The 124,412-nt window shown below is 36.9% G+C and overlaps 2 protein-coding genes across 3 annotated transcripts; one reads left to right on the top strand and one right to left on the bottom strand.

Moving 5' to 3' along the window:
- Window positions 1-2,834: 2,834 nt before the first annotated feature.
- On the top strand, window positions 2,835-93,844 carry CDC73 (cell division cycle 73). The gene is made up of 17 exons (XM_082394757.1): window positions 2,835-3,200; window positions 5,685-5,790; window positions 8,738-8,807; window positions 10,609-10,671; window positions 10,755-10,807; window positions 14,291-14,379; window positions 17,931-18,147; window positions 21,963-22,061; window positions 23,828-23,906; window positions 25,552-25,616; window positions 67,958-68,015; window positions 74,066-74,101; window positions 74,409-74,496; window positions 79,616-79,777; window positions 82,438-82,538; window positions 88,370-88,511; window positions 89,429-93,844. Exons 1-17 carry the CDS (start codon window positions 3,070-3,072, stop codon window positions 89,463-89,465), a joined length of 1,596 nt encoding a protein of 531 aa, XP_082250883.1. The 5' UTR covers window positions 2,835-3,069; the 3' UTR covers window positions 89,466-93,844.
- On the bottom strand, window positions 39,656-57,152 carry B3GALT2 (beta-1,3-galactosyltransferase 2). 2 transcript variants are annotated; one of them, XM_082395082.1, is made up of 3 exons: window positions 52,216-57,152; window positions 48,122-48,292; window positions 39,656-47,704 (listed from the first exon to the last, which is right to left on the bottom strand). In XM_082395082.1, the coding sequence occupies exon 3, from the start codon at window positions 47,579-47,581 to the stop codon at window positions 46,313-46,315; it is 1,269 nt and encodes a 422-aa protein (XP_082251208.1). In that variant the 5' UTR covers window positions 47,582-47,704; window positions 48,122-48,292; window positions 52,216-57,152; the 3' UTR covers window positions 39,656-46,312. The 2 variants fall into 2 exon arrangements, with proteins under 2 accessions (XP_082251208.1, XP_082251207.1); XM_082395081.1 differs by lacking the exon at window positions 48,122-48,292.
- Window positions 93,845-124,412: the final 30,568 nt, after the last annotated feature.

Genomic DNA, 124,412 nt, shown 5'->3' with positions numbered 1-124,412 from the left:
TATCTCACTACATCGAGTTTAAGAATCATTGCTCTCGGGCTTCCCTGGTGGCGCAGTGGTTGAGAGTCTGCCTGCCAATGCAGGGCACACGGGTTCGAGCCCTGGTCTGGGAAGATCCCACATGCCACGGAGCAACTAGGTCCGTGAGCCACAACTACTGAGCCTGCGCGTCTGGAGCCTGTGCTCCGCGACAAGAGAGGCCGTGATAGTGAGAGGCCCGCGCACCGCGATGAAGAGGGGCCCCCCGCTTGCCGCAACTAGAGAAAGCCCTCGCACAGTAAACGAAGACCCAACACAGCCATAAATAAATAAATAAATAAAAATTAAACTTAAAAAAAAAAAAGAATCATTGCTCTCAAGGTGTGGAGGAAAGGGAACCCTCCTACACTGCTGGTGGGAATATAAATTGGAGCAGCCACTATGGAGAACCGTTTGGAGGTTCCTTTAAAAACTAAAAATAGAGCTACCATATGATCCTGTAATCCCACTCCTGGGCATATATCGGGAGAAAACACTAATTTGAAAAGATACATGCAACTCAATATTCATAGCAGCACAATTTACAATAGCCAAGACATGGAAGCAACCTAAATGAATGGCTAAAGAAGGTGTGGTATATATATGGATATATACAATGGAATACTACTCAGCCATAAAAAAATAATGAAATAATGCCATTTGTAGCAAATGAAGGAAGTCAGAGAAAGACAGATAGTATATGACACCACTTACATGTGGAATCTAAAATATGATACAAATGAACTTATTTACAATACAGAAACAGACTCACAGACATAGAAAACAAACTTATGGTTCCCAAAGGGGGAGGGGGGGAGGGATAAATTAGGAGTTTGGGATTAGCAGATACAAACTACTATATATAAAATAAACAACAAGGTCCTACTGCATAGCACAGGAAACTATATTCAACATCTTGTAATAAACTATAATGGAAAAGAAAAAAATAGAATCATTACCCTCAAAAAAACATGATTTATCCCCAAAGAGAGACTGTTTGGTCACTGCTATAAAACTGAATGTTTGTGTCCCCGCGCCCGTCCACCAATTCATATGTTGGAATTCTAACTCCAGGGTGATGGTACCAAGAGTGAGGCCTTTGGAGGGGTGACTAGGAACTTATATATATATAAAAAAGACTCCAGAGAGCTCCCTTCCTCTTTCTACCAGGTGAGGATGCAATGTGAAGACCAAGGTCTATGAACCAGGAAGCAGGCTCTCACCAGACACTGAGTCTGCAGGTGCCTTGCTCTTGGACTTCCTAGCCTTCAGAAATAAATTTGCTTATAAGCCATCTAGTCTATAGTATTCTCTTATAGCAGCCTGAATGGACTAAGATAATCGTTGTTTGTTTACGAAATAAAATTAAGTATCTTCTGAGGGGACTGAAGTTGACTCTCCTAATCTATCATAAAACTTTGACTTCCTTGAACTCATCTATACATTTATTGATTTAACATTTTTTTAAGGGGCCAACAACGTGGCAAATAATGTGCAAGACACTCTGATAGGATGACACAGGTCTATTGTCATTTAGTTTTGTAGGGGAGGCAGTCAAGTAGTACTGGGTGCTCTGATACAAGTATAAATAGAGTAGATAGTGCTGGGGATAAATAAAAAACGTTCTTTTTAACCTGAGTGTTTGGGGTGAAGTTTAGGAAAATACCATAGTAACGGGAACATTTGCAGAATAGCCAAAATTTCTCAAATTCAGTTGCAAAATGGCTAGAGTGTATAGAAAAATGAACCACATTCTTCTATGTATGTCTCTGCAGGGCAGATAACGAGAATTGAGTCTTTTCAAAGCAGGTAACAGAATTTGGTTATGTCAATCACAAAGTTGCCTTCTTTTCCTTTCTGCTTATAGTAAGAGAAATTTTTAAAAATGGCCTATGGGATATGTTTCAATTAAGGTAAACAGGCCACAGTACATTGAATTTCTATCAATAAATTGAGTTCGTGTTCTCTAACTTTCCTATCAGCATCTTGGAACAGAGCCATTTAAATGTAGCCCTTTGGGGTTGGCGGGGAGAAGAGGACAGGATGGAAAAAGTCACCACCTAAGGAATTGAGGGGGAAGATCCAACATTTATGATATTTAGATGATTTGCTAGGTGCTTTCACCTTCTTATACTAATTGCATTTTCTCCATTAACCAATTGATGCTGTGAGAAGGTGCGTAACTTGACCAAGGTCAAAAGGCAGCTAACAAACACCAGTGCCCGGGATTGATCTCCACTGGACGCGGTCTTCTCCACTATGCGAGTCCACCAAAAACACGTAATAAAAAACAACCCCCAAAGCAACCCCTTCCCCCAAACCCGTCCCTTCAAAGAGGGCTTAATCACTAAGACCTACAGGCCATTTGCTAGGCGGGTCCGATCTAGTTGGGAAGGTAATCCCGGTTCTGCAAATCTCTCGCCAAACTCCATCCTGGCTAAAGAAGAGACCCGAGAACCACTGGCCACACTCCAGGTGGGTCGTGGAGCACCCAGTGCGCACTCTAGGCATGGAGGTTCCGGACCCTCCGCGCAGGTGCGCGCGCACCTGTCGCCTGCCGCGTACGCGCCGCGCGGGGCGGGGGGGCGAGGAAGAGTTACGTGCCCCGCGCGCGTGCGCCGGGCAATGCTCCCTGTACGTGCGCCGGGCAATGCTCCCTGTACGTGCGCCGTACGTGGGCACGGCGTCCCCGCGCTCCGAGTTTCGGTACGGGATTTGGCTCCGCGCCGAGTGGGAGTCTGGGAGGGGCGTTTCCCGGGCGGGCGCGGCGCCCCCTGGCGGCGGGCGGCGGCGCTGGGGGCCCTGGCGGCGCGAGATCAGGCGTTCTCCGCGGGCAGCCCGCGGCGGGGCCTTGCCTGCTAGCGCGGGGTCCTCGGCGGCCTGGGTGGCTCTCTCCTCAGCTGCTGTCGTAGGCGCGGACCGCTGCCAGTGCGGCTGCAGTTGGCTCGCGGCGGCGGCGGCGGCCGAGGCGGGGGTTGAGGCGACAGGCGAAGAGGGCGGCGGGCGCGGCGGCGGCGGAGCCCGGGGCGGGCGGCAGCGAGGGGGGCGAAGATGGCGGACGTGCTCAGCGTCCTGCGACAGTACAACATTCAGAAGAAGGAGATTGTGGTGAAAGGGGACGAAGTGATCTTCGGCGAGTTCTCCTGGCCCAAGAATGTGAAGACCAACTACGTGGTTTGGGGGTGAGTCCGGCGCGGCCGGGGCCGGGGGGCGGCGGGGCAGAGTTGGGCGACCCCGGGCCCCCTCTTCCCGAACCCCTCCCCCCCGTTCCCTATGGGGATGGAGGAAAACCGGTGCTCCGGGGAAAAAGTTTTCCCAGGAGCAGAAGTTGCACTTGTAGGTGAGGAGGGAGCGGGAGGAGTGGTGTCTGCAGCGGTCCATTCTCTGAGCGTCGGGGGAGGGTGCCGTGGGGGTTTGTTTCTGCCCGTGTGTGCCGAGTGCTGGCTGCGTGCATAGGTGCAGAAAGGAGCGCACCGCCGGGTGCCCAGAAGTCTCTTTTTTGTTCTTTAGTTTTTCCTTTCTCTACGCGGCTGCTTTGTAACTATCTCTGCTGGCCCCTTGCAGCTCCTGATCTGTTCCTTCTCCTTTCCCGATTCCCTCAAGCAGAGGGAAAGGAACCAATTCTGAAGTTAGGACGGGAAAGAGATTCGGTGACTTTGGAAGAGTAGTCAGAATCTGTTGGAGGTGAAGGCAGGAGTTTCCTCAGGGAGAAAGTTCCTGCTGAAATGGAGTAATGGGAAAAGTAAATGGGAAAAGAGTCTGAAAAAGAATGGATATATACATATGTATTACGAAAAAAAAAAAAGAGAGAGAGAGAGAGAGAGATGTCTGATCATCGTTGGGGGCCTTTTGAGTGATGTCTCTCTCAGTGGTGTTTCATCTGGACAACTAGAACCCTGGGCCAGAACTTCCATACTCACTTTGTTTGATCGAGTGGGAGCAGTGGGCTTTAGGAGGAGTTGATGAAAAGCTAGGTGAAGTTTAGTTGGTTGGTTTTTATTTTTTATCTTTTGGCCTCGAGGGCTTACGATTTAATTAGCTTTATGAAATGTTGATGGAGAAATCATTCTGAGTTTTCTGTGTGTTTTCTCTTCCAGAAGGAGTTTGCCCAGACAGAATTGCATTTGATTGGGTTTTAAAAACAACTTTTAAGAGTTTCTTTGGGGAAAAGAACTTGATGTGGGCAGTGCCAAACTATGGAAGAGGTTAGGAGCCCTCTGCCCCGCCCATAGGAGCTAGGGGCTGATTGGGTTTTTAACTGATTGGTTTTTCTTTAAAAAATGGTTGAGTACTCGAGACTGTTCAATCTGAGAACTAGGAAAAATTGTGAGGAGCCGGGTCGGTGCCTCAAAGGCGGTTACCTCGATTAGAGTAGAGGAGATAAGACATAACTTGATAAGAATCTCATTCCAGCTCTTAAAAGAGCAGTCACTTCTACCTGGGGGTGTTAGGAAAGGTTTCATGGACGTGTGTTTGGCATGTAGACATGCTACATACAGGTTTTTCTTGAATAAGTGAATGAACAAATGAATAAGCCTTAAGGAATGGATAGGAATTCTGAGGGTGAAATGGTGGGTTTGGTGTTCCAGGATGAAGGAACTGTGTGGTTAAAGGCATGAGAGCTGGAAAGGAAATGTTTTGACAGCCATTCAGTGAAGCAAGTAGTGAGAAAGGAGTGCTTAGAATAGTAGATTTTAAACTTTCACAGCAGTGTGTCACACCAATACAAACATTTTCATTTACTGTTGTTGTCTGTGCACATGTAAATACACACATATACATAACATTAAACAATTTACCCTTATTGAATGCAGTGCATTCTCTCTCTCTATATATATATATGTATATATCACAAAGAAATGCCAGGTTGTGACTCATATATTATACTTCACAGTACAATGATTGATAAGTGGTGTGTGGTTTGAAATATATTGATTTAGAGGAAAAGTGGAAGCAGAGGCTAGAAAAGTAGGTTTGGGGCTGTTTGTATTGGGCGGTATTCAGATGAATTTAAATAACACGTTGATATTTCTAGATGGAGAGAATGTAAGAGGGAAGGTGGGATTGGACGCTAACATTTGTTGAGCAAGTAATAGTATGTGCTTACAAGGATAGATCTTGCACCCCTAGACGACATTGTTTTATTACAGGTAGAATTAGTTTGGGTTTTACGTCATTGGTTTAATTTGAGGGATGTCATAAGACTCAAATGTCTGAGATTAATTGTTGTGTTTAAGAACGTTGTTCAGCAGTATCTTACTTAGGAGACAGGATACATTTCTTGGAAGTTTAGCACCTGTCATAGTTGTGCTTCTTTTAATCAGTTTGATTGTTTTTTCTTACGGATCCTCTCTAACCGATTAGGTTTCTCTCCCTATTGACAAAGCCCAGAACCTAATTGGGCCAAATTCTAAAAAGTCTGTAGTAATAAAGTATGAATATGGTGTGCTTTCCTTACTTCTTGCTTTTTGTCACTATCTACTTTTGTGTTCCTTTTGCCCAAATGACAGTTCCACTTACTAAATTTCATACCCTACATGTATCTTTGTTAGCTATGTTAAATCCGTCGTGGATAGCAAAGTGAGTGTAGATAAATTAATACACGTGATTAAGCCGAAGGAGTTGTATTAGAATTGTGAGTAAAAATATTGTCTTAATCATTTCAGGACTGGGAAGGAAGGCCAACCCAGAGAATACTACACATTGGATTCTATCTTATTTCTACTTAATAATGTGCACCTATCTCATCCTGTTTATGTCCGACGTGCAGCTGTAAGTAGAATTCATTTAAAAACTCTTTTGATTTGATAGTTGGTATCATTTGGTGTGGATAACTTCCGTCATGGGTTTTAGATCAGAAGAATGAAAAGTTTGTTTGTATCTATATGAAAGGCTCCTGGAGGGTCAAAATTAGATCGATCACTGTGATTTATGCATTTTTAAATCTGTGATTTTTCTACATGTAAGATGTGGGTAATGTTTATAACAACAGAAGTTTCAAGGCTGTTTGTAGGGATGTTTTAAAAAATCTATGAGCCTGTGGAAGGACCTTGATATTCAGAAATCTAGTTTAATTGCAAGGAAAAAATTTTTTTTGGCATCAAAAAGAACCAAGTTTAGTAGACAGCTTTTTAAAATGAATTTTTAATCAATTTTATAAACTTTTTTCATACTTAAGTGATAAATTCATTTGTTTTCAGATGCTTGAAAGATGCCTGCTTTCTGCATCTGAGTGTATGAACACTGCTTTTCTGAACAAGAAATATATATTTAGTGTCAAGTATGTATTGAAAAAAGTAATATGTAGGGTGAAACTATTTAAGACTTTGGAAATAGTGGGATAAAATATCAGCATCTCGCTTTATAAAGCTATGTTAGCTCATATTAGATCTTTAAAAACTGAATCAGGCACTAATTAGAATGTTTTGTTGGATAAGTCCATTCATTTTGGAGTAATAAAGATAATCCAGACACTTGGTTTAGGTTTAGATTACGTCTCTGGGGAATGGCTGTAGTACCTAACTGATTCTGTAATTGTTAACTGTGGGCCTTAGGACCTTTGGTCACGTAAGATTTAACTATTATATTTCTTAAATATTTGACAGATTGAAAGGGCAGAATTCTAAAAGTCTAGGGTTCTACAAATTTTGTTTTCTCCAAACTCCTTTGTATTATTTGCTCTTTCTTGTGAGCAGACCATTTCTGAAATGAGTTTTTCCTACTCGTAGCCCCTATTTTATTGTGAATACTCATACTTTTTTTTGTTGGTGATAACGTATATATAATTCATTAGTGACCAAATGATGAAGTATGTTATACTTAGACACAATAATTTAAAGAAAATCAATTCAAATATTTTAACTATTTATGATAGTCCATGTAGACTAGTTTTTAAAAGCAAGCACAAAAAAAATTGGTGGGCTCTTGTTTATACTCATAAGCAGAAATTAAATTTTAACCTAACTTTTAAAAAACAGATTAATGTTAAGTGATTAAATATAGTTTATCTCTGTCGTTGAGGAGCATGTGCAGAATGTTTGCTGCAGTGAAGTAGAGTCAGTTCTCAACATAAGACAATGAGCCAGAGATATTAAGGGTTCTTGTTCATTGTTGCTTATGTAAAGTAACAAAGGGTTTATAACTGTGTAATCCTGTAACCACATGTTTTTCCCGTACTCTGTTGTCCTTAGTTTACATTATAAAAATAGTACTGAAAATTGTGGTAATGGTAGAATTCATTGAATTCATGGCCCAAGGATAACTTGGTGCCTAAAGTATGCAGTTTTATTTGTTTTGCTTACCTCTTTACAAATTGCTAATATAGGAGATTAAAGGAAAACTACTCATGTAGCACAGTAGATACATTTTCCAGATTTAATTTTTCAATTTTTTCCCCCCGCTTACAAAATTTATACACACTCAAGGATAAGAAAAGAGATACGTAACGTAGAAAGTAAACAACTGTCGTTAACATTTTTCTGTATAGTCTCCTGCTTTTTTCCCTGTGCCTAAGCAACATGTACCTATTTTTTAAATCATTTTCTTTTTTCTTTTTTTTAGTTAAAATGTAGTCGATATACAATAATAAAATATTTTCAGGTGTACAACATAGTGATTCAACATTTACATACATTGTGAATTAATCAACACAGTAAGTCTAGTAACCATCTGTCATCATACAGAGTTTTTGCAATATTATCGAGTATATTCCTTGTGCTGTACATTACATTCCCATGACTTAGTTATTTCATAATTGGATTGTTTGCTTTTTTGACGTTGAGTCGTGTGAGTTCTTTATATATTTTGGATATTAATCCCGTATTGGGTATATTGTTTGCAACTGTCTTCTCCCATTCAGAAGGTTGCCTTTTCATTTTGTTGATGGTTTCCTTCATGGTGCAAAAGCTTTTTAGTTTGATGTAGTCCATTTTTTTATTTTGTTGCCCTTGCTTGAGGAGAGAAATCCAAAATAATATTGATAAGACTCATGTCAAAGAACACACTGCCTGTGTTTTCTCCTAAGAGTTTTATTGTTTCTTAATTCTGACATTTAAGTCTTTAATCCATTTGAGTTTATTTTTGTATATGGTATAAGAAAGTGGTCCAGTTTGATTCTTTTGCATGTAGCTGTCCGGTTTTCCCAGGACCATTTATTGAAAAGCCTGTCTTTTCCTCAGTGTATGTTCTTGGAACATGTACTTGTTGTTAATTATGAAAATATAGTTTTAGTGGCTAATTTAGTTTATTTGAAACAGTTCAGTTACCATATTTGGAGGAGGTCTGGTTTGGGTGTGAGAAAAGAAAGCACTTTGGAAACCTTGAATAAAATGAGCAAGCAATGGGACTAAAACGATATTTGTCCCGAAAAGCAAAACATCATGAGTAAAATTCAAAAATAAATACTTAGAATAAGCCAAGGGACAAAAAAGACTGTAATCGGTATTTCAAAGAGGATAGGGTTATTGTTTCATTTCTAATGCTTACCTTTTGTACATCTTACTGGAATTTTGAGGATAAAGTTACCAAAAATTAATATGCTTAAAAATTGTCAAGATTTTGTTAGGTTCTTACAGCCTAATTATTTTCTAAAAAACATGATTCTAAATATATGTTATCAAGATATGTTGGAATAAAATTCAGATGTTACAGAATGTTTATCTTTACCAAGTTTCTTATAATTGTTATTGATTTGATATCTATTTTAAAATTTTGACTTTAGACTGAAAATATTCCGGTGGTTAGAAGACCTGACCGAAAAGATCTACTTGGATATCTCAATGGTGAAGCATGTGAGTAATTTTTAAATTGCTCTCACTCTTAAATAGACATTGTTGCTTTTTTTTTTTCCCTGTGAAATAAGAAGTAGTGGGAAGAGATTGTGGATTCCCACTAAAAACTTCCCCTACCTGCAGCCGTGTCCACGTGCTGTCTTCTCCTTCCTGTTATAGTGGATGCGCTTGACTCTTGGGGCCAGTCACCCCTTCCCTGCATGTGGGTTTCATCTCCTTTCACACTCTCAGAGACTCTGCCTTTGCACATTGCTGCTTCTGTCTTGCATCGTCAGTTCTCTTTCTTCAGCACCATTCCCTTGAGAACATACACAGTGGTCTCTCTCATTAAAACAGTTCTCTGAGCCCCCCTGTACCCCACCTTCCTACTCTCTACTGGTCCATCTGTCTTCTCCTTTTCATTACAAAATTCTTTGCAAGGGTTGTGTGGTGTCACTGCTTCCTCTTTACCTCTGATTCTCTCTTGAATCTACTCTGGTCTGACTTTCTTCCTCACCACCTCACTCAGATCACCGTTACGAGCTCAGCACTGACGTAAGGGCTGGCAGATCCTTTGGTCTCTCCGCTTCACGGCCAACTTGACCTCTCAGCATCTGATACTGTTGACTGCTTGCTCCCTTTTGGAAAGCCTTGCTGACTTGGCATTTGGGGCACTGGACTCTTGAGGTTCTCTTTCTACTCATTGTCCACCTCACTTGTTTTCCTTGCTTCCTCATCTCCAACACTGACGTGTTCCTGAGCTTCACGTTTAGAAATTCACTGTCGGCATCTTCCCTTGGATATTTAACAGGCATCTGAAACGTAACATATCCAAAGTAGAGTGCCACTTCCTGCCTTCCCTTCTCCCCACCGACAGAACGAAAGCAGCAAGTCTGTTCTCCCAGTGTTCCCGTCTCAGTAAATGGTACCTCATTCATACAGTTGCTTAGGCCACCAACCCTGGAGAAATCTTTGATTTCTCTTCTCTCACAGCTCACATCCGTTCCATCAGCAAGTCCTTTCTTCACCTTTGAAAGTATGACAGCTTCTTACCATCGAACGCCCACCCCGCCCCACCTTCCTCTGTAGACCATTGTGTAGCCCTCCCGAAGGTCCTCGCTCCGCTGTTTCCTGCAGTGTAGCCTCTGCTCACCACTCAGAGGGACCTATTTTTGAAAAAGCATCTGAACTTGATTGTGCCACCCACCTGCTCAAGGCCATCCTGTGGCTTCCCGTCACACTCAGAATGCAGCTCATCCCCCTTTCCTGAGCGTCGCGGTTGTGCTTCTGCCTGTCTCTGTGCCCTCGTCCTCTCCCAGTCTTCCTCTGCTCACAGAAGTCCGGTCTTCCTGGTTCTTTTAGCTTGTCTAACCTTAGAGTCTTTGCACTTGCTGTTCCCTCTGTGTCACATTTTGTTTCTCTGTGTTGTCACGTGACGCACTTCTCACCACCCCATTCAGAGCTGTGCTCTAATATTGTTCCCTTATATATATACGTTTACGCTTTTATTTATGTTTACATACACTTTTACGTACATGTGTTGTGATATTGGAGTATATTCTTTGAAGTTGATTTCAGTCAGGTTGTCTTAGTTTGTAAGTTAAATGGTCAAAAAGAGTTTGTCCTCTTACACACTTTCTAATACAGATTAATCTTTTATAGTAAAATGCTTTTACAAGCCTGCTTTAAAACTTATTTTTTTAAGGGAAATAACCATATATAAAGTAAGAAATATAACAAATCTTGAGCGTTCGCTTGTAATAATATCCAATACATGTGTTCAAATATTTATCTTCTCACAGAAATCTTTTTAAATCTTCAGCAACATCGGCCAGTATAGACAGAAGTGCCCCTCTAGAAATAGGTCTGCAGAGATCTACTCAAGGTATGTCTTGTTGCATGTTTATATTGAACTTTCAAACACCAGTCCCCAAACTATACATTTATTTACTTCTTTTTTCCTTACAGTCAAACGAGCTGCAGATGAAGTTTTGGCAGAAGCAAAAAAACCGCGAATTGAGGTAATGGAACTTTATTTTAAAAGTGATTCGTTTTTTTTTATGGAGATTGGAATCATGTAGTAGTAAGAATTCTTTGCTCATAGTAGTCCTAAGAACTTGTTTTTTCCTGGAAAAGTGGTAATATTAGAATGAACAGTTGATTAATAAGTAGCTTGAGCTATCGTGTAAGATCTCTCACATACAAGCTGTGTGATGGACAAGTCACTTTATTTTCTGTGCCTTTATATCCTTATGATGAAAGTGTTGGCCTAGATGAGTGGTCAGAAGACTTTTTCTGTGAAGGGCCAGATAGTAGCTACTTCAGGCTTTTTGGGCCTTGTCGTCTTTGTCCAGCTCCTTGACTCTGCCACTGCAGTGTGAAAGCAGGCATAGGCAATGCATAAATGAACAGGCGAGGCTGTATTCCAGTAAAACTTTATGAAACAGATGGCCAGCCAGATTTGGCCTTTGTGTTGTGGTGTGCCTACCTCTGGAATAAGGTGGTGTAGGAGTTTACTCCACTCTGAAGAGCTGTGAACATGAAATGCCTATTCCAGTTACTTCTTCCAATATTGACATATCAGGTTATATGTCTTTTTGGTAGCATTTTATAGCCAGCAAGTGGAATATTAGTATTGGTAAACAAGGGTAGTTCATGTTAAATAGAGCCCTGTAAGTAATGCAGTTAACATTGAAAAGAAAATTTGTTGACCAGCTCGTATACTGCATAAGACAATTAAACTTTGGGAGTTTAAGTTGTATCAGTACAATACTGTTTATTTAAATTTGTAACAAGCCCCAGGTCAGTTGCATATAAACCCTCTGAAGATGGAGGATCATGTATTAGAGGCACACTAAAAATCTGAGAAATGACTGAACTGGCTATATATCAATGACCAGTATGGGAAGAACACTTGTAGTCACCAGTAGTGTTAACATTACTAGAAACTTAAGTTTTGTCATTTCACACTTAAATAAAAATCAAATAGTTGTACCTTCTGCCTGCTTCATGAACAGCAAAGCATCCACAATTAAGGGTAAGAAAGGTAACTTAAAGGGACAGGGTTGGTTGGTAAGTACATACAGTAGAATCACTGACAAAATTTGATGCTAAGATTACATAATTTTACTTAAAGATACTCTGAGACATGGACGCGATGTTTTTCAGATGATAGTGATAATTAGCTCGTTGTTATCCTGTGCTAGGTGATACTGTATGTACTTTATGTATATCATTAACTCATGTAATCCTCACCACCACCTCCTGCAGTTGGCAGTACTGTGCATGTCATCTGTGAGCAAACAGGCTCAGAGACAAGTGACTTGCTGAGGTGCACATAACTGGGATTAGAGCCCAGGCAGTGTGGTTCCTACCTAGTCCACTATGCTGGGTACAAACTTTGTGGCAGTAAAACTGAAATTTTCCCCAACTCTCTTTGTGTGTAAGGAGGTTATAACCCACTTTGTACAAAGTGAGTGAATTTAGGACTTCCTTGGTGGCGCAGTGGTTAAGAATCCTCCTGCCAATACAGGGGACATGGGTTCAAGCCCTGGTCCGGGAAGATCCCACGTGCCACGGAGCAACTAAGCCCATGCGCCACAACTACTGAGCCTGCACTCTAGAACCCGCGAGCCACAACTACTGAGCCCGTGCACAACTACTGAAGCCCGTGCACCTAGAGCCCGTGCTCCACAACAAGAGCCACCGCAATGAGAAGCCCGCGCACCGCAACAAAGAGTAGCCCCCGCTCGCCACAACTAGAGAAAGCCCACGCAGCAATGAAGACCCAACGCAACCAAAAATAAAATAAATAAATAAATTTTAAAAAAAGTGAATTTAGAGATACCATTTAGTTGGAAAAACGTGAACTTCATGGTTTAATTATTTGAAAAATAATTGAATGTATCAGAAATGCAGAATTGCTAGGATCTGGTAACTTTAGAAACCAGCAAGAAATAGCATTATAAAATGCTTTCCAGAGCATTTGTAGGGTTAAAATGAATTACATAAATAGCTTTTTTTTTTTTTTTTTTTTTTAAGTTATACAATTTTTATTTATTTATGGCTGTGTTGGATCTTCGTTTCTGTGCGAGGGCTCTCTCTAGTTGCGGCAAGTGGGGGCCACTCTTCATTGCGGTGCGCGGGCCTCTCATTATTGCGGCCTCTCCTGTTGCGGAGCACAGGCTCCAGACGCGCAGGCTCAGTAATTGTGGCTCATGGGCCCAGTTGCTCCGCGTCATGTGGGATCCTCCCAGACCAGGGCTCGAACCCCTGTCCCCTGCATTGGCAGGCGGATTCTCAACTACTGCGCCACCAGGGAAGCCCAATAGCTATTGATATATTACATAAACAGTTTTCAGTTCAGCAGATCTGTATTGAGGACCTGCTGGGCACTATGCTAGCAGAGAGAAACCTTGGGATCTGGTTAAAACCTAGGCTGCAGTTGTCTCTAAAATCAGTCTCCTGGGACTTCCTTGGCAGTCCAGTGGTTAAGACTCCCTGCTTTCACTGTTGAGGGCCCGTGTTCGATCCCTGGTTGGGGAACTAAGATCCCCACAAGGCGCACGGCGCGACCAAAAAAAAAAAAAAATCAGTTTCCAAAGGAACTTGAGTAATATGTGTTAAATCATTCTTACAAATGGAAAGAGTTTAATGTGCTTGTTAAAATATTAATCTTTGCATTCATCTCAGCAATATGCCTGTTTCAAGTTTTACATGGTTAGAACACAACTGGAGCACATCTCTCTGGACCTCTTGAACGTACTGATGGTTTTTATACAATTTCATATTTGTTAGCCATAGACACTGACTCTGGTTCTCAGTTTTCTTGTTTGTTGAATGTGGGCATTGAACTAGATCAGAATTAGTAAGTTTTGTTTTTAAGTAACCGAACACTTTTCAGACTGACTTTTACCTGAGATTCTAATATCTAAATGAGGTAAAAGTCGAGCTACCAAAGTTGAATTCAGATAAGAAGTGGCTCATGGGCACTTTGTAGGAAGCTCCTGATGTTCTGAGGAGCATACTTTGAAAACCATTAAAGTTTCACTTCTGGTGTTTTGTTCTGTGCTGGTAGATTCAGGACCTGGGGCAACAGATGAAAAAAATCTAGACCCAAAATGAAATTTTTGACTGTGGCGAAGGCTTCTCATAAAATTTAGTTATAAACTTTCCTGAAGAGAAGGAATTTATTTGTTGTATGTTATCTTTCTGGATAAAAGTAGCTATGATATGTTATGGGAAGAACACTTAATCATAGAAAAAACTTACTAAAGTTTATTTGTAAGCTTTTAGTCAGTTTTAATCTTACATGATCCAACATATATTTATTATTGTTGTCTTTATGTAACTAAAAATATTTTAAAATTGACCAAAGGCCAGTGATGCCTGGGACTTTATAGGTGGGAACTTGGGTAAGGAAAAGTTATGTGCAGCGTTTCTTTTTGTTGTTGTTCTACAAGTTAAATAAAAATTTAAAATATTCACTGAGTGATTATTTTCAGGATGAAGAGTGTGTACGCCTTGATAAAGAGAGATTGGCTGCTCGTTTGGAGGGTCACAAAGAAGGGATTGTACAGACTGAACAGATCAGGTAAGAATTTCTTTAGTAGAAACTGAGCAGTCTAGGTATATGTAAGTATATATGGAAAAAAGGGATATTAATATGCTGTCTACATGTGTTCTTCATTGCCCTAAGTTCAGAAGATGCTTGAGCATGTTTCATGATGGGAGGATTGGAAGCCATTGTGCTACTTATGCTTTCTGGAAGCTTCTTGATTCTGTTACTGTACTGATCTTTCCTTTTTAAAAATTACTCTATAATCCAAGCCACTCATTTATCATGAAATCTTTTGTTGGTTTTATAGCAGTGATTAGCAAACTTTTTCTGTTAAGTACCATGTGTTAAATATTTACGTTTAACATGATTTTTGATATGCTTAATTCTAGTTTTAATTTGCTATTGTTTTCTATTTGTCTCTTTGTTCTTTTTCCTTTTTGGGGGGCTAAAATTTTGTCCCCCCATAAAGAAATCCATTTAATTTTGGATTAAATGAATACATGCTGTAAGTCCTTTCTGTCTCTTTTGTTGGCCGGTTGGTTCATGCTGTTGTCCTATTCGAGTGGTTGCTAGGGTGTAGCGTCACAGTGCACCTCAGCGCCCCGTCCCCTGTGAGGAAGCGCGGGAGCCTCAGCTAGAAGGCACTCCCAGTTCTCTCCTCTTGGCCTTTGTGATACCGTTGTCATACGTTGTACTCACACACATGTTATAAACACCAGTATGCATCGTTCTTATTCTTGTTTAAAAGAGATTTAAATAAGAAAAACATTTTATGTACCCTTTCCATGCCTCTTCTTTCCTGTTGTAGACCTGTGTACCCATTTTTTTTCCTTCTGCCTGAAAGACTTCTCACCCCACCCCCCAAAAGACTTCTTTTTAACATTTCTTTTTTGTGCAGGTCTGCTAGTGATTCTTTCAACTTAATTTTTATTTCTGGAAAAGTTTATTTCCCATATTTTTTTTTTTTAATTTTCACTGGATATGGAATTCCAAGCTACATCTTTTTAAAGTACTTTAAAGATGTTGTATACTGCTGCCTTCTTGACTGCATTGTTTCTGATTAGAAATCTGTCATCCTTATTTTTGTTTCTTTAAATGTGCCCTTTTTTCTCTGACTACTTTAAAAATTTTCTGTATTGCAGGTTTTGAGCTATGTAATTATCACATGACTTGGAGGAGTGTTCTTCATCTTTCTTGTGCTTGAGGTCCATTGAGCTTTTTGAGGGGATTTTTGGGTTCATAATTTTCATTGAATTTAGAAAATTTTTGGTATTGCTTCTTAAAATTTTTTTTCTTTTTCCCTCTTTCTGGCCTAATTACTCGTATTCTGCTGGAAGCTGTCCAACAGCTCACTTGGGTTCTTTTGTGTTTTTGGATTCTTTTGTCTGTTCATTTTGGATAATTTCTATAGTTCACTAATATTTTCTTCTGTAATTATATTCACATTACATTTGTAGTCTCCAACATTATTTTTTATCTCTACAAGGTGGTTAAATATGCAGTCCATGTCTTTACTTGTTGAGCATATGGAATAGTTGCATTAATTATTTTAATGTCTTTGTTTGCTAGTCCTACGTCTGTGTCAGTTTATAGTGTTTTTGGCTTAGATTTTTCCTCATTTTGGCTTGTATTTTCCTGTTCCTTTATATGCCTTATAATCTTTGGATACCAGACATTTTGCATTTTATGTTGTTGAGTGCTAGATGTTTTTGTATTCTTCTAAATTTTCTTTAGTTTTGTTTGGGAACACAGTTAAATCACTTGGAAACAGTTTGTTCCTTTTGAGTCTTGATTTTAAGGTTTGTTATTTGAACAATGTTAATTTAGGGTAGTTATTCCCCACCATTGGGGAATAACTCTACCTACTGCCCCAGGAATATGAGGTTTTCAGTCTGGCTGGTGGGAGCAGGTATTATTATTCTTCCTGAGTGAGTGCTGGACACTGTTCCCTCTAATACTCTTGGTGGTTCTGTTCCTAGCTTTAGTTTCCACTTGCTTATGTGCTAATCAGTATTCTGCTGGAATACTCAAGGGGGACCTTCTGTGCAGCTCTCTCTTCCCAGGTACTCTGGCCTGTGAGTTTCCATACGCCTTGTTCTTGCTGGAATCCCAGCACCATTTGCTCAGATCAGGAAGTACACTGTTTTGCCTGGGTTCTCCTCCCTCTGCCATGTTAGAAACTTTCAAGGCCATAACCTGCAGCTTTCATAGGACTTACTTATTTAGTTTTCATTTGTTAGAGATCACTGTCTTTCATTGCTTGATATCATGTATTGTGTAAACTGTTGTTTTATGTATTTTGACTGGTTGTCTCAAGACAGAAGGGTTAATCCAGTCCCTGTTACTTCATCTTGGCTGGAAGTAAAAGTTCAATGATTGAATGTCCAGTGCACGTCTGATTATAGTTTAGAAAAGTATTTGAATTTGGCTTAAGGTATGCTAGTATGCTTTAGATTTTAAGGGTAAGTTGTGTAGTAGTATGTAAAATGAGTCGAATACTAATGCATATTGAGCATATACTTTGAGCAAGTACTTTCATACCTAATGTAAATAAAATACATACTATATAATACTACCATGTTTAAACCTGCAGGAATTCCTGTCCTTTTCCCACATGTTTAAACGTTTTTCAAGATTGTCATCTTGTGATTAGACTAATAATTTATCAACTGTTGTTAAGGTATCCAAACTCTTTTTCTTGTTTTACATTGTAAAAAATGACACTAAGCTTAAGATTGTCATCTTAATGAAATCTGTACTTTCATTGTTAAGTCTTTTTTTTTTTCTAAATAGTTCTGAAAGCATAGGCTCTGTTTGCTATTTCACATGTTATTTGAAAATAAAGGAAAGAAAAAGAAAATTTCAAAATACTGTTTTATCTTCTAGACTTTAAAAGGAGTATATGTTTGTGTGGCATATAAAAGCCTCTGTTATCTATAAAATTGATATGTTGTACATTGTAACATATAGATTTGAAACCTTGAAATAAGTTTCAAGGAAAACCTAAACTGAATTCTTCACAGAATGAAAAATTTTTACCCCCATTCCAGGGTGGTGCATGCACATGCTCACATATGTGTATGTGTTTGTATAATTGGCATGGATGGGAGGGAGGGTTAGCAAGTAAAAGTCTCATAGAAAAGGGCTTTTTTTTGGGGTGGGGGGAAGTGCAGAGAAAGGTTTATTGCAGGGCCAAGCAAGGAGAACGGGTGGCTCATGCTCAAAAAACCCAAACAGTCCGAAGGGTTTCAGCAAAGTAGTTTTAAAGGCAGGGTGAGGGAGGGGTGTCCCAGGGCATGTGATCAGCTTGTGCAAAATTCTCTGATTGGGAGGGCAAGAGGTTAAAAAAAAATGTGAAAAATTTTTTGCATTGTTTCTTCTAAGAAATTACTAATATGCTTATAGTGCAATATTTCTATAGGGTCTCTTTCTTACATGGTTATAAGTTATCAAGCATATAAGAAGGAAAGCTTAATTATTGCCACTTACAGTGTTATTACCAGGAACTTAAAAATGTCACAAAATATTTTATGATGTACTCAAGAGATCCTTGCTGTGAATATTAAGAAAGAAATTGCTTTCAGGTCTTTGTCTGAAGCTATGTCAGTGGAAAAAATTGCTGCAATCAAAGCCAAAATTATGGCTAAGAAAAGATCTACCATCAAGACTGACTTGGATGATGATATAACTGCCCTAAAACAGAGGAGTTTTGTGGATGCTGAGGTAGATGTGACCCGAGATATTGTGAGCAGAGAAAGGGTGTGGAGGACACGAACAACTATCTTACAGAGCACAGGAAAGGTAATTGAAACATTTTATTTGTTCCTTAGAGTCAGTGTGTGTGTTTCATTTTCGATTGGTTATGAAACTCGTTAGTTTCCCATGAGGAGGAAGTTTCAAGTTTATATGTGACAGATCAGTAATAATGTAGACTTCTAAGGGGCCATATTTACCATTCCATTCTAGCATGTGGTTGGTTGTTGGTCACCAGAGAAGCTGATGAAAAAGTCTGATTCAAAGTGCGAGTCCCTTTATTTTCACCTCATTTGTAAATCCAAAGAGATTTACAGTTTTCTTGTTGATGAGATTTTTGCTTAAACCTAATGAACAAGGAATATTGATGGCAAGCTCTCTGGTCATTAATACCGTTATTAATTTTTTTCCTCACAAAGTAGAGAACTTAACGAAAATCAGTCAGCAGACATGTATTTAGTGTATTTGATACATTATAGTCTGTTGGGTGGATGTTTATTCCTTATTAATGGAGTTGTTTTGTTTTTTGCTACGGGTTTGCTATTGTGGGTTTTCTTCCTTCCCTTTCTCCTTCTTTCCTCCTTCCTCCTCTCCTTCTCCCTGTCTCCTTCCCTTCTTATTCATGATTACAAACAACTGCGTTAAACATCCTTGTACATAGACCTTTGTACATTTATGTCTATATAGCAAAAGGATTAATTCCTAGAAGTGAATTGCTGATTAAAGGAGATATGTACTTTAAATTTTGAAAGATAAGAAGTTGAAATATACTGGATGTTCAGTATCTTAATAGATCTCCAAAAAGGTTGCGTTGATTCTGTTTCACTTACCTCTTTTCACCTGTCTTTTCCTCCCACACATCCGAATTTTCCCTTAAATGTTAATTCTTCACTGATGCACAGTGTGTCACAGTGGTGATTTGGCGAGAAGGTTTATAGAAGTTGTGAGATTACTGATGAAAGTGAACTTTAATATTGGTTCAGGCAGACTGGTTTTCTTTGCCGTTTTTTTTTGGATTCTGGCCTTAAGTTTACTGTGCCATTTTAGTAGGAATAAAGCTACTAGAAAAGAATATATGAAGGAAAGAATTCTTTTTCTTTTGTACTTTGACTTGTTTTACAAAGTACTTGAGGTCAAGGTTAAGAATCATTCTCCAGAGCTTAGAATTATAGAGAAATTTGAGAACATGAGTAAACTTTCATTTTTGTATTTAAAATAAAGTGATCTGTTGATACTCATTTTTACTGCCTAGTATGGCTAATAGTTAAATATTGTTACTTATATTGTTCTACCAACGTTCATTGTAATGTTTGAAATGAACAATTTTCTTTGAGCTCTAGGTGGCAGGATTGTACCATCATTTCAAAACTTAGTGTTCTAATATAATTTAGTGTTGTTGGCACCAATGTGTAATTTTAAAAATAAGTTAATACTAGAAGAACTGTTTGGTAGCTAGGTTTGCTTCTTTGAGTATGAACATTTTTAAAAGTCAGAAACAACGATTTTAACTGATAGCCTCTCTATACTGTTCTCATCTGCAAAACTCTAAAAAAACCTTTTTAGGTACTTATAGCCCTGAAAGGCCCTGTGATTTTTGACAGATCTTCGTTATTACCAGGTATCAGGGCTTTCTTATTTTCTGAGTTTCTGGAATAAAAGACAGGTTTAAAATTCCATGAGAAATGTAACTACATAATTTTGTAGTTACATTACCACTGCAAGCACCCTACAAAAAGGCAGACTGATTTTATAATACTATTTAAAACATACTTTTAAACTTACATACACTGGTATATGTTCATTTTTGAAAGATTGATAAAAAGAGATCACTAAAAGGAAGATAATAACCTCCTGTAATTCTACCGCACAAAAATAGCTAGTAACATTTTGATTGATTCTTCTAGAGTTTGTGTCTCTCATGAAATGCTTTATTATTTTTAAAGTAATGAAATTTGACTTTCATATTTTCAGCTATTTTCATAATAGGATTAAGATTTTATTTGAATATGTCACTGTGTTGACCTTCTCACTGCTGGTGCAAAAGCAGTGGTTGGTTAACTGCTGGCATCTTGGCATGAATCAAAGCATTGGCACCAAACTTTGCTAGTAGCCATTTTGTTCTTCACCTACTAATGATGTCCTTGGTGAAATTTGAAAATTTACTAATTTTATTAAATCTTAACCTTTGAGTATGTGTCTTTCTAGTATTTTCTGTGATGAAATCGGAGCATACAAAGCACTCCTGCATCCCAAAATGTGATGATTGTCTCCACAAAGAGCACTTGTGCATTTGACATTTTTTCGAAAATGAGGGAAGAAAGCCTGTTCCTTCAAGATATGGAACTGACAGTATTTGTTGCCAGTAATAAAATGCGAACTTTCATGAGAAAATTAGAACTTGGGAGGTTTCTTTTTGCTGCTGAGACCTTAACAGTTTCCTAAATTTAACATAGTGCCACTCTTCCTTGTCATTACTTTTTGTACATTTTGGAAAATACTTTTTCATAAAGACAAGTTATTTTTACGTGGAATAGTTTTTTCCCTCATTTTTGCAGGAATTAATATTTTTAAAATATTTCAGTTTCAAATTTCTAATGTGATAAATATTGTAACCTATATAATAAAACTCTTTGGGGTGTGCCATAATTCTCGAGACTGGGAAGGGGTTGTGAGACATTCGTCTGCTGTCCTAAAGAATTATAGGAACTTGTAAGTACTATCAGTGGGGCAATGGTTAAAGTTATGTTTCAGGCTGTCTCTCCTTTTGTATACACGTCTATTTGTGTAATATTTATTCAACATCTACCAGCCAGGCACATGGTGGGCACTCACTAGAGACGCATTGGTCCTGGCTTTCACAGAGGTTATATTCTTTAATAGGAGAGAGAAAATTAAATAAGCAGTAATTGTGACATATGACATTATAGGGATGCTACCCAAGAAGGGCAGTTAACTTGGTCTAGAACAAAGAGGGGAGAATGATACTTAAAGAGTAAAAAGTAATTAGGAGGGACAAGCTGTCCAAGCCAAAGAAACAGTATTCTTAATTGTCTAGAGAAGAGAAATCATTTGAGGTTCATGAGGACAGGGACGATGTCTCTCTTAGTCATCATTGTATCTGAGTGCCAAGCAAGGTGTTTGGCTTATAGTAATAACATGTTGCTTAAAAATGATAAGTGATTGACAGGCAGAATTAGAAGAGCCCCAGGAGAACTGAGGGAGAGACTCAGGTAAAAGAAGAATATTTCATGAAGGAAGGAGGAGTCAGATTCGTCAGCTTTGTTCAGTGTTGCTAAGGTTGTTCATGCAAAAGTTAAGTAAAATTTTTAAATTGCTTTCCAACTTAAAAACTTTGAAAAGTGCATGTTGAGTCCTAACAAACAGTATCTTAAAACTTTCAACATCTCATACAAATTATAGCAGTCTGAAATTAGCACTGGAGTTTATTATACCTGGAAGAGAATATAGTAGTTGATTTCTTTCAGAAGGATTAATTTCTTTTAGAATTAAGAAGCCCCCTTGGCAACAAATCTGCCATATTTTTATTTTTTTTTAATGTTAACTTGTTTCCTGGTTACATATTTGAATAAATGGAAAATATGAATGAATTTATAGCCAGTTATGCACTTTAAGTAAAATGAAAATAAGTGAGTAACACGGGGTTTATAATAATTGGTCTTTGGATGAATTTCCTAGTAGCAGTTGATTCTTACTTACGTGTGTAGTAATCATACCTCATTATGATGTAGTAGGGAAGAATTGATAGGAAGAAAACTGAGTCTGAAATTGTTTATTAAGTAAACTTATTGCTTTTGGATATTTAATTTTAAGCGGACTTAATAATTAAAATCCATTTGTTTCAGAATTTTTCCAAGAATATCTTTGCAATTCTTCAATCAGTAAAAGCCAGAGAAGAAGGGCGGGCACCCGAACAGCGACCGGCCCCAAATGCGGCACCTGTGGTAAGAATGTTTTACTGCTTATGTAGTAATTTTAATGAAAGCGATTATTCCGTGTTGTAATTTTGAAAACATCTTAAAGTATTTATTTGCTTCTTTATTGCATAGTTGACATACAATGTTATATTAGTTTCAGGTACACAACATAGTGATTCGACATTTATGTATATTACAAATTGATCAGAACCGTAGGTCTAGTAACTGTCTGTTACCATACACAGTTATTGCAGTATTAATGACTGTATTCACCATGCTGTATATTGCATCCCTGTGACTTAATCATTTTGTAATTGGAATTTTGTACCTCTTAATCCCTTTTACGTATTTTGCCCCAACTCCCCACAACCCCTTCTGTGACCACCAGTTTGTTCTCTACATCTGTGAGGTCTGTTTTTGTTTTGTTTGGTTTGTTGATTTGTTTTCTTTTTTAGACTCCACATATAAGTGAAATCTATGAAGCCAGTTTCATAAGGTTCAGCAAAGGAAAAATAATATGCAAATAAAACCTTTTTATATAGAATTTTTGAAAGTATGTCAAAATTTGGTAGAGTACTAATGCAGTCTTTGCAAGAAGTAGTAGTTTTATTTGTTCATGAAATCCTTGGTGTTTACCCTTTGAGAGGTAGTGAATTTTTGCTGGTATTTAGACGAACACTTGAGGTGACTTTCTGGCAAGTTTTTAAGTGCCTCTTACTGGTCAGGCACTTTGCTGACAAGGATACAAGAGGGACAAGAACAAAAGCCCCTTTGAGCTTGTAGTCTAGCGGGACATACAAATGAGTCAGACAGGTAGTGGGGCAGGTGCAGTTATGGTGAAACACAGGGCACCTATGGTTATGAATTGGTTGACATCTTGAATAGCAGCTGGCATGAAACTTATGTCAAATCTTAAAACAGTTCAGCCATTATCTTCGTGACTGAATATTCTCTGTGTTTCCGTAATCATTAAAATACTTGAAAATTTTAATGTTTGGCATTTCACGATAGAAGTGTATACCTAGTGACAGTCTTGAATGAGTATCTTTTATTTGGAATAATAATAGCAGTAGCATCCTATTGTAACAAAATGAAGCATATTTGTCTTTATGAATACCATGAATTTCCCAAGCAATTTTGGGAATATTCTTTAAATCTCCTTCTTTAGATTATTACAGACTGAGTTTTATATAAAGTATTTGTGAATTAAATTATACATCATTAGATTAGCAAGTTTTTCTAAGTATTTAAAAAAAACACCTTTGTTAACTTCAGTTTTACACTGTACATTGATACATGGGTTTATTGTCATTGTTATTTATTTAATATAAGAATTAATAATTGGAATAATTCAGTTAAAAGTCTCCAAAGTGTCAGCTCAGTAAGCTTTGCATTAAAAGTTTTTTTCGTTAAAGAAAAATAATTCATAACTGGAGGCAGTTTATTAATTTGTGAAGAAATTTAAGTAATTAGAATGAAATTACTAAGTACACCAATTTTATTTCTGCAGTGTCTAAGAATTTTGCTTTGTGCCTTCGTGCACATTTACTTGGGGTCCTTTGCCTTGTCCCTGGCAGGGATGGTAATTTTCTAGCAGTAAACAGTATCTTGAATATCAGCTTCAGATGATTCCCCACTTTTATCTACTCCTCATTTTTGTCTTATTGGCTCAAATATTGAGAAGAAGAAGGCTTAGAAAACAATACCCTTATTGTGGCTTTTTTATTATGAGTATTAAGTAACAATTTAAACAATATTGACACATAACTCATAATTATTATATTTTTCTACAGGATCCCACGTTGCGTACCAAGCAGCCTATTCCAGCTGCCTACAACAGGTACGACCAGGAAAGATTCAAAGGAAAAGAAGGCAAGTTACTTAATTTTGGCCTTACCCTTACCGTGGCCGTGCTGAACTTGAGAGGCAGCGTGGCCTGGTGTTCGGGGCAGGGGTTGGCAAACTAACGTCTGCAGGCCAAGTCTGTGCCACCACGTACGTGTTTTCGTGAATAAAGTATTGTTGGAACACAGCCATGCTCATTCATTTTTGTGTTACCTGTGGCTCCTTTAGTGCTGTGACAGCAGTTTGAATTGTGACAGAGATCCTGTGGCCTGCAAAGCCTAAAAATACTGTCCAGCATTTTACAGAATAATTTTGATAAGTTACTTTAAGTGCAGTCTATCTCAGTTTCCTCCTGTGTGTCATTACGATACTAATAGTAGCGTTAATAGTAGTCCCTATCTTTTAGTGTTATTGTGGGGATTAAACTAGTTAATAAAGTCCACAGAATAGTAACTGGTATATATAATAAGCTATCTATAAATATTTACTGCCATTAGCCTTAATTCTGTTTCTGAAAGTTTATTTTAGAGTGGAAATTCTATATATCAAATCATATTTCCCCATTTATAAAGGTTTACATTGAGAACTTGGGAAGCATAGATTATAGAGTAGCCATGTGAGGACTTGTTTTGTGATAGCTACACGGCTAATTCAGTAGTGAACCATTTCCACAGCAGTGAGGTGGCTCGTGAGCGTGCGACTGATGTCAGTGTAACTTCTCTTGGGATCTTCATTTATCTTGACTTTATTCATGAAAAAATGAGATAGAGGCAACTAGAAGTTTATCATTTATGATTTTTTTTCCTGCATAATCTGAAATCTTCATTTAAGTTTATTAAAGGGTTTGTTGTCTTTATACAGTGAATTTTGTGTGCTGCTTTCATTTGCTGGATAAAGGCATGTACTGAATCCATGGCGTAGAAAGACAGTAGTGTGTTCTTTTATCCACTGCAATGTTTTTCTTTTGGGATGAATTATATAAAGTAGGGGTTGACAAATTAGAGCCCACAGACCAAATCTGAACCTCCTTGGGCCAAATCAGGCTGTGCTCATTTGTTTACATATGTTGTTCATCCTGCTTCCGCACCACAACTGCAAAATTCAGGAGTCGTGACAGAGACTGTATGGCTTGCAGTGTGTAAAATATTTAATATCTGACCCATCACAGAAAGGTATACTGGGACTCTGTCCTGGAGTCCCTGTCGCTACTTACAACGTAGCTTTTCTATGAATTACATAACATATGCTGATGATTGTGATTTTGGAACACAGCTTTTTATAAGTTAAGGAGGTCTCATGGTATTGGATGCTTTTAGTGGTGCTGTAGTTGAATATTAGGACTAAATAATTTGGGGGTTATAAAGTATTTTATTCAATCTAATTTTTGATATTTCCAACCAACTATATGACCGTTGAACACAGTTGTAGAGATAGATAGTCCTAACCAGCTTCTGCACTTCGGGCTCATTGGTGTGTATTGAATGTATTTTGGAGACCAGTATTCCTTTTAAAGTTTCTAACTTCACAAGTATGTAATTTAACTTTATATCTGTAGTAGATTCTAGGCTTTGTTAGTCTGTTGAACTGTCAGATATAATGTAGATTATTACTTTAGATTTGTTACTTATCGTGAAATATGTAAAGTCTAATGGTAACTTCCCTTTCTTTATAGAAACGGAAGGCTTCAAAATTGACACTATGGGCACCTATCATGGTATGACGCTGAAGTCTGTAACGGTAAGTCACTCTGACTGCAGAGGTTCTTTTGTTCCAGTCATTTTATGTGAGTAGCAGATGTTGAAGGAAATCTTTGTTCTCTAACATTTTCAATTTCATACATTTATCTTTAATGAGCAGTTGAGCTGACAGAGCTGTGGGGTGATTATTTGATTCATGGGTGTCTTTTTTTTTTAAACTGAGTGTAAAGAAAAGCTGTTTTGATTAACTTGCAAGTAGATTGGATGCTACCTGGTTAGAGAATTTAAAGTCAGTGAGGAGTTACGAGGTTCAGTTTGGGAGAGTTCTTTGCCATAATATCTCATGTTATTAAAATGTAACGCTTTACGCTCTAAAAAGACAGATTGCAGTGGTTGATGTCATGCTGCAAGATGCATACTTGACACAGCCAAATACTTGACGTCCATGATTACAAGCCTTCAGCTCACTTTTAGCAAACTTTCTTTTTTATTTTTTAATGTCCTAAAGATGGTTATTTCTAGGTGATCTGACCAAGGCCCGTTTTTTTTTTTAAATAAGTTTCAGTTGTACAACATTGTAATTTAACATCTGTGTACACTACAGAGTGATCACCACCACAAGTCTAGTTACCATACACCATACAGCTGACCCCTTCACCCATTTCACTCACCTCCCAACTACCTATCCCTTTGGTAACCACTAATCTATGCAATAATCTTTGTTATCTGTGAGTCTTTGTTCGTTTTTTTGTTGTTTTTTTAAATTTCCCCACTGATATTTGTCTTTATATGTATTTTGCTAAAACACACTTATTTTTAAATTGTCATCAGATTTGTTTTTGTATTACTGAAATTGTATGGGGATGCGTTATTCGTTCAACAAGCGCTTATGAGTATTTGTGTCAGACCGTGTTCTGGTTGCTAGGGTTGTTGCTGTGAATAAGCCAGACAGGACTCTTTAGAGAAAGGAGTCAGAGAGGCCTCTCTGAGGAGGTGACAGCTGAGCCAGAGCCTGGTGACGAGCATTCCATGAAAGGCGCACAGGGTCAGGATTGAGGCCCATTCAGCAGCACGCAGGCCAGTGTCTCCAGAGTCGAGTGGGTGAGGGGAAGGTGGTAAAAGGTTAGGTACACCCATTTTATGAGATCTGCCTAGGTCTTCCTGACTTCAAAAGGTAACTCATAGCTGTAAGATTTAACTTAAATTCTTAAAGATTTATTTATTGACCTTTTCTTGGGGACAGAACTTGCCTCCTCGCCATTCCCCAAGTGAATTATGGAACTGATGTTGTTACCCTTGTGTAGCCATCAAAATAAGTTTTTTTGTGGTTAACTGTTGCTGCTGTTGGTTTTACTTTTGTCTCATCTAAAATGCCATGAAATTGATTTCATTACTGAGCTTCTGTGCAAGTGGTAAAATCAGTGATAGTTTTTAATAGATGCTTTTTACAAAACAGTTTTTCTGAAATCCAAGGACAGCTTCTTAATTAAACAATATGCGAATGATAAGGCTCTACTTCCTTATCAAAGTCTTTGTTCCTAAGTATACTTAAAAGAGGCGAACAGTTCTATGGTGTGTGATTTTACAGAACTAATCACAAAAAGACATTGTGTAGGAACGCAGCAGAAAGACTAGAAATGGTCAAATTGTTAGTACTTCCAATATTTTAATGCCCAGTTTGAATCTCTGTGCTGCTTGTGACCTGATTCATTTAGCAGTTGTTAGAGAATAATACATTGAGAACTTTGAACCTGAAAGCTTTGAAGTTACTCTGATAATTGTTTATTTTTAGTTGAATCTCAGACTTATCCTTTCAATGTAATGTTTTTTCCTCCTCTTTTTTTCTTTTGAAATTATTACCTGTTTGTGAGCTTGCAAGTTTCACCAACTTTCTACCTTATTCTCCAGTTAAGAATGTTTCTGTTATGAGATCCACCCAGACATAGAAAGCAGTTAAGGGTATGTTAAAGACTTTGTTGCACAGATGTGACTTCCTTTCTAATTTATGTGCAGCTTTGCTACCATTGTTCTTCAGGGTTTTGATATGCCTGGTTGATGTACATACTTACCAAGATTAGTTTCAATCTGCATTAGGATTGATCTGCATGTCTTTTAAGTTCAAGACACCAGAGTTCTCTTAGATGTTAGACTAAATTAATAAGTCACATTATACAGACTAGAAAATTTTCATACAAATGAGTTTTTTTCTGTATCTGTTACAGAGAAGGAAGGGGTATGTGTTTTGATAATATTTCATAAGAATCATAAGTTATTGAAATCTATAGAAATTAGGGCCCAGGCAGTATATTTTTTAACACTTTGTAAAGATAATAATTTGTCGAAGTTTATTATAAGAACAGAAGCTCAGGTATCTTTAAAGTTACAAGTTTGTATAGTATAGCTTTTGAATTGTGCCAAGAAATACAGAGGCACACGACCTCTTGAAGAGTAGCTAGAGGGCTTTCCTGGGTTGGGACACTTCCCCCAAAATGCGTCACTTGGGTTTTATAATGTTTAAGAAATACTGGATTAAGCAGATTTTGTGGTATAGGAATCTCATCGTTTTTAATGTATAAATCTCTTAATTGGAACACAGGAGTATGGACTCTTTTCCAAGCTTGTTTACCCCCCAAGTTTGCCCCTCTCTTCCCTTCTCTTGAGAATACTGCAAAGAACCAGAGTTGCATAGAATCAGTTTAATTGAAGCTATCTTAGGAGTCGTAGTTTGGGAGTAGAAACTACTCTCATTCAGTATGGGGGACATCAGAATATATTTTCATGTATTCCTTCAGTGAAAGGGGCCGTTTTAGACTAAGAAAATGCCACTTGATAATGCTTTTCATTGTATAGTAAATAAAGGAGATGATGAAGACATTTTTTTGTTAGGTAGTAGCAAGGAACTTATCTGTGGTTCCACCGGAGAGGGAATAAGAAAGATATGATCACAGTTCATTATTATTATTTATAAGGATTTGGAAATCCTTTATCAAGAACTACTTTATTTTAATCTCCCAATCTAGCTTGTTCATGTTCACGTGGAAAGGCCACGTATTCTAGCCCCTGTTTATTCTTTCCTCTCTTCTTACTGAATGTCACTGACTCTCAATAACCTTGCTGTCTTCATTTTTGAGGAAACCTTTTGCACTCTGAAATCATACAGATCAAAACTTCCCTTTAAGGTCGTTATTTGAAGAGACTCCAACAGACGTCGTAGTTCTTATGATCTCTTTTTTGGGAAACCATTTTTTTGATAGTAAGTAAACTTGGGTGGATTTTCAGTATCTGTGTTAGAGGTCTAATATTATCACTGTCAACTTTCACTTTTGAGAAGGATCCAGAATCTCAATCTCCTCAAAGTTACATTCTTAAGCAGGAATGCATACATCAGTAACTGCCCCATTCCCTGTTCTACAAAGCTTGCTTCGTTCTCATTTGGTGGTCAGGTAACGTGTTCATCTCTGCTTGAAGTGTTACGGGAGTGTGCTAGTTACCAGTGCTCTCTGGAGGTGGGTCTAGAGCCGGGGCCAGGAGAAGATGGAGGTAGCTGATTAAGACTTTCTTACTCAAGACTTTTCTTACTCAAGACTCTTCTTCCCTTCCCTCCCTCTACTCTTCCTTCAGCAAATATTTGTTGAGTGCTTTTGTATGCCATGTACTATACTAGGTGCAGAGACATCGAAGATGAAGAAAACCAGACATATGCATATGGGCTTTTTTTAATGGTCTGTTGGAGGAGAGAGACATAAGTCAGTCACTCAGATGTGAAATTATGACTGTGCCACGTGTGTGCGGACACATTGTGCCGTGAGAACCTAAAGTTGGAGGACTTTTTGTGGGAGTCGGAACGGTTCATTGAGGAGGTAGTACTTGAAGTAAGATCCAGAGTTTGAGTAGGAGCTGACTTGAAGATTGCAGGAAAGCGCATTTTAGGGAGAGTGAACAGAAGGCAGGAGTAAGTGCCCTGGTGGGAAGAGCATGGCACTTAGAAAGATTGGGAAGGAGACTGGTGATTGTGTGGATTCGAAGGATGCCTCTGGGAAAGTTTCTTCCCAGAGTTAAGTACAGCCTGCCTGTCTGCACGTGCCAGGGCCTCTCCGCACACTTCTGGGGCCATTCGTTGTGCCAGTCTAAACGTGGCCGCACGCTTACCGTAGTAGTAATTCCAGGGTTTATTTTACTCACCAACACTTAAAGAATCAGAGTATGTCTCGTAAGCAGGCTGGATTTCCAGCTTCCTTTGCGAGGCCTCTGGCGCGACTGGGCGCTGGGCCCACAGTCCAGCGTGGCAGACCCCACGTGCCCTGAGCAGGGCGCCTTCCTCACCTGGGACGTGCTCCCCGGGTAGCCTCAGGCCTCGCCACTCCGGTCTTTCATGTCGCCTTCTTCACTTATTTACACCACCTTCTTAGGCCCTATTGTCCTTTCAGTATGAAATCCCTGCTGTAAATAAAGGCAGTGCTAGCTTGTTAAAGAGAAGTCAGTCAGTTGGAAACACAAATTTAAGGCTTTGAAGTCAGTCCTGGCTTTGACTCTCAGCTCTTCCACTCATTCCACCACTAATGAAGTTGAGAAGGTTATGTAACCTTTCTATCAGTGGTCTTGTTTTTATTTTATAATAAAGATATTAGAATTTACATTACAGTATTATTGATGAGTGAAACAGGCACTGTGTAAAGTGCTTAACACAAAAAGGACTCAACAGATAAATGATGGCTACTTTTATTATGAATTTATAATTTTATGTATAATCTCAGCTTGTCATATGTGTAAATGTAGGCGACTGTAGCTTCAGTGATGAACTTGATATTACATGTTTAGTGATACAATTTTCATTCAAAGCTATGAAGACTAGTTTACTTAAACATTATGAGAACCCTTTTCTTCTCCAGTAACTGGGATATTTTTACTCTAGCTGTGTGTGTTTATCTTACGGTAAAGTTCTTTATCCTTTGAGAGAAAATTGCTACAAAGACATTATCGTTTTAAGTGTGTGACAGCTTAGCTAGTTAGGCTTTTCCATTTACCTGCTAGGGCTCATATATAGGAAGAAACGTCATTTACTTAGATTTAGATTATTTACTTTGATCCAAAAAGTATGTAAGTGTTGAGATTTTAATATATGGTCACAGAATTATAAGTAGGAATATTACTTCTGTAATTTATAATTTGCTGCATTCTACATTTAGATTGGCATATTATTTTGCTCGAGAATATTATATTACACTTGAAATAATTTTCAGAACTTGTTGCCTCTCTTGCTGTTTCAGGGAACTGGGGTGGTTCTATCCTGTGTCAGCCTGACCAACATAAAGGTGTACCCCCTACAAAAACCAAAACATTGTGTGTTTTCTGTCAGTAACTAGTTATATGTCTTAAGCTTTTGAAAGTCAACTTTATACTTCTACTGTCTGTTACATGAAGTAATACTTAACTGTTAACATATTAGTATTTGTGCATAGTTTATTTTTTTATTATATCTGCATTTTCAGAGACTTCTCTAAGATTTCATCACTAAACTGAACAATGTTGTTTTCTCTGTACTCAAAACTTCCCTTCTATCCCTTTTATAGTAGTTTTCCCCAAGTGATTTTTCCAGATTTTTGGGTTAAAAAAATTTTTTTTATAATGTTGTGCTCGTTGTAGATTTGGCGCATACCTCCATATAAGGGAGACAGAAGAAGAGAGTCTTCTACAATATTATGATTTCTTTGCCTGTTTGTTGCAGCAAATTAGGCATCAGTTTTCTCATCTGAAAAGTGGTATTATAATAACCTCCTCTGAGGTCTTCAGGGTTTGAAATGTGCACAGGTGTACCTAGTTTAGCATTGTTCTTTCAGTGCTGTTTGTAGTACTGAATTAATTGTAGTTATGAACTTTTTATACGGAATAATACAGAGCCCCTGTTCACCCACACATTTTAAAATTAGTTGGGTGGATAAGTGGGGGGAGGGATAAATTGGGAGATTGGAATTGACATGTACATACTACTATATATAAAATAGACAACTAATAAGAACCTGCTGTATAGCACAGGGAACTCTACTCAATACTCTGTAATGGGCTTTATGGGGAAAGAATCTTAAAGAAAGAAAAGAGTAGATATATGTATAGGTATAACTGATTCACTTTGCTGTACACCTGAAACTAACAACATTGTAAATCAATTATACTCCAATAAAAATTTTAAAAAATTAATTAGAAAATAAAAAACAGTTGGGTGGTATGTAGAGTGAACACTTATTTGGGTGGGTATTAATCTCCTTACGTTGATACCTTCTTAAAGGTATTAAAATCTCATTTTACATTAATATTTTGTCAGCATATGATCAGCATTTTGATGCTGATATACTTAGAAAAAATAAATAATAGCACAGATCATGTTAATAATTGTCAGGGAATTTTAATGCCTATAAAGTAAAAGTTATTTTTATAATACTGCTTTTTTATACTGTTGCTTTCAGTTTATGTATCTTGTTGAGATTTATTGAAAATGCATTGCACAATGGATGGTGCTTTTGGTGTAAGCCTATACAGTTAAACTCCATTAATTTAGCTTTGCATTTCATTAAAGAGTAATTATCGATTTATCCAAAATGCCTTAAAATTTTAATAATGCCTGTAACATACCTTTTAAAATTATTCTACCAGTGACCATATATTTAATGCCATGATCACACAATTTCTGAGACTTATTTTGAAAGAAGCATAGACAAAGTTATTCTTGACACGTATGTTAGAAGTAATTTAGAAAACCATTGTATAATTTTTAATAATAATGTTAACATCACTTTGTTTCAAAGTGTTTTAATATTGGTTATTGTGAGAACAGGAGAAAACAGAAGCCAGTTTGGAAATATAATGGTATTTTGTTAATATAATAAAAATTTATACTATGAGATTTCAGCTTGATTATATAAATTCTTTTCACTGTAGTTCCATATGTAATGCTGCAGTTATATACATGACTCAGATGTACACAAAAGCAAACTTTAATTTTCATTAAATTTAATATTCTCTCTTGGACATACTACAATATAGTCTTTTATTCTAATTTCTATTTACCTTCATCACTACAGCTTTATTCAGTTTTAACAAAATTAGTATCAGTATTGAACATATTTCATCACTTTTAAATTCTAACTTCTCAATGTATTTTTAGACTAACCACTGCTTTTGTTTAACTTAGACATGATTTTATTTTGTATATTTTTCTTCATTATTTTTCTTCATTAATTTGAGGAAGAAAGATTAATATTTAATATCATGACATGATTTGAATCAGTTCGTTCATAATAAAAATACAGTATATTAATTACATACTGTAATTGGGTATTTAGATATTTTCTTGTTGGGTACTTTTCTGTTGGCTGTTACTGGCTGAGTTTTAGTTTGTTCTATCAATTTCTAGGTCTTCATAAATTGATTTAAATCTTCAATGAATTTCTAATCTTTTGTATAAATCCCACATTCAAATTTTATTTTCTTAGTGTCTTAGAGCTTTTCTCTTAATACTCATTGGATTGTCTAGTTAGTTCATCCCTTCCCCTCCCCTCTGTCCCACACCCTGCCAACCTCATTTGATCTTTAATGCTAAGTTTTGGTTTCTTTTCCAGGTCTTTTTCTTGATGGATGTTTCTTTTAGTTTTGTTCTTCTTGTGTTTCCTGCTTCTCATGTTCCTCTGTGAGTGACTGTTCCCACGTTTATTTTAAATACCTGTTTTTTAAAGACTCTTAGTTGCTTCTGGTTCGGACAAATCTTACTGTTTAGAACTAAGGTTTTTTTTTGAAATTTCAGAATGGTGCTTTACTGTGCATAAGTTGAAGACATACTCATTTGAAATGCTGAGGAACTAAAGCTTTTAAGATTTTTATTTTTGTTTTAATTGGAGACAAAAGTCATACCATAGAACTCAGGTAATTGTCTCGTTGTTGACGTCATATTTTATGTTGTCATTGAAAAAGCATTTGTTCCTTAACATTTAGGTTTGTGCAGAAGTATATAAGATCAAACACAAAATTATTTTGAAATCAAGTCAATTAACATTTTTACAAATTACCATTTAAGTCAGAAAGAGAGTTGATTCAGTATTTTATTGTCATCTACAAACAGTGAATTCTGGACACTATCAAACTAATCATTTATCTCCCCTAACTTTGATATTTTAGATAGGTGCTTCAGTCTTCTTGCAGTGTCTTTTTGTCATTTCTATCTTATATGTGTGTTGCCGTAAACATCCTGAAATTCAGTTCCTTATATATTTTAATATACCAAGTTTGATAATTAAAATTAAGCAGCTCTTTGACCTTTCAGAAGAATTTTAACTTCTGTTATGTAGAAGGCTTTTAGTTTTCTTTATAAGCGCCACCCCCCCAAAAAAAATGCTCAGCTTCTGATATGATTGGAATATTACAATTTATTTTAAAGGGCTGTACAAAATACTTCATAGTGTCCTTAGGAATTGTTGGCTTTTAACATGGAGAGCTATGTTATAATAACCAACCATTCTGATAGTAAATTTGTGGATACATTATAATTCATCAATAACTTTAGTACATATTATGACATCCTCCCCTCCCCCCATCCCAAAGTTACTTTAACAGGAAAAATAAATGTTAAAAGCTTAACTATTCAAATTGTTTGGGGGAACATTCTTTCTTTATCTGGATTAAATGTAATAGATATAATTGATTTAATACCGTCTAATAAGGTAATAGATGCCAATTTTGGGGAGACCTGTGATACACATTTGATTTATTTCTCAACTTCCTGAGTCATTATTAGTATTTTTGAAAAGTTTGTATAGTTTTTTTTATTAAAGCTTTAAACGTCAGCATAAAGGTCATAGGTTAGTAGATTTTACAAAAACATGCTTCAGTATGGCACACTGGTAGTATCACACTTATATTTTACACTGGAACCCTCTTGTAGATCACTGAAGACCAATCCCTAGACATACAGTCTGGTTCTAAGTACCTGAAGAATTTTCACCACCGTCTTTGTGATGTAGCAGATCAAAGCTGGTGTTGAGCACCTGTGCAGAACATTATTCTCCCCTACAAAGATCAGTTCTGTGGATCCCAAGTTGCCTAATAGGGTGGCATTTCCTTAGTAGTTTGCCATGGCCCAGAGAAAGGCTGAGAAACTGGGTAATATTAACATACCGGGAGAGATTGATTCATTGTTCAAGCTTATGAAACAGTAACATTTGAAATGCTAAATGCTGATTAATTAATTTCGAGTGAGAAATGTAATTGCCAAGGGCAGTGGGCACTCAGTTCCTCTATCCAGCACATACACATTCTCCCAGTAGAGAAGCTACTTGGAGATCAGAGATAATGATATTTGCATCTCTTCAGTAAAGGAAGATGTACTGCAAAGGCCAGGGAACCTTTAGTCTTGGTCACTGCTTAGATAGGCTTTGCCATTGTGACTTGTCTTCCTGTTGGTGTGTCTGACTAATCCGTCTCCTAGTGGATGTGATGTAGTTCTTTAGATGGACAGATGTCTGATTCAGCTTTAGGACTAACATCTCATTCTGTTGCGTTTGACTTATTTAAAAAATGTTGGAGACATTTGCCTAGTGGCCTTTGCCTGTGTACTGTAGTTAAACTATTATTTCTATTTATCTTAGGAAATGCAGGAATATTAAATGAAAATTATTACTGATGGATTTGCATTTTAGACTGACAGCAGTGAGAAACTGTAAGATATATCTCCTAGTACTGAAGGAATTAAATTTTTATTAATAAAACTTTAGTAATCAGGAACTTTCTTTTTTTAATTTATTTATTTTATTTATTAATTGTTGGCTGTGTTGGGTCTTCGTTGCTGCACACAGGCTTTCTCTAGTTGCGGCAAACGGGGGCTACTCTTCGTTGTGATGCGCGGGCTTCTCATCGTGGTGGCTTCTCTTGTTGCGGAGCATGGGCTCTAGGCACACGGGCTTCAGTAGTTGTGGCTCTCAGGCTCTAGAGCATAGGCTCAGTAGTTGTGGTGCACGGGCTTAGTTGCTCCGTGGCATGTGGGATCTTCCCGGACCAGGGCTCGAACCCATGTCCCCTGCCTTGGCAGGCGGATTCTCAACCACTGTGCCACCAGAGAAGCCCCTGTAATCAGGAACTTTTGATTGCTTAAAGCCAAATAGAATGGACATTTGGTATTTTTTTTAAAGAAAATTTCTCTTAATGAATGAACGTATCAGTTTTTGCTAAGACATCCTCCTGGTTTGTGACAGCGTATGATATTTGGGAAACAGAGTTATAAGGCTTTTTGTCTGTCAGTCAGGCTGAGAAAACACTTCTACTAAGACAGAGGAGCAGTTGATGAGGGAGTACTGAGTTAGATGACAGGTGAGGATAGCAGGACAGTGAAACGGGCTTGCCGAGAAGAGATTAGCAAGCCCACCTTCCTGCCGACGCAGAGCCTACCTTAAATACGCTAAGCTGGAGAGGTGTACAGTCCACTTCTTAATATTACACAAATGGAGAGGGCTCCTTTTCGGCTACAGTCATTTTTTTGACAACCTGGGAACCATCTTGCATGGTTCAATTGCTTAAATATGTACAGCATTCCCTCACCCCCATCCAGATTTTTTAACTTTCTACCAGTCGTGAAAACGACAGCGGCCTGGCACGCATCGTTTACGTGCATTTGCAACTACCTAGCTTCCCTCCTCTTTCCCCCACCCTGTTCTTCTGAATCGTCAGGTTCTCCTGAGTATGAAAACTAAACGCAATCAGTGTTCGTTAGCTTAAGACTATAACTTATTATTTTTCCTAAACCATCACTGTTTCTAATGTCAGGATGTGCTAGTTTGATCAAAGGCTAATTTTCTAGGCCTGGACAGTTGATATAATGGGAAATAGGTTATTTTTTCTTTGAAATAAATGCCATTAGACAGGTGGTGCATACTCACAAGGTGAATAATGAATAATGTCAAAGCAAGTTTTAATGATGCCTATTGTCTTCCCTGAACTTAATGGTGGAAGAAAGAGGAAAACTCCTTAGATAGCTTACACCCTCCTCAAGTTAGGTGGCCTGGCCTAGGACATCATCAGCCCAGAGAAAGGAGCATCTTTCTCTAATTTTCTTCCAACAGACAGTGCCCCTTTGCAATTTTTTCCCCTCTAAGGGGCTCTGTTTTGCAAAGCAGCTACTGAATTCCACCCCCCATTTTTCTTAATTATGAAAAATTTCAAACATAAATATAATTAGAGAAAATAGTGTATGATTTTTTAAATCTGCCCATCACACAGATTCTATAATTATTTTTTAACCACTTTTACTTCAGCTGTTCGACAGCTCCCTTTTTTCCTGAAGTACTGTGAAGCAAAACCCAGACACTGACACTTTGTTCCTACTTACTCTGCACTTCTAAAAAACATGGACTTTTTTTTTTAATGTAGGCATTATTGCATATAACAAAATAAACATTAATTGTTGGTATCATCTAATACCCAGTTCATTTTCCAGTTTCTTTGATTTTTCTGAAAAATCTTTTTTTGCAGTTCATTTGTTGGAAATAGGATCCAAACAAGCACCAATAGTTGCATTTACTTGATAGGAGTCTTATATGTCTTTTATTCTAGATTAGAAGTTCGTAATATTTTTTGTTTTGGTGCCATGGACCCATTTAGTAGACTGGAGAATCCTATGATTCCTCTCTCTGAATAATGTTTTTAATGCATAAAATAAAATACATAAGAGAACAAAGAAAACCAATTGTATTGAAATAAAATTATCAAAATTTTGAGAAATACAACTTTATGACATGGTATTGTACTTCGTGTTGCTTTTACTAATGCATTATATAACAAGATCTAGGGACAAATCTAATAAATTCCAGAATTTTAAAGTATGACCATACACAGTATTTCAAGATATCTGTAAGAGTAATGTGATATGAAAATACTTGATTTCTGTTGGTGACAAAGTCAGAACCGTTGTTAATAGTACTGTGGTTTGTTGCCTTCATTCATGAAAGAAGGAAATGTCAATTTCTGTTAGAGGTTGGTGAAAATAAAATTGTGAATTTTTTTCCCATCCATATTAGGGGCCCCTCTGATTTCTATCCACAGCTCTCTACTCTAGAGTTCCGCTTCACTGGCTTTTTTCTGTTTTTCTACAGACATGTCAAGTTCTTCTCAACCTCCTGGCCGTTGTCTTTGTAGTTCTGTTTGCCTGGATCATTCTTCCTCTTGCTCTTAATAAGACTGGCTCCTCAAAATTCAGATCTCAGTTTAAAGGTTACTTTTCCAGGAAGACCTCCCACTTTTTTTTCTGCTAGTAATCTTATTTATTTGTTTACATTAACGATTTTCTTCGAATATGAAGATCCAAAGGTAGGAAACACATCTTGTTGCCCTCCACCATCTCCCCAGTGCTGAGAACAGGGTAGTGGCACATAGGTGTTGCTTGAAAAGTATTTATTGAATGAATGATTTTTTTTTAAATTAATTAGTTAATTTATTTTTGGCTGCGTTGGGTCTTCGTTGCTGCACGTGGGCTTTCTCTAGTTGCGGCGAATGGGGGCTACTCTTGGTTGTGGTGTGCGGGCTTCTCATTGTGGTGGCTTCTCTTGTTGCAGAGCACGGGCTCTAGGCACGCGGGCTCAGTAGTTGTGGGGCGTGGGCTCAGTAGTTGTGGCACACGGGCTTAGTTGGTCTCCGGCATGTGGGATCTTCCCGGACTAGGGCTCGAACCCATATCCCCTGCATTGGCAGGCGGATTCTTAACCACTGTGCCACCAGGGAAGCCCCTGAATGAGTGATTCTTAAGCTCATGTTATCTGTATATTTTTAGTTACTTTCCATCCTTTCATATGGATGTTAAGTAGTAAAGATTTATTATTGTTATTGATGCTTTGTAATATATAGGCCCTCAGTGCCACTTGACAATCCTTCTGTACATTTTTCAGTGGCTCTTTATTATGTTATCCTTGGCGAATCAGGTTCTCGTACAGCGTCTTCTCTTTCCTCATGCCCTCAGTGCCCAGGCCAGGATCTTAGGCCTTGCCACTCATGCCTTCTCCCTCACCGCGAGTATCCACACGTCGTGAAGGCCTGTGGACCTCACTTGCTAACATCTCTGGAATTCTTATCTCCGGATCACTACCGTCCTTCCTGGTCCAACTATTTCTGTATCTTCCCTGGATTATGCAGTGGTCTCCTAGTTTGTGTTTTTGTGTCACCCATGCGCCTCTTCATTCTGTTCTCGTGGTGCAGCCAGGATGCCTCAGACACTGAAGAAGAGGGGAGCTGTTCGGCATGCATTAGCCTCAGTTTGTTTTTCTATTTTCCAAGTATTGTTGTATCTTCCATGGCTTCCTATTACTCTAGGATTAAAAGCCATATTTTAATAGGTACCACGAGTCTTCATGAGGGTTTAGCTGTCTCTCTCTCTTTTTACCTTTCTGGCATTAGCTCATACCAATCTTCCTCTTTATTTTTGTGCCATGGTTTACTCCAGCCTCAGGGCCATTGTACCTGCTGCTCCTTCTTGGAATTATTCCCCTTTTGCCTGATTAACATCTAGTTATTTCTTAGATGTTAACAAACGTTTCTTCTGAGAAGGCTTTTCTGCCATAGGTCAGGTCAGTTCCCGTTGTATGCTTGCAAAGCACTGTGTATCTTTCCTTCATGACAGATATCATAGTTGTCCTTTCCACTTATCTGTATGAAGCTCTGATACATGGCTTTCTCTGTCAAAGGAGTATTATGGCAGCAACTTAATGATTGTTTTTGTTTATCATTGTATCTACAGCTCATGTCTTAATGCCTAGGCTCTCAGTTAATATTTATCAAATGAGTGGACTTTTGGATGTTTCTTCAACGCTAAGGAGGACTGGACTCAAGAATTTCTATTAACCTAGTGTTAGAGTTCTGGAATAGAGCATGGTAAACTGGTCTGTTTGGGAAATGATGCCTAAGGGTTTCATCTGCATTGAATTTCTATTGAGGAAGGTTAACACTTCTTGATCTTCTTCAGCATCATGGTCCCTGCTTAGAAATGCACTGTCATGTGAGGGACCTTCACATTTGTGGAACTGATTATAGTAATTATTTCCAGAATATTTGTACTTTCTTTTTTTTTTTATAAATTTATTTATTTATTATTTTTAGCTGTGTTGGGTCTTCGTTTCTGTGCGAGGGCTTTCTCTAGTTGTGGCGAGCGGGGGCCACTCTTCATCGTGGTGCGCGGGCCTCTCACTATCGCGGCCTCTCTTGTTGCGGAGCACAGGCTCCAGACGCGCAGGCTCAGTAGTTGTGGCTCACGGGCCTAGTTGCTCCGTGGCATGTGGGATCTTCCCAGACCAGGGCTCGAACCCGTGTTCTCTGCATTGGCAGGCAGACTCTCAACCACTGCGCCACCAGGGAAGCCCCTGTACTTTCTTTTTGTCAACATATATTTACTTATATGTTGCTTTATTTGCAGTGTGGGTGAGCCCATATATAAGCCAGTGGTTGAGTCTTACTTATTTTTAAGGCGTCAAAATCAATTTTTCACTATAGAGAAAAATTGATTTTGACGCCTTAAAAATAAGTTTCCTTTCAAATAAGATGAAAATGCTGCAAACCAAAAATGTGAGGCTGTTTTATTGAGTCAAATTTCAGTTCACTGTTTCTAATCTAGGATTTTTTGTTTGTTGATTGCTTTTAAAATCAGTCTTGAGGAAGAGAGAGGCTACATTATGGTGTGAAGTAAAAGGCATCAGTAAGATCAAAAGATTGGGTAGAGACATTAGCTTTAGCAAGGAAGAGAGTCATTCATGGGCCCTGCCGCTATCCAGGGATTTCAGGGATTTTGGTATTTATCCTAAGAACACGGGGAATCCATTGAAGCATTGGGATGATGTGAATAGTTTTGTGGTTTTGAAAGTATCATTCTGGCAGTAGTATGTGGGAAGCAGATTGGGTGACTGTGAAGAAACCAGTTGTAAAAGTTTTGCTCACTTGAACTACTAGAGCGGTAAGATGAAGAAAAGTGAGTGGATTCCACTATGAATCCAGGTTTTGGGGATAGAGTGATATGGGTGATAGTAAGAGAAGGAAGTGGCGAGGATGACTCTTGATATTTTCGTGTGGCCACTGACTGGATATAGCCATTCACTCAGACAGGAAATGTTATTTTAAAAGTTTTAAAATTTGGAGATGAGAGAAGATAACTGGATTTAAATGTACTGTTAAATGTGTGTACTTAAAGACACTCAGACATACAAATACTTTAAATTGGGGGTTATGCTTATGAACTTTGATTAAGAAATTCATTTTATTTTTGTAAAAATTAACTTTACTTGTCTTTTTGGCCCAGTTATTCGCTTTCTCTTTTCATTGTAGAGGAGTCATTCATTCTCTTCCCTCCTTTACATAAATCTACCAGGAAGAAGGTTGTAGCTTTTTTTTTTTTTAACCTCATCAGGAGACGAAAAGATCTCTGATAAAGGAATAGTATTAAACAGCAGATGTGAAGGTGTGGTCAGGCTTCTCTGTTCATTCATTTCTAAGCTCAGACAGCATTTTACAGTGCAGGGGGCTCAGGCAGCTGTGCTCATGGTTACTTCCGTGTTGGTGGCTACTTGGGAGACATGTTGCCTTTGCCCCATGGTGGTGTGACTGTAGAAACACAGCTCCCAAGCCTGTTTCCCTGATCCCTTCAGTAATAAGGTATCTATAGCAACATGCTCTCCGCTATATTATGTTATATGCACAAAAACTACTTTGTTGTTCTTGTGAGGCCTGGTCATGAATATGGATTATGAACAGCTCTAAAATTTTCAGCCTGTTTTCTTTAACAGAAAAGTTGTTCTTGGATCCCTTTACACTCCTGACTTGTTCAGGTGGCAAAGCACACAGAGGGCATGGTCTTATAGAGCATTCTGAAGTCATCATAGAACCTAGGAACGACTTTATCACTGCAGCATTTGCTAATGGTAGGTTTTCTGTCACTTAGGATTCTTTGGTTAAAAATTGACTCTGACTAACTGAAACCAAAAAAAAAAAGTATCAGAATATTATAGGTGAGTTCAAAAAATTAAAGAACCAAGTGGTAGAAGGGACAGGAACCGTAGCAGCTCTGGGATCTAGAGAACAAGAATCAGTGGGTAATTTCTGCAGGGTGCTGAGTTTCAAGTGAATCAGCTCCAATCACTTTCTTTGTTTGTGTGCGTGTGTTTGTTTCCTTCCTTCAGGATTCAGATTGCAATAAGAGAGGGTCTTTGGTTATCTTAGCTTGGCTAGTGCAAGGCAGGGTGTCTTGATTGAAAGATTTCCTAGAACTTTCTTATTTGAGGGTGGAGTAGCTCCCCAAAGGAAATCTGCCAGTATGATAGAAAATTCTCATTGCCATCAGAGTCTCATGCTACTTCTGTTTGTTATCTATATTCAAATATATGTTTTTACTAGCATTTTAGGTATGACAGTGAAGTAAACAACCCTTGTTAGTTATATCGTATAAATTAGTATCTTTTAAACATTTAATTGAAAACTTATACAAGCATGAATTTAAGATTTTGCATATAATGTTATAGCTTTCTGTTACTTAACATTTATTTTTTGTGATGCCGTTGATTTATTTTCATCTTTCAACGTTTAGGATACTGTCTCAAGTGAAATTCAGACTGAGAATCTATAGGCTTCAGTGGGAAGTTGAAATAATTAGATTAATAAACAGATGGAGGCAGTTGCTTTCACTCTAGTTGTCCTTTAGCTCAGACATTTGCTGGTGGAGGGAGGGGAAACACTTCCTGCAAATACAGAAACGTTTTTCTTCCTTCTCTGGCAAATCGGATCTTGAAAGTAGTAAGGTGTAGAGTTACATCGTGCTTGGGGGAGGGCGTGTGTGTGTGTGTGTGTGTGTGTGTGTGCGCGCGCGCTGATGGAGTGTGCAGCAGCAGGTTCCTGGCCGAAACTTAGAATGTCCCGTTAGTATTTGATGCACATTACCCGTCTTCCGAGAGTCACGTTAAGTGATACACTGATACTCTGTGAGGTGTGTTAGAATGTAGGTATGGTAGAGATGTGTTTTTTTTGGCTTCTTAAATCTGTGTTAATTTAATAGTCTAATTTTGTAGTTAAGCAGTAAAAACTGAAAACAAACCTGAACCAGCTGGATAAATCGGTTTTACCACCTCATCACAAAACAGTAGGTGACTAACCTACTGAGTAAATACTGAGTAACCTACTGAGTAAATGCAATCAACAAACAAAAAATCCTAGATTAGAAACAGTGAACTGAAACCTACTGAGTGAGTAAATGCGGTGCTACTTTTCTCTACTAACAATGATCAAATTGTACTTCAAAAGAAGCACCTTTTACATAATTTCTAAATGCCGCCTGCCTGTTGTTTACAGATGTGTCTCAGTGCCCAAAGGAGCAAGAGATACGCAGTAATTCTTAGCTTTTCTGAGTTTCTGGCCCCCAGACATCAACAACTGAAAAGGAGAAGAAAAAATAACTGAGGGATCAGATTTCCTCTCCTTCTCTTTCTCCTTCTCTTTATTTGCACCTGACATCAGGCTTCCCTCCAGTGTGAGAAAACAGTTGTGATGCCTGGAGATCCTAGCAAAAGGTGAAGAATAAGCATGGAATAGAAGAGAGGACAGGCTGTTTTTGCTTAGCTTTTTAGACCCTCTAGCAGGAGTCATATGTGAAGTATGTAGCAGAATAGCATAATGGTTAAGAGTCTTTGCAGTGGAACCCTGTTGTTTTACTAGCTGTGTGATCTTAGGTATTTAACCTCTTGTACGAGTCTTTCTTATCTCTTAGTGTTACTTACAAGGATTATACGAGATCATGTGTGTAAAGTGCTTTTAACACGGTACCAGGCACACAGCGTACTCTCGGTCAGTAAATAGTTCCTGCTGCTGTGTTGGTATTATTTTTATAAGGGTTTTGGTAATAGATATTAATAAGACTCCAGTTGATTTTATGTGATTATACTGTATACTCAGAGGTGAGAAAAAATTTTTTTACTTGAATTAGAATTTCATCACCTATATAATCTTTTTTTTTTAATAAGTAATTTAAATTTATTTATTTTTATTTATTTATGGCTGTGTTGGGTCTTCGTTTCTGTGCGAGGGCTTTCTCTAGTTGTGGCAAGCGGGGGCCACTCTTCATCATGGTGCGCGGGCCTCTCGCTATCGCGGCCTCTCTTGTTGCGGAGCACAGACTCCAGACGCGCAGGCTCAGTAATTGTGGCTCATGGGCCCAGTTGCTCCGCGGCATGTGGGATCCTCCCAGACCAGGGCTCGAACCCGTGTCCCTTGCATTGGCAGGCAGATTCTTAACCACTGCGCCACCAGGGAAGCCCAATAATCTTGATCAAAATAAACTAGTGTAAGTATTGAAAGTTTTGGTATTATTATCTTCCAAAATATCTCGTAACGCTTGAAGCTTAAAGATTACATGGTTGTTCCTGGAATTTTTTTCTTTGACCAAATGCAAGTGCTGTCATTTAAAATTATATTTTCATGCATAGTAAAAATTACATAGTACTGGGCATGAATAAGGCACAATTAATATTTGGTGAGATGTTTAAATACTGTAGTTTTAAATATCATATGAATTTGAAAATCATATTTTGCTGAAATCAGCTTGCATATTCAGAATGGAAGGTCAAAAATAAATTAATAGCAGAATACTTATTTTAAAATAAAGATTTTCAGCAGTACTAAAACACTTGTTATTTGATTCAGTGCTCTTTGAGAACTTGGAGTGTCATCAGATTCCAAGTCATCTTTTTTAAACTTGAATTTTTCTGGAAGGAAAATACTATCTTTTAAAGATACTGCACTGTAATAATAATTTGTACACATAGTGTTTGCATTGTTTCTGAGTACATACCTGTGGATGCACACATGCATATACATATACTTTTAAAAAATAAAACTTCTGAAGTATTAATGAGAGGATTACTCTATACTGAGGGAAGGATTCCTTTTGTCTTTCATCACACTTATCTAATTTGGTATTATCCTTTTATGTGTGACCTTTGTTTAGTAATTTTGGTATTTAGTAATTTTAGTCTTTTTATAACCATACAGAATAAATTAAGTGAAAAACAGACCTTACCAAGAGCTGGGGGGTTTTTTAGCTCAGCATTCAGAATTATTCTATGTAGAATAGAACACTTAAACAACTGAACTGAAAGTGGGAGATAAGTTGAGTATAAATAGAATTCAACGCATTAAATGATAAGTACTGAAACAGTCTCTGTGATTCTGAACTGTAGCATGTTAGAATTCTATTTTGGTGGATAACTCTTCAGAATAGAATCAAGGATAAAAATGATTGTTATTGGAATTAGGATAAGTGACATCCTCACTGAGCAAGATTGATAAATTTATACACTTGTTTAAAGTAAAAACACTATTTTAAAATTAATGGCTTAGTATTTCCTGATTTTAAAATTTGTAATGGAGCCATACCAAATTATTGTGAAGTATTTGGACCATAACACTCAGTAAAGGTTTTTTGTTTACCTTTTTTATTAAAAACTTGATAAAAGTGCATTGTATACATTGTTTATCCTAGAATCAAGTGTTCATCAAGCATTTGTAGTTTTCCCCCATCCCTCCCAGAAAAGTTTTTAATCAGTGGTACAGAATATTTGTCATCCACCAAATTAAAAACTGCAGGTTTGTAAACTTGGCACTCAGAGAAAGAAGTAGGTGCCGTAAAATGATTAAGTATTGGCATGTGTACACCTGCTGTCAGGAAATAAACTTCCCATATGTTGCAGTTTGACAGACATGCATCTTAAAATGTATTGAATGAAACTGCCGCTGCACTCTTTATCCTTTATCTTTTTTCAACAGTGCATCCTCTTTGTGCCTGTAAGTAATCACTTTTGCTTCAGTTAGAGGAAAATGATAGATTTTTTCAGATATGCTTGAAGTTAAGTGGTGATGCTCCTTGAGAGTGCAGTAACTGGTTGACTGAGTAAATCACTGAAGTACTAGCTTGGCCCTGAACACCAACGAGGGAACAGATGTTCTATTTTGAAACATTTAATTTTTTTTTTTTTATAAAAACGTGAGCCTGAGACACATTGATTTTTTTTTCACATTTTATCACGTCATGTCAAAATAAATTCCCCCAGTATATGTGCGTATTGATAAAAGAAAATGAATATCTCAATTGTTTTTAAAAAGTAAATACTTAGATGAGAACTGCATTGATGAAACATCTGAACTTTATAAATATGTTTATGGAATAATTCAACTAAATCTTATTGCATGGAATATGGTTTTTAGAACCCTAGAATAGGTCAAAATTTGTCCTTTGCAGAATTATAAAGTTTCCTTAAAATTGACAATAATGTTTTATTTACATTTAATTATATATTGAAATGAAAAACTGAATCCCAAATGAAGGGTCTTTTGACTGTATCCATTTCTTAAATTAAAATTTATGTGGAAAACATATGCAAACACACCTTCTTGGCCCCTAACGTAAGAGTTGAACCATTGATGTATGCACGCCTGTTATTGCATGTTAATACACAGAATCCCCATATGTGGATTTTTAGTAGATTGTTTGGGATACCTTTTTGTTATATCATGTATTTTTAAGAATTACCTTCTTCAGAAATTAAAAAAATATTTTTGGATTCCTTTATGCGATGAGTTTTAACTAAAACTTGTCCTATGGATGTGATCAGTTTTAACTATACATGCTTTTAGCAATATTCTACAGATTGCACGTTTGGGAAAAAAAAAAAAAAGTTGTCTTTTCTAGTGGAGTTTGCGGTGGCGATACCTGCCTGCTTTTTCTTTTGCTGCATTGGCACAAGCGTTGTGCTTATTTTGTTGTAAATGGTTCCAGTATTTTATCAGTTCACTAGGCTGGAACTGATGAGAGGTAATTAGGTGGCTGTATTTACAGCTTGAATAAGAAACTCGCCAGTGATTGAACACAAACTCATTGGGAGGGGGGACAGGATCAATTCTCAACTTGGCAAGACAGATCCCTACATATACATCTTCCAAGTGCAAACGACGTATGCTTAAAGAAACTTTAAATATCTTCTCTGCCAGATCTCCAGAAAAAACATAACCAGTCCCGGAACAGAAGACAGGATAGCGCTCACTTGGGTAGAGGTCTGGTGGCATGTACCACTTGCTGTCTTTGTTTCTGTTGGGTGCGTATCCCCTCATTAGGTAACCAGTAAAATAGTTATGTCTAGGAGGCAGGTCTGGCTTCAGTAACTTAAGTATTAAATATTCGGTGTTGACAAACATGTCACTGTCAGTTTTCATAACATATGGAATATGTGGACAGTATGTGGCAACCCAGTTCATGCCCATTAGTGTTTTAATGGTCAGATTATAGTATGTATCTAAATATTCCTGTTGAATTATATCGTGGTATTGTCTGCTTTCTTCCAGTATTGCACGTTGAAGGTAGCCATTTAACTTAATACTTACACCCAACAAAAAAATTCGTATGATTTGGATACCAGGTGCTAGACTTTCATTGCCCCAAGTTTGCCGAATAGCTCTTCTAGCTTCTATCTGTCCAGGTTCTGCAGCTATTAGTAGTATTAAAAAAGGGCTTTTCTCCTGGCATTTTTCAGGTTCATTGATAAGGTATTTGAAATGGTAAGAATTTGGATGTCCAGTGCCTTTTTCATTGTAAATACTTCCATTGGCACTGAGTGTATTCTCCAGCCCTGTAACTCCTTGTGGTGACAAATCTGTGTTATTGGAGTTAGTTGCTGTTTGCGGCCTCAGAGTCTGCGGGACTGCTTCTTTCCAGATGTTCCGAAGAGAGCTGTGGTTTGTCTCACTCTGTGTGGAACGAAATCCACGGAAAGCGTATGTCACAGGGTTTTCTTTGAATCCAGTTCTGCCTGGCAGCCAGTCGTGATGATTGAAAAACAAAAACACGGCAAACAGAAACACAAGAGAAAGTACACCAATAAGATGGGTGCGGAACAGAGACCTCTTGGCATTCCAGCTCAGCTTTGCAAGGCAGCAGTGTCTTCTTCTCCACTGAAGCATGTTGTAAATATCCAGTAGTGGATGAGAGAGATCGGTGGCTGAGAATGTGTTCTTCTCCTGAATCAGTACTGTTTTTTGGTAATCATTTTCTAATGCGGTCACGTCGTCTCCCTCGCAGTCATTCTATAAAGATGAAGCATAAATGTTTACGGCATGGAAATATCACAGAACTGCTTGAAAGAGACTAATAAAATTAGGGCACATGGAAATTTTTAAGTTGTGAAAATAGGATAACCCAGGAACAACGTTTATGATTTGTCTTCCCTTGGCAACGTAACATCCTGAGAACAGGATTAATTTCTTTAAAAATACACCTTTGGAGCACAGTGACCACTTTAAAGAGAGGTGAATGGATTGATTTTCTTCCACTTATCGTCTCAGTAGCTCTGGTCATTTGTACTTGTTGACTTAAGTTAAAGATTAAAAGTTGTATGCATGGAGAAGAGGGAAATGCTGCTAAATCCCTGAGAGAGGCCATGAAAGGAGGCCTGAGAGCAGATGGAAAATTTATTGGCATTAATTAAAATTGATTTGACATACTGTTGGTGGTATGGTGCACAGTCAGCGGCCTTTTTTGTAAAATGGTCATGTATCAGTTGTGGGACAGACGGTGCAAGGTTGATTATGGCAGAGTTTTGTTAGTCACAGTACACTGCTTGGCATGTTTCCGTTGGCCCCTACTGTGTCGAGAAAGTCAGTGAGAAGACGCACCTGTCAGAATTAATGTTCAGGGTTCAGTAACTTCAGTGCAGGATTTTAAGACAGTAATAAATGATGGACCTTTGCAAATACCCTTTTCTCATGTTAACTTTCCACTTCAAACATGAGGTATTCAGGAGATCATTGTCCTTACTTAGACTTAAGATTGATTTTTATAATATAGCAACTAATTATCTTTAGTTATCTGTGGACTTCACAGAGTACTATCACGTACCTCAGTTGAATCTCCATGTTAGAATTAAACAAAGAACTGCTTTGAACAGTCTTTTCAGATTTCTTACAAAATATAGACACTAGGTATTATTGTATCCCCAACTATTTAAAATTTTAAATTTCACAAAATGCATCTTAAAAGATCTTTGAGTTATGCTGTGTTCTAAATTTGCATGTAGAGAATTTTTTACATTTTTAGGACTTCTGCTAGCATGACACTTAGAGCCCTACATTTAGAAAAAAAAATTTATGAGATGTCAATATGGGAAGTTCACGATGCTGCATATTAAGAACTGGTCTTTGAACAGGTTTTTTCAGTGCATAGCACAAATTTGTTCATGTTTTTTCAGTTTGCTCTTAGTTTTTCTGGATCAAGGCGTGGGGGTAAAGGATGGATAAGGAGCTGTAGCTTGAATTCTATTAAAAGAGAAAAAAAGCCTTTTTGTGTAATTTTAATTTTTTCAACTTTTTATTGTGAAAATTATTTATGTAAAAGAAAACTGGTCAATTAAAAACATTGTAGGAGCGTTTGTTTATTTGAAATTATATATACACATATGAATGTGTTTATGTAGCCTGTGATATTGAAAGGTTTATGGTTAATACCAAATTTGCTTAACCTCGATGAGAAATTTAATTATTTGGGGAAAATAATGGCATTTACATGGAAGTCCTCATATAATTGAATAACTAGAGTAACACTCATATAATGTGAAGTATTTTGAAAATATTGATGGAAAGTGTTAGACTACTATTCTAGCAAAAGCCACTAGGAGGAGCAAGTAGGTGGGAATTCAAACATTTCTAAAGTGTAATAGTGCAGGCACTAGCTTTTGATAATTTCTAGTATCTGAAATTATGTAGTGCTTTTAGAAGTTACGGTATTTCTCCAATGTAAAAATTATTTAATCATTTTATGAGATAGGAGCAGTGTTTTTTTTTCCTTAAGTTTTCAGATTTAAAAAAAATAGAATCTAGTTATTTATTAGAATTTATTTACCTGAATTTTAATTTCACATTACTCTAATGAAGACCAAGACACTTCACCGTACCAGTAAAACATAGCTCTGTGGTGAGCTCGGTTGAAAATAGCAGAGCTGAGTGTTCTGGTTTAGAGACTCGCTTTTCTCCTCCTTACACTGTAAATAGTTGGCCATTGTGTTCAGATGAGGAGACTCTTTCTAAGCTTTTATTTTCAAGTGAAAGATTAGATAAATAGTAATAATTCTCCCTCCACCCCATAAAGAAGCCAGTAGATACAAGGGTTATGTGTGTAAATTTAAAAGAAACAAAAGTTGCTTTTAAAATTTATTTGATAATCTATTTTAAACATTCCAAAGCTAAATTAAATGTGTCAGCTTTCTCTTGATACAGAATGCTTGGAATCTGGTTGAAGTCTAGTCATTTAGATCTTTTAAAAGTGTAAATTTGATGGTTTAAGAAGCAATAAATAGAAGGTCAGATGTTTGAATGCATGTTTGAATAAAGGACTGAAAAAATGAATGAAGGTAAATATATTAGTAAATTGTATTTTTATGAAAACATTATACCTGAAGTGATGTTTCTAAAGTATTTCAGTGTTACAGAAAACAGCAAATTATTATATATTGTAATCTGGCATACATGTAGTTTATGGTCCTATGTGATTTTGTAGCCATAGGTGATGGAGATGCATCTTAATTTAAATTCATGATATTTGTATGTTTGTAAATATCCAGCTGCTCAGGCTTGAAATCCATATATACTCATTTCTTAATCTCCCATTGGTAAGTGTAGTGCATGTGTCTAGCCTTAAAAAAATTCTTCATTAAACATTTTTCAGATATTTATCATAATTCTACTGTTAAAAAGAAAGTACAATTAAAGTAACTATTCCTCCTTTTATTAAAAGATAAAATTATTCTCCAGTTACTGCCTGTTGTACATTAATTCTTAAGAAGTGGGAACAAGACCAGAAAGTTACAATATTTTGACATTCTAAATAGTTTTGCACTTTTACATTTTCAGCATAGAAATAGCTTTGATTTATCTCTTATGGGTTTTTATGGTAATATTATCAAGTTATTAATATGTATTTACATCTTATGGATTGACGCTCATGGAGAGGATGTTACTATAAAATGTTCCATTACTTCTCCCTCTCTCTTTCCCTCTCTCTCTCTCTCTCTCTCTCACACACACACACACACACACACACACACACACACACACATGCTGTTTTTATTATTTGGCTTTTAAAAGTGATGATATCTTTAGTCTGTGGGAACAGTTCTAGATTTAAGGGGTGCTTGAATAAAAAACTCTACACTCTTGTTTTGAGATAGCTAGCTTATAAAAATGTTTAATTGGTGACTTTAACATTGAGAGATAAAGGTACTAAGAGAGACTTGAGGTTTTTTACAACCATATTTTTTTTGTTTGTTTAATACCATCTGGTTTCATTCCTTAATGGAATAAAAATTCATACTATGAGTGAGAGTTGATGTTGAGCTCTAATAATAATAGGGCCTGATAGACTTGTTTAATCTTAACTTTAGAATGGAATCCCTACATATGTCTTACAAATGTTTGCCTTTTGTGATTATTAAATAATAGGTTGAGTTGTGCTGTAAAATTGAGCAAAAATCAGGATCTTTGACGATCTGTAAAAAAATTTTAGAAATACCCGAGTTCCTGAGCCATGAGTTGCTCTTCTATGATTGTTACTAAAATAGTTTATTAGATTTATTTCTGCCCTGCACACACATACTATGCCACTTAGTTCATCATTACATATTTATATAGCCTGGAAGCACAGTGGCTACATTTAAGTTTAATTTTTTGACCTTGTATTGCTGTTACATGGATATTTTTATGACAGAGTATTTTCGTGTTATATTTTTGAGTTTCACTTTAAAAATGATCACCAAAACCAGTCTTATATTTTGATCATTTAGAATCAGTCTGTTGCTTAAAATAAAAGCTCACTATTTTAAAAGGGGGTAATTTTAGCAAGTATTGATATTTCTTTGTTTAAAGTTGTATTCGTGGACATGCAAATCTCCTGGGGTGGTGTGCTGTGCATAAATGCACACTGCCTTCTGTGATCCTGTGCAAATGCTTTCCTTTTAGTATCTTACAGCTCGGTGGTACTTAAAATTTGTCGATAGTCTCAGAGTTAGTAAGTTATCTTTATTTAGGGAGATGGGAATGGGAGGCAACATTTTGTTACTAAAAACTGTTCTATATTAAGATTTTGTTTTAAAAGGACTGAAAAAGCTCTTAATATTAAGATCATCTTTGATACTATTTAATGAATTTCACTGCATTGACCTCTTTGATGGCCATTTTTAAGAGAGCACTTTAATTTATTGGATAAGGATTCAGCTTGACTTAATTTGATAAAGGATTGCTATGTTTTCTTTAGAGGGCTTCAGATTTTTTTTAAAGTTTAATTTCTCAGAGAAGCCTTTAAGCACATCTTGTTACTGTTTGCCTTTTCGGTAATCCATAATTACTGCAAGCTACATGTTTACTTGAATAAAGCAGTGACGGCTTGTCTTCTAAACAATGACAGATTTTAAAATCATATATTTAGAAACCCTTTCATAGTTTCAAAGACAGTGAGCTGTATGAACTTGTTTATTAGATACTAGTGCCTACAGGGCTATAAAAAAGTAACAGACATTTAAATGAGTATCCCACACAAGATATCGACATACCTTCCTTGGTCAGGCATTTATGTGGCGAGGGTTATGCCCACTGAAGATACTTTTGGCACGCCGTCACTTCAGCCAAGATGCTATCGAACATGCGCACCTCCCCCAGCAGTCTGCCTCCTGCGATTGCCTTTCACAGTGTCCAGAGTGTCCATCTGTCTGCTTGTCTTCGAGTTCCCCTTCTTGTTCATATGGGTCCTGGTCTTCTGAGGTTTTTCCTTTCTTTCATTTTCTTTCTCTTTCTTTAAACAAAAGAGCTGTGGTTGTTCGTTCTGTTTGGAGCACTGTCGACTCCTGCTGACAGTTGATGCATTGAAGCTTTTTACATCTGCTGTTTTCCTGGCCGGACAATGCAGTGCTGTATTCTCTTCTCAGTATCCATATTTCTAGTAAGAACACTGAGCTGCAATCAAAAGCAGCCAGAGCTAGAATGGAGTGCTTCGATTGTATTGGAGAAGAACAGGATTTAACTCTCTGTCGTTGTTGCCTGGCAGCTGCAGGAAGGATTTTGAGCAGTTTTACCAGGGTTTTAGTCTGTAATATGAAATCCAGGGTTCCTCAGCTGCTGCACAGGCAGGCAGCCGTTTAAATGTGGGCTTGACAGATGCTCTCTCTGACAGAGCAGAATTGAACGTCACTGCTTGGCTGAATCCCACGTGATGGTTTGCATTCATTTTGACTAAAAACCTAAGGTAGGGAGAAGCTTAGAGATTTGCTTCCATGTGCTAAATTATATATATTCAGTGTAAGTGTAGTGATGAGTGAGTAATGCAAAAATGGGATGATTATGAAATGAATGGTTATAATTTTATTTTTTTCCAGCTTATTTCCTTTTTTTTTTTTTTACTTTATGCTCAAGCACAGGCTTTCTAAATGTTTTCAGTGTTAGATGTTGGTTTTCATGTTACATGATTTTATAGGGCATAAGCAATATAAGCTTTGATATGTAACTTAGGGTAATTTAACCCCTTCAGTGCACTCCTTCCCTTGAAGTTTTTTTTCTCAAATTGTTCTGATTTTCATTTTACTAATACCTAGTTGCGGCTCGTAGATCATTTTTAATCAGTAACGTAGGCGTCTTCCCCCCCCCCGTCCCCCCCCATTTTCTGGGATTTATGTAAATCAGCTGCTGTAGATTGCTTTACTGACACATGCTGTGATACAGCCCACTTCTTTTTTACTCTTGTGTGGTTTCTAGTGTTGTTGAAGGCAGCAAAACTTTATTTTTAATCACTTTTTAATGTCAGCATTTATTTTTTATTTTTATTTTTCTTTAAAATTACATGTATGGTGGAATTCAACAAAATGATGTAATGGATATAAAGCACACTTGTATGGGATCTTGGTGGGTAATGAGGTTTTACTAATCATATTTATTTGTCCTAATATTTCAGGATGGTTTAGTAACTTGCCATCAAGCAAATTTTTCAGTAAACACTAGATATTCACTCTGAAATATTTTGTATGATTAGTCTGTTGGGCACCTTGCTGCTTTTTTTTCTGCAAGTACTGGGGCATTGTCCTTTTTTTTTTTTTTTTAAGTAACCTGAATTATCAGTTTTTCCTCTGAGACTTTAGGGACCTTAACTCATAGAAATTTACCATTTTGAAACTTACACCGTATATTTGTAGTCATATATTTTTCATCCCACCTATCTTCCCCAGTAATGTGTGTTATTTCAAATATAGATTTACATTTTCTCTAATATTAAAATTTTTTTTGTCCTCATTATGTTTTTTAGTACAGCTGATGAAACATGTTTTGTAGTTTTAGGAATCCTAAGACTTTTTTAAAGGAGTGTATGTGATTTTCCTAGAAATGTTAGAAGGAACAGTAAGAGTTTTATAAATGGGTAATGTAAGGCCTAGAGCTTTGACTTTTTCTGGTTAAGTGTGAAGGAGAGAACTAAAACCCAGGTTTCTTGGCATTTAGTCCCTAAGTCCACCCATATTACATGCTCACTACTCTCTTTTTAAAAAATTAATTAATTAATTAATTAATTATTTTTTGGCTGCATTGGGCCTTCGTTGCTGCGCACGGGCTTTCTCTAGTTGTGGTGAGTGGGGGCTACTCTTCGTTGCGGTGTGCAGGCTTCTCATTGTGGTGGCTTCTCTTGTTGCGGAGCACGGGCTCTAAGCATGTGGACTTCAGTAGTTGTGGCGCACGGGCTCAGTAGTTGTGGCCCACGGGCCCAGTTGCTCCGCGGCATGTGGGATCTTCCCAGACCAGGGCTCGAACCCGTGTCCCCTGCATTGACAGGTGGATCCTTAACCGCTGCGCCACCAGGGAAGCCCACACTACTCTTTTTTTTTTTAATTAGGTGGCAGAGTAATGCTTAAGTGCTTACTTACTTAAAATAACTTACTTTATAAAAGTATAAGTGGTTTGTAGTAGATCATTATTTATCAATAATTCCTGACGTAGGATTTGACTATGCAAGTAGCAGCAGTGACTAAATTCATGTTGTGTGCTAAGCCTACTTGAGCTGTTATATAAATGACTTTTTTTCTCATAATGGTTTTATTATTGTAATACCCATTTTAAAGATGAGGAACCAGTGTTTAGAGTTGTAAACTAATTATCCCAAATATCAGATGATTAGTGATGAGAAAGAGTCCAGGTGGGAATTAAAGCAATATTAAGTCCTTACCCTCTCTTCTTAACCATTATGCTGCATGGCACTGCTGGAGAAATTGTGGGACTTTTTTCCTGTTACTAGCACAGCATACCCAGAGATCATTCATAGCAGTATAAATGGATGTTTGTAGTTTTGTTTTAATCACTTGATCAGCAAATACATATCTGATCAACTACTGTGTGCCAACATTTGCAATTAGGCACAGCTTATTAAATGTTAGAGATACAAAGATGTTTTAGTTACATTCCCTGCCCTTTCTCCAGGAAGGATAAAGGAATTATTTGTGGCTGTTCTTTTGACTGGACTCTTTTTTGATGCCCACTGGATTTCTTATGGATCTTGATTATTAAGAGAACTCCATAGGTAACCTGCTGGTTAGTGGTTCCTTGCAGTATTAGGTAGAGCCCCTGAATTCCCAGTGGACTATTGTCTCAACTGTGCTTGCGATGGGGAAAGTGTTTACACAGCAAAGGAGACTCCTGAAAGCAAATGAAAGGGTACCTGTGTACTGAATCAGAATTTACTTTAAACTTCTAGGTACAATTGCATCCTGTTTCTTATGTTTAAGTTAAGCTGGTTAGGAACTTTACAGAAAAACAGCAGACGTGAGATAAAAGTTCCTTTAGTGACTTTTTCTAGCAACCTGCATGTTTCCAGCCAAGAGAAGTGGTAAAAATCTTATGACAGGCAAGCTTGTAGAAGTTCTTCCTTTAGTCTAATTTCTTTTAACATCTGATTTCTATGGTTAAGCTTTCTCAGTAAATGTGACAGATTTCTTTGTCAGACTCAGCAAACTGGCAGCTATTTTGTTAAGTTTTATAGTTATAAATGTCTTGTAATTTTTACTTGCATAGGTCTGTTTTTCAATTTTAGAACACACCCCTGGTGGGAAAATAGATGGATATTACTATCACATATGCATTCTGGCCAGCATCGTCCAGGCTCATTTTAGGATTTTCCTGGGCATGTCTAGAATATCCCCTAAGGAGTCAGAATTTAAAGGCAGGATTTGCTATGCCTCCTAACTCTTAGTTTCTACTGGGTACAGAAATAATTATTACTTCTTTATTCATGTTGTTAATAGTTTCTGAGTGATTATTACATGATCAATCAGGTACAGATTTGTTCAATATGTAATAAGAAAGACAAGTATTATACTATTCATCTATCTATATAAATTCAACTAAATGTCCTTGGTAAAAAGAATAAGGGAAAAAGGGTTGTGGGGAGAACACTTCAACCATGGTGGGTGATTTCTGTTCACTGAGAATGAGCTAATAGCCTTGAGTAATGTGAGGAGGGGAACATGAATCTGGTTTTCCCTACATTAGTCTCCATTCCTGTTTGTGCTTTAGTCTGACTCTTTGGCCCCTAAATGCAAGCCATTTATTTCACCTGAAGAACTAGCTATCTTTTTCCAGTGCTGGAGAAAAATCTTAATGTTTTGGATTAGATGTAATTTCCAACGTAGTACTCTGAAAAATTCCATTTGACACAGTTATTTAGATACCAATTTTAATTTTATTGAGATCAATCAGCAATTTTGCATAGCAGTGTTTGCTTGGAGTTTATATCTCTTGACTATTTTGACTCAAAATCAGATGACATCTTTTTCATTACATAAAAGATTTGGACAAATAACATATTTTTGGCTATTTAATATTAGTAGTTTTCCATTTTTGAAAAAAATACTGTGTTTATTAAGAATTTGGCATTTTCCTTTGAAGTTAATATAAGATTTATGAACCAGTTTTGCTTTTCTTTGAACTCACAAAGCAGGAATTAGCTGATTGCAAATTAGCAATCTCAGAATGACCACAAGTGTCAGTGTTTGCCTGCCTTACTCTTTCCTTCAGTTTTCACAAGCTTGTGCTGCAGTTTCTCATATTGTTTAAGAATTTCTTTAGACTTGAAAGCAGAGCTAAATTTAAAAGTCTCTTTCAAAACTAACTGTAGACACCTTTATCTGGTTTAATTCATAACAAACTGTTAATGATCCTAAGGGAAAATGTAAGCATCTAAAATCAGCAGTAATTTGGCAAGTACTTTAATAGTAAAGGCAGGGACTTCCCTGGTGGTTCAGTGGTTAAGAATCCGCCTGCCAATGCAGGGGACTTGGGTTCGAGCCCTGGTCTGGGAAGATCCCACATGCTGTGGAGCAACTAAGCCCGTGCGCCACAGCTGCTGAGCCTGCGCTCTAGAGCCCGCGAGCCACAACTACTGAGCCCACGTGCCACAACTACTGAAGCCCGCGTGCCTAGAGCCCGTGCTCCGCAACAAGAGAAGCCACGGCGATGAGAAGCCTGCGCACCGCACCAAACAGCAACCCCTGCTCGCCGCAACTAGAGAAAGCCACGCGCAGCAACGAAGACCCAACGCAGCCCAAAAAAAAATTAATTAATTAATTAAAAAAAATAGTAAAGGCATACTTCAGAGATATTTGGGGTTCAATTCCAGACCACCGTAATAAGCGAAATCGCAATAAAGTGAGTCACATGAATTTTTTGTTTCCCAGTGCACAGAAAAGTTATGTTTACAGTATACTTTGTGCGATAATAGCATTATATCTAAAAAAACGATGTACATATCTTAATTTAAAAATGTTAACCATGATCTGACAACATGGGGTTGCCATAAACCTTCAATTTGTGGAAAAATGTATCTGCAAAGTGCAGTAAAACGAGGTATGCCTTTTTGCTTGTATGTTCTTTGGTTTCTCAGTAGCATAGCTGTTTCTTTTTAGCACGAATCAACTAGAATCTTTCAGTTGTTATTTGGCACACATGGAATAGTCTTAGAGGTTAGAGCTGGGGTTATCAATGAAGGCAGTACTGGGCTTGATACTACTTTCCTAGGAGGTGTTCTAGAAGTTTACGAGGGAAGGTGTGTTTGGCTGACAAAATAATTGAAGGGCATTTAGTGAGTGTGGCCAGGGAAGGTAGTCTGTAGTGTGGGAGACAATCTTTGAAAACAGCAAGGCCTTCTGAGTGTCTCAGTGTGTGTGTGTGTTTGTGTGAGACCTTCTTTAAATGAATCTAAAACATAATTGTAATACAGAGTATATTGCTAGGATATTGGTTTCCATTAAAATTTTTACATACATAGGTTAATGTTACCTGTGCATTTAATTTTAGATTGTTAGAGGGGTCAGTGTAAAATATTTCTTACATAGAGTTTTGAAGCCTGCTAGGTCTGCACCTTTAAATTATTTCAGGCATCTTACTCCTGACTCCCTGCTCCCCAGCACATAAGAGTATTTTAAAATATTAACACTATTAATTCGTTACAAAGTGTGACAGTTTGTAAATTCAGGTAGATATAATATGTTAGAACTTACAAGTCCACTAAAACTTCACAAGGAAGCATAGTTACCCAAATATGAATTATTAGTATTGAAAAATGCTTCTTATTTAATAGCTGTAGTAGATAAGGAACGAAAGCAAAAGTCAGAAGTAACTAAATAGAATGTTTTCCCCAAAGGGCTTTTTTAAGGTGACCTGGGAACATTGAGTGTACTTGATTCTAAATTCACGTACGTAGCTGTCTTCAGAATGATTGTTTATGGTCTGGTTGGCAATAGGGACTTCAGTATAAAGAAACTTTGCAAAGTTTTCAAAACTTTGCAAAAGAGAGAGGCAAAGGTTATAGGATTAGGAAGGGGTAAGGGTTGACTTTAGGGTTTGATTTCTTCCTCTCCCTAATTTCTTAGAGGATGCCCAACGGATTCACTTACGTTCAGCAAATGCACTAAGCATGTACACAAATTACAGGAGCATATGAGATACTGCATCGTTAGGTTCCTTTTTTTCAAGGGATTTCTAGACTTGATGGGTACACAAATCATTATAAAGATGGCACAGATAACTAGAAGTAAATGTTATATAGTTATTTACAGTTTTTCCCTTCAGGTACAGATTGTCTTGTACAATTCACTGTGGTCTCACTCAGTTTCACCGCTTTGATACTTTTGATCTTCCCAATTGTAGTTGGTTTTTTTTGTTTTTGTTTTTGAATAAATTTATTTATTTTATTTTATTTATTTTTGGCTGCATGGGGTCTTTGTTGCTGTGCGCGGGCTCCCTCTAGTTGCGGCGAGCAGGGGTTATTCTTCGTTGCGGTGCACAGGCTTCTTATTGCGGTGGCTTCTCTTGTGGAGCACGGGCTCTAGGCGCGTGGGCTTCAGTAGTTGCGGCATACGGGCTCAGTAGTTGTGGCTCGCAGGGCTCTAGAGCGCAGGCTCAGTAGTTGTGGTGCACGGGTTTAGTTGCTCTGAGGCATGTGGGATCTTCCCGGACCAGGGCACGAAATGTGTCCCCCTGCATTGGCAGGCGGATTCTTAACCACTGTGCCACCTGGGAAGCCCTGTAGTCGGTTTTATGTTACATTTTTATCTGTTTAATTTTTATGTATTTCTAATATTTTATCCCCTTTTAATAAATAAAAAGAGGGCTCACAGATAGTACAGTTGCTGAGTTTTAGTGAACTAAAATTAAAAAAATGAAAATTTATATATTTCTGTTTGTACCCTCCATTTTTTTAGTGTCTCCCTGATTACTTATTAATTAACATATTTAGTATGTTTCCTTTTCATAAACATCCTCATAGTAGACTTTGAGTTTTATCTGTATTTCCTCTGTAACTTTTCACAGAATTTGTATTTATTAACATCTCTGTAATTTATAATGTTTCACAACATTTCAGTTGCCTGTCTTAGTATGTGTGATTTCAGATAGTTAAGTATGTACAGGTCTGTGTTTTATTTTAGCTTCCTTAGTCAGTTTCTTGAATCATTAAATGGTAAAACATTGAATATTTTCTTCTAAAGCTTACAATACTGTTATTTCCCTTTCTACCTATATTGCCAGTAGCTATAATCTTTCGTTCCCAAAACAACGAAATTAATATAATTCCAAACGTGTACCCTTTGATAGAGGGAGCTGGGCAGGAGAATATTATTTATTCACACGAAACAAAAGAAGAGCAAATTTATAAGCTATAGAGCAAAATTATAAGCTGTATGGGTTTGAAGAAACTCACATTGAATTATGTCTTCAAACTTAATCAGTTAATTGGACCCTTCGGGTTGTACTGTAATGGCATTGTTCCTAGTGAAAAGGTATTACTTACATTAGAATAATGGAATTTCAGAGCAGAATTGGACCTTTGAGGTCATCTAAAAATCTAGTTTCCTCATTTTACAGGCAAGGTAACTAAGACCCTGAGAGGCGGTGATTTTTCTCGAAGGTCTACTCTTAATGTGGCAGGGCCAAAGCTAGAACCTAGAGCTCAAGACTTGTAAATCAAGCTTTTTTTTTTTTTGCACTGATTTATTCTGTCTCTAGTTAACATCAGTGTATTTGTTTTTAGTCCATGGATCCATAAGCTACACAAATGAGCCTGTGGACCTTCTACGTTACCCGTATCCCTCTGCCACTATAAAAACAATTCTGCCAGTTTTAAGTGAGAATGATAGTGCTTTTATTAAAACTCAGTGAGAAAGAATTGTTCATTTGTACCAGAAGGTCTGTGAGCATTATAGACTTTGGTGTTAAAGGAGATCAGTACACATGCTTTGGTTTGTTTCTAATTGCAGTGCTGAGATTAACATTTCATCTACATTCATGTGGATGTAATTTTTTAATCTACAGATAAATAATTTTTAAAAACCTGACATTTTCCCAGTATGAAAGAATACCTCTTTAAAGATTTTGTGTTCTGTCTCACTGTCTTTTCCTCTCTTTTGATCCAAATTTTTATTGCTATATTAGTTTGGGTTCTCCAGAGAAACAATCAATAGGATAGATAGATTGATCATAAGGAATTGGCACATGTGCTCAGGGAGACTGAAAAGTCCCAGGATTTACAGTCGTCAGGCTGGTGACCCAGGGAAGCTGATGGGATAGTAAAGCTTCAGTCTGAGCCTGAAGGACTGAGAACCAGGAGGGCCGGTGGTGTAAGCTCCAGTCTGAGGCTAAGGCAAGAGAATACCCATGTCCCAGCTTGACCACTGCCAGGCAGAGTGAATTCTCTTTTATTTTGCCTTTTTGTTCTGTTCAGTGGATTGGATGAGGCCCATCTCCTTTGGGGAGGGCAATCTGCTTTACTCAGTCTGCTGATTAAAATGTTAATCTTATCTAGAAACATCTTCACAGACACATCCAGAATAATATTATAACCAAATGTCTGGGATATTAATTCCTTATCAAATAAATGATTTGCAAGTATTTCCTCCCATTCTTTGGGTTGACTTCTCTCTCTGTTGATGGTGTCCTTTGATGCATAAAAGCTTTTAATTTTGATGAAGTCCAGTTTATCTGTTTTTCTTTTGTTTCCTGTACTTTTTGGTATCATATCCATGAAACTGATGTCAAATCTAATGTCATGAAGCTTTTACTCTTTGATTTTTTCTATAAGTCTTAAAGTTTCAGCTCTCAAATTTAGGCTTCTGATCCACTTTGAGTTAATTTTTGTATATGATGTAAGATAATGGTCCAACTTCATTCTTTTGCATGTGCATATCCAGTTTTCCCAGCATCATTTGTTGAAAAGACTATCCTTTCCCCATTGCATGGACTTAGCACCTTTCATGTATGTGAAAGTTTATTTCTGGGCTGTCTTATTCCATTGGTCTATAGGTCTGTCTTTATGCCCTACTATAGTGTTTTGATTACTGTACCTCTGTAGTAAGGTTTGAAATCTGGAAGTTGTAGTCCTCCAACTTTGTTCTTTTTCAAAATTAGTTTGCCTCCTTGGGGTTCCTTGAGATTCTGTATAAATTCTGGGATGAGTTTTTCTTTCTGCAAAGACACCTTTGGGATTTTGACAGGGATTGTGTTGAATCTGTAGATTGCATTGGGTAGTATTGAAATCTTAATATAGTTAATTCTAGCAGTCCATGAACATAGATGTCTTTCCGTTTATTTATGGCTTTAATTTCTTTCAGCAACACTTTGTAGTTTGCAATGTACAAGTTTTTTTGCTTCTTGGTTAAATTTATTCCGGAGTATTTGATTTTTTAAAAGCCATTACAAATGGGATTGTTTCCTTCGTTTCTTTTTTAGATTGCTCTTTGGTAGCATATAGAAGTGCAGTGGGTTTTTGTGTGTTGATTTTACGCCCTGCAATTTTGCTGAAATAGATGATTAGTTGTGGTAGGGCGTCTGTTCCCTGCACAACCTCCCCACCCCGGGAATCTTTAGGTTTCTACATATACATCTTGTCATCTGCAAAGAGATAATTTTATCACTTCCTTTCAGATTTTGGATGTCTTTTATTTCTTTTTTTGACTAATAGCTCTGGCTAGAACTTCAGGTACTATGTTGAGTAGAAGTGGGGAAAGTGGACATCCTGTTCCTGATCTTAGGGGAAAAGGTTTCAATCTTTCATCATTGTGTATGGTGTTAACTGTGGATTTTTCATATATATATATATAGCTTTTATGATGTTGAGGAAGTTTCCTTCTGTTCCTGGTTTGTTGAGGGTTTTTAATTTTTAAATCGTGGAAGAATGTTGACTTTTTTTGTCAAATGCTTTTTCTGCATTAATTGAGATGATCATGAAGTTTTATCATGAGGTCATTTTCCCTTCATTCTGTTGATGTGATTTATTACACTGATTGAGTTCCATATGTTGAGCCATCCTTGTATTCCAGGAATAAATCCCATTTGGTCATGGCATATAATCTTTTCAGTATGCTGCTGAATTTGGTTTGCTAGTTCTTTTCTTATCTTTGTATAGAGAATGTCTCTTTATGGAAAGAAGGTGGTTTAACAGTTATTAGTCCCTCTTTATTTTGGGCAGTGAGCTGGACACACAGACATATACACACATACACACTTACAGACAAATACACATATATGCACATGATGAATAATTAAATACATATGTAATTATATTTCTAATTTTTAAACTTCTGTTCATTCATTTATTCAGTCACTGGCTTCCTCCATTAGACTGCCAATCTCATAAGGGCAGGGACCACATGGCTTCTGTTTATACTGCTGCATTCCCAGTTTCTTGTTTGGTACTTGATGCTCTCGATGAAAGTATGTGGAATGAATAAATAAATTTTGTTTCTCTCAGTAATCTTTTATGATACTTTTACCATCTTCATTTAACAGATTAAAGCAGTTTAACCAGTATAACAGTAGTGAATTAGTAATGCTAAGGCATGGATTTGTTTTAATTAATTACTTAATGTATATTTATTAAGCATATATACCATGCATCAGGCTCTCTATAACAGGCATTGGACATGTGATAGACAGTCCCTGACCTCGAGTAATTGATGGTCTGGTTGGAAGAAGTAGACAAGTAATTATATAGCATAATGAGAAATTTGATAGAGGTATCAAATCTGTATATTTAACAGGCATACCTCGTTTTATTGTACTACATGCTTTGCAGGTTTTGCATTTTTTCTTAAAATAAATTGAAGGTTGTGGCAACCCTGCCTTGTCAGAGGATGGCTAGCATTTTTAAACAATAAAGTTTTTTTTAATTAAGGCATGTACATTGTTTAAAGTCATAATGCTATTGCACACTTAATAGACTACAGTATAGTGTCAACATAACTTTTATATGCACTGGGAAACCAAAAAAATTTGTGTGACTCACTTTATTATGATATTAGTTTACTGCAGTAGTATGGAACCAAACCTGCAGTATCTCTGAGGTATGCCTGTATAGATATACTATACTATATTTTAGAAATGTGTCAGCTATTTTCTGTATTGGCAAACATTGTATACATATGCCCCCAGGTTATGACAAGTCTACTTAAAATTTGTGTTGGAGTGTTTTGTTCCTGAAACCTTTAGTGCTTTTCAGCCTCATTGTGATTTGCTCAGAGTTGCAGTTTCCTTTTTGTACATAGTTTTTCCAAAATACTTGAAGACTCACTCAGTGAACTTAAAAATTCAGTTGCTGAAAGAAAAAAATCCTGATACTTGGGAATTGTGAATATCAAATCCAGATTTGATGGGAATGAGTTACTTTTTAAAAAGAAAAAACATGCAACTGTAAATTAGTATTTGTTTACTTTTTTAAACATATTACTTTTCCTCTCATAAATACAGTAGCCAGAGAGGTAGATTATAAACTCCTAGAATCTGCATAAATATTCTGTATGTTTTTCTCATTAAGCAATTTCAGTATTTCATTAAATTTCATATAAATAGCATTTTTCAAAATTAAATATAGTATATTTTGCATACTGATACTTGTTACAAATATTCTTTCTTATGATATTTTATATTACGGTTTTATTTTCTACTTGTTTAAGCAGCAAATACCACTATTCTGTCTCCCAATACCAGAAGATTTTAGGTTATTGCATTTGCTAAAAGAAGGCAAGGAAGGACTGTAAACAGTTTACTTTGTTTTTGTCTTGTTACGTTTTGCAAATATGATTCTATCACTATTTCCCCCATCCCTTTTTATCAGTTACTTCTTTTCCAGAATGCCTCAAGTCTTAGTGAAATTGTAATGATTCTGACTTTTTAAGAGAAAGCAGGTTTTCCTCTCCAGTTAGCACAACTTGTCAGCTCTTTTAGTTGTTTTTGTGCTGATACTTTTCTTTTCCCAGCTGAGTAGTATTTTCCCCCCAATCCAAATATCTTTAAAAATATAGAACTGTCGGTTTACTCCACATTACTGCCAATTATTATTTCTGTTTCTTAATATATGCCAGATATACCACTATGTAGCCTTTGAAAAACTATTTCACCTCTGTCTCTTCATCTTTAGAGTAAAGGGTGCTGGGATTGGATTATATGGTTTCTGAGGTCTTTATGCAATGACTTCTACAAATTTATTTCAAAATAATGCAGGTCAGAGTAGAATGAACTTTTAGCTCTTAGTATTGGCTAGGGCGTCCTAGAAATGGCCATGAACGAACGACGTGATTAGCGAAGGTCTCCCGGTTTTCATTCCAGGAGCCCACAGCCTACTGAAGTGTCATAGCTGTGTATGTTCATGTGCGTTTGAGCTTATTTGTGTGTGTTTACTTCAGAATTAAGCAAAGTTATACTATAGTGACTTTTGGAAACTCAGAATTTTCAGTGAATCTGAGAAGACAAAATTAGATAACACTCTTCTGGTTGCAATTAACAGATTCTGCTCAACTAGTTAAGACAAAACTTGTTTGTGTGGGGTGCATAGAATGAGATGAGGGATTTTAACGGTTCTTAGAATCAAGAAGAGTTAGCAGGAGAATAGGCCTTACAGGCCATTAGAACTAGATAGATATTATGACTGTTTTCTTGCATGCTGGTAATGTTGCAGGAAGGGTGACCCCTTCCAGGGCCCGAGAGTGGCCTCTTGTCTAGCACTCGGAAGTGAATTGTCCGAGGAGACGCGTGCTGACAAAGCAAGAGACTTGATTGGGAAGGGGCACCCGCGTGGAGAGCAGGAGGGTAAGGTGACCCAGGAGGACTGCTCTGCCACGTGGCTCACAGTCTCAGGTTTTATGGTGGTGGGGTTAGTTTCCGGGTTGTCTCTGGCCCATCATTCTGACTCAGTGTCCTTTCTGGTGGCGTGCGGAACCGCTCAGCCTAGATGGATTCCAGTGAGGAGGATTCTGGGAGGTTGGTAGGACATGTGGACTGGCATCTCCTCTGTCCTTTTGACCTTTCCCATATTCTTCCGGTTGGTGGTGGCTTGTTAGTTCCGTGTTCCTTACAGGATCTTCTGTCGTAAAATAACTCATGCAGATTGTTACTGTCCTTGCCTGGCCAGGGCGGTTTCAGTCACTGTTTTCCCTAACTGTAACTTCATTATGTCCTTCTGCAGATGGGTTTTCTCCATGAGTCAAGAGACACGGTTATCTGTAATTTTAGACTTAACCTCCTTATAGCCTTGTGACTGGCGAGCTCCAGTTTATAAAACACGTATCAAAGAAGAACTCTCAATAGACCTAGCCCAGGACATATGTCTTGTGCAGTGACCAGGAACCAGGGGCTTATTGCCAAAAGGAATGATTTGGAATGGGAAAGGGTCATCAAGCAAAGATTGCTTACTTGGTAAACATAAAATGCCCATTATTGATATTTAAAGGGGTCTAGTTTTGTAGACAGAAATACTTAAGGGTAATAATTTGTAATGGAAAAGACTTTTTTTTCGTATTACATATATATGCTTGCCCCTTTGCTGACCCATGCTGTAAGAGCCATACTCTTTGTTCATATAGTGTAGGTATATTTTAGTAGTCAGCTGGATCAGTTTTGGTTTGGATAGTTCTCTTAATACGCACATAGTGCTGTATTCTAGTGATTTTTATCTAAGTCTACTCAATTCAGGTGAAGAGGGCTTTGATTTGGATTCAACCAGCCTTATAGTCAAATGCAGACAGAAAGAGGTCTCCATATGTGTGTGCTCATTGTTTTTCCTGTCTCATTTCCTTTATTTTTCTTCCTTCTCTGTGTACTTAAACCATACCCAATGAGTCTGTATTTACCTATAAGGATTTAAAAGTAATATAGTTAAAGCTTAATCTAGTTATTTTATTATATAATGTCTAGTTGATTTCTATTTAATGATTATCCCTTGGCTTCTGATTTTTAGAAGTCTAGACTCAGTTCAATATGACACACATTTGTTGAGTGTTCTAGGTACTAGATTTACAAAGATGAGTAAAAGTCGTTGTGTCCCCTAACACAAACTTAGAGAAAAATATAAATCAGAAATTTCAGCACGTTAAATGAAGTTAAATGTTTAATGTGCTCTCCACCTTAATAATAACTGACTTTCTTCACATTTAAAATTTTACTTGAATATAATTTACTTGTAGTCTAGTGACCATATCATTAGTAAGCTTGACAAATTTTCACAAACTTAACACATCCATGAAACCAGCAACCAGAGTGACTCAGTTTCAACCACAAAATGTATAACTGAATGCATAACAGTGAAAATATTGGGAAAGGATGTTCTGCTGTCTTCAGGTACCTTTTTTCCCCAAAAAGTTTTTGCTAGTTGCCTCTGCTGCTATTGTTTTTTGCAGTAAAGAATGGTTTCTTTGGCTTTTTAACTGAATGCCAGGAATCCCACTGAATTCCAAGTGAAATACATTCTCTGTGTTGGTGCTAATTTTTATAATCATTAAAAAAAAAAAGATGCTTTGGGATAGCTTATCTTTCCAAATGATTTTACCATTCCAAATTTTTGAAGAAAATTTAATATGATTAAAATTAACATTGTTTAGCAGGACTTCTTTAGAAATGTTTCTGTGGTTGTAGTAGTGATTTTTATTATTATGGATTTATGTAACTTCCATGATATTTATCAAATTTCCTTCACTTGAATACAACTAGAATAAAATCTCCATGAGTTACTAGTTGTTTTTGAAATTTACACTTGTAGCTTTCTATAAAGAAAAATGTTTTAATGAAGAATTTAGTGTGAATATGATTGAAACTATTGCACTAAATATAGATAAGTTTTGAAGTATCTTAAGCATTTCAGAGGCATTTATTCTTGAGTATATAATTGATGTACTTCAATACATAGCATATTTCCTTGTATATATTACATGCTTAGTAATTAGTTGAGATTTGTTATTCAGTTTTTAAGATATTTTCAACCACTCTTAAATGTAACAAATCTCATCTTTATAAATGGATTATTTCCCCTGAATATTTTAAAAGGCATTTAATTTGAAATATTTGTGTTTTTTTTTAATGAACTCAAAGTAACACTTTCATCTTTCTAATGTGAGATTATGTATCATTTATTCATTTTGCGACTCTTTAAGGGAAAAAAAGATTGACTTGATTTTTAAACTGGTAATGACATTTCTGAGAATATTATAATTGTCAGCAATTAAGCAAATCATTGAATATTTGAAAAATACTACCTACTTACAATAACTATTGATGGTAACAATTTAAATATATTTCCACTAAAGATTTCTCTTACTACTTCACAACCAATAGCATAAAAGATAAGGGGAGGTTTTTCCTTTTTTTTTTTTTTTTTTTTTAAACTCATAGCGTGTTCAGTGGAGTGACTGAGAGAGAGACAGAGATATGGAATTTCTTTGCAGTAATTAAATGAAAGTGTTTATTATGCAAAGGAACTTTAACATACCCATTTTTATTCTTTTAAAGGAGGGTGCCTCGGCCCGTAAGACGCAGACTCCTGCAGCACAACCGGTACCAAGACCAGGTAAAAATATAAAACTTTGATTTTTGTTTTTTTCTATAATCATGACAGTGAAAATTTTTGATAATGTATAATGCTTTGAAGGAATTGAAATTTTACTTAAAATACTTCAAAACTAGTATAAGAACATTTACTTGACTAAATAGGATAGTTGAAGAGTTAAAGAAAATTTTTAAGAAAATGTTTTTAAGATTTTAGAAGAATGTTTTAAAAAACTATTTATTATGTACCCATTCCCCCATCAATTCCTTGTTTGAATTCCATGATAGCACGGTGGATGTGATTTTTGTTTTTTCCTACAGAAGCATAGAACCATAATTTTAATAGACTGATAAGCAGTTTTGATGTTTAGATTTTCAGATATCTGTGTTATTGAGCATATTAGGTTCTGTAATCATTTTTAAAAATATGTATGTTAATAAGCAAGGGTAGTATTGAACTTACTGGGTTGGCCAAAAAGTTTGTTCGGGTTTTTGTAACATCTTATGGAAGAACCTGAACGAACTTTTTGGCAACCCAGTATGTTAGCAATATTTTCTTTTCCTCTTCCTAGTACCTAAAAAGATTGATCTTTATAAATGCATGTAGATATGAACGCTATATTCATTTTAGGTGTTTTGGGTTTGATTTTAGTGTTTGTTTGTTTTATTTTTGCATTTAGCATAGTACCAGTGCTGTTAAAAGTGGCTATGAAGAAAATGAAAAGAATTGAAAAGGCACAGTCAGGAATTTGACTGGGTGATCTTCCTTTTCAGTCTGTTAGTGTCAGTAGTGCAGATTTGTATATCTTTTTATTCATAGTACGTTCGCACATAGGCTAATGCTAAAATTATGTAGATTACAGGTATTCAAATTTCTGGAAGCACTTTAAAAGCATGATGTTAAGAGGTTTATATTGGGATGGTTTTGTAGGCTCTTTCACTGTCTTGGATCCATAAACCTGGGTCTTGACATGACTAGTATTTACTTTTTTTTTTAAATGATGGGTTTGTTTGAAATCTTTGTTAAATTTGGAGCACATTGGATGTAATTTATTTCAGATGACAGGACCATGGCACTATTTTTCAGTAGAGAAGACCATACCAAAAGCTGTTAATGAGAGTATAAGGAAGAGCAATTAAATTTAATAAATATTATTTGAATGCCTTCCATGTACTCAGTGCCAGAAACTAGGAGAAGCTCAAGGAGCTCTTTTCAGGAACGAAGAAAAAAAGTCAAGGAAATAGGAAGGGGCAGACTGAGTTGGACCCAAGGAATACAGCCTGCAAAGTAGAGGAATATTGTGGAGGCAGTTGAATGATAGATACAGAATTATTTGTTTTCCCTTGGAAGGGAGGGATGGCAGGCTGTAGTTGGTCAGTCTAAAGAAGATCACATGAGAAATTCAGAAATGGTATAGAAAGGAAGAAATCACCACCTGAGGATTCTAACTCTGTTTTGTGCTGTGTGATAAATAACTGTCTCCATTTCACATTTTCTCAAAATCATTTGGCAGACAAAGGAAAGGGGTAGGGGTGGCACTAATACCTGAGTAAACCCAGTTGTTCAAATGTGCCATGTAATAAAGCGAAGGGAGCTGGGTTCTACCAGCTAGTAAGTTATGTGATCCTGGGGAAGGTCACATGTGAGGTAAGGAGCTGTGGGTCTTTTCAGCTCCTAATATTCCATCTTTCTTTTTCAATTGTTCTACCATGGTGATTAAAATGGTTGAAATTAATCTTATCTAATGTCTCATTACAAATACTCTGACGCCCATCCATGTGAGGTCTCCTCTTCTTTCACTCACTGATTGACTCCCATAGGTCCACAATCCCTACCCACCATTCCAAAAGCAGTGATTATTTTATAAGTTTTTAATGCTCATTTGTCGGTAAGACCTGACTTGAGTGGGCGTTAGCAGTTTGTCATCTTTATTTGTCTCGATCAGTGAATTTTTGTTTTGCAGATTGTTAAATGTATTTGCTTATTGGCTGATGCCCAATTTTGAAGGCATATTGTGCAATATATGGCATGTTCACCTGGATTATCTTTTTAAAATTGAAAAAAAAAAAACACAAAACATTTCTGGCAATGTAACATGTTATACATGAGACAGCATAGATCTATACTGTTATTTGTTAGGTAGAGTTTGAATTATTTGCAAATAGGGGACTGAACTACCTATTCTTTTTTCCTTCAGTAAAGGAACTCAAGGATGGTGTTTCTTTTTTTTTTTTGGCTGTGCTGCGAGGCATGTGGGATCTTAGTTCCCCAACCAGGGATTGAACCCACGCCCCCTGTACTGGAAGGTGGATTCTTAACCACTGGACCACCAGGGAAGTCCCATGGTGTTCCATTTTTTGATCATTTTTTCTTATTTATTCTTTCATCAAATATTTATTTAGCACTAATTGTGCCAGGCAAGTCCCTGGATCAATTTAATATTTTAAAGTGTTTACAATTATTCCCAACTTCTAAACATTCATTTAGGGAATATAACTGACAAGAGGCACATGCTTTCCAGTGAATTAAGAAACACAAGCCTTTGATAAGCTACAGTCCTGGAGCTTAATGTTGTTTCCTTTTATAGCCACATTAAATCTCTTGCACATGTCCCTGCTCTTGCTGCCTCTTTCTAATGCGTGTACATCACATACTGCACTTCTCCAGCTTTCATTCTTTACTTCTGTTTCATAGGTCTTCTGAAATGGGTAGGTGAGTACCCGTAACTCTGTAACTCTAGTTTATCTGCTTACTGCTCATGTGAGATTGAGAGAGAGAGTTAGCCCTGTTCAGTGATCCACTTTATAACCTAGGTGTTGGTTGGATTACCTCATTCCATAGTTTCAAATCTATGTGCTGATGATTTTCAAACTTGTGTCCCTGATTCTTCCTACCTCTGGTATCATCTGTTAACTGTTTAACATTTGGATGTGCCATAGGCATCTTAAAACTGATTAAACCTTAAAACATTTGCTCTTTGATATTTTTCCCAAGATGTCTTACTTCACATTCTTCTGCTTCTTCATGAATAAATGACACTGCTATCAACTCTGCTTCTTAAGTCCAAGACTTAGGAGTTATTCTTTATTTTTCTCATTTGCTTATTCCTCTCATCTAATATGTCAGTGAGTTCTGTCAAATTTACCTTTTCTGTATTCCAGATTTATCTGTTCTCTTTATCTCCACTGCCACAACTCAAGTCTAAACCACCAGCATTTCTCTAGACTAGTGCATCTTAAAGTATTGATATTAGTCCATGACCTGTTTAGTACCTGTTTAGTTCTGGTCCCTAACAAGATACAGATAGGAATTGAGGGTACAGTACTGGCACAACATCCAGGTGCATGGCCAGTTTTCTACCTGTTCATTGTTACTGTATTTTATTCAGTTGACCTTGAAAAGTTTACAGAAAAACCTTATGCTTAACTGCACATAATTTGGGTAGCACCGCTATAGAATATTGGTGATAGTCCTAACTGAGCTTCCTGCTTTCACGGTTGTCCCCCTTTTGATCCCTTATCTAAATTTATTGTTTTTCCCTTACAGAAGGTGTGACCTGAAAATCAAATTATGTCACTTTCTGGCTTAAAAGTTACAGGGTTTTCCAGTGGCACTTAAATAACAAACTTAACGTTGCCTAGAAAGCCCTACATAAAGTGGCTCCTGCGTGTATTTTTAACCTCATCTCCTGCCACTCTTCCTTTTGTCCCCATGGTCTGTCTGCACATTTGCAGTTCCATAAGCATGACAGTTTCTTCCTGCCTTTGGCATTTGCCCACATTCCTACCTCTTATCAAGACTGTTCTTTCACTTGTTCTTTGCAAGTTGGCTCTTTCTTGTCCTTCAAACCTCAGCTTAAATGCCATGTCCTTTGAGAGGCTTTTTCTAAGCATTTTGTCTAAAGGACACTTTAATATCAGTGTACATTCTCTTTGCTCCTTAATATTATGTATTCAGATTGGTTTATATGTGTTTGTTTGCCTGTTTGTTATGGTCTGGTTCCCCTACTTTACTGAAAAGTCTTTGAGGGCAGGGATTATTTCTGTTTTATTTATCATCATAAAAATAAGAACCTAGCAGAGTGCCTTGTACATAGGCTCTGAATAAATATTTAAGTAAAGAATATAATTATATTTGAAATCAAGCATAGTAACAGTAGTTGCCTCTTCTCAGCTTGTAAACAATCGGTCATTGCGTTTGCAGAAGGCAGTGGTAGCGGTAGAGGCACAAGAAGCAGTAGCAGTTGACATCAGCGGTGGCCGCGAGGTTCAGTGAATGGTCAATATGCCCAGGGCCCAGGACCTGGACAACTTGCCTTGTTGTTTTTAAGACTCTTAAAACAGAATCAAGATGTAGAAATTGTTGTCTCTGATTTATGGTTGGGGACAACTGAAGCTGAGCAGCATTCATCTTAGCGTGCCGGGGTAATTTGCCTGCGAAGTGGCACAGTGGGGACCGAGTACAGGCTCTTGCTCTCCATCACTCTCCTTGTGGACTCGAATTATTCTGCTCTTTCCTCCCCCACCCTTTAAATCAAGCTTATCCTTAGCATGTTCATCTTCATGTCCCTGTCTTGGTCCTTAATTGTATTTGTTTTTTTACTAAACACCTAAAGTTTATTTTTAATATGTGAGCTTTTATATTTTGTGTTTTTGCTACATTAAGTCTTCTCAGCCTTGATTTTAGAGAATCTTTTCCTATATTCCAGAGTCCATTGTGGGTTCCCTTAGCAAATCAGTGGTAGTTCAGTTGAAGATTTCTTTGTTCTCCTTAGTCATTCTCCCAGCAGCTCCCGTCTCCAGTTTATCCATCTCTCTGTCCATCCCATCATTCCTGTATCCCGCCAGCAAATTCTAAGTATTTATTGAGATTGTATCATATTCCAGATGACACTATCTAGCAGTATCTGTGTATACATGTCAGATGTATCCATGAGTACTATTTCTAAAAATAATTTAAGAAAGTTTTAGTATTTTTTTCTCAGGAATAAGAAAGATGAGCACACTATAATAAATATGTGTGTGAACTTGTATTTGTATATATCTTTCTCTGCTTTCTGTGGCTAGAAGAATCATACTTCTGGACTACATAATATTTTCTCACAGTGAAATAGCTATATAAAGGAGTACAAAGTATTAGTTAAAATTTAGCATTTTACTGCTTTTAAAATGCAACATATTCCAAAGATGTGTGTGCTTTCCTTTAAAAGTGGTATCTCTAAGAACTAATGTTGAATTAGAATTTTAAATTGTTGAATTTTTATTTTTTGTGATTTAAAAAAATTAATTGCAGCACAGCACACGGCATGTAGAAGGCAGTCAATAAAAATTTATTGTATGAATAAATACTGAAAATTGAACATACAGCACTTTTTATCGTAAAATATGTTAATCTTGAACTAGGCTGATATTGCCATTATTATGCCAACAAATATTTTTGTGTATTATAAAGTCCATTGTATATACAAATAATGAAAAGATACAAATATTCATGTTTTTGTAACATGTATTCAAAATTATTGATAATATGGGCAATTCCAGAATAAAGACCTTTACATGACTAATTGCCTGTAATGTTTTCTTCTGCTAATAAAAACCCAAAAAATTTTAAAAAGAGAGAAAAAGGTAAATATTTTAGCTCTTAGTCCCCAGTAATGTCTTTGTTTTTCCTCCACAGTGGTTAAGTACATTTCCCTCTCCCAGCCCTTTCCCCAGAGTTAGATGCTCTTGTAGTACTCTGTTTTTGCATTCATTACAGTGTAATCAGTTAATTCAGAAGTTATTTATTTGCTTCCTTTTCTAGATCCAAGCATCCATGAATGTAGATACTCAGTGCCTACCAATGCCCATATATCCCCTTTCCTTGTGACCACTGATTGTTGAAGTGCTAAGGCACTGTAGTGGTTTTGTGAAGCAGAGAAATAATATTATTTAAGAAGATTGCAATGCATTTAAAAATTCTACAACTAGTCATATGTAAATACAAATATTTTAGGCCTTATTTACTTTGTCGGTTTGAAAATAAGAATGTGATTTTCATAACAATATTTTGGATTTTTTTCTTTCTTACAGTTTCTCAAGCCAGACCTCCCCCAAATCAGAAGAAAGGTAAGGTTGTGCCTGTGACTCTAAACTTACTTTAAAAAAGTAAACGTGAGTAAGCTAGCTTACAAAATCAGGGCTGATTGCATGCTTGTGCAGTTATACCAAATGTTTGTGTTTGGTGTCTGTTCTGAGTAGTCAGTGCTCAAGTCATCCTGATCATTAAATATTCTGAGTATCACTGCTGACTAAAATATTTTTTAGCTCAAAAGAGTTAAAATTACAAATTTACAAACTTTTAACTTATAATTAGGAAAGTAACTATAATTCCTTTTAATAACATATTTGCTCCTTTAAAATTTTGTCCTTATAGGATCTCGAACACCCATTATCATAATTCCTGCAGCTACCACCTCTTTAATAACCATGCTTAATGCAAAGGACCTTCTACAGGACCTGAAGTAAGTAATTTGTTAAACTGTTCTTTTCATAGGACATGGAACTATTGTTGAGAATTAGTAGTTACTAATGCAGTATTTATTTCGAGAAAGCAAAAATTCAGTTTCAGTGCTATAGGCTTTACAGATAGTCTCAAATATAATTTTCAAAACAGTATATTCTTTTATATCTGAATCCTGTGGGGAAAATTATAGAAACTCTGACTAAAGTTTTAACGAAGAGAGTACTATTGTATTAATTTTTAATGTGAATTATTTTGCTCCAGCTGAAGAGCTTGAAGAGGTTCTAAAACAAATTCAGGTTGTCTTCTCCCCACTTCTGAATTCTGGTTAAAGAACCAAAAAAGTAATATGAACTTTAAAGTTTAATATAAACTTTAAAAGTAAATATGAACTTTAAGACAAGAAATTCAGGTTGTCTTCTCCCCACTTCCGAATTCTGGTTAAAGAACCAAAAAAGTAATATGAGCTTTAAATTAGATGTACATACCTCCTAGAGGGAGGAGGAGGGACCATACTTTTTTAACCTAGACATCAGTAAAAGATAGTTGAGGAAGTGAAGAGGACATCTATATCCTGTGTTAAAATTTCCAGATGCTTAACTTTCTCAGTAAAATAACGATGACGATTCTTAAAAAAGAAACAAAACAACCTCACCTCCAAAAAGAAAATCATGCTGCTTCTAAATAACTTATGACTAATTAAAAATGAGTAGCAAAATAAGTTGTAATACTTGCTGATTCCAGGTTTTACCAAATGCAGAATTGAATTTTGAGTGCCTATGACTTAAATAGCTGTATAAAAACCTACGTAACTGGCACGTACAAGTGTATTCGTATAGTATTTTTTCTTTAGTACTTTCGAGTGAAATTTTCAGTGAACCTTTTCCTAATAACAGTGTGGAAAGAAGGAATTTTTAGGTTTTATATTTTTATATTTTATTAGGCTTTTTTTGTGAAGTTTAGTATTCCGACAGTGTTGTGGATTACTCAGATAATCTACAGTCTGCAGTTCCCCAAGTAATCTACAGTTGGATGAATATGAAATATAATTATTTTGGCCCATCTCTTGAAATAGATCTGATAATAATATAAAATATTATTTTATAATAAAGGTAGTAAGTAGTGCATGGAAATCACAAACTAAATTTTAGCATCTTTCTCCTTAGCCTTACTACAGAGAAGCCAAACAATTTAACAAGACTACCTTCTTTGGATAGATCATGCCTAATTTTTCTTCTCAGTTTAAAACACTCCCTTCATTGTTTAACACCTCATTGCAGCTGACATCTCCCCTGCAGCTTGAGTCAGCTGGAGGCTTTGCTGTGTAATTAATGCATAATTGAAACCTCCTCCACACAATTATAGTACTGGCTGTAACCCATAGCTCATGTTGGCATAGATTCTGTTTGGTTTCATGTAAAACTGAGGATTCTTCAGTTTTCTAGCCCTTCAATTAAGTAAATGAAACGAAATAAAATAAAACCTGCCTTCACCTTTAACATTTTAAATAACAAAATTAAGGTTGTATCATGGAAGTATGAGAAAGCACATTTTACATTTATAAACATGATCTTGAGAGAAGTTTCACTGGGACCATAAGTTTATTTAAAATAAACTGATTGGATGGCACTTGTGACTCTGGCCACGATGGTCCTCTCACAGGGCAGAGTTCCAAAGAGGAGAGATTGCACGGAGAGAGTGCTCCAGAGATAGGCAGAGGGTTCCCCTTGCATTAGTCAAATACTGTTCAGCACACGCACGTGAGAAAACCACTTAAGGCCTGGGGAAGAGCAGGCAGAACGGTTACTGGAGCTTACACTGGACCATAAATAGTTCATGTTCCCTGCTGCCACATGCAGTGCAGAATGATTCAGCCACTCTGGAAAACCATAGAGGAGTTAGTTTTTTTCTTATTACATTGAAGGTATTATTGCAGTACCTTCTAGCTTCCTTTGTTGATGATGAGAGGTCAGCTGCGGTAATCAGTCCTTTGAAGGAAATCTGCTTTATCTTGTTATTTTAAAGATCATTTTAAATTTGTTTATCTGCTGTACCTAGGTATAGATTTCTTATATATCCCACCTTGGGATTCAGAATTGAATCTGTGGATTTGTGTTTTTCATCAGTTTGGGAAGTCTTGGCTCTTATCTCTTTAGATATTACCTGTGTGTTCCCCCTTTATCTCCCCTTTTTTCTTCTTTCTGGGATTTAAATGAGACATACTTTAGACTTTCTCATTTCATCATCCATGTCTCTTAAACAGTTCTACTTTCCATCTGTTTCTCTGTCACCTGCATTCTTGATCATTTCTGTAGATATAACTTGTAGTTGTGTTTTCTTTGGCCGTCCCCTAGTCTATTCATTCCATTTTAAAATTCAGATATCTTATTTTTTCTATTTTAGTGGTTCTGTTTAGTTCTTTTTCAAATCTTTGGTCTCTCTCTCTCTTTTTTAAATAATTTCTTTTTCCCTGTACGTATTTGTAGGCTTGTTTTACAGGTTTGGTCTTTGATAGCTGCATCATTGGAAGTACTTACTAATCATTTTCTTTTGATTATTGTTTCATTCATTATACCTCATTTCCTTGTGTGTTTAGTTTTTTTTTTTTTTACTATTCATTTAATGGTTTTCATTTAGTAATTTCTGTTCATTTTCCTTGGAATTTTTTTCTTGTGGAAATTCTTTGAGTTCCAGAATGAAGATTTGTGTTTGTGTCTGCTAGGCACCTGGGAGCATAGCCAATCTAACATTGCTTTAAGTTAAATTCTCAGTTCGAGGTTTAACATCCAGAAATTATTGTTAATTCTCCCTACCCCCTCCAATTTCAACTTCTTTTGTTTAGGAGAAAGGAACTATATATATATATTTCTTTTTTTTTTTTTCTTTTAAAGACTTTTTTTTTTGTTTTAAAGATTTTTTTTTTTTTTTGATGTGGACCATTTTTAAAGCCTTTATTGAATTTGTTACAGTATTGCTTCTGTTTTATGTTTTGATTTTTTGGCCCTGAGGCATGTGGGATCTTAGCTCTCCAACCAGGGATCAAACCCGCAACCCCTGCATTGGAAGGTGAAGTCTTAACCACCACTGGACCACCAGGGAATTCCCGAAAACTATATTTTTAATCTGTGAAATATCCATAAAATTGTTCTGTTTTTCAAAATAACGTAAACTTAAAATCTGGAACTTGCCTCAGTATATCAACTCATTTGCATTTTATACTAAGAAAATTATTTTACTAGAACTGTTCTTGTTTAAACAGTAATGACTTTAATCATATCACCCATACTCCTTCACACTCATAGAATGCAAAGTGGAATAAATAAATTGCAAATATTGGATGAGTCAGTGGATATCATAATATTTCTCCAAATCACAAATATCCATCCAATCAGTTGTGCATCATTTCTGGTTGTATTCATTAGAGCACTTTTTGTTGTAAGTATTAAAAACCAACTCAAAGTGGCCTTATCAAAAAATAATTTATTAGCTCAATATAACTAGTCCTAGCTTCTGACACAGCTGGACTCAGTGCTAAATGAAGTGATCAGGAGTTAGTCTCTCTGTCTCTTAAGCAGGTTCTCCCGCTTCAGGGGCAAAGATGACCATCAGAAACTCCAGGTTACCAAAAATCCCAGGATTAAGTCTTATTTTCCTGGCTTGTATAACACATTTATTTCCGAACCAGTCACTGTGGTCAGGGTTGTTAATTCTTGCTTTAAATCCAAGTGAGGTCCAATTTGCAATTCCGAGATTTGATTATTCTTGCACTTGTCAGGGTGTTGGTTAGGGCTGGGGTGGGCATGGGGGGGCAGGAAAACGGGTGGGCAGTGGGTTTATTTCTAGTTTACATTATTTATATTACACTGAACTTAAACCCCAGAGTCCTAGCTTTATGAAAGAAGGAACTTCTGTTAGATTCTCTACCTTGAGCAGAATATGGGCTTTGTTTCCTCTTCCAGGAGTCTAGTGAAATATAGTGTCAATAAAAGACAAAGCTTAAGTTTAGTTAGTTTGCCAGTGCCTTCCGTGGATGGAAAGAAGTCTGCAGTGTTATTCTAACCTCTTTGAGTTCCCTTCTTTACTCAGTCTTTGGCCCAAGAGTTCTTTACTTCTTGCTAGCTAGCTCAGAGATGCCTTTAGAATGTTCTTCATACTTTATCCCACTTTGGAAAACTTTCTGACAGTTTCTTGTAAAGTTAAACATACCCAGTGATCCAACAGTTCCACTCATAGGTATTTATATAAGAGAAGTGAAAACATACATCCACAAAAAGACTTATACCAGAGTGTTTATAGTAGTTTTATTTGTAATAACTGCAATTTTGGAACCACCCAAATGTACCACCGGAGAATGTATAAACAAATTGTGGCATATTCATACAATAGAAATTTATTCAGCAGTAAAAAAGAATTCATTGGTAGTTCACTACCAATATACCCCTCAGCATGGATGAATATCAGAAACATTAAATTGAATGAAAGAAGCCGGGCAAAGAAGAGTACAATCCTGTACGATTCCGCATATATGAATTCGTAGGACAGGCAAAACTCGTCTATGGTGATGGAAAGCAGAATTGTATGGTTGCCTGTTGGGGGAGGAGGATGGGAATTTACTGAAAGGTACAGGAGGAAACTTTTCTGGTCTGTTGCACATGTGCTGTATCCTGATGGGAGTGGTGGTTACCATGTGGAAAGGGGTGTTTGCTGGCGCTCCTGGGTAGACTGAGTCACCTAGCTAGCCACGTCGGCTCCATTTCAAGTGACCTTTGATTCATAGTAAAACTTCCCTCTTACTAGCGTTGAGAAATCAAGGATTAGTGTGGTTGTTTATATAATCTTGAGGAATACTAAATGCTAGATGAAGGAATATAAATTGGGTGTCTGTGTGTGAGACTGACACACACACATACTGACTTCTGGCCTAAGTGAGCTTGAGTTCTACTTGGCATGGGAAGTAAAGACCCATACTCTTCAAGCATTATGATCTGTACATGCAGAGTGGGTTTATTTCAAAAAATAATGTTTTTGGTTTGAAAATATCATTATTTAAAAAATCATTTCAAAATACTATTTCTTTTCTTTTTAACGATTCCTGTGGAATCATTTCTGTTTTTTGAAAGGTTTGTCCCATCAGATGAAAAGAAGAAGCAAGGCTGCCAACGAGAAAATGAAACTCTAATACAGAGAAGAAAAGACCAGATGCAACCAGGGGGCACTGCAATTAGTGTCACAGTTCCTTACAGAGTAGTAGACCAGCCCCTTAAACTAATGCCTCAAGACTGGTAAATTAATCTGTATTTTTCACACAGTCATTAATTTTTTGTGTAATAAACGAGTATCAAATTTCATCATGAGCTCTAGATAGAACCTATCCTTGAAACCTGTGTTAATGTCTAATTTGGTCATCAGTAATGTTAACATTCTGGTAATACCTAAGTAATATATTTTGGATGTCTAAACTTTATTTTACTTATAAGAAGAAACACAAACTTCTGGAAAACTTGGAGAGTAAAAATTCTTTCCACTTGTCCATTTATTCTGGATCAGCTTTTAGAACAAAATTTTCAAATAGACATGTTGTTTTAGAGGGCCTATGTTTTAGATGTTTGATTTGGAGAATTCAAATTTTTTGGTTAGAAGTGATAAGTGAAAGCATTGTTACTTTTATTGTAAGGAAATAATTTAACGAAAATAGTAACATCACCCCGGTTCAGCTCTTTTATTGCATTAAAATGTCCTTTAATAAAATATTAAGTGTTTGGATTGGCCAAAAAGTTCGTTCGGGTTTTCCCGTAAGATGGTACGGAAAACCCGAACGAACTTTTTGGCCAACCCAATGTTTATAAAGTGCGTATAAATTCAGATACATGAATTACCTTAAATTATTTAATTAATCTAAGCCAGAGTAAAAATACAAAGTCTAAGTGTGCATCTCTGATATAGTGTAACACGTTGACGCATTAGCTGAAATGTACCTTTGACTCGTTAGTCTTCAGATGTTAGGAGGTGAAGCCATTGAGAATATTAGTATGTTAAAAATTTACTAAAGAATCAAGGGTTCTTGTATTAGAATTCTCTTTTAGTACCTAACAGAAATACTTAGAGTTATATATGAAGTGTAAGATGAGAATTTCATATATCAAGTTTAAAACTTATAGGAAGTAGAAGGTTACATCATTTATATGTTTGCAGTTATTTACAGAAAACAATAATACACACAGTGTGTACAAGTGCCATCACTGTGCTTATGTTATACTGCTTTGTGTGTGTTAGCTTGGTCCTAGCCATTGGTGTCATAACCTAGGAATAATATTTTCCTTACCTTTCTTCTTCTTCTGTTCTCTGTTAATTGTCATTTCAGGAGTTCACTGGGAATAGTATTTTTATTATCCTGCTCCCCTGCTAACCCTGTGAGACACAGTAGGATCTAGGGGACCTCTGTCTAGCAAATCCTCTTTACTTTGGCAGGTACCTTGGACCTTCAACTATTGTATGGTGCAAGCTACATCATAAAATTAAGAGGCCATTTAATAGTGTGCTCCATTACCAAAGATGGTTTAGGCAGTATGGAGCATATATCCCATGAAGGAGGAAATTTTTTATTTAAGATTCAATTTTAGCCTTAGAGATTTTGAGCAGGTTAAGAATTTTAAGCTGTGGTTTTTCATAGTAACTTTGATCACTGCTGTAAGTCTTTAACTTGAATAGAAGGTAACTTTGGCTTAATATTCTGTTGGATGTACAGAGTCTCCATCTAATGCAGTGATTATCAAAGTGTGGTCTGTGGACCTCTGAGCATTCCCAGGACCCTTTCAGGGAGTTGTAAGGTCAAAACTGTTTCCATTGTAACACTGAGTTGGCTATTCATGTGATTTCTTAGCCCCCATACAGGACAATAGCATAACCAGTGCACAAGATCAATCATTGATTTCCCTCCCTCTCTCCCACTCTCTTCTCCACACTCCTCCCCTCCCTCCTTCTCTCTTCTGGCTAGTGGACTGTTCTCTAGTAGGCTTGTGCATTTCTGTAAAATAGGGGTAATAATAGTTTACCTCACAGGGTTGTTTTGAAGGTTAAATGTGTGAACATAAGTAAACTGCTTAGACCAGCACTGGCACATAGTAAATGCTCGTAGTAAATCTAATGAGTGTTACTTATTATTGTTGATGTTATGATTTTGTTCCCACCTCTTTAGTTGTAGGCTTAAACTGTTGACGGCTTTTGTACTTATTATAATTTCTCAATTTAATTAAATTTTTTGGAAGCTGATGAAATATGAGGGCCTAGAAAGAGATTTGTGCTTTTTAGGAAAATGAAGTTGAATGGCTGGGAAAAACAAGTTGCTTTAGAAAACACTTAGAGAATTTAGGGTGAGTGAAACAGTTGAAAAACAATTGAAAAAGTTTAAAAGTTTAGGTGATTTCTGTACTCAAATTATTTTCCAGATAATCAGAAGAACTCAAAATAAGGCCTTTGAGCTTTATAAAATGGTTAGCAAATTATTATAATTTATAACATTTTTAATTAAAGTGAAATATTCAAGATGCGTTTGAATTTTAAATGATTTTCTTTTAAAACTAACTTTTTCAATTAACAGATATACTACTGTTCCCTGTTGCATAAGCAAAATGGGCCCTTTAATTAATAGAAGGGGCAGAGATAAAAGGCTAAAAGGATCATGTATAGGACTGTGCATGTAATTATGTTTAAATGACTTAGATGTAAAAAACAACGCATGGGAAATGTAGCAATCATTATGTACTCTAATGGTAACATTGTAATGAAAAGTTATGGTAATGCAGTACTGTGTTTGCCGCTCAGAAGTATTGACAGGAGACTATTGCAGGAATAATGATGAGACTCTTTCCATAAGGATTATAGTAACCAAGAATATCTGAGATACTCAGTCTCCACTCTTCCCTTCCCTCTTTTCTATTTATAGGGACCGGGTTGTAGCAGTTTTTGTGCAAGGTCCTGCATGGCAGTTCAAAGGTTGGCCGTGGCTTTTGCCTGATGGATCACCAGTCGACATATTTGCTAAAAGTAAGAGTCTCTGTATTTTTACTGCTTATCTAATACAGAAATGCTTTTGCTTTATTTATTTATTTATTTAAGAGCACACGGCTCTGCACGTGTGATGTGTACACCAGAGGATTCCTGTTAAGTACCACGTATTTTAATTTTTAAGCACCTGTGAAATATTTTAAAGCCTTTTTGGAACATTAATATTTTCTGTGTACTTACATCTAAAAGTGAATTATTGCCTATCCCTCAACATTAATAAATCATTAATATTGTTGCGTGTCCCTACACTTTTATTCACTTTGATAGCCAGTTTTTAAAGGGGTTGACTTTCGCCTGCTACTCCCACTATCTGGAGTGGTTGCTGCACGACTGGCCTTTTTCTGTTCATTTAGGTCTCAGCCAAGTAAGTACTCTCTCCTTTAGGGAGCCCTTCTCCGACCACCCTGGAAGTAGCTGTTACTTCCTCCCAGTTACTGCAGTGGTGACACTCACTTTTGCTTGACATGGTCTTATTTTCATATCTGTATGGTAAGTCCTCCCTGGCTAGAATGCCAGTTCCAGGATGGGAGCACCTCATCTGCCTCGTTCTCTCTTGTATCATCAGCACAGAAGAGAGCATGGCGTTGGGAAGCATTCGGTAGATACCTGTTAAATGGATAGATTTCATGTGTCTATATCTTTTATTGACCATATTTTGGTATGTATTGATATACCAAAAGTAGATGAATTTAAGCTTGTCTTTTTATTGGTAGGGATATTCTAATTATCATTTAATTTGAGTACCCATTTAAGTTAGTAACATTAGTAAAATTACTTTTTAAAAAGCATCCTCATGAAACAGGTATGTTTGTTAGAAATAACAACTTTAGTTATTACGAATGTAGATTATGCTACTGTGAAACCCAGCTTTTTTTTTTTTTTTTTTAAATCAATTTTAGTTTTTGTTAGTGGTACCACCATTCTTCCAGGCTGGAAACTGCCCAAGCTTGAAAGGTTTTAATTGCTTATTCTCCTGCCTTCATTCAGTTTTAAAAATGAATTCTAATATGATGGTAGCTTTTTATGTTATTTCAGAAACCTGAGTAATGCACAGGTTTGATAAATAGAAGTCAGAGATACAGAGAATGGGAGTTTTAATGAAAGCAAAATGTCAGTGAACACTAATTTTGTTGTGTTTTACCTACTTCCTACTTGCTTGCCTTGTTGAATAGTACTATAATAAAAAATGATTAGAATGTCTTCAAGATATAAATGCTGTCTAAATTCATTGTTGTTTTTTTCAGATTGTTAGTCTTCAGAAATTTAGATAGGAACTTAGAGATTTTTTAAAAAGTTAACAATAATAATTTTCTTCCAAGAAGTATTCTCTTTCTCTTCAACCTTCCTTCTTTACTTATCAGCATTTACAATGAAAGTACTCTTGCCCCTTCCATCTTAAAAGGAAACAAAACCCTTTCCTCTTACCTCACCTTTTCTTCTAGCTCCCTCTCCTTTCCTTTTACAGCCAAGCCTTTGAAAGAATGGTCTCTACTCACTCACTTTCTGTTTGATTCTCAGGCTACTGTAGTTGTGCTCTCTTGCTTGCCCACTAAACTGTTCCCGCCAGACTCACCAGTGACCCAAATATTGGATACTTTTGATCTCTTTATCAGAATTTTACTCTCGATCCATTTCCTCCTTTTTAAATGTTCTTTTCTGAGGGCTTGTTAACATTTTCTCAGACACTAGCTACTCTTCCTCTGGCTTTCAGTGACATATTTGTGTTCCCGCTTCTCTTCTCCTTTAATTACACATACTCTCTCAAGGAGATCTGATAGCTTTCAGTTACCATCTGTCCTCTGTTTCTAAAAGTTATGTCTCTGGCTTGATATTCTGGGCCTGCCTGTCTCACTGATGACCAGGTGACTCCTTGTGAAGTCCCATCAGTGTATCAGGACCCAGCCTGTTCCGAGCGGAATCTATTGTCTTATACTCTCTGTCATCCCCAAGCTGTTCTTTTCCTCAGTCAGTTTTTTTTTAGTAATTTGCCTAAGCCAGAAATTTAGAAACATGTTATCTCTTAGCTTTTAGCTGGTCTCCTTGCGTTTAACTCTTGACTCTTCTAGCTCCTCACCTTTTCCCCATAACCCACATAGAAAATGATTATATCTATATAGCATAGGAGTAAACTGAGGGTACTTGGTAAAAAAATTATATTTTCTTCATATTGCACAGTAAGAAAATACAAAGGTTTAGAAAAGATTTTAAATATTGAATTGTATAAAATTTCCAAATAAAATCTTTTCAAAATTATGATAGATTTGAGCTTGTAACTGGATATAGCTTTTAAAAAATATTATTATTTTTTAAAAACTTATTTATTTTATTTATTTTTGGCTGCATGGAGTCTTCATTGCTGCATGCGGGCTTTCTCTTGTGGCGAGCGGGGGCTACTCTTCGTTGCAGTGCACGGGCTTCTCATTGTGGTGGCTTCTTCTGTTGTGGAGCACCGGCTCTAGGCATGCGGGCTCAGTAGTTGTGGCATGCGGGCTCTAGAGCGCAGGCTCAGTAGTTGTGGCGCACGGGCTTAGTTGCTCCGCGGCATGAGGGATCTTTCCGGACCAGGGCTCGAACCCATGTCCCCTGCACTGGCAGGCGGATTCTTAACCACTGCGCCACCAGGGAAGTCCCCAAAATATTATTTCTTATGCTTGAAATGGTTACATGCATTTGTTGATCAAGATTTTTAAATGATGATTTCTTCACATTTTTTAGTTATCGTTGTGAAAACTTTTTCATTTAGTAATCTTCTGTATTATGTTGTCCCTTTGTCATTTGACATGCCATCATTTATCTACCGAAATACTAGAGCACCTTTCTATTTCTTTTCTTTCTTTGTTCCTGCAAAAAAGCGTTGACAACATTCATGCAGTTTGCAAAAAATGAACAATTCTGAATTGTGTGAAGTATTTTGCTTTAGTGTTCATTGTTTCCCCAGATAACTGGCTTCTTATAAAAAGAACTTTGTTTCTTCTATCTTTGCTGAGGCTTAAAAATTATGTATTTTATGAGTAAGAAACACTGGACTTACTGGAATTCCTCCAGGGAATTCCCTAGACGGGCGGCTGAGTTCTTGGCTGGGGTTGGTTACACCTGCACTGCCCAAAACAGAAGCCACCAGCCACATTTGGCTGGTCCAAATTGAAATGTTCTGTCAGTGTAAAATATACACCAGACTTCAGAGACTTAATACAGGACAAAAATAAATCTTGTCAATAATTTTATATTGATTACATGGTAAAATACATTTCAGATAAACTAGCTTAAATAAAACCTTAAAATAAAATAAAAAAATGTTTTATGGTGTCTTGGTGTAAGTTTGCTTGCCACCATTGCTTCATGCTAATAACATACTTTGTATGATGAGAGAAACCTTATGTTTCCTCATTTGTGACTTAACCTTTTTGGACTCTGATATTCAGTTTTAATTTAAAAAGTTGTGTATTCTATTGGAAAAATAAATACTGTGTAAACTAAATCTATTGAAATTAGTAAAGGGGATTATAGGCCTTTATATAAGGCTTTATTATTTATTTATTTTTAATTAAATAATTAATTTTGGCTGCATTGGGTCTTCATTGTGGTGCACGGGCTTCTCATTGAGGTGGCTTCTCTTGTTGTGGAGCATGGGCTCTAGGCATGTGAGCTTCAGTAGTTGTGGCACGCGGGCTCAGTAGTTGTGAGTCGTGGGCTCTAGAGTGCAGGATCAGTAGGTGTGGCACACAGGCTTAGTTGCTCCGCGGCATGTGGCATCTTTCTGCACCAGGGCTTGAACCCTTAGTCCCCTGCATTGGCAGGTGGATTCTTAACCACTGCGCCACCAGGGAAGCCCTATATAAGGCTTTAGATAAGTCATTTTAAAAATTATAACTCATGTATTTTTAAGAATGATTTTTAAAGCAAATCATACTGAGAACATTAGAAAAGAGAAACATGTAGTAAGCACAATAGAGAGTATTCAAATATTGACTTCATTTAATTTAAAAGTTTAAAGAAACTTAAAAAGTATTTTTTACACATATAAATAATAATTATTTTGAAAGTGAGTTTTCTGAATCCTTAACGGATAGCCCCTTTAATGAATTGGTTTAAATTGATTAATTTGAATTAAATTCAAAATAAATAATGTGCTCAATGAGGAGACCTTTATTTATGAAAGCAAATAATTTAGAAGTAATGTTTATGTGTTTTTGGGGGGCAAAAACAGACAAAATAAAAATTTTAACAAAATAAAAATGGTTTATTTTGTATTTCCATCAAGGAATTAGACCTTGATTAGTTAACATCAAAAGCCAGTAAGTCTGCAAGCAGTATGGAACAAACAATCTATAAATTAGCTACTTAAAAAAATTAACAGTCAATCATTTTCTCTTTAGAAACTCCTAGTAATAGATGATAATGGTGATAGTAATGATCATATCTTATATGTTAGAAAAAAAGTAGAAAATGGAAAAAAAAGCTAAACATCTTCCATGTGCACAAGTAAAACTAACACTCCACTGATGATAAACTGATTGCAAAGACAATAATAAACTGGTGAGGATGGTCCAGCGGGATGATCAAGGAAGAAGATTCAAAGTCAGTGTTTATGGTCACCTGTTACCGTTTGGCAGCAGACACTTGTTGGGAAGTTTAGTCCTAGAGTCTTGAATCTCCCCAGCAACCAGAGATAGCGTTTGAAAACGAAAATCAGATGATTTCACCTCCTTGCTCCAAACTATCTAGTGGTTTACTATCACATTTGAAACAAAATTCAGATTTCTTATCATAGCTGAATAGGTTCTGCATATAGGACATTGCCTACAAAACTTGTTCTTGTTTGTAGGGCATTCCAAGCTTCCTTCCATCTAAGGGCCTTTGTATCAGCTGTTCCCTCTGCCTGAAATCCTCCTCTTCTAGATCTTTGCTAGACTTTCTTTTTATATCATGTAAATATCTATTTCCAGATAACCTTCTCTAGAGACCTTCCAGTTGTTTCTTCTTCCTTTTTCATCATTTCTTACCAAGTTCCGTTCTCACTTGCTAATTATCTCTTGAATCTTTCTTGTCGTATGTGTATCTTCTCCCCAGTAGAGCAAATCTCTTTCTCCTCTAGATTACTATGCTGTATCATCAGTCTCTGCTATACACTCTGCAGTGATTCCCTACATCTCTTAGGTAAAAGTCCAAACTCCTGAATATGGCCTACAAGGCTGGCACTGCTCTGAACCTCTATGGTCTTAGCTTTTATTCATTCCCTATGTTATTTTTTTTTTCCTCTACCTTACTTTGCATGATGCAATTTTGTTAAATTTCTTTAGTTCCTAGACTAAACCTTTCTCTCTTTGAGCATGTTCTTTTTGTTAACTGGATCACTTTTCTGTGTTTTGCCTAATTCTTACTCCACCCTGCCTATCTAAGCCTTTTCTGAATCCCATGATGTGGGTAAGAAGGGTACTCTCTTGTGTTTCTATGATATTCTACTACCTTTATCATACTGTATGTGAGTAGTCTTTTTCTTCTTCTTATCCTTCACTGGATCATATGCATTTTATTTTACCTCATTTTTTATTTCAATCCCCAGGGGGTGGCATGTGTAAGCCTCAGTAAATTTTTGTTGAACGTTTTGGGAGATACTACAGTGCTCAGCCTCTATTTCAAAGATCACTTTGGTTATAATACAGCTTTGGTTGGTGGAAGAAAGGTTGACTTTTTTTTTTTTTAAGTTTTTTTGATTAATGTCTGTGTTTGGGTATTTTTATTATTCTATAAAATGTTTTTATAATTTTGGTTGCAGTTTGAATAAAGAGTATTATTTCTTCCGCCTGTAGTTAAAGCCTTCCATCTCAAATATGATGAAGTTCGTCTGGATCCAAACGTTCAGAAATGGGATGTAACAGTATTAGAACTCAGCTATCACAAACGTCATCTGGATAGACCAGTTTTCTTACGATTCTGGGAAACCCTGGATAGGTAATCCTGATCCTAAAATGCACTTAACTTCTGCCTTATTTTAGTAATGTTCCTGCCTCCTTATTGGATTTTAAGTTCCTTGAAGTTGTGACCCATATCCCCCAACTCCCCTTTAAAACAGTGCCTAATTTGTTATTGATCTAAAATAGATAATTAACAAATATCTTTGTTATTACTGACTTGAACAAAGGGAGAAAGGGTTACAGCTTGGTAGAAAGAGCACTAATTCTGAGTCAGAAGACCTAGATTTTAGTCTTGATTTTGTGATTCGGCTCTAATGAACCGTGTGACTTTTCTGAACCTTGTTTTCTGTCTGTCCAGGGAACTTGGACTAAGTAAGTGATCCCTTCGTTTTTTGCCAGCACCAAAAGGTCTCTGACTCTGGACTTGAGTTATGGGTACCTGGCTGCTCATGAAAGGAGTTCAGTTTTTGAATATATCTTAATTACTAGTATAAATTGAGTTCTTAAAGACCTTTGCAATAATATCAGTTTTATAATTGGAAATTTAACAACAGCACGTGATCACAATACCACTGAATCTGTGGTTCTCATTTTGGGTGCTCTGTAAAATCTGTAACTTTCTTGGTCTCTCACCGAATATTATGGGTTTCCTCAAAGTCATAGGTGATTGAGTTAACCCAGTAGTTATAATTGATAATATATTAAAGAGAATCATTTATTATCTAGCCAGAAGCCCTTAGATTATAGAAATTAATAAGAGGAATGTTTTTTCTGGCTTACTTCAGAAATCCTTATATTCCCAAAGGTTACAGTATCCGTTTTTTAGAAAGCAAAACATCCTGTTCCACTGTTGATTTTAAGTTTTTAAAAATGTCAACTTATTTTTACATGTAATATTCTAAAAATTCTAGAATTCTTATAATCATTATAACCTATTATAATATTATTTTTCAGGTACATGGTAAAGCACAAATCCCACTTGAGATTCTGAATTACTTGTTTTCCCGCTTTTCTGGAAATCTGGATTAAGAAGCATGGATACACCGTGATCTAGAGACTGGGACTCAAGCTTTATGAATTTATCAAGAACTTAACAAATGAAGAAGGTCACAGATCGATCTTTTATAAAACCTTATTTGATGATTTATGCTTCAAAGGGATGACGCCTGTCATATAAGCAAACTTTTTGGCTTACAACTATTTTTTTAATATTAGCCTTCTAGTCTGTAATGGAAATTGTATATTTTGATAGAATTTTTTTCTCCATTGGTTAAATTAGCATTACTTAAAATTTGTTTCTTTAGAAAATAAATACAGGTTACAAAAGTGTGTATATGTAGAGGTTATAAGGCTCTCTAAGCCATCTTGCTTCTGATTTTTCATTGCTCTATAATTCCTTTTATTGAAAATACTGTGTTATGAATGGTATTAATTTTAGTCTCTGGAACTTCCAAAACCAAGCAAAGGGATGTGACTATTTTGAATGAATCAAAATGTCAGCCTGTATGTGTACTATATCTGTACTTTCTCTTTATTTAAAAAGGAATAATGAAAAATCAAGAACAATTCATCACCTTTGGTTGAACTGTTCAGCTTTTCAAGACTTCTTTACTTACAATGAATACATTTAATGAATGTACATTCTTCTCACTGACTTTGGTAATTTTAAAACTTAGAGTGATATATTTCTATCTGTGATATCTTTCCACTTGAAAAATCTCAAAACACAGATTAAAAACCTAATAGGCTATATAGTACTTTTTATTTTGGGAGCCAGAGTATGATTTGGGGGAAAGAAATGTATTAGTCCTACTGCAGTGTAACTCTGTCTTTTCTCATAAGTCCACCTTTGATTCTTTGTATGGTATAGGATTTTGAGTCTTCTATTTCTAGGCATGTTCTTATCTTCCATTATCTTTAAATATTGATAAACTCTCCCAGACACCAAAGAACATATTTGCTTAATTAAGTGTCTGAACAGAAACAAGATAAAAACACTGGTATTTTTATGTGCGTATTCAATATCGTATAAAATATAAAACCTATATTTTAACTTAGTAAAATATTTTACTACTTCTGTACTTTAGACGGAGTGTTGCATCCAAGGTACAACGAATGAGCATTTTTCTTGAGTCTTGATCCATCTTTTATTACTTAAACGCAGCTTGGAACCTTTACTCCCCTAAAGAGTTTTTGCCACTAGAATTGTTGCTGATCATTCAGTTTATGTCATTTCCCACCCCAGGAATCTCTCGTAGGTTAACATATTTTATGTAAACATTTAGCTCCTTCTTATGTTAAGCTGACATTACCTGCCTCATTTTGAAATTTAATGCTGTCGTAAAAATGAGAAGCACTTAGTATTTATTTTTTAAGTAACCAAAAAAGTCCATGCCAATAATGAACAGAAAAAGTATTTATTCATATGGAATTCACTAGGTTCTTGAGGAAGAAAGCAGTCAGCGTTTTAAATTTTTAGATTTTAGGATATTTATAAGGTTTGAACAGACTCTGCCCCCCACCCCTTTCTTCCCTTCTCTGCATCCTCTCTTCTTGAAAAGAAAACTCAAATTTGTTCACATTAGAATTTCTCAGCATATAAATCTGTTTTCAAAATAAATTGTGTTGTATAAACTTTCTCCGTGATGAAATAGTCAAGGACTAGAATCTGTAATATTTTAATGTAAGATTACTTGTTAAGACTACTACAAGTGGACATGAACTACCTTTCTATAAAGATTTTTAGTATTTATACTTATGTATGAAATTTATAGAGTGTGGTTAAAATTGGGAACATCTGCTTTAAACAGGGTTTATTTTTCTATCTTGAATTTGCCTTACGTGTATTCAGAGGCTCTGGAAATAACATTAGGAAAAGTACAAATATGCTGTTTCATGTATTTGAAAATCAAACCCTTAGTATGTACTTTTTGTCTTTTTCTTTTCCTTTTTTTTTGACCTTCATTCCCTTATTTAGGTCCATGTAATTCATTTTATAGCCATAAATTCTAAGGAAAAAAGCTTCCAGCCCATCACTCTTCATCCTCTCATGGCTCCAGGTCCTGTAGCGGCACCTGTCACAGTGCCTTGCACACAGTAGGCATTCAGTACATATTTATGTGCACGAATGAGTGATGGATTCTCAGTGTAATTGATTTATTACAAAAAAGTACTTTGACTCTACTTGGTCTTGGAGTTTAAAAATACAGAATTGTAATTGTAATTCCCTGTAGGGAATGAAGAGTCCTATGCAGATAATTTTAATGGAAAGGAAGTACGCATTAGTAAGTTTGACTTAACCATAAGTAACTGGAGACACCCTTCTCTTGTCCCACCAGTAAAAGAAAGCGCCTTTTCTTCATTCATAGGACACCTTTTCTGAGTCAGGCAACAGTAAGAAGCTTGTGGGTTTCAGTCAGCAGCTCTTAACCCTGACTGTACGTTAGAATCATTTGGGGGCCTTTAAAAAATTCCGTTGCCTGAATCCTGTTTCTGATTTAATTTGTATGGGATGAGACCTGTTCATCAGTATTGCTAAAAAGTTGTTCTTCAGGTATTTTATGTTCAGAAAGGATCTAAAATCACTGGCTCAATTTGTTACGAAAATGATGCCAGTATTAAATGTTGTGTCGTCTCCTCCTTTTTTTGTTTTTGTTTTTTTTCTTTTGTGGCCACCTTTTGCACTAGACCATCCCCATTATTGGTGGTATTGGCCTATAGTTCCACAAGACAAATTCAAGTCTTATTTATTTAATATACGAATATTTTGCTGTTTAATATTTAAACAATGTTTAATATATTTCCTTATAAACTAGTATTATAGTTTATGGTTTGTTTCCCATGTGTCCATATCCTTTACTAACTTTTTTTTGAACAGCAGCATGACAACAGTCCATACAGAAATAACTAATTCATAATGAGGAAAATTTAATAATTTTTAAGGTAGAAGGAAATAAAGTATTAATTTCTTATCTGCCATGCAGAATTAGACAAATAGAATTTGCTTATGAAAGGAAAGAGGCATACTTTTTAATTGGTCTACACAGAAAAGTAAAAGTAAATTATTCATTTAAGATTCATTATCTAATAAACATTGAAGGAAATATTTTTCCTAAATAAAAAATTTTGTGACTCCTAATAAAATTAAAGTGATGACATTGTTCTTTTTTGGAGGGTGGGGAGGGGGTATTTTGTTGCCATATTTCTTACTACATAACAATTTCATTTTATTGGTGTTAACAGTAGGAACAGTGATGATGAGATATACATATGTAGCCAGGAATAAAGTGCCACTTTCCCAGATAACTATTATATGAGTCTTAGTTGTCAAACTAATTCGTTTATAAAATTTTTTGAGACCAACAGTTTATTTTATAATATTACAAATGCAACCATTACAAAAGCTGGTCAAAATTAAAGGAAACATGAAAAATAAATTTAATCACATTAGCCTTAATATTAACGTGACTGAACTTTTATGATTCACTTGGATTTGATATTCAACTGATTACTCTAACCATGGTATATTAACTTTAGAAATAAAAAGGGGAGAAATGACTGAATTTGACTTAAAAATTGCATTAATTTAATAATTTTGAAATGCCTGTCCTATATGTTCTGGCAAACTCATTGCCACATTTGGATATATATTGACCCCAGCATGGTTTCTATATTAATATGTTGGAATAATAACTAAGGAAAAATTAAAAATGTATAATAGATGTATAAAGAATTATATTTAGTAAATGCATAATAGCTAATAACACTTTCAAGTTATTGATCTGTTTGGTTTTTTATGTATTATTTTAGGTAGTGTTTATACGAGTATCTTGGGAGTTATAAATGCGTGCCATTTAAATGAGTAAAGCTAATGAAATAAAGCCAGTTTTATTGCCAAAATTCAAAAAGTGGGGTGATACTATGTCAGATTTAAGTAAATGACCTATCTCTCTGAGAATTTTGTTTGCCACTGAATTCCATTTCTATCCACTTTAAATTTACTAAAAGCTACTTAACCTCCGAGTTTGATTAAAGTGCTTTAATATGTCATGCGGTTCATGTACATGGTGTAGGCACTAGAAGTGATTGTCTAGCCACCAATTTTATTATTTCTCAAGCAAAGTGGTTCTTGAGTAGAGTTTAAATTTGGGCGGTGTAACCTGATAAAGCGTTGTACTCATTCTGATTTAATACCAGTGGATTTTTAAGTCTCCGGTTTAATTGTGAATAAAACACTTCGTGGTACTTTAATACTAACTCCCCCCCCCCGCCCCCGTGCCCCACCAGAAAAATCACATTCAGCCAAGAAGACAGAAACTACTGTGGGGTAGGATGTGGATGATGAAAGTCTTTACATAAAATGATTCATCAGATTTTTCAGGCATAGTATTCTTCTGTTTCGGAAATAAATACAGTATATAAGATTTCACTTTGAAAACTACTGAGTTAAGTACATTTATAGTCACCTTTTCTGTTAATGAGTTAAATAATATAGAGACTCGTAGCTCTTCGTAAAGATAACAAGCTATGTGCTCGGCTGAACTTAACAGCTTGGTTATGATCACATTTCCTATATCCTTGTAATAGAATTAAGAGTGTATCCTGGTAAATTACATTATTTTTACAGTTTGAGCATCCTGATTTTAACATTTAATAGTTTCAAAACAAACTACTCCCACATAATCAAATCGTTAGCAGCAGCAGCAGCATATTGGTGGTGCCAGTAATAATGTGTGAACCTTCTGCAGCAACATTTCTTTAATGAAGAGTTTAATGGGCCATATTTGAACTTAATTTCCATCCAATTCATAAGTGCCCACTAAATATGTATTCTATTCTGCTCTCTGTTCCTTTGATCATCTGCTCTTGGGTGAGCTTTCACATAACTAAAATAGATATAGCCTGAGTTGTAAATGTTGAACTTTTTTAGGGCTTAAAGGTACTAGTATATAAATAACAGCACATTGCCAAATAAGCTTTTTTTCTCTCATTTTCTAAAACACTTTCCTATTATATTTGATTGTATAATGATCAGCATTTATGGTGGGTTAGAAGACTTTTCCTCTCAATTTTCTTAAATGACCATAAAAAAACATTAAAAATAGCTCTGGAGAAGGCTGTGTTGTCGAGTCTGTCTCATAATTATTTGTAGATCCTTAGGCATAGAATTATTAATAGTTTATAATTCACCCTCATCTATAGAATGTTGATTTATATCACGTTAACTGATGACAGTAGGGCTGAGGCCATATGAAACAGAAGGCATCTGAGAGATTCTGTTTATCACATTTGGATATTTTATTGGGCTGTGCTTCATTTGCTACAAAAAAATCCAAATGGAAACACATTGGGTCATACAACATTCACTGTGATAAAATATGGTAATGTATACTCACAGAAGAGCTGCCATCATGCAGTTCACAGTGTTAAAGATGTAAATGTAATGGCATCGATTTTTCTTTTTAAATTTGTTAAATAACATGAACATGTTTCTCTTTAAAGTGGAATAATGTGAAGGTTTGTCAAGTCAGTGTGTTGAAGGTTGGGGGAGATCAAATGAGCTTGTTCGTGCTCGTTCAGCTATTTTAGCACAGTTGGGCATCGCTAATGTTTATGGTGGTTTTGATTTTAAAGAATTTGTATTCTTAGTTATGTATTTTTATTCCATAATGCACCACTGAGTACAAAAAGGAAGAATAAGAGTTACTGATGATGAAATAAAATAAATTGAGCATTAATGTAGTTTAAAGCAAGTTGATGTAGGAATTTGAGGAGAAAAATTATTTGGGAACTCCAAATGTAGTAGGATTTGGGCAGCGATGTATCCTTTTGGGGTTTCGGTCATAAATTTAAGTGAAACTAGGCAAACCTGTAAGGTGAGATAGATAGATTTTTTTTTCCCCCTCCAGCAGCATTTACCTGCAGGTGTAGAGAAAGCAAATAGTTAGATTTTAACTTTTGATGGAAGTAGAAGCAGGCCAGGGAGTTGAAGATGCTCACAAGGTGATGATTATTGGACCAGAACATGGGATCTAAGTAAGCCCTTCAAGGAATAGATGATGGAAAGGAGGTGGTGGATTGGGGAAAGTGGCACCAACCGTGAACTGAAACCTTTGGTGCAATGAGGCTAAAAGTGAGCCTGAAAGATGAGAAGGCCAGAGGATGGGATGTGTGAAATCAAGATTTCAGAGGTGATAGAATATTGATGAGAAAAAGTCAAGACCTTGGAAGAGGCCGAGATAGGAGGAGATCTTTGAGATAAAGAGTCAAGGATCTGTGAGGCAATGGTTATTAATGTGAGTGTTGAACTAATCTAGAATGACAACGAGAATTGGGGTGACGGAGGACAGCCACAGGCTAGGGACTCAAACATTGATGGCGACAAGATCGTGACTAGATAGCACGAGCTTTAAAGAATCACCCATGCTGCAAACGAAAACCCTTGGCATTATATCAAGAGATCAGTGAATGTACATTTAGGTATTTTTTTGAGATTTAAAATAAAAAGGTATAGATCATTTCAACATCTCCAAGTTGCAGAGATTATGAGAGCTTTGATGTTCCTAAGTGCAAATTCTGCCTGTGGCCTTCCTGCCTACTCTGAGTCTTACTTGTCTTCCCTCTTTGCTCCCCTGTGAGGCTAGTTCTTCTCCTAGCTTCTTCTGGAGCCCAGCAATCCTGAGGATGGTAAAGTCTTTGTTGGAAGACCTGAGCTCTGCCTTCTTCCGAGGTCATCCCCACCCACACCCCCTGCGGTGGAACTCGCAGCTCCTCACTAAGGGAGAGCACCGGGATCAGTTCCCAATCTGTGCTCAGGGTGCTGGGAGAAGGGACCCCTGGGGATACTCGTGGTTGGAAGGGGTTTTTCATTCCTGAGGGGTTTTCATTGTTTTTTTTCTATGGGAGCCTCTTTATTTCCTTAGCTTGCTTTGTTATGGATGTCGGATGAGGGTTCTTCGAATGATGTCAGCTTTTTTTCCTACCATGAAGTGGGTTAGATGCTCATTTGAACCTAATCTAAATCTTGCCTGAATCTGTTTCTTTCCTTGGTTTCTTTGTTAGCATGAGGTTTTATGCCTTCTCTTGATACTATTGCAAGTTTTTCCTCCTTCCTCACTGTCCCACGAAATCTTTAGTTGTTAAGTATGATCCAGCTGTGATCCTGCTTTACTTGATTGTCTTTACCCACAAGTGACCCTACCAGTTCTTGATAGAGGAAGCAGAAGCCATGAACTTCCGGGACTGTATCTCACAAACAGGTGTGCACGATAATAAGCATTCTTTTTTTTTTCTTTCCTCCTGTCACGGTGGTTTAAACGTCCTGTCATCCATCAGGGAAGCTGCCCGTTCATACGTGTTCTCCTACAACCTCCCCCACTGTCGTGAGTTTTGAGTTCTTACTGTTTACTCGCTAGCTTGCATCTTCATCCTGTCACCTTGTACTTACCCCTTGCCAGCCACGTTTAAACTTGGTTGCACCTTCCATCTTCAGCGTGAATGCGGTTCTAGGGGTATGGCTTGGAGACGTGAGAGCCTCGCTCTCAGAGTTCCCTGGACTTGGAAAGTGGTGTGGTCCACACGGCTGGCACCAGGCCGACTCCACTCCCAAGTCCCCGTGGGGCTGCTGCGTGGTGGGTTCCCCTCCATGTCTTCCTGCGAGGCTGGGAGGGGGAGGCTCTTGTAAACAGAGGAAATGAGGTGGGGGAGCCAGTCCTCCTGTCTGTGCCGGGGGCTGGCAGCTTGCTGGCTAATCCACCGTCAGCCCACGGAAGCCCAGGTCACTGGCTTTCATTGCTCACAGGTTTATCGGCACTCAGAGTATCCCAGTTTGACTTGTGCCGGAGGGTGAATGAGTTGACAAAGGAAAATAGTCTAAATAAAACTTGAGTAGCCAGTATCTAGAGAGAAAGAACACTCAGAAATGGATAGTGGTAAAAAAGAACTGCTGTAGAGATCAAGGGCAACTTTAATTTTGAAAAAGCACATGAGGAAATTCAATTGGTGTAAGATAAACTTTCCAGAAATTAAAACAAAAACCTGACACATTGAAGTGTGGTAGGAAAGAGGGAAATGGCCCCTCTCGAGGACCAGATTAGTGGCCTGGAATATGTGTAGTAGTAGTTATTTATCTTTAGAAAAGCAAAACCCAAAGATACGGAGATGGTAGCAAAAATGAAAACACCTCAAAGACAAGTTTAGGATATTTAATGTGAAGAACCATAAGGAAAAAAATGGAAACAGACTCAGGAAGGCACACTTACTAAATACTAGTGGAAAATTTCACTAGTTTGAAAGGGCCCTTACTATGTAGGTTCCAGGCAACATTGGGGGGTAAAAGACACTTGGCAGACATTTCTGTCAAATATTTATTATCTACTTCGTGCCAGTGACAAGCATGGTTTTAGTCACAGGGAATACAGGGTGAACAAAGCATTGGCTCATCCCTCAGTGAATGGGATGAGATGGACGGGAATAAATGATACAGGAAAAAAAAGAAAAAAATGAAACAAAGTAGAGTGACTAGGCCGTGTTGGGATAATCCTGTAGAGGCAGGATTCGCTATTTTACGCAAGTGGTCAGAGACATCTCAGGCAAGGTAACATGGGAGCAGCATCCTGAAGGAAGCAAGGGAGTTGGCCTTGTTAATATCTGGGAGAAACACTCCAGACGGAGAACAGGAAAACCCTGAGGTAGTGTCCTGCGTGGTCTTTCAAGGGCTGGCTCGGAGGCTGCTTGGCTGGAGGCGAGGCATCGAGCACGGTCAGAGATGAGGGCTCCCGCAGCAGCAGGCAGGGCTGAGAGGGCTCTGGAGGCAGGTGTGAGGCCTTTGGCACACATGGGAAACCTGGAGGGTTTTGGGGCAGAGGAGGGACACCAGGTGAATTACGTGTTAAGAGCGTCACTCTGCTCTTGGAGAATAGACTGTGTACGCAGTAGGGGTGGAGGCGGGGAGACCAGATCACTGGGTGTTGCGGGAATTGAGATAAGAAATGACAAGGGCTTCGAGCAGTGTGGTATCAGTGGAGGAGCGACAAACAGTCAAATTCTGGGAATATTTTGAAAGTAGATGGATTGGGTATGGTGTGTGATAGTTACAGAGGCAACAAGTTTGCTTGCTTGTTTGTTTCTGCCTTAGTAGCTGGAAAGCACGGAGCTTCTCCTTCCTGTAACAGGACAGACTGTGCGAGGGTCCCGTTGGGGGGCGGCAGCAGTTACGCCGTAGGGAATCAGGCTTAACTGGGATGTTGACTTTGGGATGCTGGTCAGACACGCTGGAGAAGGTACTCAAATTCTTGAATTCCAGGGTAAAGAGAGGAATTTATAAAGGAAAAAAAGAGAGGGAGAAGGGAAATCACATCTCCAGGCTTTAGGGAATGACTACAACTAAGAATCCCTTTCCCAAATACGATTGTTTATCTTGAGGATCCACAGAATATTTCTCCCCAGTGACCTGGGTTGAGGAAAATGCACCAAGAACTTTAAAGAAAGACCTGTGTTCTGTGATAGAGAATCTGTAACATGTGAAGTAAGTACAGTACAGCAGTTAGTCAAATAAACATTATGGGTTGACTTGAAGCTTTGTAATACTTATTTAGATTTCTCAGAATGAGAGTGAAGTTTAGCTAATAATTACCTATCATTTGATTCTGCAAACTTAAGCAACATATGGGAAGTGGAAAGTAAGTAAACATATAACTCGTGGGTTTGGGAAAATCCTAATGTCAAGAAGACGTGCTCCTGTATCCTTAAGGATGGAATTAGGAGGATATCTTCTCTCCACAGAAAGACGGAAATCTAAGAAGAAATTTTAGAACGAGTTTGAGTTTTGCCTGGTTTTCTTGCTTCCAGACTCCTTAGGACTTGGCTGTTCTCATGTCTGTGAATTACAGGCAAATCACAGCAGAGTGGACACCCACCTCTCCCTCCATCAACTATCAAGCAGGCCTTGGAGAAGAGGAGGCGCGAGCTGGGCACGTCTTCACTTTTCTCATAAAAGGTGACTTTTGCGGCTTCCTCAGCTGAAACTTTTTATCTCCAATTAGGACTTCAGCTTCATTAGCCAAATTTTGACCCGACTTGATGTATAGAATCTGAGCCCAGCATTAACTGATTTAAGATAGTTAACTCTGTGTTGCCTGGGTCTGACCTTTCCTGGGCAGGTGTTCTGTATATGGTCTCCACCTCATGCCAGCCTTTCTTCTTCCTGTCCAAGGTTTTGTTGCCTTTTGCACTCCTGACATTCCCTGACCCTGAGTCAGCTTATCACAAAAATTAGACCAAATAGCCAACCCCTCGGGGAAAAACAAATGAAAGTGTCCTGCCCTGTTTCACAGAGAAAGGCATCTCTTACTCCCCGGTCAAAATTCAGCAGCAGAGTGCAACTAAGAACATTTTCTTTTTTCCACAAGAAATGAAATCCTTAAACATGTGTAGCCCCTGAGTGCTTTCATAAGACGATAAGGTTTATGGTCCAGCCATCATTTAGCCAAAAGCAACTTTTTAAAAGGCTTAGGCTCTTTGGTAGAGTGTGATTATAAATGTGTTTCAGCTCTCCCCAAGGACGTGTGGATTATGTAAACTTCCCTGGATTCACTGTGAGAGGATCTCACATGAGTATGAAAGTGCAACTAATTAGGTATCATGAAGGGTTACTGCTCTGGACTCAGAACGTCCCTGACTGTGTAACCTTGGCCAAGCTACTCAACCTCTCAACGCGTTGGTGTCTTCTTTGCTAAATGGTGATGATAATATCAACATTATAAAGTGGTTGTGAAAATTATACATGTAAATATGATATATAGATTTAGTGTTTGGCTCTATTTGCCTCTACCAGAAAAGCAGAGAAATACTCATATATAAATTATAGAGATCCAATAAAGGGCTAAGAAAGGATTTTAGAAATTAAATGATTAGAAGTGCTTCTTAATTTTGTGGTACTTTTAAAACATGGCCCCCAAATTCTTTGAGACTCTTATCCTTAAAAGGCAGGGTCTGGGGGCTTCCCTGGTGGCGCAGCGGTTGAGAATCTGCCTGCCAATGCAGGGGACACGGGTTCGAGCCCTGGTCTGGGAAGATCCCACATGCCACGGAGCAACTGGGCCCGTGAGCCACAATTACTGAGCCTGCGCATCTGGAGCCTGTGCTCCACAACAAGAGAGGCCGCGATAGTGAGAGGCCCGCGCTTGCCACAACTAGAGAAAGCCCTCGCACAGAAACGAAGACCCAACACAGCCAAAAATAAATAAATAAATAAAAAAAAAAAAAAAAAAAAAGGCAGGGTCTGTGTCCCCTATGGCCACCTTGATTAGGGGTGGACTTGTAACTCTACAGTAAGGGCAGAAATGACACTCTGACCTCTGAGGGTCAGTCATAAAAGGTCCCGCCTTTTCTGCCTGGTTCCTTTGAAGCCCTCCCCTTGGGGAAGCTCCCCCTCAGAACCCAGCCCCATGCAGCAGAAGCCCGAGCCGCACGCAGAGACCAGAGCCCTGGTCAGTACTCTCAGCTGAGCCCAGGCTCCTGGCCTTCCCATCTCTCCCAGATGAGTGAAGGAGTCCCCACCGGATTCAGCCCCTGCTGTTTCTGAGTCTTTCCAGCTGAGGCCTCCGTTGCGGCACAAAGAAAAGCCACCCCACTGTGCTGTGTCCAAATCCCTGCTCTTAGAATCTGTGAGCATAGAGAGATGGCTCCTGTCCGTGTACTGAGCTTGGGGTGATTTATGACAGAGCAACACATAACTGGGGTAGCAACACCCACGAAATCACGGAAATAGTCCAAAAGGAAAGAAGGAACTGGGCTCATTCATATTGAATACTATAAATGTGAGAACAGATAACAGGAAATATCGAGATTCAATTATTCACATTTATAAAATGGTCCTGCCCCAATTTTTGAAGAATTTTCTCTGAAGCTATATAAATCATTACTTAGGCATCATGGGAGACTCTGCTTATCAAAGCCTAGTGATTATTAATTGTCATAATTCTTTTTACATAAATTTCAATGATATATATTTTGAATTAACATTAACTTAATTAAGCAAAGATTCAAAAGTATCTAAACTACCTAGCACCCCGTAAGGCAGTGGGTTTCAAATTTTAGAGTAATGAGAATCACCTTGGATGACTCTTAAAAGTCTGATTCCAAGGCCCTTCCACAGATATTCTGATTCAATAAATGTGCATATTTGACAGGAGATTCTGTTACTGATGGGATAGAAAAAAACTTCAACAACTACTCCTGGAGGGGTGATAGGGTACACAAAAGAAGTATGTAACATAGCTTCTGCCTCAAGTAACTTAATGTGAATTAATAGAAAAGACATTTGTGTGGAACAATACAAAGACAAGTTGTGTTTTGGGTTCTAATCCACTACAGCCAACATTTTTCTTCTTTAATTTGAATTAGGAGGAAAACTAGGTCAGGTAGGAGGAAAACTAGGTCCAGGAGTGTGAGGTTTTTCCAACTGGCAGGAGAGCTTAAGCAATTAATTTAGTGATGGATCTGATTCACATAGTTTGTTTCCAACTTATATGAGCAATACATTCTATAGATTAAGTGAAGAATTTAGTATCTTAAAGTTTAATGGTACTTTCCAGGGAAATTAACAGAAAGTTTTTTTATGAAGAATGAGTAGCCCAGAAAGAGCTTTGGACTGAATATACATACAGATCTTCCTTGACTTAACGATGAGTTTAGGTCCTGATAAACCCATCCTAAGGTGAAAATATCATAAGTCTAAAATGCATTTAATACACCTAACCTACCAAACATCACAACTTAGCCTTGCCTACCTTAAAGTGCTCAGAACACTTACATTAGCTTACAGTTGGGCAAAATCACCTAACACAAAGCCTATTTTATAATAAAGTGTTGAGTACCTCATGTAGTTGATTGAATACTGTACTGAAAGTGAAGAACAGAATGGCTGTAAGTGTATTGGTTAATCACCCTCGTGACTGCATGTCTGACTGGGACCCATGGCTGCCACTGCCCAGCATCACGAGAGAGGATTGTACCACATATCACTAACCTGGAGAAAGATCAAAATTCAAAATTCGAAGTACAGTTTCTAATGAATGCGTATCGCTTTCACAGCATTGTAAAGTCAAAAAATCATAAGTTGAACCGTAAGTCAAGGACCATCTGTATATGTTTCTGAGCCTTGTATATAATGGCTCAAACACCTAGAAGTTTATATCTCAGTCACATAGGAGGCCAAGGAGGGAGAGGAGGTCTCCTCCATGGGATGATTCAGGCATCCATGGTCATTCCATTTGGTGGCTCTGCCATCCCCTAGTTCACCACTGCCATCTGCATACAGCCTATGGGAAAGGAAAGAAATATCAAAGGGAAAGCACACCTATTTCATAAAAGCCTTGGCCCCCAAACAGCACACATCACTTCTGCTAACATATACATTAGTGAGAATTAGTCATATGGCCACACTTAGTTTCACAAAGAACTGGAAAGTGAGGTTTCTCATCTATCAGCCTCTTTGCAGCTTCAACTCTATACATGGAAGGGAAGAATGGACTTTAGTAGACAGCTAGTCACACACTAAGGCATACCCCCATATTTCAAATCACCTGAGGTAAAGAGCAGATTCTAAAAGCTTGCAGAGAGAGAAAAATAGTCACTTACAAAGAACCAGTAATCAGAATGCCATCAAATTTCTCAAGAGGAATATAGAAAGATGATGGAGGAAAGCCTACATAATTCTGGATGGTCAACCTAGGAGTCTATACCTAGCCAGACCATCAACATGTAAATGTAGATAGACTTATGCCGACTTGTGCAATCTCAAAAGATATACCTCCCAGATACTTTCTCAGGAAGTTACTGGAAATGTGCTCTACAAAAGCAAGAGAAGAATCCAAGAAAGAGGACAACATAAAATTCAGAAAACAGAGTATCTAAGAAACAAGGGTGAAATGAATTCTAATAACGATGGTGAAAAGATACTCCAGTCTGACAGCTGAGCAGCAAACCTAGAGAGAAAGTTCTGACTTGAGCAAGAGGATATGAAGGTTTCCAGAAAGGATGAGCCTACACACACACACACACACACACACACACACACACACACACACGCGCGCACACATGCACACACACACACACAAATTGAGCTAATAGATTCCTTGGTGTGTTTGACTCTATTGAAATTAGTTTTGATGTTCTATCAGAGAATGTGGGGTTTAATTAGTTATAGGTACATAAAAATTAAGTAACTAAAAAGAAAAGAAATATATTCTAATATACTATATGACTCATCTATGAATTATATTTTGGTAATTATAATAATATAAACACTGATATTCATATGGAACATATAGAGGGGATAGTGGGGGGAAAATATATTGGGTGGTGAATGAAAATGTAAAACCACTAGGTCCTCATCTTTCATGAAAAAGTCAATTCATAATGTCTTAAATTGAAAAATCAGGAGATATAAGTTTGAACAAGTTATTTAGAAATACAGAGAGTCTTAACCTGGGTTCCTCAGAAAGCAGACCCTTTCATGTGTTTTTCCCTGAGGGGTTGGTTATTTGGTCTAATTCGGTGAAAAATGCCATTGGTAATTTGATAGGGATTGCATTAAATCTGTAGATTACTTAGGGTAGTATAGTCATTTTGACAATATTAAGTCTTCCAATCCAAGAACGTGTTATATCTCTCCATCTGTTTGTGTCATCTTTGATTTCTTACATCAGTATCTTATAGTTTTCTGAGTACAGGTCTTTTGCCTCCTTAGGTAGGTTTATTCCTAGGTATTTTATTCTTTTTGATGTGACAATAAATGGGATTGTTTCCTTAATTTTTCTTTCTGATCTTTTGTTGTTAGTGTATAGGAATGCAAGAGATATATGTGTATTAATTTTGTATAAAATTACAACTTTACCTGCAACTTTACCAAATTCATTGATGAGCTCTAGCAGTTTTCTGGTAGCATCTTTATGATTTTCTATGTGTAGTATCATGTCATCTGCAAACAGTGACAGTTTTACTTCTTCTTTTCCAATTTGGATTCCTTTTATTTCTTTTTCTTCTCTGATTGTTGTGGCTAGGACTTCCAAAACTATGTTGAATAAAAGGGGAGAGAGTGGACATCCTTGTCTTGTTCCTGATCTTATTGCAAATGTTTTCAGTTTTTCACAGTTGAGATGGATGTTTGCTGTGGGTTTGTCATATATGGCCTTTATTATGTTGAGATATGTTCCCTCTATGCCCACTTCTGTAGAGTTTTTGTCATAAATGGGTGTTGAACTTTGTGAAAAGCTTTTTCTGCATCTATTGAGATGATCATATGGTTTTTATTCTTCATTTTGTTAATGTGGTGTATCACTCTGATTTACATATGTTGAAGAACACTGGCATCCCTGGGGTAAATCCCACTTGATCTTAGTGTATGATCCTTTTAATATGTTTTTGGGTTCAGTTTGCCAGTATTTTGTTGAAGATTTTTGAGAAAGATAAACAGAGCTGGAGGAATCAGGCTCCCTGACTTCAGACTATACTGCAAAGCTACAGTGATCAAAACAGTATGGTACTGGCACAAAAACAGAAAGATCAATAGAACAGGATAGAAAGTCCAGAGATAAACCCATGCACCTATGGTCAGCTAATCTATGACAAAGGAGGCAAGAATATACAATTGAGGAAAGACAGCCTCTTCAATAAGTGGTGCTGGGAAAACTGGACAGCTACATGTAAAAGAATGAAATTAGAACACTCCCTAACACCATGCACAAAAATAAACTCCAAATGGATTAAAGACCTAAATGTAAGACCGGACTATAAAACTCTTAGAGGAAAACATAGACAGAACACTCGTTGCCTAATTGCCTTTTTTTTTCCTACAGGAAAAACATTAATGTCTGCATAGGATTTTATTACAAGTATATATCATAATAAAATTAACTAAATTCCTTTAAAAAATGCAATTGGGAGTAGTAAAGATTAGGACAGGACTCAAATTATAATTTTATTTTTTAAATTTATGTGTTTGTATTATTAATTTAAAAAGACAAACTTAAAAATGATTAAAAGTATTTTACATAATAGATTCTTTATTCTAGACAATTATCATTAGAACCAAAAATTCCTTTTCATTTTCACAAAGACTAAATCTAAGTGATTTTTTTAAAGTTAGGATATTTCTACTTTCCTGTTACTGACATATTGAATGTAATTAATGACCAAAATTCATAGAATTGGCTAGCAATTCTCAAATGTTTTGGTCTAAAAACTTCATTATACTGTTAAAAAGTCTATAGGTTTCAGTTAATGATATTTATCAAATTAAAAAAATTAAGAGCTTAAAATATTTGTTTACTGATTGACTTAAAATAACAATAATAAACCCACTGTATGTGATAAATAACATATTTTTATTTTAAAACAACTACATTTTCCAAAACAAAATACATCAGTGAGAAGAGTGTCATTGTTGAACACTTTTTCAATTCTCTTTAACTTCTGGCTTTAATAGAATTCAGTTCATTCCTTATATCTTCTTCTGTATGCAGTTTGTTGTGATATGTTGTTTGGAAATATAGGGGTAAAAACGTGCCCTCACACAGATACATTGTTAGAAAAGGAAGAGGTATTTTAATAGCCTTTTCAGATAATTGTGGTTATTCTTCTTTGACACAACACCAAAATGTGAAATTGGAAATCATATCCACGAACTTTTTCTATTCTGTTACACTAGAAGTCATTGGTCTATCTTGTACTTTGAATGACCTTTTCAAGAACTGTGCATGATTTGGTAACATAATGCATTAGTCACTTGAAAAGTACTGGTTCACTGAGCTATGCAGATCTTCCAAATGCTGACTCATTTCATTACTCAGTTTCAAAAGATGACATTCATTAATATCACCACCAGTCTCATTAGAAAAATCTTTAGGTATTGGTGAACTATAGCTAATGGTGATGAATACAAGTTTTCTAAATTTCTAATTTTTGTGTGAAACCTCAAATTTTTTCGTTGTCAACAATGTCAGTTGCTTCTTAAAATGATACTCATTTCATATGTTTTCAAGAATATGCCTGCCTAATAAATCAGAATAGCTCTAGTTTGCCTGACAGTTGTTCCTGCAAGTGAAAAGGATGATCCATGAAAAAAGCAGCTAGTTCAGCTGGTAACTCAAACACACATAAGTGCTTTTCTTCGAGACAACCATCATACTTCAGTATGCAACCAAAGTATTTTATGGTTTTCCAGCTTCATTGAAATAAATTGACATATAACATTGTATAAGTTTAAGGTGTACAGTGTAATAATTTAATACATGTATATATTGTAAAATGATTACCAAAATAAGGATAGTTAACACATCCATCACCTCACATACTTACAAAATGTGTGTTTGTGTGTGTGTGTGTGTGTGTGATGAGAACTTTTAAAATCTACTCTCTTAGCAACTTATTCATATAGAATACAGTGTCGTTAACTACAGTCACCAGGCTGTACGTTACCCCCCCCAAATTATTCATATAGAATACGGTGTTGTTAACTACTATCGTTATCATCATGCTGTACATTACCTCCCCACAACTTATTCATCTTATAACTGGAAGCATGTACCTTTTGACCACCTTCACCCATTTCCCCCATCCATTCCCCCCATCTTTGGCATCTACCAATCTACTGTCTATTTCTATGAGTGGAGCACAAATTATTTTATGCCTATTTCCCATTTTGTCACACAGAATGTTAAAATGACATGCACTCAAGGGTCAAGATTTAATAAAATTAATAATCTTTACTGCTTTATAAAGATATTCTTAGGCATACCTGGCATTTTTTAACCACAGTGTAGGCAATTAAAAAGACAATGACTACTAGTACAGTTTGGTACCCCTACCTGCATTCATGCTTAGGTGCCATTAGTTTTACTCACCATTTTTTTCCACCATGCTTGCAAGTGTCAGCCCTATGAAAAAGTCAAATAATATTTTAGTACTATTATGTATTATTTAGTATTATTATTAGAGCTTTGCCCTCTAAGACACCCAGAAAGGATTTCTGCGGCCCACAGGTTCTGTGAATTGCCCTTTGAGAACTGCTGATGTAGGCAGTAAGTATCATAAATGATAAAATGATCACAAACAAAAGTCTTTACTTTTTTTGCCTAGCTGAATTAGAATTAAGTTTTCCAAGCTGTGTAAACTGTGCCTAGGCAGTAGGATGCAGTAGCAATAGTTAGAAATTGTTGGAATGTAACACTTGATCACAGCTCAGGGTACCTGTGTCCCAGTGTTGTCATTTACCAGTCATAGGATCATTGATTAGTCAACTGTGCTTCTTTGAGCATCTTTCTCCCACTTGTATATTGGAGATAACACCATCTACCTCTTAGTGTCATTGGATAAACTAGAGTGATTCGAAGTATGGCCCCTGTACCCTTAGCATCAGCGTCACCTGGGAACCTGTTAGAAATCCAGATTCTAGGTTACCAACCCACACATGTTGACCCAGAATCCTCAGAAGTAAGGTCCAGGAATTTCTTCTTTTTTAGGCTCTCCAGGTGATTCTTACCCATATGGAAGCTTGAGAAGCACTACCACAGACCATACAACATAAAGGATTAAAAACCGTGAACACTATGAATTCACATTATAATGATAATAAATAGAAAAGAAAGATCTTCCAGGCAAAGAACTACATGAAAATAGTTATTTGTGTAGTTTTAGGACTTTTACCCCCACTAAATTATTAAACATAGCTTATTTATATTTGTGTCATCCACTGTAGGTTAGCAGTGATCTTATTGTTGGTATTAAACATATATGTGTGACAAAGAAATGAATTTAAAAATACAAAGCCAAGAAATAGTCCGGAGTAAGGAAGATAGCAAAGAGTATATTTGGAAAGCAGTGGGAAATAATGCTAGATGTGATTAAAGTATGGGATGATATGGCTAAACTTTATACAAGAAGCAACAGGAACCATTATAGATTCTCAAATAGTAAAGTGACATGATGAAAGGCATGTTTTAGTAACCGTGGTACAATATGAATTGGAGGGGGAAAGACATGAAGGCAAGGAGTATTTCATCAGGATCATACATTTTTTTTTCTCCCCGTAAATAAGAAAGTCCTCCACCAAATCTGGACATGGTCTGCACTGTCATAGGTATATGGTAGGACTAAAATGAAGACAAAGAAGCTCTAAGAATGACTATATTACATGTTCATTATTTACGTCAACACAGCAATTCACCTTCTCTTCTATTCCAAGTGTTCCTATTAATTTACCGCTCTCAAACTCTTGTTCTCAATGGTCTTTCAACCTGCCCTCCTTTTCTCAGCAGCCCAAGTTCTTCTCCTATCAATGAAGACTCTTTCAAGTGTTTCCTATCCTGTAACTGTCTACGCCTATTAAAAGTTCTAATTGGTAAGAAGCTCTTTTCTAAGAATTTCTGTGCGGAAGGAGAGGAGTAATGGAAAATCCATCCCTGTGTCCCTGTCAGAGGCTTCCTCTCTTCCTGGACATATTATGTAGTTATCAATAGCTTTTGAAGATGATGCTTTGATTTTAGCGCTAAAAGAGAGAGAGAGAGAAAATAAGGGGTTGAGAGAATAAAATGAAAACAGGACAGAAGCAATGTCTCTACAATGCAGCCTTGGAAAAGATTAAGTCAAAAACACCAGGACTGTGGAGCTGAAGTTGAATTTATCTGTTTGTGTGTTCTGGGGACAGAACCAGATCAGAACGTCCTGCCGGGATTTATCCGTCCTAGAATGGAACTACCCTGGGAAAGACTAAAAGCATTTAAAGCAGGATATAGAATAGCAATGGTTGGAAAAGCCCCTCAGATTTGACCCTTAATTAAGCCAAGCTAATTACATTAATAAAAGATTATCCAAAGCTATTCCTGTCAAAAGCATTCAAATTACCCTGCACTTCTGGCTGCAATTACACCGGGAATTACAAGCTAAGAAGACTTACGGGAGTGATCCAAATCATGTGACGTTAAAGCTCGGAAGGAAGGCAGAACTCAAAGTCACCAAGTGGAGAGGAGTGGATTTGAGAGTGAGGGGATTTTAGCATTTTTCATAGTGTATAAATGTGCACACTTTACTTAGTTTAAATTGAATGCACTCAGATTCAGTTAAGTGGGGTGTTACGATGAAATCCAAAGATTTTTAAATGTTACCCAAAGTTTTTGGATGAAAATTCAGTGAAAAGACAATTTATTTATAGCAGTATCGTATGTAAGAAAAATGAAACTTTAAAAAAATGGTTGAGAATACCATCTTTCATTTAACTATTTGAATTCAAAACAAGACCTATTTGTTGGAATGAAAGCATGGTAATAATATAAACTGTAATTAATTTGGCTCCATTTTTACTCATTCATAGATAATACCTAGCACAGTTCTAGGTAACAAAGATACCACTGTGAACAATGCATAGATATGGTTCCTGTCTTTATGGAGTTTATATTCTAGTAAGGAAGATAGAGAAAATGAGAAGTAAGCACATGACTATAAATACACAAGTATATAAAGTAAATTGTAAGTGCCACATAGAAACAAGTAGCTAAGAGAGAGAAGAGTTAGGGGGATGAGTTTAAATAAAATGGTTAGGGAGGCATTTCTAAGAAGATGGCATTAAAGCTCAGACCTAAGAGTGAGAAATTATTATGCACAGAGTGGAGAGAAGCTCTCTCCTGCCAAGATGAAAGCAGCGTATAGGCTCTGAGGAGGGAAAGAACCAGACTTGTTCAAAGATCTAAGACAAAACAAGTGTGGCTGGAGCCTGGTGAGCAAAGAGGAGAGAACAAAGGATGAGCTGAAGAAAGACACAGGGGTCAGACCGTGAGGGCCTTATGTGCTATCCTGTGGAGAAAGCAGAGGAAAATGAGGGCAGAAGATGTCCTGTGGTTTGGCAACCGCAATGTAATGGGTGTCGCTCGCTATAGCTAATTTTCTTTCCCAAAGACAGGAAAGATCAGAGCATGTTTGTATTCTGATAAGGATTGGGAATGGTCCAGGGGAGAGGAGTTATTGATGAGAAGCATGGATGGGACCCAGAGCACAAGTGAAAGATTGGATATGAGAGACAAGATAGGAAAAAAGATTGTGTGGACACAGGTCAAGGTGTGCAATTACTGGTAGAAGCTTCGAAAACACTGTCCTCCACCACCCTCATCTCCTGTTAACCTCAGAATCTCTGAGCTACGCCTTCATGCTCATTTGCACTTTACCTCCTGAATCTGTTTCTAGATTCAAACCACTGACACATCCCATCTGCTTTAAAATCCCTAAGAATGCCATGTAAATAATTTACTTTCCTAAATACACAAGTGTTTGCAAAGATGGCACAGCCAAGTCAATAGAGGTTTTGTGTTTTTTTTAACAGAGTTGTCCTGCAATTTTATTTATACAACATAATGTGATAAGCAAAACGTTTTAGGACGAAAGATAAATTAAAGGTGCCCCCCACCCAAAATGGCAAGATCCAGAATCGCTACATATAGTTTTCCATACGTTCTTCCTCAGTATCTTTTTATTATATTACCAGCATCTTGGGACTTATTTTTCCATCCATGCCACTTCCACTTTTCATATCAGTGTGGCATTCAAATTCTTTCTTGGATATAATATCCCCAGTGCTTTGTAGAATGTGTCCCTCCTTTGAAAATGTGTATATTTATATATTCCTATATCCCCTCATTTACTTTCCATTACTAAATTAAGAAAGAAATAATAGGAGATGTAACACAAAGCATATGCTGTGTTTGTCCAACTGGATAGATAGATCATTTTCAAATATAGTAGCAAATGCTGTTTTAGTTTAAAAGAGTTTTTAACTTTTCAAATCCAAATGCACTGAGTTATTTTAAATTCTGCTACCATCAGTCAGTTGCTTCGTGTGGAAGAACATATAACTTAGATAAAGCTAAAGCAGCTGGAGCAATCACCACAAATCACCAGTTAGAAGGCTGCTTGCAGCAGTAACACAGGCTGAAAAGCCCCCTCTCCCCCAGAAAACCCATGAAAAAGTTGATGTCCCATGGTTTGGCAACCGCAATGTAATGCGGTTGCCAATAGCTCACTGTTGTTCAGGTCATCTGTCATCTCACTGGACCACACAAGTAGGAGGAAAGAAGAAATTCATCTTTCATATTGACATCACACAATGTCTTTTTTTAAAATGGGCATTTGTAACTTTCATTTGATATCCAAATCCAGAAGTTTCTAAGTAAAAGAAGTAGTGAGAAAGTTTAAAATGAAGTTTTAAATCTCACTAAATGAATGACAATTATCTAAGCTTAAGGAGCATTTCTAACCTTCTGTAGAAGAAAAGCATTTCTCCTATAGCATGAGTTTCAGGTAATTTTGTTTGTTCAATGATTTGTTCAACTTTTCCTTTTTTCATTGAGAAACATCTGCCCACAAAACTTACGTCTAGGTTCACAAATCCAGGTAGCAGGCTAATTTAAATAACTCAAAACTTTTTCAAGTGTCATTGAACTCAAACTGACATTCTACTACATACCCACCAGGATGGCTAAAACTAAAATCAAGATCATATATGTTGGTGAGAATGTAGAACAACATGAATTCTGTATTGTTTATGGGAGTATAAATTGGTAAACTGGTAAATACAAATTTGGACAACTGTAAGAAAATAGCTACTAAAGCTAGTGGAATGCCAGTAAATATTGAACACCTGATTCTCAGGGGAGTGTTGGGCGGGGCTGGGGGTCTGCTGGTTTGTAGTATTGCCTGTGATGTAAATACTCCCCTGATAGCCAATTTCAAGCTACCAATGTGACATCACTGAAGAGGAAATTTCTGAACATCTTACCTTTGACTAGAGCTAAACATATATCTTCTCCACAATCCTGAACATTTCCTCCTAATTATAATCCCCAAAGAGATGTATATATATGTTAACCAAAAGCTGCATACAAGAATATTTATAGGAACAAAATTTATTAAATTCAGAAACTGGCAACAACCCAATTGTCTTTCTCCCATCAAGCATCCAGTCACCTCAACTAAGCCAAAAGAAGGCAGAGGTATTGTCTATTACCCACTACTGTATCTTCCAGCACCAGAAAAATGGCTGGTAGATAGTAAGTTTTCACTAGATAGCTGTTGATTGAAAGACTAGATTAACTGATGAATCAACAATAGATGTCTTTTTCCTCCCAAAAAAGAATCAGTGTTTCCTTCTAGGATGTTCTCAATTCAGTCTGGATTGGAGATGAAGAAAGGACCCTTTGGAATATTCTCGTACTTCAAAAGAGTTTATGAATCTGGAAGTATTTTAGGAGGAGATATACTGACTACATTTGAGCCATTCAGTCTTTATGTGACAATTCTCATTTCCTTCCTACTTCAGACCTATCAGGACAAGGTAGGAGCCACCCAAAGGAAAAATGCGTTGTACCGCCTCACCCTGTCAAAATGCATTTATCTGACAGAATAAACTGTTTGCAGTTGTAATCACTAAAGACATTGACTCCCACTCATGGGAGGCAGTGTTACTCTAAGACGTGATTTTTGTACCTGCATTATAACTTTTAGGAGACTGTGCCTAGTGTCCTTTTTCCCCTTGGGATTTCAATGGAGAAATCCTAAAATCCCTGCTTTCTGCATGGCTCTTTTAAAAGCAATTCTTCTTGCTATTCCTGGGAAAAGAGATCTTTAAAATCCTTAGTCATTTTCCCAGGTGTAAAATGAGTAATCCTTTCAGGACATCAAAAATATTGTTCATCTGCACAGTCTCCTGTCTCCTGCAGTCTGTGTTGTCTTTCTTACTGTCTAGTCTGGGGCTGAAATAATTCATTAAAATTAAAACCAATCACCCATATGTAAACCAAATCACCAGAGGGAGATTTTTCAATATTTCTTTAAGCGGAATGTTTAGATCTGCCCTATTCAATATCACTTATATTTGAAATTGTTTAAAATCACGTTTGATTTATTAATCCCCAGAAATATACAAATGATATATAATTATTCTACCAGTTATGGAGGCTGATAGATAAGATTTTATGTCACCTCACTGGGGGGCCAATAGAAGGATTACTGTTTACAACAACAAAGAATTATACTTCAAACTGCAATTTTTAAAAAAACTACATTATAAAATGGGGTTTTAATTTTAACACAAAAAGGGGATGCTTCCTTATAGCAAATATGGGTGGAGATGGATTGGGAGTAGGGAAGGAAAGGGTGCGCCATTGAGAAATGGAAACATGCAACAAATGATCCGGAAACCTTATGGACTCAGCCTGGTAGGGGTCTGTCTGTTTTAGAGAGGATTAGTAAAAGAGGAAGAAAGAAGTTGATGCCTTTGATCAATGAGAAACCTTGGAGAGGTGAGACTTAGAAAGTTCAGGGTTAAAAAGAAATTAAAAGCAAAATGCTTAGAGGAGATGGGGTGGCAAAGAGAGCCAGAAATTCTCTAAGTCATGGGAGCCGGCGAGCCCAGGAAGCATGATCAATCTCTAACTTCTCACACTTTGTTCAGTGCTTTCTTAAAACTGCTGAAGCGATGTGATTTCATAGCGTCTGTGCCAACTTTAACTATGAAGTATTTTTAAAACTGCCTCTCAAAGAATGAAATTTCCTTTCAATATCATAATTAAAGAAATGTGGTTAAAAGGAAACTCTTAAAATGAGCTTAGAAACTAGATCATTTCTTTCCTCAAGAGGTGGCCTTCTCTTACGGTCCAGATGGCAATGTTGACCCTTATTAACGCAAATTAAATCGTACCTGTCACCTAAATGGTGCCACATAGTGTTATCCAAGAAAAACAATGAATATATTAGCAGTCCAGCTGTACACAGAAGTTTCTTCTCTGATAAAAGAAAACTCATCAGAAAAGATTAATCTGACTCTCTCTTAACACTGAGATCTGAATTAGCCATGTAATTGCTACATAAATGTAAAAATATAATTTTGTATCGAATATATGTTGGAGGTAACCAAACTAAACCTATTGCCCTAATGTCAGTTGCTTTGGAGAATGATGTCACTGATACCATAGGGTGGTCCAGTACAGTTAAAAATTAATTTAAATGAATGAAGAGAAAACATGTTTGAGATATTTCATTCGTGAAATCCAACAAATGAAAAAAATTCTCTTTATTCAAAGTAATAAAGTCATTTGGGATTGACACATAAACACTATTAATACTATGTATAAAATAGATAACTGATGAGAACATACTGTATAGCACAGGGAACTCTACGTAATGCTCATGGTGACCTAAATGGGAAGGAAATCCAAAAAAGAGGGGATATATGTATACGTATAGCTGATTCATTTTGCTGTACAGTAGAAACTAACACAACATTGTAAAGCAGATATACTCCAATAAAAATTAATTTAAAAAATTTTTAAAATGGTAATCTTTCCCTGATGTATATAAATCAAATCATTATGCTGTACACCTTAAACTTATAGAGTGCTGTATGTCAATTATACCTTAATAAAAATGGAAGAAAAATAAAATAAGTTTTTAAAAATTAAAAAGACCGCATCTTGGTAGGACAATAATCATGCTGAAAATTATTCCTTACACAGTCGAGGGTGAGACACTCTATAGAAAGAACATCTTGAGAGGATAGCTACACAGTCAGTAACATAAAATTCGGACAAAATCAAACCAGATGCAAAAACAAAGCAATTACAGTGAAAGTTAATACAGCAATATCCATGAGTACACAAAGTAGTGACTGATGTAAATTTTAATAATTTTTCCATAATGTAAAATGTACTCAGAAAATGACAAGAATCAAACTCTAGATTCAAGTTCCATAATTTGAAGTATGACATCAAAATGCTAGCTAGAGGAGCTGTGCAGGGTACAGGGTAGGGACGCACAATCTGGTGGTGAGCCGCAGATTCTCATCCCACGTCTGCTGCCGCTGGCCCTGCCCCAGTGACGTGACCCCTGTGCGTCTTCCCGCCAACACGGGGACAATGCATGTAGCAGCAGCACTCGTTTTATATGCAGATGTCCCAATGTCACAGGTCCAGCCAGTCAGTTGTTCTCTGAATTTACCACAATACAGAGCCAGGTTTTCCACTTTGCAGAACCAGAAAGTGGTCTTTATCAATGAACCCAGAGCCCACCAGGTTCTCAGTAATAGCAAAAATCATAGGCGATAGTAGGTAGCTTAGATGCCTGTCCTTGAAAGCAACTCCACGAAGTAAACACTACGATATTCATTTTTCACATGAGGAAACTAAGGTTTAGAAGTGTGACTCTCCTATGACAACAAAGCAACCGAATGGCAGAGCTGCTCTTCAAACCCTAGTCTGTAACTTTCCAATACCGCCCTGCAATAACGGTTCCCATAAATGTTCTTATTCCACAAGAAAGATGTACATATAAGGATACCCGTAGTTTTATAATTTGGCACAGTGGTTCACAAAGTGTGATCTGGGAACTCCTGGGGGTGCTCAAGATCTTTTTGGGGAGACCACGAGGTCAAAACTATTTTCATAATAACAAAAAGACATTCCTTGTCTTCTTATTCTCATTCCCGCATGAGCCCACAGTGAAGTTTTCCAGAGGCTGCATGACCTGTGATGTCACAACAGACTGAATGCAGAAGCAGATATAAGAATCCAGCTGTCTTCTATTAAGTCAGACATTAAAGAAACTTTCAAAAAAAACCAAAAACAATGCTACTCTTCTCACTAAATTTATCTCTTTAGTTTTAGGAAATAAGATTTTTTTTTTTTTTTTTTTTTTTTTTTGCTGCACTGCGCAGCTTGTGGGATTTTAGTTCCCGACCAACCAGGGATTGAACCTGGGACCTCAGCAGTGAGAGCTCAGAGTCCTAACCACTGGACCGCCAGAATATTCCCAAAATTATCTTTCGTTAAAATGTTATTTATGTTAACATGTAATGGGTTTGTTATTTTTAAATAAATTATCCATAGATTTAAAAAATTTTCTCAGATATAAGTTTGAATACACTAAAAATTTCTAGATATAATATACACATAAACAAAAGCTTTTGGGGGGCCTCAATAATTTTTAAGAGTCTAGAGAGATCCTAAGAAAAAAATTTTGAGAACTTTGAAGAACATTCATAATATTATGCCACTGTCAGTAAAAGAGCATAGGGGAGAAAACAAGATCATACAAGAAGCGTGTGTTTTGTTTTTAATTTTTATGGACTATAGTTGATTTACAATGCTGTGTTAACCTCAGGTGCACTGCAAAGTGAATCACCTACACACATAGACATATCCACTTTTTTTTTCAGATTCTTTTCCCATATATGCCACCGCAGACCATTGATTAGAGTTCCCCGTGCTATACAGCAGGTTCTTATTAGTTATCTATTTTATGTAAAGTAGTGTGCATATGTCAATCCCAATCTCCCAGTTTATCCTCCCACCACCAGACCCTGGCCACCACAAGTCTGTTCTTTATATCCGTGACTCTACCTCTGGTTTTTTTTTTAAAGCCTTCATCTTTTTTTTTTTTTTTTAATTAATTAATTAATTTATTTATTTATGGCTGTGTTGGGTCTTCGTTTCTGTGTGAGGGCTTTCTCTAGTTGCGGCAAGTGGGGGCCACTCTTCATCGCGGTGCACGGGCCTCTCACTATCGCGGCCTCTCTTGTTGCGGAGCACAGGCTCCAGACGCGCAGGCTCAGTAGTTGTGGCTCACGGGCCCAGTTGCTCCGCGGCATGTGGGATCTTCCCAGACCGGGGCACGAACCCGTGTCCCCTGCATTGGCAGGCGGATTCTTAACCACTGCGCCACCAGGGAAGCCCTCTACCTCTGTTTTACAAATAAGTTCATCCGTACCCTTTTTTTTTAGATTCCACGTATAAGCAACATCACATGCCACCTGTCTTTCTGTGTCTGACCCACTTAACTCAAGCCGACAATCACCAGGTCCATCCATGTTGCCACAGTGGTTTTCAATGAACACCTAATTTAGCCTGACAGTTCTCTGGGTATCCTGCAATTCAGTGTCATTTTCATCCCTGCATCCACCCAAACGGAAGCCACTTTTCCATGAAGAAGGACCTTCCAAGGGATTATTGTCAGGTGATACCGTGTGATTTAATTGTGTTGGAGTGAAGTATGAATTAGAATGTGAGAAGCTGAATGCTTTTATCACGTTTTATTGCATGTGTTTTTTTTAACTCAGGTGCTTTTTAATTAATTAATTAATTTATTTATTTTTGACTGTGTTGGGTCTTCGTTTCTGTGCGAGGGCTTTCTCTAGTTGTGGCAAGCGGGGGCCAGTCTTCATGGCGGTGCGCGGGCCTCTCACTATCGCGGCCTCTCTTGTTGCGGAGCACAGGCTCCAGACGCGCAGGCTCAGTAATTGTGGCGCACGGGCCTAGTTACTCCGCAGCATGTGGGATCTTCCCAGACCAGGGCTCGAACCCGTGTCCCCTGCATTGGCAGGCAGATTCTCAACCACTGCGCCACCAGGGAAGCCCTATTGCATGTGTTTTAATGAGTCCATATTGTAAAAGATTGTCAAAGAATCCCTTCCACAGAGTACACTGAAAGAGGGTGAAGCATTAGCTTACCACGAACTGTGATAGCCTTTAACTTAAAAAAAAATTGTACGTGTATGTGTATAATAAAAATGTAACCATGATGAAATCTTTATGTAATTTCTATTATATCAGGATATGTTACATACTATGAGATAGATATAGATATAGTATATAGATAAATCTAATAAAGTTAAGTCTGACAGAGAAGAAAAATTAAGAGGTTCACCTGATCAGTGTGGCAACGTTCTTGATACATAAGTAGCTACCTAAATATTCAGAATACAAATTAATATCCCTGTATATAACATGTATATTTAAGTAGAGTTTGCCATCTCTAGTCTATCTTCAAAGTAATCATAGAAGATTATTAGAACAAAATTTGTTTTCAATTTTTTTATTTGTATGCTAAGTGGTTTAAAAAGTATAATTAACACAGCCTTCAAGAATGAAAATGATGATGACATAGCCATCAAGATGAAAGTATATTAACAGAACAATACCAGTTGCTAAGCAAACTCTGGCACATCCATGCGTAATCTACATCATGGCAGAGGGGTAGGAAGAATACAGTAGCAAAAATATCTGCCACCTTAATAAAACAGGATCAAAATACCTTATACCAGGCATTTTGATTCCAAGATTTCTTAGATTCACTATTTGACATAAACTAATTCAAATAAGTATAAAAGAGCAAAATACGTGAAAGGAACAGGGAAGATTGTGAAAAAGAAACACGTGCTAAGCATAAGGCCGTAAACTAGCTCTCAGTCACAAAGAAAATACAGTCTGACGCTGCTGAGTCTTCCACAAACATAGTCATTTTTTTTTTTAAAGCAGGTGGTGGTATGGCAGAAGGAAAGAGATTTGACTTTAATAATATTACTCTAGTTAGCAAGCATTAAGACTATTTTTCTCTTTGATTTACACAAAGGTCAACCTCTGACTGAAAAATTTGAGTCGCAGGTAGGATATTTAATTTCCTAGATGACCTCTAGTGGTCATCCAAGACACGCATTGGCATGGGAAATAAGAGCTGTCTATATTACAAAGTAGAAAATGATCAAATAACAAGAAGGATCCTGAAAATGTCCTTTAAGGTGAAAGAAATTCTCACTTGATAAATTTAGAGTGTATCAAAACACTTAAAATGTATACCATTAATCCTGAAATTCTAATTTTAGGAATGTATCCTAAAGAAAGAATTTGGCAAGGACTCAAAAATGTTACAAATAGGGACGTTTATTTCAGGATTGCTTAACAACAGAGTATAATGGCCAACAATGCTTAATGGTTAAACAAAGTACGGTACATCCATGGAGTGAAATACTAATGCAGCCATGAAGAATAATAATGATGACACATTTATCGAAAAGAAATGTGTTAGCAAAATACCGTTGAATTAAAAAGCAAGTTAAAATCAGGGTAAAATAGTATAAATCTTGATACTATCTTGGCTAAAAAATTATGTGGAAGGTATGTAATAAATAACCAGAGGATTAGAGATTAACCTTTGGGTGGTGAAATTATAGATTTCTTAAACAAATTAATTTTCTACTTTATTCTATAATAAATAAGTATGCTTTACTTATAAATGAATACATTTGTAATAATAATACATATGAATACATTTGTAATAATGAATACATTTTAATAAAATTTTACATAAAGGGATATTGATCCATGAGATTATAGCCAACTTCACACAGAAGTTATTTAAAAATTTTTTTTTCTTTATCCAACCAATTTTGTCTATAACAGACTATGCAAATATCTCAGGACAATCTTTCTGACTCACTGACATATTTTTTCTTTCTGGTAAGTTGAAAGACAAAGCAGTATCCTGTACACACTTTTTTTCATAGAGCTTTATTTTTCAAGTGCACCTTAATTTACCAAAACAAGAAAGCATGTCAGAGATTTATTTTTTTATTCTTGAAAGAATAAAAGTTCTTATCTAGGTGATTTTATGGTAGAGTAATAAGTCTAAATTTAAATACACCAGAATAATTGACCCTTTTTTCCACCACTGTCAAATTACTTAGAACACGTGTTTCATCTTTTATGTAATGTTGGAAAGAATGGTTTCTTTCTTTTTTTTTTTTTAAACATCTTTATTGAAGTATAGTTGCTTTACAATGGTGTGTTAGTTTCTGCTTTATAACAAAGTGAATCAGTTATACATATACATATGTTCCCATATCTCTTCCCTCTTGCATCTCCCTCCCTCCCACCCTCCACATCCCACCCCTCTACGTGGTCACAAAGCACCAAGCTGATCTCCCTGTGCTATGGGGCTGCTTCCCACTAGCTATCTATTTTACATTTGGTAGTGTATATATGTCCATGACACTCTCTCACCCTGTCACATCTCACCCTTTCCCCTCCCCATATCCTCAAGTCCATTCTCTAGTAGGTCTGTGTCTTTATTCCCGTCTTGCCACTAGGTTCTTCATGGCTTTTTTTTTTTTTTCCCTTAGATTCCATATATATGTGTTAGCATACTGTATTTGTTTTTCTCTTTCTGACTTACTTCACTCTGTACGACAGACTCTAGATCCATCCACCTCATTACAAATACCTCCATTTCATTTCTTTTTATGGCGGAGTAATATTCCATTGTATATATGTGCCACATCTTCTTTATCCATTCATCTGTTGATGGACACTTAGGTAGCTTCCATGTCCTGGCTATTGTAAATAGAGCTGCAATGAACATTTTGGTACATGACTCTTTTTGAACTATGGTTTTCTCAGGGTATATGCCCAGTAGTGGGATTGCTGGGTCGTATGGTAGTTCTATTTGTAGTTTTTTTTTTTTTTTTTTTTAACATCTTTATTGAAGTATAATTGCTTTACAATGGTGTGTTAGTTTCTGCTTTAAAACAAAGTGAATCAGTTATACATATACATATGTTCCCATATCTCTTCCCTCTTGCATCTCCCTCCCTCCCAACCTCCCTATCCCACCCATCTAGGTGGTCACAAAGCACAGAGCTGATCTCCCTGTGCTATGCAGCTGCTTCCCACTAGCTATCTATTTTACATTTGGTAGTGTATATATGTCCATGACACTCTCTCACCCTGTCACATCTCACCCCTCCCCCTCCTCATATCCTCAAGTCCATTCTTTAGTAGGTCTGTGTCTTTATTCCTATCTTGCCACTAGGTTCTTCATGTCCTTTTTTTTTTTCCCTTAGATTCCATATATATGTGTTAGCATACTGTATTTGTTTTTCTCTTTCTGACTTACTTCACCCTGTATGACAGACTCTAACTCTATCCACCTCATTACAAATACCTCCATTTCATTTCTTTTTATGGCTGAGTAATATTCCATTGTATATATGTGCCACATCTTCTTTATCCATTCATCCGATGGTGGACACTTTGGTTGCTTCCATGTCCTGGCTATTGTAAATAGAGCTGCAATGAACATTTTGGTACATGACTCTTTTTGAACTATGGTTTTCTCAGGGTATATGCCCAGTAGTGGGATTGCTGGGTCGTATGGTAGTTCTATTTGTAGTTTTTTAAGGAACCTCCATACTGTTCTCCATAGTGGCTGTATCAATTTACATTCCCACCAACAGTGCAAGAGGGTTCCCTTTTCTCCACACCCTCTCCAGCATTTATTGTTTCTAGATTTTTTGATGATGGCCATTCTGACCGGTGTGAGATGATACCTCATTGTAGTTTTGATTTGCATTTCTCTAATGATTAAGGATGTTGAGCATTCTTTCATGTGTCTGTTGGCTATCTGTATATCTTCTTTGGAGAAATGTCTGTTTAGGTCTTCTGCCCATTTTTGGATTGGGTTGTTTGTTTTTTTGTTATTGAGCTGCATGAGCTGCTTGTAAATCTTGGAGATTAATCCTTTGTCAGTTGCTTCATTTGCAAATATTTTCTCCCATTCTGATGGTTGTCTTTTGGTCTTGTTTATGGTTTCCTTTGCTGTGCAAAAGCTTTTAAGTTTCATTAGGTCCCATTTGTTTATTTGTGTTCTTATTTCCATTTCTCTAGGAGCTGGGTCAAAAAGAATCTTGCTGTGATGTATGTCATAGAGTGTTCTGCCTATGTTTTCCTCTAAGAGTTTGATAGTGTCTGGCCTTACACTTAGGTCTTTAATCCATTTTGAGTTTATTTTTGTGCATGGTGTCAGGGAGTGTTCTAATTTCATACTTTTACATGTATCTGTCCAATTTTCCCAGCACCACTTATTGAAGAGGCTGTCTTTTCTCCACTGTATATGCTTGCCTCCTTTATCAAAGATAAGGTGACCATATGTGCGTGGGTTTATCTCTGGGCTTTCTATCCTGTTCCATTGATCTATATTTCTGTTTTTGTGCCAGTACCATACTGTCTTGATTACTGTAGCTTTGTAATATAGTCTGAAGTCAGGGAGCCTGATTCCCCCAGCTCCATTTTTCGTTCTCAAGATTGCTTTGGCTATTCGGGGTCTTTTGTGTTTCCATACAAATTGTGAAATTTTTTGTTCTAGTTCTGTGAAAAATGCCATTGGTAGTTTGATAGGGATTGCATTGAATCTGTAGATTGCTTTGTGTAGTAGAGTCATTTTCACAATGTTGATTCTTCCAATCCAGGAACATGGTATATCTCTCCATCTATTTGTATCATCTTTATTTTCTTTCATCAGTGTCTTATAATTTTCTGCATACAGGTGTTTTGTCTTCCTAGGTAGGTTTATTCCTAGTTATTTTATTCTTTTTGTTGCAATGGTAACTGGGAGTGTTTCCTTAATTTCTCTTTCTGATCTTTTGTTGTTAGTGTATAGGAAAGCAAGAGATTACTGTGCATTAATTTTGTATCCTGCAACTTTACCAAATTCATTGATTAGCTCTAGTAGTTTTCTGGTAGCATCTTTAGGATTCTCTATGTATAGTATCAGGTCATCTGCAAACAGTGACAGTTTGACTTCTTCTTTTCCGATTTGGATTCCTTTTATTTCTTTTTCTTCTCTGATTGCTGTGGCTAACACTTCCAAAACTATGTTGAATAATAGTGGTGAGAGTGGGCAACCTTGTCTTGTTCCTGATCTTAGTGGAAATGGTTTCAGTTTTTCACCATTGAGAGCGATGTTGGCTGTGGGTTTGTCATATATGGTCTTTATTATGTTGAGGAAAGTTCCCTCTATGCCTACTTTCTGCAGGGCTTTTATCATAAATGGGTGTTGAATTTTGTCGAAAGCTTTCTCTGCCTCTATTGAGATGATCATATGGTTTTTCTCCTTCAATGTGTTAATATGGTGTATCACATTGATTGATTTGCATATATTGAAGAATCCTTGCATTCCTGGGATAAACCCCACTTGATCATGGTGTATGATCCTTTTAATGTGCCACTGGATTCTGTTTGCTAGTATTTTGTTGAGGATTTTTGCATCTATGTTCATCAGTGATACTGGCCTGTAGTTTTCTTTCTTTGTGACATCTTTGTCTGGTTTTGGTATCAGGGTGATGGTGGCCTCGTAGAATGAGTTTGGGAGTGTTCCTCCCTCTGCAATATTTTGGAAGAGTTTGAGAAGGATAGGTGTTAGCTCTTCTCTAAATGTTTGATAGAATTCACCTGTGAAGCCATCTGGTCCTGGGCTTTTGTTTGTTGGAAGGTTTTTAATCACAGTTTCTATTTCAGTGCTTGTGATTGGTCTGTTCATATTTTCTATTTCTTCCTGGTTCAGTCTCAGCAGGTTGTGCATTTCTAAGAATCTGTCCATTTCTTCCAGGTTGTCCATTTTATTGGCATAGAGTTGCTTGTAGTAATCTCTCATGATCTTTTGTATTTATGCAGTGTCAGTGGTTACTTCTCCTTTTTCATTTCTAATTCTATTGATTTGAGTCTTCTCCCTTTTTCTCTTGATGAGTCTGGCTAATGGTTTATCAATTTTGTTTATCTTCTCAAAGAACCAGCTTTTAGTTTCATTGATTTTTGCTATTGTTTCCTTCATTTCTTTTTCATTTATTTCTGACCTGATCTTTATGATTTCTTTCCTTCTGCTAGCTTTGGGGTTTTTTTGTTCTTCTTTCTCTAATTGCTTTAGGTGCAAGGTTAGGTTGTTTATTCAAGATGTTTCCTGTTTCTTGAGGTAGGCTTGTATTGCTATAAACTTCCCTCTTAGCACTGCTTTTGCTGCGTCCCATAGGTTTTGGGTCGTCGTGTCTCCATTGTCATTTGTTTCTAGGTATTTTTTGATTTCCCCTTTGATTTCTTCAGTGATCACTTCGTTATTAAGTAGTGTATTGTGTAGCCTCCATGAGTTTGTATTTTTTACAGATCTTTTCCTGTAATTGATATCTAGTCTCATAGCGTTGTGGTCGGAAAAGATACTTGATACGATTTCAATTTTCTTAAATTTACCAAGGCTTGATTTGTGACCCAAGATATGATCTATCCTGGAGAATGTTCCA

This window comes from Balaenoptera borealis (assembly GCF_965194805.1).
Source record: "Balaenoptera borealis genome assembly, chromosome: 1".
NCBI classification, from domain to species: Eukaryota; Metazoa; Chordata; class Mammalia; order Artiodactyla; family Balaenopteridae; genus Balaenoptera; species Balaenoptera borealis.
This window is presented reverse-complemented; position numbering and strand designations above follow the sequence as displayed.

Excerpts from the sequence above, each read along its gene's own strand:
- CDC73 (XM_082394757.1), top strand. The coding sequence starts at position 3,070 with ATGGCGGACGTGCTCAGCGTCCTGCGACAGTACAACATTCAGAAGAAG. Across the intron at positions 5,791-8,737 it reads TTTATGTCCGACGTGCAGCT|ACTGAAAATATTCCGGTGGT; the intron begins GTAAGTAGAATT and ends TTTTGACTTTAG. Across the intron at positions 88,512-89,428 it reads TTCTGGGAAACCCTGGATAG|GTACATGGTAAAGCACAAAT; the intron begins GTAATCCTGATC and ends ATTATTTTTCAG.
- B3GALT2 (XM_082395082.1), bottom strand. The coding sequence starts at position 47,581 with ATGCTTCAGTGGAGAAGAAGACACTGCTGCCTTGCAAAGCTGAGCTGG.